The sequence below is a fragment of the Diceros bicornis genome, chromosome 17 (assembly GCF_020826845.1).
Source record: "Diceros bicornis minor isolate mBicDic1 chromosome 17, mDicBic1.mat.cur, whole genome shotgun sequence".
Taxonomy (NCBI): Eukaryota; Metazoa; Chordata; class Mammalia; order Perissodactyla; family Rhinocerotidae; genus Diceros; species Diceros bicornis.
In genome coordinates this window covers 17,952,030-18,082,683 of record NC_080756.1, presented here as the reverse complement: position 1 = coordinate 18,082,683, position 130,654 = coordinate 17,952,030, and the positions used below count along the sequence as shown (strand labels likewise).

The 130,654-nt window shown below is 53.0% G+C and overlaps 5 protein-coding genes across 17 annotated transcripts; all 5 read left to right on the top strand.

Moving 5' to 3' along the window:
- The first annotated feature begins 2,388 nt into the window (after positions 1 to 2,388).
- Positions 2,389 to 9,230, top strand: TAMALIN (trafficking regulator and scaffold protein tamalin). The gene is made up of 8 exons (XM_058558205.1): positions 2,389 to 2,672; positions 4,729 to 4,778; positions 6,374 to 6,428; positions 6,533 to 6,635; positions 7,811 to 7,904; positions 7,997 to 8,063; positions 8,274 to 8,340; positions 8,733 to 9,230. Exons 1-8 carry the CDS (start codon positions 2,421 to 2,423, stop codon positions 9,224 to 9,226), a joined length of 1,182 nt encoding a protein of 393 aa, XP_058414188.1. The 5' UTR covers positions 2,389 to 2,420; the 3' UTR covers positions 9,227 to 9,230.
- A 16,956-nt stretch (positions 9,231 to 26,186) lies between these two features.
- Positions 26,187 to 47,227, top strand: NR4A1 (nuclear receptor subfamily 4 group A member 1). Of its 6 annotated transcripts, XM_058558203.1 has the most exons (10): positions 26,197 to 26,264; positions 26,544 to 26,802; positions 30,722 to 30,844; positions 32,825 to 32,931; positions 42,332 to 43,194; positions 44,001 to 44,130; positions 44,402 to 44,553; positions 44,880 to 45,082; positions 45,168 to 45,346; positions 46,403 to 47,227. In XM_058558203.1, the coding sequence occupies exons 5-10, from the start codon at positions 42,334 to 42,336 to the stop codon at positions 46,657 to 46,659; spliced, it is 1,782 nt and encodes a 593-aa protein (XP_058414186.1). In that variant the 5' UTR covers positions 26,197 to 26,264; positions 26,544 to 26,802; positions 30,722 to 30,844; positions 32,825 to 32,931; positions 42,332 to 42,333; the 3' UTR covers positions 46,660 to 47,227. The 6 variants fall into 6 exon arrangements, with proteins under 6 accessions (XP_058414183.1, XP_058414185.1, XP_058414186.1 ...); XM_058558200.1 differs by lacking the exon at positions 26,544 to 26,802 and having other exon boundaries at positions 26,187 to 26,264; XM_058558201.1 differs by lacking the exon at positions 26,197 to 26,264 and having other exon boundaries at positions 26,495 to 26,802.
- Positions 47,228 to 55,086: 7,859 nt separating this feature from the next.
- ATG101 (autophagy related 101) lies at positions 55,087 to 61,613 on the top strand. Of its 6 annotated transcripts, none has more exons than XM_058558194.1 (4): positions 55,087 to 55,176; positions 55,697 to 55,824; positions 58,559 to 58,885; positions 60,906 to 61,613. In XM_058558194.1, exons 3-4 carry the CDS (start codon positions 58,634 to 58,636, stop codon positions 61,308 to 61,310), a joined length of 657 nt encoding a protein of 218 aa, XP_058414177.1. In that variant the 5' UTR covers positions 55,087 to 55,176; positions 55,697 to 55,824; positions 58,559 to 58,633; the 3' UTR covers positions 61,311 to 61,613. The 6 variants fall into 6 exon arrangements, with proteins under 6 accessions (XP_058414177.1, XP_058414176.1, XP_058414178.1 ...); XM_058558193.1 differs by lacking the exon at positions 55,087 to 55,176 and adding an exon at positions 55,345 to 55,430; XM_058558195.1 differs by lacking the exon at positions 55,087 to 55,176 and adding an exon at positions 55,437 to 55,582.
- A 1,482-nt stretch (positions 61,614 to 63,095) lies between these two features.
- On the top strand, positions 63,096 to 67,729 carry SMIM41 (small integral membrane protein 41). 3 transcript variants are annotated; one of them, XM_058557538.1, is made up of 4 exons: positions 63,096 to 63,980; positions 64,347 to 64,507; positions 64,735 to 64,863; positions 66,667 to 67,729. In XM_058557538.1, exon 1 carries the CDS (start codon positions 63,556 to 63,558, stop codon positions 63,832 to 63,834), a length of 279 nt encoding a protein of 92 aa, XP_058413521.1. In that variant the 5' UTR covers positions 63,096 to 63,555; the 3' UTR covers positions 63,835 to 63,980; positions 64,347 to 64,507; positions 64,735 to 64,863; positions 66,667 to 67,729. The 3 variants fall into 3 exon arrangements, with proteins under 3 accessions (XP_058413521.1, XP_058413522.1, XP_058413523.1); XM_058557539.1 differs by lacking the exon at positions 64,735 to 64,863; XM_058557540.1 differs by lacking the exons at positions 64,347 to 64,507; positions 64,735 to 64,863.
- Positions 67,730 to 74,106: 6,377 nt separating this feature from the next.
- Positions 74,107 to 117,150, top strand: LOC131416575 (protein FAM186A-like). Its single transcript, XM_058559243.1, is given in 11 exon segments — positions 74,107 to 74,122; positions 74,443 to 74,576; positions 77,209 to 77,385; positions 79,839 to 79,892; positions 81,798 to 81,912; positions 97,756 to 98,444; positions 98,446 to 98,950; positions 98,953 to 100,846; positions 100,848 to 101,846; positions 116,498 to 116,687; positions 117,049 to 117,150. Coding segments are annotated over 11 exon segments (4,875 nt in total).
- Positions 117,151 to 130,654: the final 13,504 nt, after the last annotated feature.

Genomic DNA, 130,654 nt, shown 5'->3' with positions numbered 1-130,654 from the left:
TGGTGGTGTTCTCCACTTGGAGGCAGGGAGGCAGACGCACCTGCACACGAGGGGAAGTCGCTGCCTCCATGTCAGCCTGAAGGAGGAATGTCCCCATAGGGCTGTCAGACACAGGTGCTGTGAAATCCGTGGCGTCCGCTTCTCCAGGTCTCAGACAAAGATGTCCATTAGGTAACCCTCTGGGATAGGTGGGGCGGTAGTCCTTCCCCAGAGAGGCTATACAAGATGCCCTTCTGCGGGTTCCTTCAGGGATAAGCACCAGAGTGAAGAGAATAGAAACCATTGCCTCTCCTGCCTCTGCTCGCCTCCCCACCCCCACCACAGATGCCGTCTGTCAGGAGCAGGCAGCAGACGGTCCAGGGGTCCATCTGTGCTAATGCTTCACAATAGAGTCCCATGTTTCCCCACCGACACCCCCTCGGCCCCTCAGCTGATGGCCACTTGGTGGTGCCAACGGGGGGGGGAGGTGGGAGGAGAGAGAGGAAGGCACTACAGGAGCTAGCTCTTGGCTCCCGCAGTCCCCAATCCACCTCCTGCCCCCCACCCAACAAGCATCCTGCCATCTGGACTTGTGCAATCACTGAAGAGTGGAGAAGCACCCCCTCCCAGCCACACCTCCTGTAGGGCTGGGGCCCTGGGGGCCTGGGGGTGGGGAAGAGACAGACAGAGGAGCCAAGGAAACTGAGACAGACAGGTGAACAGAGATGGACAGGAGACAGAAAGCCTTTTCTGGCTCCCCAGGCCCGTGCAGCCACTTGCCCCTCTGGACTCCTCACGCCATCTGTCTAACATAGCACATGTACATGTCCCACTCCCTACCAGACCAAGCGCCTCTGTCACCCCAGTGCCTAGCCAGGACCTAGCATGGTGCAGGGCTTAAACGCAGGGAGAAGGAAGAACTGAAGGAGACAGCATCACATGGTGTTTAGATCACAGGCTCTGGAACCAGGCTGCCTGGGTTTGAATCTCAGCTCTGCCACTGAGCGGCCTAGAGCAAGTTACCTAACCTCTCTGGGCCTCAGTTTCCTCATCTGTAAGGGATGATAATAGTCCATATGTCATAGGGTTATGAGGACCAAATGAGTTAATACATGTATGTAAAAGCACACGCAGAACGGTGTGCACGGCACATGGCAAATGCTCGATAAATGTCAGCTGTAAAGGCAGAACACAGGTTTGGGAAGACGAGGATGGGGGCGTGGGGGGGTAGATGGGACCGTGCCTCCCCAGCCTCTGTTTAGTCAGTGTGGGGGCATGGAGCCCCCAGCTAGCGGTGTTGACGTCCTGTGGTGGCTAGCCACTCTTTAGACGCCAGGCCTGGCCTTCCACTTCCTCCTCTCACTTCTTATTTGGGTACCACTGACGACAGAGACTTCAGCTGGGCCACCCCGCCTCTTCCATGGCCTGGCAGCCACCGTAACACAGCCCAGGGGATGGTCCCGAAAATAGGGTCAGAGAAAGACTGAGCACCACACCCCAACCCTGAGCACCCGCTCGACTCAGTGACATCCCCCTCCTGGTGAGTCACCCCCACAGTGAGGATCTGTTTGCTGGGAAAGGGGTATCTGAGCTCTGCCATCAGGAGCTGAGGAAAGTTTTATTCCAGGAGGGACCACTCCTGATCCTCTGAGGGTACAGGCCAGAATGAAGTCTACTGCTTTCACGGTTTCCACCTCTTCCCTTTCCCCTTGACACGGAAAGTGGGGGCAGCCTCTTTCAACTCTCCTAGGGCAGCTGTGTAAAGGGGAAATCCTGGCCCCTCTCACTCCCTGGGGGCTTCTGCACTGTCAGTTCAGGGGCATCTCTTCCCTCCTTCAGGGACCTCCCCCTGCCCCCTGTCTACGCCCCTTCCGCCCCTTCCCCCCTTCCCGTGTGCACAGCCCCGCTGCCTCTCTCCCCTTGCCTCAAGTCTCCTGCAGCCCCTGATCTCATAGAATCTTCCCCTGGGCCTCCAAATCTCCTCACCATGACCCCTCCCTTTCCCCTCACCACCAGATTCCATGAATGTCCAAAGCCATCCATCCTTAAATTTTCAAATCTCGCGCACACGCCCCTTCACAGACCCCCGCCGCCCAGGTATCACGAAGACCCCTGGCCCCGCCCCGGGATGCCCTGTCCCCGTCCCCTCCGCGGCTAGGTTCTTCCCCGGTCGAGCGCTCAGGTCCCCAAGAGTTTCCCCGTCTGGCCGGCGGCGGGCGCTGTGAGCGGGGCTCCAAGGAGCGGCCCCCCGGGGGGCGGGGCCTGCCGCGCTGGGGCGAGGCAACCGGGAGTTCCTCCCCCCCCGCACCCCCAGCCCGCCCTCCAATCCTATAAAGGGAGGCGACCCGCCGCTCGCCCGGCTGGCATCTCCGCGCCGCCGTTAGCGCCGCCGTTAGCCCCGCCGCGCGGAGCGAGCGCCGCCTCCGAGGGGCGCCGGAGCCATGACCCTCCGCCGACTCAGGAAGCTGCAGCAGAAGGAGGAGGCGGCGGCCGCCCCGGACCCCGCCGCCCGGGCTCCAGACTCGGAAGTCGCTCCCGCCGCTCCGGCCCGGACCCCGGCCTCGGGCTCCCCCGCCGCGGCCGCCAGCCCTGGGCCCCCTGGGGACGAGCTGTACGCGGCGCTGGAGGACTATCACCCTGCCGAGCTGTACCGCGCGCTCGCCGTGTCCGGGGGCACCCTGCCCCGCCGAAAGGTGCGTCCCCCACCCACCGCTTCCCGCGGCCCCCAGCTCTCGGTACCCTCGGGGTCCCTTCCTCCGGACCTGCTCAAGCCCGCAACCTCCCCTGTCTGTGCCTACTGACCCCCACAACATCCTCCTCTGGGTCCACCGAGTCCCCCACATTCTTCTCCACCCGCTGACCCCCGCGGATACGTTCAGAACCTGCTGAGTCCCCTGGGCCCCGTTCTCAGAAGGCGCAAACCCCGCCGCGGCCCGCACCTCCCCGCCGCCCCCGATCTCGGTTGCCCTCCACTCCGCGCCCCACGCGCCTCCGCCTCGTCTCGCTCCTCTCGTTCCCGACCCCCCCAGCACCCCCTCTCCTGCTCACTCCCTCTGGCCTTCAGCCCCCCGCGCCCCGCCCCCAGCGCCCAGGGGTCTCGAGGCCCCAAGACCCCTCGCCCAGCTTTCTCTAGTTGGGGCGGGGAGGCCTAGGGCGGGGGTCCCGCCGCTGGCCGGGACAAGTTGAGGGTCCGAGAGCCCGGGTGGAGAGGGCGCGCGGACACGCCGCGTGCCTTCCCTCGCCGAGGAAGTGCGTGCGGCGCCGCTGACTGCCAGAGCTCACCCTTCCGAGGGGACGCCCGGATGCCCGGGCTCGGGGCCCGCCGCCGTGCCGGAGTCTGAGGTGTGGGGTGCGAGGCCACCGCTCCCGGGCTTCAGCCGCGACCGGACGAGGTGGGAGGGGTCTCAGGGCGCCTGCGGGGCAGGAAGGATGCCGACCGCGCCCGCCCTCTTTCTCCCCCTCCTGCGGGCCAGAGAGGGACCCGAGCACTCAGAAGGGGGGCGCAGACCCAGGTTAAGGAGAGGGGGCTGGTGGCCTTTCCCCGCCCAGCCCCCCTTCTCCTCCCCTGGCCCCTAGCTCCCCCCCCACACAATGAACAGCTTGTTGAGAATTTGCATTTTATGAAAATCGGGTGGAAAACAAAGGGGTCTCTCTGTGCTGCCCAGTCCTTCCTCCGTGGCCCATTTGGGAACTGTCCCCACCCCTGAGGCCAATCTTTGGTTCTGGAGAAAGAGGGAGTCCTTCTCTTCCTAGCCTTGGGGCAGCCTTGGGGGGATGATTAACAAGGGCACTGACCAGAAAGGCCCTGGGCTGTTTGGGGCACAAAGGACAACGGCTGGTCTGGGGCAGGGCTTCTTCCAAGGATCAATAATTTAGGGAGGGAGAGAGACTGCTTCTCAAGGGCAGTAAAGAGGCAGGACCTGCAGCTCTGTCACCCCCTCAGCGCCCCCAAAAACAAGAACTCCCAGTCTTCTGCCCCCCAAAAAACAAGAACTCCCAGTCTCCTTGAGTATAGTGAGACTTAAAGACAAGTTTGAGATCTAAGATTTCGTCCCAGAAAGCAACAAAATATATGACAATGTCGAGAGCTCCAGGTGGAGCTGGGCACAGCTGGCCACCTGCAGCTGAGATCCACAGTTGGTCCCCAAAACAGCCTGTCCTGGGGGAGGAGGCTTGGATCCTGTGTTCCTTGCCTTTCCATGTTCAGGCTAGGACTGCCAGCCCTCCAGACCTGAAGGCTTGACCCCAGATCCCCCAAGCCACTGTCTGTGGCTGAGAAATTAGGAGGAGAGACTCAACTGGCTGAAGGACTCTGGAGTGCCTTGATAAGCAAGCCCAGGGGCCCCCTGCCCTTCTTTGCATAATATCTGACATGCATGTGACACCCTGCAGACATGTGCCCTGGGGTAGAGACTATTCTATCTAGAGTTCCCATCCCCTAGCCTGGGAACCAGCACAGGGCTTAGAGGTTCATGCATCTGGAACCCAGGAGGACTGTTGTGTCCCCACAGTCCCAGTCATGGGGGTAAAGCTTAGAGAGTGATGCTGATGGTGGCACTCAGCAAGCAGTTACAGCAGCACCAGAGCAGGTATGGAACTGGGACCAGACAGACATGCAACTGAAAGTGAGGTGCTGGGTCCAGGGCTGGAGTCCAGGTGAGGGACCCTCCAGAGGAGGGCTCTCAGCATCTGCTTAAGGACAGCCCACCTCTCACCTGCTCTTTCCTGACTCTCCGTCTTCCCACCCAGGGCTCAGGATTCTGCTGGAAGAATCTCAGCCAGAGTCCTGAACAGCAGCGGTGAGTCACCACCACCCAGCCCCTGCCCTGGTCCCAAAGGGTGAGGTGCTGGGGTGGGGTGGGGGCCAGCACGACACAGCATCTCAGCCCACCTAGGAGGAGTCATTCTCCCAAGGGAGCAAGGGCTCCCTTGCTAGGAGTGAGGGGCAGGTGGGGGTGTGGGCTGTGTGAAGGGGGTGGCAGAGAAAGGAGGTAGGAACTTTTGAGTCATCAGGTGCTCCTCAACCCACCCCCAGTGCCTGCCAGTTACCCATCCCTGGGGAGATCTCTATCTGGGAGGTGGAGGAGTAGGAGAAGTCTTTGGGGTCCCCTGAGCCCTCCCAGCCCCAGCAAACCCCCGAGGCCCCAGACCATAGCCAAGCTGTGTCCAGCTGCTTGAGTCTAGCTCCCCTGCCTCGAGAATCTCAGTCCTGTGCTGGTCCCTTCCTGTGGCGCCCCTCTTAGGAAGGACCTGAGATGAGGCAGAAGGAGGTGCTGACCTCAGGCCCCACTCTGCCCGTGTCCCGGCCTGATTTGGGCTTGGCTTCTAAAATGGATCAGCAGACTATGGCCTGCTGGCCTGATTGGCCTGTTCGGCCCTTGAGCTAAGAGTTGTTTTTATATTTCTCAAGGGTTGTAAAAATAAAAACAAAGAACAATGTATGACAGAGCCTGAATGGGTCCCGAAAAGAAAGCCTAAAATATTTACTCCCTGACCCTTTGCAGAAAAAGTTTGCCAACTCTTCTGGAAAACCAGAGAGCACTGGAGTAGACAGAATTTTCAGTCGCCCTGCTCCCTGCCCCAACACAGAGGGGGAAAGGCCTGCGCTCAAAGTGGGGAGGAGCTCGGCTTGGGGCCCGGAGTCGCTGCTCAGCATTTGGGGGGTTTCTGGGTCAGGCTGGGCGCTGGGGGCCTGGGTCTCCAGGGCCTGTCTGAGGCTGTGAGACTTGAAGGGGCCCTTGGAGGCTGCTGTAGCTCTGCCTCTGGCTGGGCGGGAAGGAAGGGGGTGGGAGGGGGCAGAGGAAACTCTGGGCTCCCCCAGCAGGCGAAGAACTGGAGCCGTTCCAGACCATTGTGTCCAGTGGGCAGGCCTTCAGTGCGGGAAGGGGCGGCCTCCAGGCCCCCCTCCCCCCAGCCCTCACATCTGGTGGGCTGGCCCCACTGCAGCTGGGAGGAGCAGCTGTGGTCTGTGCTGTGCCTCGTGACTGGCCTCTGGGGGTGGGGCCAGCCCTCTCCCCAAGGCTGCGAGCAGAGGAGGCTCCAGGCTGAGGCTGAGTGTGTGGCCTCAGCTAGTCAGTAAGTGGTACTCTGGGCCTCTCTAGAAAGCAGATGTATGGCTGAAAAACTCAGCTTGTCCGCCCCTTTGGGCGCCGGTCATTCCCACTGCCTCCCCCACTGGAGGCTGGATTGATTCATGTGGTTCGTTGAAGCTTTCAGTTGGGTATGAGGAAGGACTTTCCAAGAACCTGTGATGAGAGAGTTGTCACTGGAGACAGTGAGCCCTGCCTGGATGTTCTAGAGCCGACTCCCGCATCAGTGGAGGGCCTGCTCTGGGACCGCCAAGCTCCGTTTAATCCTGATGGTCTTGATGAGCTGGCCCCTGTGTCTCCTGCAGGAAAGTGCTGACTCTGGAGAAGGAGGAGAACCAGACCTTCGGCTTTGAGATCCAGGTAGGAAAGCTGAGGGCAGAGGGAATGAGGAACTGGGAGGCCAGTCTGAGGGACGGATGGACCCTACCCCATCCCTGGGCTAAGGGTCCCCTTGTCTGTTACAGACCTATGGCCTTCACCACCGGGAGGAGCAGCGCGTGGAGATGGTGACTTTTGTGTGCCGGGTTCATGAGTCCAGCCCCGCCCAGCTGGCTGGGCTGACACCAGGTGGGCCCGAGCCCAGGACACAGGGCTCTGGGAAGGGGGTGTGACCTTACTCCCAAGCAGAGGGGGCGAGAAACCTCTTCTGAAATCAGTTCCCCTTCCTCCTATTTTGAGAAGGCCAGAAAGAAGAATGAATAGAACCCAGGCTTTGGGTCCAGGCAGACTTGCCATTTACTGTGTGATCTTGAGCAGTCCCATCTGCAAAATGGGGGCAGTCACAGTGTGGTGAGGGGCTTCGCTGGGCCCAGAGCCAGGGCCTGGTAAATGCCAGATGTTGCTGCCACTGTTCTGCCTCCTCCTGGTCATCCAGTATGGGCAGAGTTGAGGAAGGAGCAACATTCCATTAGATCTGCTTGGGGATTCCCCAATTAGATATTGGGGATCAGGGCCTATCTTGCCCAACCTGGCCCAACTCTGGGGTACCTGTGTTATTTCCTCTAACAAGGAAATGATGGTTCCAGTAGGAGACCCTTGGGGTTGGCCAAATCTACAGTCCCCAGGTCCCAGGAAGGGGCAGCCTGTATGAATTGACCTCCCCAATTCTATCACCACTTCCTCCCCTAAGCCCTCACCATTCTGCCCACTTACCAGCGGCTCCTAGGAGCTAAGTGGTATATTACAACGTTGCAAAGTAGTTTCATATCCACTCTCCCTCCTGATCCCCAAGGTAGCCACAGCAGGGATCCACACCCCCTTTTTACAGACAGGAAATGAGCCCTCAGAGGTGGTGGCTTGCCCTGCGCAAAGTCAGGAGGCTCTGCAGTGGCACAGGGAATCAGAAGCTGAGGCCTCTCACACCTGGGACCAGGGCTGGTTCCCAGCTGGGGGCTGCTCACCCTGCCCCCTTCCTGTCTTGGCTGAGTCTCATGACAGCCTGTGGGCTGGACAGAAATAACCAACTCCGGGGGCAGCCCAGGGTTGCTGGGAGGGCTCAGCCTTTGAGGACAGAGCTTCCTGAGGGTGGGGTAAGGATGTGGGTGTATGAGGGCCCTGGCCCCTATGCTGGGGTGTGGGGTCTGAACAAGAACTCACGGTCTCCCCAGAACCATGAGGAGTGGGGAAAGGGAATTCAGAAGTTCTGTGGGGTGATTACCCCTCCCCTTTCTGGCTAGGGTAGGGGGCAGGAATTCTTCCGTCCTGCCCGGTGGAGCAGATGCTGACCCCTCTCTGCCTGGCAGGGGACACCATCGCCAGCGTCAACGGCCTGAACGTGGAAGGCATCCGGCATCGAGAGATCGTTGACATCATTAAGGCGTCCGGCAACGTTCTCAGGTACGTCCAGCGCCCTGCGGATTCCTAGCTCAGCCTCTCGCCATGTTTCCGCACCCCGCGGGCTCACTTAGCCTTTGATTCTCCGACCTCAGACTGGAAACTCTGTATGGGACATCGATTCGGAAGGCGGAGCTGGAGGCTCGTCTGCAGTACCTGAAGGTAAAGCGGAGGATCACGGGCCCACCTCCACCCTCCTCTTCCCAAGCCCTTGCCCCCGCAGGCCCCACTCTCTTTTAGGGGGCCATTTATCTGCCCGAAACCCCCTTTAACCTTAAGCTTTCTTCCGCGGACTCCCTGATCCCTCAGTCTGTGCCCCTCTCCTGCTGTTCCTTGCTAGCCCCTGACAGTGGGGCGGGGGGTCTCTTGCAGCAAACCCTGTATGAGAAGTGGGGCGAATACAGGTCCCTGATGGTGCAGGAGCAGCGGCTGGTACATGGTGAGTAGACTGGGAGTGCGAAGGGCCACCTGCACCCCTACCCATACCCCAACCGTGCTTCCCCCTCCAAAGCGAAGCAAGGTTGGTGAGTACAGTACTGCCCTGGGCTGGTGCACACCCATTTTTAGTTTATTCTCACAATAGCCCTCCGAAGGTGAGTAGTAGATGGTATCACCCCCATTTTACAGATGGCAACACCAAGGCTCGGAGAACTTGTTTCCAGTTCTTTCTGTGGTGGCTCTTGTGTCATAAATGGCCTCATAAGGACTTGAGTTTATAATGCCTGTTGTACAGATGAGGGAAGGGGGCTCAGCGTTGTGACCTGCCCAGGGCCACACGGGGGGTCAGCAGCTGAGGTCTCCTACCCACGCCCTCACTCTTCTGCCCCGCAGGCCTTGTGGTGAAGGACCCGAGCATCTACGACACGCTGGAGTCCGTGCGCTCCTGTCTCTACGGTGCGGGCCTGCTCTCCGGCTCGCTGCCCTTCGGGCCCCTGCTCGCCGCGCCCGGGGGTCCTCGCGGGGGCGCGCGGCGGGCAGGAGGCGACACCGACGACGCCGTCTACCACACGTGCTTCTTCCGGGGCGCCGAGCCGCCCGCGCTGCCGCCGCCGCCACCGCCGGCCCGCGCGCCCGGCCCGGCCGAGGCTCCGGTCCCCCCGGCCCCCGCGGCCCGGGCCGTGCTGAGCCGCAGCGCCAGCGTGCGGTGCGCGGGCCCCGGGGGCGGCGGCGGGGGCGCGCCGGGCGCGCTCTGGACTGAGGCCCGCGAGCAGGCCCTGTGCGCGCCCGGGCTGCGCAAAACCAAGTACCGCAGCTTCCGCCGGCGGCTGCTCAAGTTCATCCCCGGACTCAACCGCTCCCTGGAGGAGGAGGAGAGCCAGCTGTAGGGGCGGGCGGGCGGGGAAGGTATTTATTTATTTATTCGTTCCTGCCAGTGCAAAAAGGGGGCGGGGGCGGGCGCCGGCCGGAGGGGACCCCAGGAGCCCAGAGCAGCGGGAGAGGGTCCTCGCCAGCTCCTGCTGGTGTGCTGGGTACCTGGCTTGTCTCTGCCCAGCCAGCAGTGAACCCAGGCGCCAGACCCCTTTGCTTCTTCCCACACCACCGTGGGAGGGGGAGCAGAGGGGAACTGGGCCAGCTCGGGGTTGGGAGAGGTTCGGGGGCCAAAGATGGGGCGTGCCATCCTACATCTGGGTCAGTAGTGCCTTGTGGGGTGTCCAGGTAAACTCCTCCTCGAGGGGGGGGGATCCTGTCCCACGAAGCCCTCTCCTCAGCTTTATTTGCTCCCCACCCATGGCCTGGAGGAGAAATGGCCTATGGTCAGCGGTTCCCTCACCCTCGACAAACACACACAGTTCCAGTGAACCAGTGGGCCCCTGAGCCGGCCTACGGTGCTGGTCCCCTTCCCTCCCGGCCTTGACCCCTAAGGGCTTGGCCCCTCCCAGGGGCCTGTAACTAAGTCGGATCCTGCCGGGCAGGGGTCCTGGGTTCTCCGCCCCTTGGGGGACAGGAATGGACATGTCTAGGTGGGGTGGGGGCAGCATAGACTGTTCCACCATTTTGCATATTGTTGCTTCTGAACCACAAACTATAAAATTGACGGTTTTTTTGCATCTGTGTCAGCGTGGTGACTGCCTGAAGGGGAGGATTGGGCTCCAGCAAGCTCTGACTCGATCACACACTCTGTCTCCACACACACACACACACACACACACACACACACACACACACACACACACACACACACAGTATTTTACATCTTATTTGCTTGGAGCCTGCAGCCAGGGAAAAGAGTCTGAGGGATTTTAGCTTACATGTATGGGCCTGAACTAGAGGCCTCACACCGTCTTCAGAACTTGGGCCTCTTGTTTGAGTGTACTTTGAGCCTCCTTCCCAAAAACCCACAACAGGTGGCGGCCGAGGCTGGTCTAAAGTCCTTAACTACCCCTGTGTAAATAACTCGGCTTGGCACCCTCTCTTCCTGGGGTCTGGGGCCTCAGACCTTAGCCTTCATCCGCCCCATCACAGATCACTCCATTGCTCTAGAACCCCTCAGTGCTTTCCCAGAACTCCTGGAATAAGATTCTAACTCCTGTGCTGAGACATCTGACCTTCATCTGCCTCAGTTTCTTGTCTCCCTCTCGCTCCCTGCTCTGGCCGCCTTGCTGTGCCCGGTCCACCTCTGATCCCCGCCCCACCTCTGATCCCCGCCCCTCGGGGTCTCTGACTTGGTCTTCCCATAGCTGGCTCCTTCAGTCCTCCGCTCTGCCTCCCAGAGGCCCTCCCACCCAGTCTAGCACAGTCACCCCCTCCGCTGGGACAGAGGCCTGCTTTATTTCCATCACGCATCAGCACCACCTGAAGTTGACCCTTCTGCGCTTTGTCCTCCCCCCGGCCCCTGCCCATTAGGGTGCACACTCCTTGCAGCAGAGCTCAGGAGCCTCTTCTGTCTTACTTGCTGCTTCATTTCTTGCCCAATGTTAGCACACAGTAGAACCTCAATGAAGACTGTACAGGGTGTGCTCAGAGCATCGCCAGGAGGTGGTCACCACCTTCTTTGAGGTGACTCAGGGCAAGCGACCTATCTGGGGTCACACAACAAGGAAGTGGCAGAGCTGGGCCTGGGACTTGAGACTTCTGCGCCAGTGCTCCTCACTGGCAGTAACCGGCAGACAAGGGGCGGCTCTAAGAGGGGTGTAAGTGGCGCTCTCCTGCAGCCAGGCCACCCCCTCCTTCTCCCTCCCACACCCCTGCCCCTGCCCCCTGAGTGCGCTGCTGGCTTCCTCTCGCCCCTGGACCATCCCTTCTCCACACGGCAGTCAGGGCCGTTTTTTCCAAAAGGAAATCAGATCACAACCTTCCTCTGTTTAAAACCCATTACGGCTTCCCCTGGAATAAAAGAATAAAATCCAAACTCTTGACCATAGCCTATCCATAACATGTTGTCCCTCTGGGTAGACAAATTACAAAAAGGCATCTCTTCCTCTGGATTGACAGCAGCCACACAGGCCCAACAATTTGGCAACTGGGAGCCTTTGTGCAGTGCACAACCTCTGCAACTACGTCGGGATGCCCTGCCTGAGGCCCCCCAGGATCTTGTCCTGGCCTGTCTCTTCAAGCTTAAATTGTTTCTCCTTCCATGTCACTTACTAGTCATAGTTAAGCCACACTATTCTTTCTATCTATTCCGCAAATATGCCAAGCTCCTCCCGCCTCTGATCATTGCCTATGCTGTTCTTTCTGCCTGCAGCAGTCTTCTTTGCAAGACTGATTCCTCCAACCTCAGGTCTCAGCTTAAACATCACCTCTTCCGAAGAGGTTTCCTGGATCTGATTAGAAGTAGTTCCCTGTCCCTATTATTCTTTATCTTTGTTTGTTTGTTTGGTGAGGAAGATTAGCCCTGAGCTAACATCTGTTGCCAATCCTCCTCTTTTTGCTGAGGAAGATTGGCCCTATCTAACATCCGTGCCCATCTTCCTCTGTTTTGTATATGGAATGCTGCCACAGCATGGCTTGATGAGCGGTGAGCATGTCTGCACCCGGGATCTGAACCTGTGGACCCCAGGCTGCCGAAGCGGAGAGCCAAACTTAACCACTACACCACCGGGCCTGCCCCTTATTCTTTATCTTGAGCCTTCTATTTTTCTTTCTTTATAGCACTTACTCCCAATTGGTAATTATGCTGACTTCTTTTGAATCTCTTTGCCTTCCTAAGGCAGGAAACTCAGCCTTGTTACATTGTATCTCCAGGACCTAACACAGCCAGGCACACAGCAGGTGCTCAATAAACAGGAATGCCTGGGGGGGCAGGGGGAACCTGGACGGGATGGCTACCTCGGCACCTCTCAGCCCTGGGGCGGGGAGAGGAGGCCCCTCCCCTGCTCCATCTGTCCCTGGCATCTGTGGACCCCTCTCGTGAAATCCCTTTGGGGCTGGGTGTCGGCTCCAGCCAGGGCGCCTGCACCTGGCCACCCTGCCCTCCCTGGTCCTGGGGAAGGAGGACATTTGCTTAAGAAAATGGAGCTTCCCCAAGCTCCCTGTTTGAACAGCTGCTGTGCAGTGATGACAAAGAGCAGCTCCCAGGGGCTCAGGTCTAGGGGAGGAGCCCCCTCGAACCTTTATTCTCAGAGCCCAGGGCTCCCAGGAGACCCACTGCCTGGGCACAGCACCTTACGGGGGCAGGGGGGCTGCAAGGGCCTGCCTGGCTTTCTCCTCCCAGAATAGATTCCCAGCCCCTCTCCTCCAGCCTGTTCCTCCCCTCCCTCCATGCAGCTAATCTTGGGGTGATGTCAGTAGCCTTCACCCGAAGGGGGCTCCTGGCTGGCCGTGTGCACCCAGAGCAGGGTGAGGGGGTGCCCAGGGCGGGGCTGGGTCCCACCTCTCAGCTGGTGGGATGACGGCACCAGCACAGCAGCCTCCTGCCGTGTAGGTGGGTGACAGGGAGTGACTAATGTGCGAGCTGCGATGCTAAAAATTAACCCAGGGATCGTGTTTGGTGGAGGGGTGGGGGTGGATGGGAGAGGAGCAGGGACTCGGAATACTGTGTGGTCGGTATTCCCCTGCCCTGCCTCCCCTCCTTCACCTCCCACCAGCCTTCTGGTCCCCGCAAAGCTTCAGGGGACTCTGTGGGGGCCCTTTCCCCACTCAGGCCAGAAGGGGCCCCCAATAATTCCAGGGAGGAGGACAGTGGACTCCACTCCACTCATGCACAGTAGAGTGAGGACACAGCCCTGCAGTTCTGGTCTGAGGTCCCCACAGAGCTCACATCGGCCCGTCCCCCCACCCCGCCCCGTCTCCTCGGCACGGTGGCTGCACGCCCGAGTCCCTGGCTCTTCCCTCTCTGTCTGGGCCAGTGGTCTGCCCAGGGGCGGTGGGAGAAGAGGAAGCAGCCGGGGCACAGAGACAAGGGCAGGTTCCCGTCAGCAGGCCGGAGTTGGGGGACAGTGGAGGTGGCAGCTGCACTTGAAGGACAGGGGACTGTCCCCCAGGGCACCTCCCATGGGCTAGCACTGTGCTAAGCACTTCCACATCCATCACCTCACTCAGGCCTCCCAGCAAGTCTGAGAGCCACGGATCTCTGTCTCCATCTTACAGATGAAGGAACGGAGAATTAGAGAGGGGAAGGTGGCATGGCTGGTCCCTGGCAGAGCCAGCATTCAGTTTGTCTCTAGACCCTAGACTGGGGAGAGGGAAGGCTTCCTGGAGGAAGGAGTGTGAGGACAGGGTCCAGATGGTAAGGAACCATTTAACGGAGTTGAACCTCTCAAAGTTGTGCAATTCACTTGCGGGGAGGGAAGGTGGGAGCATGGAGGGGATATGAAAGGTGGGACCTGAGGCAACAGGATCTGAGATGCGCCAGATAGCAAAAGGATGAGGAGATCAGGTCCAGAGGGATCAAGGTTCCATGGATGTGGGTACTGTCCTGGAGTGAGGAGAGAACATTCCCATCAAAGTAAGGGGGGCACTCTTGGGACTGTGTTCTGGGGGCTAAAAAAGGGGCTTGGGCTTGGAGGAGAGCTTTGTTGACACATCATAAGAAAACCTGTTAGAAAGAGTGAACCCATAAACACTCCCGTTTTGCCTGGAGACAAAACCAGAGAACCTGAGCTGCATGACAGCAGAAGAGGTGAGACAATAGAAGGTACTTTCTGCTCATTAATCAGTCACTCATGAAGTTGGGGAAATGAGAGAGGCTCCAGGACTGTCCAAGAGTCAGGCGGTCGAGTTGGGAGGCTGCCTGGTCCTGCACTGATGGCTGGACGGGATGACCTAAAGGAGGAGTGATAGGCCGAGAGAAGCGAGGGAGAGAAAGGAACACCGGGGCTATGGAGAGGGCAGGGGACCAAGGAGGGCTCCTCAACAGAATAAAACAGCCGAGAGATGAGATAGACACTGGAGAGCAGAGCAGGCGCGCCTGTCCCCTGGTGGTGACCTCGGGACACTGCACCTCTCTCAGCCCTGACCTTACCGGCTGGAGACCGCGCAGAGGTAGGGTCCCGCCATCAGCCAAGGAGCAGTGAAGGCAGCTCTGCCTCTTCAGATCCCACCCCTCCAGCACCTCCTCAGCCCTGCCCCCCACTCTCACTCAGTGGATCCTCCTCTGAACCCCACAACCCATCCGGCGCTCTCTGACGCCCCTGCCGTGCCTGGCACTGAGTGGGCGGGCGTTCAAACAGCCTTGATTGAAGGTGGGTGTGTCTGAAGGAATGAACGAGTTCAGAACTTAGAAGTTATCAAACTTAACTGATTACTACCAACATTACCTTCTCTGCGTGGAACCCCACGTGGTCTGAAGTGGTCCTGGATGGGATGGAGGGGAGCCGGGAGGAAGCACACTTGCTAAACCGCAGGACACCAGAATTGCCCTAAGGGACACCTCTGGAACCTCAGGGAAGGTTCTGCGCCTGGAGTTTAGCCTTCCAGTAGAGACACACAAATCTACACAAAAAGTATGCAAATACGGCCCCTCTGGGACTCTTTCCCCACCGCTTCCCTACAGAATCACTCAACAGCCCCCCTCCCAGCTGGCTGGGTCCATTTAGCAACCCCTCTCCCCCCCACCAGAGTGACAGGCCACCCAGCTCCCACTTTCAGCTCTCTCCAAATCTCACTGATTGAAGGCTGGCTCAAACCCCACCCTGTCTGAAGAATGTGAATGCAAGACCAGTGGTTACCAACCACAGCAACAAATCACCTGGGGGGCATTTAACAGCAGACAGGACCCTACCCCTTCCCTTACAATTCTGATTCACGAGTTCTGAGGGGGCGCTGGGACATTGGTATTTTTAAAAACACCCCAGACGCTCAATAAAGATTTATTGATGGGTGTTGAATGAAGATGATTCTAGAGACCTCTGGGCTCCCTCCCAACTAAACCTTGGAGCTCCAAGTACTGACAGACCTCAGGCCCCCCTGAGGTCGCGTCCTCTGCATCTCCCCCACAGAGTGGGAGCTCTTGGAGGACAGGGAGATCACATCGGACACATCTGTGTCCCTACCGTGGTTGGTGTGCGGGGTTGGGAACACAACACAGGTATCCAGGACCTGCTGGCTGACCGGGCGTAACCAATGCCAAGGGGTGAGGGGAGGGGCGGGGAGGCTGGGGCCGAGCAGGGGTTCATGTCTAGACCAGTAGTTGGGAGTCAGCAGCGAGAGGTGAGACTGGTGGTGGTGCTGGGGGAGCAGCCTCACGAGCTGCCGAGGGGCTGCAAGATTGACCTTCAAGTTCTGGGCTTCGGTGAAGGGGGGTGAGGGTGGGAGTGCCAGTCCCGTGCACGAACTGGAGTCAGCCGGGCACCCTCCCTCCCCTCCCCGAGGCTGAGGGCTGAACTGCAGAGGCAGGTTCCAGTCTGGGGGTGCAGCCGCCATTAGCTGGAGTGGGGGTGGAGTTGGGACTCTGGGTTGTGTTTGGCTGGGAGCCGGGAGGGAAGCAGGTGGCAAAGCCTGAGTGAGTAACCGCCTTCCCGGCGCAGCACATCCCACCGCCTCAGGAAGGCCCACAGACGATCTGCGCCGCCTCCCCCGCCCCCGCCGGGCCCTCCTCCCCGCACACGCCCACCCCCGCCCCGCACCTCCAGCTCGCTCCGCCCCGCTCTCCCGGCTCTAGACCCGCCCTGGCACACTTGCCCCCATCACAGACACCCACACCTCCTCCGGGGCAACCTCTCCTGCGGGTCCTCCCTTCTTCCCTCGCCCCACTCCATCCGCCGCCCCTCCAGCCCCACGCTCTGCGGAGCCTGCAAAATCGGAGGAAGAGGGACCTCCCAGCATCCTGGTCCCGGGAGGGGCTGGTCCCGGCGGGGGGGCGTGGCCAGGGCAGGCTCGCGGGGCTTTAGGGCGGCGTCGCCCTCTGCTGGGCAGACTTGGGAACTGCCTGAAGTCCTCGTCGTCGCGTCCCTGCCCTGCCCCGTTGGCCGCCTGGTGTCAGACCTTCCTTGACCTCTCAGCCATCGCTCTTCTTTCCTTGACCTGATCCCTGAAGGGTCTCGGATAGGTAGACGTCGGTCCTGGTCCCAGCTATGGTAAAGGCTCTCAGTGGCAGACTCGCGGCCTCCCTGAGGCTCGGTTCCTTCCCTGTGAAACAGCAGTCGTGAAGACCAAACGCAGGACGTGAAAGACGACACTTTGTAATCCTGAAGGGAGCGTCTGGGCGTGAGATGTGGTTGTTAATGCTAAGGGCGTTTCTCTCTGCTTTCTGGGGGGTTGGGGGGGGTCGTCTTTTTCCCTGTCCTGGCCCACAGTGGAAGGAGAGGCATAATTCATCCCTAGAGAGCATCACATTTTCATGTATTGCCTTTCAGTCTTCTTTTCTACATATATAAACATATATATGTATTTTATTTTATTATTATTATTTTTTGCTTGAGGAAGAGTCGCCCTGAGCTAACATCTGTGCCAGTCTTCCTCTATTTTGTATGCAGGTCGATGCCATAGCATGGCTGACGAGTGGTGTAGGTCCGTGCCCAGAATCCGAACCCGAGAACCGGAGCCATGGAAGCAGAGTGCGCTGGACTTAACCAGCAGGCCACAGGGCCAGCCCCCATATATATGCATTTTAATACAAATGTCACCCATACTCTACATACTGTTTTATGTCCTGCCTTTTTTTTTTCCTCCAAATGCACAAGTCATGGTTAAAAGCCTGAATTCTGGAGTCAGACAAACCTGATTCAAGTCCTTGTTCTGTGACTTGATATTTCTGTCTTTGGGCAAACCACATAATCTCCGCCATTCTCAGCCTCAGTTTCCTTATCTGCAAGATGGTGATGATGCCAGGAATACCCACTTCCCAGGCTGTGGTAGAGCCCAGGGCACAGCCAGCTCCATGCAGGTTAGTGATGTTACTGTGCTTGTGTTTTGAGCAGGACTCTCCTCCAGCTTCGTGATTCTTGGCGCATGCAAGTCTCCCTTCTCCGCGTGTTCTCCCTTCTACATCTGCCATAATGGTGAGAAAGGGAGAGAGCTCCCTCTCTGAGCTTGCCCCTCCCCAGCACTGCTCTTAGCCATGTGGGTCTCATTATTCCTCCAGTGCACCCAGAATTTCCCCTTCTCAGCGCCCTTCAACTCATCCTCGGCGTCTCTGGCCTTTTCCCCAGATAAGGGCCCTTTCTCTCACTTCACTGGGGTGTCTGCTACCTTGTGGCCTCCTCAGAGAAGCCCCTGTGACTGCCCATTTGTAATTAGCAGCTTCAGTCATCCTCTAGCCGCTTACCTGCTCTATTTTTCTTCATAGCTCTTCTCAATACGTGACATTATGTTGCGTATGTTTTTCTCTGTGTGCCCACCACCCAGTGTATCTCCTTGGAAGTTAGGGACTTTCTGAGTTTTCTTCCCATCTCTGTGGTTCCTAGAAGACTGCCTGGTACATTGTAGGCCCAGGATAGATCTTGGTGTGAATATGAATAAATCCACAGCTCACCTTTCTCCCTTCAAAGAGGCAGCAGCCCAGTAGAGGCCACTTCTTTCCACTAGAGGGCACCACCACACAGCATTTTGGGGTCTCCTGGGGCTGGTGCTGGAACGGGAGATATTTATAAAGCCCACAGGCTCTCTCCTCCCCACTCTGTGGGCGCTCAGTCAGGCTGGGGCCGGAAGCAGGAGGGCCCCCCGTGCTAATCTGCCCTGGCAGCCCAGAGCTGGCACGCCCTGGCCGCATCCTCCGGCGTGCTCTGGTGCCCGAGGTCGGAATACCCTGCCTGCTGTCCTGGACACACCCCTTAGCAGCTGATGTTTTTGGAGAGATCACAGGGCTCTGCAAAATGAGGGCAGTGACATGGGCCGCGCTGCTCGCTCCCTGGTTTGCTGGGAGGCCCAGACAGGAGTGGGTGTGAAATGTTCCGAGAATGTAAATACCAGAGCAATATAATTTATACACGCCTTTAGTGGTTGTGGCAGTGGATTAGCCACGAAAGAGGAGAGCTTAGAGGGCACTTAAAGGGAATTGCAAGGCGGACTGAAGGTGGGTTTATGAAGGGGATTAAAATAGTGAAGGAGAAAGAAGTTAAAAATAACAACTACCTTTCACCAAGAGCTTATTAGGAGCCAAGGCTGGGGAAAATGATCTGCAAACTTTGTCTAATTATAGCTGACACTTAGATGGTGCTGCCTGTGCCAGGCACTGTTCAAGGGCTTTATGCAGAGAAAGTCATTAGATCCTCACAATTTAGGGAGCCGGGGAATATCACTGTCTCTGTTCTACACTTGAGGAAACTGAGGCACAGAGAGCTTGAATAACTTGCCTGAGGCCACAAAGATAGGGCTGCAGTTCCAGCCTGAGCAATCCCCCTCCCGGAATGTGCTCCTAAGTCCTCACAGTCACAACCACACTGAAAAGGAGATATTATGGTTCCATTTCTCAGATGGGAAACTGAGGCTCAGCAAGCTTACCAAGCCTGCCCAAAGCAAGGATGTTAATAAGTGTATTTGAACCCTGCTTAGCCACCACGTGATGCCTTCCAGTCCCCACCAGAGTCAGGAAAGGGGCTGCGAGATGGGTACAGGGTTTTGTCAGAGGGGCTGGCAGCCAACACACCTGCCTCTTTCTCTGAGGTCAGGGGAGGCTGTGCAGGGCTGAGCGGGTGAAAGAGAGGCTGCTTGGTGGCCTCAGTTAGGAGGGAGGAAGTGAAAAGGGTGCTGGTAGACACCAGGCTGTACTCAGGGATTGCACCCAGGCCTGTGAGCAACCCCACGCACACCTCTCCACAGGCAGAACAGGGGCTCTGAGGGGCTGGCCTGACAGTGGGAAGTGGGAGCAGCCCTATCCCTTGTCACAAGTGCCCCCAGCCCAGGCCCTGGCTTCCAGCCTGTTACATAAGCTGCCCCATACCTAGGGACTGGAAATAGCCATGGCTGTACCGGGCAGGGCTGGGGGCATGATGAATGGTCCCCAAGAGCATCAGCTGACTGCTCCTGAAGTGACCAGAGGACCCGCTGGCAGCTCAGGTTACCCAGCCCTCCCTGGGCGGAGGCCCTGCCTGGCCTGCAGAGGATAGTTCCAAAGTGACTCCGCGTCTGGACATTTATGGTGCGAGTGTCTGAGGGATCGACCCACTCACAAGCCTGGGTGGCTGGGGTGGCTCACAGCCTCACCACACCCACTGCAGCCTCCCTGGATGCTGGGAGCCAGAGCCTTGCCAGAGAAAGTGCTGTGGGATCTCTGCAGCCAGCAACAGGGAGCGCTGGGAGCTGGGCTCCAAGAGCAGCAGGAGAAATGAGGGCTGGGAGGTGCAGGGGGCGGGGTTGAGGCTGCAGGCTCCATTATTCCAGGGCTGCACTCCACTCCCATCCCCATGTCTCCCACGCCATAGCCCACTCTATCACTGCCCTCATGGGCCCTGGATCCAAGGAGGTGCCCGCACACTCCGATGCCCACTGGAGAGGGCAGAGCTGCTCTTCTTGGTGCTCAGGTGTGGGGGCAGGACTCCTCTCCAAACTCCTACAGCAGCCCTCCCTGGAAGGCCCCGCCCATGCCTCTGCCACCTTCTCTGTGTGCCTGTGGGCCCTGGACTTCTGAGCCCATAGAGCAGGCACAGGGGAGACAGGCCCCAAAGGTAGGCCAGAGAGCTAAGGGGTACCCACCCCACTGCCAGGTAAACCTGTATGGGGAGGGGCTTGGTCTCCTGTGCCCTCCTGCCGGCCTTCATGTCTCCCCCCCGCCCCCCGGGGAGTTGTCACCGGTAACCAGAGCTGGCTTTGCTGGTGAGAGGAGAGCTGGAGGAGCGGCATCGCTAGGCAACTGAGACGGCACACAAGATCCAGCTAATCCGGGCTGCCCCGGCAGGCCAGCTCCTCACAGCCTCCAGCTGTAGGCGGACCCCCAGAGACAGATGCTTACAACATCTACCTCGTTCCACTCCAGCAAACTCTAAGTTCTAGGCAAGTTCTAGCAAACCCAAAGGTCTGGGCAAAGAGGACCCTTTTTTTCCCCACCCTCCCTGTCCCTATATCCTTTCACAGCACAGGGAAAAATCTGCAGACCTCTCTGGGGGTCTCAGCTGTTGCAAGCCATGAAATTCAGAGCAAATCACTGCGTCTCTCTGAATCTCAGACTCCCATCTGGGAAGCAGTGATTATTGGTTCAACACAGAGACTCTGAGGCCACGCCAACCTGGATACAAATCCGCTCTGCTATTTCTCAGCTGTGTGACATCCGTTCCCTCAATACTAAATAGTACCCACCTTAGAGGGCTGTGGAAAGAAGGAAGGAGAGACAGAGTAAGGGATGTGCTTAGCCTAGAGCCTGGCACACCGCCTGCACAATTTGGCCCAGGACTCCTCTCTAGCCTTAGGTCCCCACACTCTCCCTTAGTCCCTGGGCTCTTGTCACTCGCCTTATTCTGCTGCTCGAAGGAACCAAGCTCTTTCCCACCTCTGGGCTTCCCCACATACTGTTTCCTCTCCCACACTCGGCCCTTCCCCTCACTGTCCACCTGACAAATACTCCTCAGTTTAAAAGCTACTTCCTTGGAGAAGCATTACCTTATCCACTCCCTTCTAATTTACAGCTCCCCATTGAATATCTCATTGGCATCCTGCATTTCGTTTTCTCTTTATGGCACTTATTTGCAAGATGCTTTAACATTAGTCTCCCCTACCAGCCTGTAAGGATGGGTGGGGACAAGGGCTGTATCTGTTTTGTTCTTTGCTGTGTCCCCAGCAAGAGGGTTGGCCTAGGTGTTTTCCAAAGTACATTCCAGTTTTCTGTGTCTCTTTATTTCCTATTTCTTCCTTCCCCTCGTTTCCAAGTTGACCTAAATTTTTGCACCATTTCTTAGGTTCACTCAATCTCCAAGAATTGAGATCTCACTGGAAAGACAGCTCAAGAATTAAGGGCGCTGACCCTTAATTACACTCCATCCCTCCTCAGGACGGGCTGGACCAGATTTGGCACGTCCCAAAACAGCCCCCTACGGACCAAGGGACCCCTCTTCTTCCTCATCCCGGGCGCCCGCATCCTCGCAAGGACGTCTATTTGCATCCACTAGACCCGAAGGAAGCCGACAAAAGCTCCAGGGCTGATTTGCATGCTCTCGTGCTATTGGCTGGAAGGGCGGCCCGGTAGCCAATGGTTTGCAGCGGTGTTTACCCCGCGGCGGCTCCGCGCCGCCGGGTGAGGTAATGGAATCCTGGCTGGACCCCCTGGACCCGGCGCGGGCTCCCTCCCGTCCGTCTCGTGACGTAGCGGCTTCCCCCGGCCCCACCCGGCCCAGCCCGGCCCGGCGCGGCCGCCCCCGGGAGCGCGGCGTGGGGCACGGCCGAGGCCCGGGCGCTGCCGCGGGGCCTGGCCCTGTTCTTTCCGGCCCGGCGTTCCGGTCCCGGCCCTTCGGGGAGGGCCCGCCGGGCCAGATCCCATCTCCGGCGACGTGGAGAGAAATCTGGAAGCAGACACCAGAGGATTACCAAACTCTGCTCCTCTGGGAGTGCATTACCGGCCTCTCACTTCGTAAATCACGCAGTTCTGCATTTGTTTACAACGAGCCTGTTTGATTTTGTAATTTAAAAAATAAGTTACAGAGGATTTCTGTTTGTTTTTAATACAGAGCCTGGTTTGGATTTAGGGGAAATCTTGGCGTTCACTCCAGCTCTGTCACTTCCAGCCTGGTGACCTGGCCACTTTTTCGTGCCGGCCCTGACGGCGTCCCGTGGCAACCGGGGAAGAGCAAATGTGGAGGCACTTCGAAAAAGCACCCAGCCGAGCACCCAGCCGGGCCTCCTCATCCTTGTGTAGTGCAGAGCATGCAACCCCATGCAGGCGGTGTCCCTAGGCCCTGTCTTTGTGCCCCCATTTTTTTTTTTTTTTTTACCCTTTGATTGCTCCTAAATCTGGGGAGCGGTGGGGGACCCCAGCCAGGTATTTCTCCATCCTCAAGATGAGGAAAGGAACCGTGAAGGGAATCCCCTCCACAGCCCCTCTTCTCACTGAGGGCCAGGCCTGGGCAAGGGAGCCCCTTTTGGGCCCAAATGGGCCGGGAAACGGCCTTGCCATTCTTTTAACCCTGGCCCCAGTGGGCCAGGGTGGAGGTAAGGGAAAGGTGTCTCCCTGACTGGGGGTAGTTGGATCAAGGGTTTCTGCTATTGTCAGATGGAGGGCCTTATGGGGAAGACCACTAGGGGTCTGGCTGATTGTCCTGGGTCCTGGGGCTTTCCACCCCCAGAATCTCAACCCTGCTCCCACCCCATACCTATGAGCTTTGGGGTCATTCTTTCTCCTCCATGCGAGGCCCTCCCTTCTCTCTGCCTGGCCTGGTCCTATCTCTCCCTTCACACTGTGCCCCATGTTCTCTTCTTCCAGAGAGGCCTCTCAGATTATCCCTCTAGATTCCACCCCAATACCAGCTCGAGGCCTCTTGGAGGCTGCCTCTTGGACCTCCTTCTGGCAATGTTTTCATAGCTATTCTTGTGTCCTGTCCCCCATCAGACTAGGAACCAGCTTTCTGTGGCAAGGTCTTGTTCTTCTACCTGAGGAATTTCCTAGGATGTGGGACAGCACTGGCCATACTGTCTGTTTCCTCCTCTAGTCCTAGCTCCTCAGCCATGCAAGCAGTTGACCTTCTACTTTTTTCTCCTCTGTTTTCCCATCTGCAATAGGGGCTGTGGCGTAGTTCCTGGAATTTGCGTAGAAAGAGGAGGGGCTAGGCGTGAGGGACAAGACGGTGGGTAGAAACGAGAGCCATGGTCTGGGAGTCAGAAGACCTGGGCTGTGGTCCTGGTTTGGCCACTGACTAGCTGAGTGGTCTGGGTCAAGGAGACAACAAGGGGGCTGAAATTTACTGCACATCCGTAATGACACTAAGAGGTGACATTGCCCTGTGCAGCTCCTCAAGCCCCCAAATAAACACCCTAGCCAGGCAAAGTTGGGTGAGTGCTGTGCATGTACAGCTTCAAGACAAGGTCCCCACCCCTCCTTCCCCCAAGTCCTCCTGCATGGAAATGGCAGGTCTGCTACTCCGTGCCAGACTCCTTGCTGCATTCTTTGTATCTGCTATCAAGATGCACTCTTCAAGATTGGATTGGTGGTTACCAGGGGAGGGAGGAGGGCGAAAGGGATAATTTGGCACATGTGTGTGGTGATGGGTTGTAATTAGTATTTGGGTGGTGAACATGATGTAATCTATGCAGAAATAGAAGTATAATGATGTACACCTGAAATTTATACAATGTTATAAACCAATGTTACTGCAATAAACAAATAAACAAAAAAACCCAAAAAAACAAAACAAAACAAAAAAAAGATGCACTCTTCAGGGCCGGCTTGGTGGTGCAGCGGTTAAGAGTGCGCGCTCCGCTTTGGCGGCCCAGGCGCTTCGGGGTTCAGATCCCGGGTGCTCACAGACACACCGCTTGTCAAGCCATGCTGTGGTGGCGTCCCATATAAAGTAGAGGAAGATGGCCAAGGATGTCAGCCCAGGGCCAGTCTTCCTCTGCAAAAAGAGGAGGATTGGCATTAGATGTTAGCTCAGGGCTGGTCTTCCTCACCAAAAAAAAAGATGCACTCTTCATGACGACTCTGTGAGATGGGTATGTTATCATCCTTGTGTTTCGAATGAAGAAACTGAAGCCCAGAGAAGGTAACTTCCCTGAAGTCACACAGTTGGTAATAGCTGGAACCAGTGTCAATCCAGACCTCTTGAGCCTATCTGTGCTCCTTCTGCCACCTCACACTGCTGTCACGAGCCACACAGGTGTATGTGGTTTAGCATTACATATTTTAATATAGGTTTTACTTGGTTATAAAACAGGAGAGTGTATAAGAAAGCAAGTTGTGCTTAAGTATTTATAGAAAGGAGAGACCTTTGCGGGCTGGAAGACTTCATGGAAAAACTGGTAACTGAGCCTTTTTTTTTATCCTTCCTGTCCAAATAAATGTATTTCTCCTACACAGGCAAATATTTTAAAAATGTATTTCAAAAGTTAGATTTCTGGAAAAAGAAAAAGAGGGGGTAGTGGCTTTTTTAAAGAGCCCATTTGGAAGGAACTCTTGGGGTAGGAAGGAGAAGGGGGTTGGGGGAGGAAGAAGCCAGTCTCATGGCTACCCTCCCTTGCCATTTTTGAAGCCTCAGTTTCTTGGTCTCTTTATTGGCCTAATACTGGAATCTGGGAGAGAAATGTCAAAGTTCTGAGAAGTTGATTTTGAGACAAACCAGAGATTCTTGGGATCATTATAAAGAAGGAGAGAAAGGGGCTTCTGAGTTGCACTAGAAGTTTAGGACAGGTCCAGAAAAGGATTTCTGGGGGCGGGCAGGGGGGTGGGGAGAGGAATGTGGCCCCTGGAATGAGGGCTGAGTAGGGGTGTGGGGCCTCTTTGGGAGAGCTTTGAATGCAGAAGAGATTCTTTGCTGCGTGGGGCCAGGGCCCGTGGGGCCTGGCCTGGGTGCGGGGGATCAGACAGCATGCTCGTCATTTAAGGCGGCTCCAGAAAGGAGCAGGGGCGGATGGCTGGTGCAGCAGAGCACAGGCCTGGGTCCTGCTTAATGGGTATTCCTCAATGGCCTGGCCCGGCACACAATACAGGAGCAGACACTGTCACCCCAGCCCCATTCAGCCAGATCCTGGATCCCAGCCCCACTGCTTCAGCCTTGGCCTGGCTTCCCTGAACTAGCCACTCCTAAGTAGGGCGGCTGTAGGGGGAAAGGACTTGCTCAGGACAAGATAGTGCTCCCTTTTCCAATGAGTGTTCCAGTCAGGTGGGAGACAGAAACCTTCCAAGCACTCCTACCCCGGGAAGGTTTTTCCTGGGGAGGCCTGTGCTTGGAGACTGTGATCAGAAGAGTGTGGGCCACTCATGGGTTCATGGCCACTGTGGTGAGCAGCTGTGGATGGGGAGGTCAGACTCCTAGAGGAGAGCAAGGAGGAGAAAGTAACTAGGAGTGCCTGCTGTGTACACGGCACCTCCACAGCTGTTCAGTCCTCTCGATAACCAGAAAAGGTGGATCAGATTATCATCCTCATTTTATAGGTAAGGACACTGAGCCTCAGAGAGGTGAAGTGACTTGCCCTAGGTCACACAGTAGTATGGGAGCAGCCAGATCAGTGAATCCACCACTGGGGCCTTGCCCCTGTCTGCACACCTGCCTCCAGGAGTGCTTCTCTGCAGGAGAAATTTCACCCTCCCAAGAAGTCCTCTTGTTCTGTCTGAGCTGCCTTCTTGTGTGGAAGCTGGGCACCCTGCTAGCTGGGTTCCTTGCCTTTGGGGTGGCATGCAGGCCAAGCGATGCTGGTGGGGGTGCCCAAGAGGGCCAGAGCCCTGTCCCTCAAGCCACCCTAATTGTTTTGTGACTTTGGGCCGCTGCCGCGCCTCTCTGGGCCTCATTTTTTCCATCTCTCCCTCTGGGGAAGCCCCGGGTAAATTTATTTATAACCCAGACCCAGGTTGGCCGCCTCGGAAGGTGTTAGCAAGGCCGCACAACCCTCACCTGAAAAACAGCTCCCCCGGCCCGGTCGCCGCGGGGCGGCTTATGTAACAGGGCGTGCGGCCCGCGTGTCGGGCTGGGGGGGCCGCGGGGCGGGGCGCTCGCGGCTATTCCGGGCGCTGCTATTTTTAGCCCCATTGATGAGGCTGCGTCGGCCGCCGCCGCCGGGATTCCGGAGACGTCAATGGGCGCGCGTCACGGTCCCCGCCCGCCCGCCCGCCGGGGGAGGCGCGCCCGGGGCTGGGCTGGCGGCGCGGGCGGCCGCGGGCTGCGGGGGCGGGGGGCGCGGCCGCGGCCGGAACTGCGGGGCGGGGGGCTGCCCGGGCGGGGGGCGCGGGCCGCAGCGGCGCGGCTGCAGGAGCCCGAGGCGGCTGCGGCGGCGGAACTGGGGGGCCTCGCGCGCGCCCAGACCCCCGGCCTCCCGGCATGGGCGCCCCCGCCGTGTGGAGCGGCTCCCCGCCGGCTGGCGCGCGACCCCGGAAGGCGGGGGCGGAGAGGCCAGCCGAGCTCGCCCGGCCAGGTGAGGGGGCCGTTTGGGGAGAGGGTGAGGTGGTCCCCGGGAGAGGCCCGGGGAGAGGGGGGCTTCGCGGATGCACTGGGGGGTGGGGGGAACTGGGGGTCCTGCTTGGAACCCGGGGAGCGGGGGCAGGGACTGGATTCCCAGCGGATCCTGCTAGCTCAGAGTCAGCCCCCGAGTGCGGCGGCCAAGCCTTTCTCTCCCCAGCCCGCCAAGGGTGGGGTTTGGCCCGCGAGGGGCGCTGGAGGTGGCTAGGCTAGAGAAATTCCTTCCATTTCCCAGCCAGCTGCGGGGAACGGGTTCCAGGAGTTGGGGAGCTCGGCTGCCAAGACGCCGAGCCCGGAGGGAGCAAAATTGCCCGGGGCAACCCCTTCGTGGGACTGAGAGGAGAAACCGAGCCTGGCGAGGGTCTCATGGAGTCGGGAGCAGACCTGGGCTTAGGAATTCTGCGGAGGCGGCATTTGCGGTGGTTTACAATGAACGTGAATTTGAGTTTGGGGCTGGTATTACCAGCATGCTGGGAAACGAAGGCTGGGCAGAGGTAGGTGGATTCACAACAGTTATGCCCAAAGGGTGCTGATGGATTGTGGGGCGGATAACAGCCTGGGTAGGAGCTCAGGGGTGGCTACAGGCTGGTCCTAGACCCACTCCAATGAATGTTTAGACCAGTGATTTGGATGAAGACTTAAAAGGGAAGCCAGCCGACTCCTTGTAGTGACCTAGAGCTGAGAGGTACGATAAAACCAGGATCCCAAATGATGGCAACTGGGCAGAAGGATGGACCAAGACTAACAAGATGAATGTGATGTCTTATAAATGTCGAAGTCTGTGCTGGAGTTAAAAAATCAGGTCAAGAGTCAGGCCCAGTGCCTGGCTCAAAGGCCCAGGGACCCTGGCCCTGGGGGCTGGGGGCTCCCACCTGCTCTTGGGTGTTGGCTGTCAAATTGCTCTGTGCAGGGGGCCGCCCCGTGGCGTAGCGGTTAAGTGCGTGCGCTCTGCTGCTGGCGGCCGGGGCTCGGATCCCGCGCGCGCAGCGATGCACCGCTTGTCAGGCCATGCTGTCTTGGTGTCCCATATAAAGTAGAGGAAGATGGGCACGGATGTTAGCCCAGGGCCTGTCTTCCTCAGCAAAAAAAAAAAAAAAGAAAAAAAAAAAGAAAAAAAGTTGCTCTGTGCAGTCGGAGGCCTCTACCCACTGAACAGGTCCAATCAGGGAAGAGGGATGCCTGGCCCTGGGCTCCCAGGTGGGGCTCTCTGGGTTCTAATCCCAGCTTTGCCACTTCTTAGCTCTGTGATCTTGGGTGAGTTGCTTAACATTTCTGTGCCTTAGTCTTCTCATTGGTAAAATGTTCATGATAATCTCTTCCTCATAGATCTCTTCCTCATAGTGTATAGATCTCTTCCTCATAGTGTTGTGAGGCAGAAATGAGAAAATGCATGTAAAGTGCTTAGTAATGTATCTAGCACAATGGTGTTGAACAAATATTAGCTGCTGTTGTTATTGTTAATAATAGTAATATGCCTGTTTCTGAGTGGGCACATTGGCCAATGCAGAGCTTATGCCCAGGAGGCCACCGGGGCTGCAGAGGGTCTATCAGCCATGTCCTGTTGCAAGGAGGAGTTTAGTTAAGAAAAGACTTGGGGGGCCGGTTGGTGGCGCAGCGGTTAAGTTCTCGAGCTCCGGTTCAGTGGCCTGGGGTTCGAAAGTTCGGATCTGCCCACACCGACGCACCGCTTGTCAAGCCATGCTGTGGCAGCGTCCCATATAAAGTAGAAGAAGATGGGCATGGATGTTAGCCCAGGGCCGATCTTCCTCAGCAAAAAGAGGAGGACTGGCATTGGATGTTAGCTCAGGGCTGGTCTTCCTCACAAAAGAAAAAGTGAAAAAAATGGATGAAAATAATTAAAAAAAAAAAAAAAAGAAAAGACTCAAATACTTGATAGGAAGAAGGAGAGGGAGTTTTCAGGTGGGCCCGGGCAGAGCTGGGTGCCAGGGCTGGGAGCTCCTGGCGGCAGGGTTGTGACAGAGCATAGGGAAGAACCCTCAGACTTTGGCTCGGCCCTGAAATGGAAGGGACAGCTTCTCAGCTGCAGGGTCCTCTCCACCTCCTGCCAAGTGACTGGCCGACCCTCCTCGAAGCTCTGTTCCCGTGCATGTGTGAGTCTTGCTTTCCTCCATCCCACAACCACCTGCTGAGCCCTACGAGTGCTGAGCTCTCTGTCAGAGACTGAAGACACTGCGGTGACTGAGACAGACAAGTGAGCACATGAACAGCTTTCATCCTGTGGAGATCATAAAAATAGGTTACTCTGCTGGGGTGGGGTGGAGGCTCTCGAAAGAGGTGGAATGGAATGGAAACCTGATTGATGAGGAGGAGCTAGCCATACAGACATCCCAGGCAATGACTTCCTGCAGAGGGAACAGCCAATGCAAAGGTCCTGAGTGGGGAAAGCTAGCCCATGGGGCTGGAGTACAGCGAGGAGGGGGAGCCGGAGCTGGGTGCTGAAGTCTGGCCGGATGCGCCCATCCCATTGGGGGGCCATCACTTTCTCCCCCTCCAGCCCACTCAGCCCTTGGTTTGCCTTCTGCTTTGCACAGTGCTGATTGTGATGGACCTTGATTCATTCCCCTGTCGTAACCTCTAGGGGCCAGGGATCTCGGTTTGCTCCTTCTTGGGTCTCCCACTGTTCGTTGCTCACTGCCTGCTTCCCAGTAGGCTCCCAGTAAATGCTGATGATGACCGTTGAGGAGGTGATTTTGATCTGGGACAGGAGATGGGATCAGATACCTGCTCTGAGATGTTAGGAATCACTTTCTGGGCACCCCCTGAGTCCCCGACTCTGGCCCCTCTTCTCAGACACAGGTGGGGAAGACCTGGGCACTCAGGTTGGGCCTGGCTGTGGTGGGAGGTGTTTGGCCCTCCCTGCCCGTCCTCCTTGGCTGTGGGCTGGTAGGAAGAAAAGGGAAGCTGGTTGGGGGGCCCTAGGGCCTAACAGCAGATCCATTTCTGGGGTATGGGAAGACAACAGTGTTATCCCAGGGAGCAGGTGTAGCCAGTGGCCTGGGCGGGTTTGGAGCCTGATTCTGCCTTCTGTTTGGGGTTGGAGGCCCTCCAGATGTTCCAGACCAGCTTCTCCTCTCCTGTGGCCTTCATTCCCTGCTCTCATCACACTCACAGGGACGTGGGGCCTGCTGATAGCTCTGTAAGAGGAGAGTCTGGGTACCGTGGGCCACAGGAGCCCCCCCTAGCCTGTGGACTCTGGGGCAGAGGTCAGGAGGGCGAGGAAGCCCATCACCCGCGCTCCAAGGCCCTCCTCCTTACTCCCTCTACCTCCCATCATGAAAACATCTACTTCTCTTTATCAGACCTCGTCTCGGCCTGAAGGGCAGCCCGATAACCAAAGAAGGCCAAGCCTGGCCTGGTCCTGCCCTCACTCTGGGGCCCAGTGGCGAGAGGAGAGGGCTGAATAAGGGTGGGAAAAGGGAAGGAGAGATGTGGGGGCCTAGGGTGCCCTGGCTGAAGGGGGCTTTGGCACCAGTGAGGTCAGGAGGAGAGCTTGAAGAGGCTGGAGAGGTGGTGCACACAGTTGGCTCAGGAAGGAGAGGCCAGGTACCCAGGAGTGGCTTGGGACAGGAACCAGGGTCTGGGGTTAGCTTTTGTGTGTCCTTATTTAATTTCTCCTAATAACGATATCACACATGTGTATCCAGCGCTCTTCTCAGTCCTTTACACATATTAACTCATTTTAAGCCTGGTGATAACCCTGTGGTTGTTAATTTTAGAGATGTCAGTTACAGATGGTCATCTTTATAGATGAGGAGCATGAGGCACAGAGAGGTTATGTAACTTGCTGAGGGTTATCAGTGATGGAGCCAGGATTTGAACCCAGGTGGTCTGGGACCCAGCATCCTGCTCCTAACCTCTCTCCTCCAAGCTGGGCCTTTTCGTTTTGGGACTGGAGTCCCTTCACAGATTTCCTGAGAGTCTCCATTGCTCTGGTGAGAAGACTAGGCTGCCTCTGAGGTTCGGAGGGTCACGTTGGAGCCCCTTAAGAAGAGAGGGGTATTTGGCTCTGTCCTCACAATAGCTCTCTTTTTCTCTGCCTACGAGATGCCCTTTTGTGCATGTTGAGGGGCTGAGAGCTGGACTGAGGCACCCTCACCTGAAGTGGGGCGTGAGGCCGAGGGGCTGGGCGCTGGCATGTGTCGCCATGGCCCTGAGACACCCCAGATGCTGTCGGCAGCTCCTGGCCACACCCCACATCCCCAAGAGCTATTTGCCTGGGGCGTGGGCCCCCAGGCTCTGAGGCCCAGCCCAGGGAGGTCCTTGGGCTGGCTTGTCCCCGCTCATGGCCTGGGTCCTGCCCTTGTTCCCGCTGCTGTTTCCTGGCTGTGCTGTCTCCAGGGAATGTCCCTGCTGGCTGCTTTCTCCTTGCTCACACTAACTCTCCCTCTGTAGGCCTCCAGCATGGACAGAGGCCAGCCCCGGCCCCTCCGTGGTGTCCCGGCTCCTTCTGCTGGTGCCTGAAGGCCCAGGGGATGGTTTGAGTGTTGTCCAAGGTCTGTGGGTCCATCCAGAGTGGTAAGTGCCCTGCCATTGTCCTTTGTGCACCCCTGGGGCCCCCGAGCAGGTGGAGTTGGGGGCAGAGGTGGGTGTGGAACTGCCCTAAGCGGATGTGGTTTGGGGGCTGGAGGGGGAAGCCCTGCAGAGGTGGCAGGCGAGGTACTGCTCAGCATAGGGAGATCTGATTTCTTCAGTGGTGGGGGTAATGCGGGGGTGGGGAAGGGGGAAGCCTGATTTTCTTAGCAAGATAGGCTGGGGGGCTCTGGGCCCGGGTGAGATGGGCTGGTGGCAGGGCATGGGAGTGGGGGATGGGGGATGACAGCATGCGTCTCATTCCAGGAAGCTGATGGGGTGGGGTTGGGTAGCTCAAGGCTGGGAGTAGAGTGGGGCAGACATGGGGGATGGGAAGCTGGCTTGTTTTTAGGGTGTAGACACTGCACCAGGGGAGTGTATGAAGGGAAGGCTGGGACCACCCCATCCCTCCCCAAAAGGGTGATGACCACCCCCTCCCCACTATAGCAGGCCTTTCAGTCCTGTGGGGTCTAGTATGGGGTGGGGAGTGCCTCTATGAATGGGGAGGCTCTTGCTGACAAAGGGCAGGGACAGACCCTCCACTATTCATCCCAACATCCCTGAGAGGGAAAATCTTGGACTCGTAGCCATGGCCAGAGGGATCCTTGGCCATCTAGCTCACTTCTCCTCTTACAAATGAAGAAACTGAGTTACCGGGAGAAGTGACTTTTCAAGGTGCTACAGGGAGGACGGGTAGAGCCAAGCTTAGAATCGAGGTCTCCTGATTCTGGGCAAGCCCAGAGGCCTGGCCTGCTGGTGGAGGACACACTTTACTTATCTGAGGATGCTTCCGGAGAAGGTACAAGCTGATCTGTGGGGGAGGAGTGGAGTGTGGGGATGGGATTTCCACCAGGCCTTTCTCTGGGGACCTCAGATACTGAGATGGGGCCAAGGGCACCACAGTCCTGGCTGCCATGTTTACCTGAAGGAGCTGGAGTTCAGCCTGGCACCCTGGACAGGGATCTTGTGATTTCCTCCTTCCCTCCCCAGAGCAGAGGGCCATCTCTGAGCAGCAACCCCTCTCAGGCCTTGAGAGATCCCTGTATGAAGCACGAGCTGGTTCAGTATCTCCCCCAGCCCCCCAAACACTGTTGCCGCATGTGGAGTTGATATTCAGGGTGCAGGGAGTCCCAGAGAGGTGGCTGGGATGGGGAGGGCGGGGTATCCAGTCCAAGCCTGGATGGAAGGAGGGGAAGCCCTGGGAAGTGGGGCCTCCTGTCCCAGGGACTGGGCTGGGTATGCACTGGCCTCCTGCTGGCAGCAGACTCTGTGCCACCAACCTCGGGCTGGGGACAGGGAGAGGAATTACTGTAAGTGGGAGCGGCAGGTGTCCCTGGTCAGCTGGAGAGCTGGACTTGGGAAGCACGTGAGTGATGATGACAGCAGTGGGCCAGGTGTCTTTCCCTCCACGTGGCCCCTACCTCTACCCTCAGCTCAGACCCGGCCTCCTAAGCACCCAGCCTCCCCTCTGGGTACACAGTGGTCCCCCGGGGCAGAATTCCTTGTGTTACCCTGTTGTCTGGGTGATGGTGGCGATTGGGTGGATCTCCCATGCCAGACACACTGCCAAGGCCACCCTAAGGGGCTGCCAACCAGGGCCCCATGAGTGCTAGAGCTGCTGGTCTTGTGACGTGGGCACCTGTCTGCCAGGCCTGGGCATGGGCCCAGGGTCACGCTCACGCCGGGGCTCCCGTCAGCTGACTATTTTGGGCTCTTGCTGACCTGGGCCAAAGTCAGGCCTCAGCCAAGAGGGCCCTGAAGCAGCTCCCCCTGTCCCCAGAGGCCGGCTCTGGTTTCGGCTATATAAACAGAGGAGGACACACTGGCTTGGAGATAGCTCCATGTCCTGAGCCCACTCAGCCAGTGCACAGCCTCAGCTGGGCAGGGCAGGACAGGCTGACTGGGCAGTCACATCTCATCCCGCAGGGCTCGCTGAGACCACCAAGAAGAGCCCCCAACCAACCCTGGGATTCTCCCTTGGTGCAGCTGTCTAGGATCCCTAAGAGTCAAAGCGGATTGTGAGGAGGGAGCTGGTGAGTCTTGGCAACCGGGAAACTGAGGCATGGGAGCTGGGCTGTTTGGATCTTTTTCCATTGTGACTGCCTATGTTGTGGTTTCTTTGGCCTTGGGCAGGGGTCAGGAAGGGGAAGTAAGGGTGGCCGACCATCCTGAGGGATGAGAGTAAAGGCTTGGCCACAGTTGGATGATGGGATTTGGGCTTGGGAACGCTGTGACTGAGAACCAGGAGACGTGGAAATAGACAGGCAATGCCATCTCTCTCCTTCTTCGTAGATTTCCAACAGGGTCTAGGTGCTCCTCTCTTGTTGACCTGGCCTGGACCGGGGTAGTGGTCTGCTCAGGCCGGGGAGGGATGCTGGAGTGAGCTGGGTGTCCATCAGGGAACCTCAGCATTGGTCCCCAAATAGGGTCCCTCAGTCCCCCAGCTGGTGGGGACCCAGGGCTTGGCTTCCCTGAGTCCTCAGCCTTGCCCTACTCTCCTTGCCCGGCTTCCCAGCTGGTTTTGGTGCCTGAGAAGCAGGGCTGGAGCAAAGTCTGGCGAGTCTGCCAACCAGCTTGCCACAAACACGCTCCCCGGGCCCCGGGCCAGGGGCTTCGGCCCGGCACGGAATAAGTGGCAGCTTCTTACGTGGGAGGCTCTCCTTCTGAGTTCTCGAAAAAAAATTTTTTCCCTTTCTGAACGTGAGTCTCTAAACGAATCCAGAGCCTGCGACTAAAAATACTTTAACAATAGGAAAATGCATCAGTCTTTCCGGCTGGGTCTCGTTATCAGAGGGTTTTTATTTTGGAATTTGAAATTTTGCCCAAGGAGGCTGGGTGGAGACCTTGGGCAGGGGAAGGGGAATCTGGTGGGTGTTGATGTTCTGCATGGTGGTGGGAGACCCTCCAAGGGTGGAGGAGAGAGGAGCTGGCTGGGAGCTGAGCAGACTGAGGGGCATGGAAGGAGATTTGAGGAGGGTGCAGATGAGGCGCGGGCCAGCCTTTCCCAAAGGAGCTTCGTGATCTTGTCTGCGTTTTCCAGCTCTTGTCTGGCTGTTCTTCCTGAAGTCTGATCTTATTCCATTATGCTGTGTGTTCATTCCTTCTGGCCTGAGAGGCGGAGGGGGTCGAGAAATCACTGGACTGAAGATAACTTCTGTGGAGAGAGGCCTGACCTTAATTAACCAGCTTTCTTCAGAGTATTAATTGAGCACTTGTTGCATACAGAGTCTAGAATTTTCCTGCTGCTGGGTGGAGCCACATCTCTGGGCACACTCTCATTTCCTTTCCCTCAACCCTGGAGGGGGATGGGGTTACTGTTTATCTCTAGTTCTTGAAGAAGGGGGGTGCTGGCTCCCCAGGATCCTGCTAGGGTCCCGGCCCCAGACAGTGCTCCGTTGCACTACTGAGCCTCCCCCTCTGTTAGCGGATTGAATTCTCAGGGCACGGCATAGGGACTTGTGATGTTGTCTGCCTCGGGCAGATGAGGAAACGGTCTTGGAGAGGACAAGGACTGGCCCCAGGTCACAGACCAGGCTCGCTGGCTCCTGGTCAAAGATGCCTCTGAGAGCTCCTCCATCTTGTGCCTCTGCTGGCGGCTGGGGTGAGGGGGCACTGGTTGACCTCCCCGTGTCCTTGGGAGCCTGTTTTCGGGGAGGTAACAACATGTGTGGTCATGGCAGGGCCTGGGCCTGACTTTACATCCCCAGTTTCCAGAGCGGTCTGTGGGAAGCCCCCTGGGGCCGTAGGCAGTGCTTCCCTGCCCACAGCACAAATCCCCCTGCCCGCTGCCAGGGCAGGAAGAGGAAGTGGCCGGGTCAGGGCTGGCGGTAGGTCCTGGGGCTGAGGAGGGGAAGCTCCCAGGGCTGGCTGCTCCTCGGGAGGGGACAGAGCTCGCTCCCTCTGCCCACCCTGTGGGAAGGGTGTGGAGGCTGTGGGTGGGGATGGTCTTGTTGAAAGTAGGGCAAGTTCCTGCCCTCTGCTCAGCAGCCGCGGGGGCCAGCCCAAGGGGGGGCAGCGTGGGAACGGCCTGTGCAGTTCCACTTCCTCCATCCCCTGTTTACCCGACTCCACACTCACTCTCTTGGCTGCAGAACGACGGTGGACGAAGGTGCCCTTTTGGGGCCTGCCCTGGGCTGCTTACTGTTGGGGATGCACGAAGGGTCCCCTGCCAGGGTGGGGGAGACAGGGACTTGCCCTGGCATTCACACATTGGTGGAGAGGGATGAATCTGAGCACAAGATAAGTCCTTGGGCCCTGTGAGATTTGACTATGGGGCAAGGGCTTAGTGGTTCAGAAAACCTACCGTGTAAGGACCCCGTTCTAATGTAAGATGTCACAGCCTCTCCTAACTGTAGATGTCCTGAGTATGTGTCGGTAGAACAAATACTTAATGAGAAACAGCCACTGTTTCTCTGTGATTTCAGGAACACACGCTTGAATGAATTCGTACTCAGTAAACGCCAGCGGCATCTGCATCCTTTTGAATAAATATCTCTCTCCCCTTTAGGTGTGACGGTTTTTTAAATAAACTTTTATTTTTGAAAATATAACATCCATAACAGAAAAGTGTACAGATTGTAGGCGTGAAATCTTAAGAGTATAGTTTGATGACTTTTCCAGAGTGACCATCGTCCAGACTGGGAACTGGAATATTTCCAGTCCCGCCAAAGACCCCCTCACAGGCGCCGCAGTTTTTAATTTACGGGTGGTATGTACGCACCTGGTTCTGTGCTGCACTTTCAGGGTACATGGGGCTGGAGTTCAGAGTCGAGGGCAGTGGGTCCAGCACAAAACTGGGGGTTAGGGGACCTGAGTCTGAGTCCTGCCCCCGAGCCTCCATCTCCTTGTTTATAAAATGCGGGTCATGATTGCAAACCTGGAAGGTTGGAGAGATGGTTAAGTGGAAGAATCCACATGAAGTGCCCTGGGCGGAGGTCTGACCCTTGATTGGTATTCCCCATCACTCACCCCAACCCCGGGGAGAAGGTGCTTATTGTTAAGAGTTAGGCTGGTCCAGAGGGGTGCCCTATGATCTGAAGTCTTCGAGGATCAGCAGGATTAGAGAAGAAGGGAGGAAGAGGAGCAGTGTGCCCAGTGGGTAGTGGGAACATTTAGCCCAAGGTCCTTATATGGGGGCAGCGAGGAGCCAGGGGGTGACGAGTGCAGATTGGTGCTGTGGGAGCCTTACATGGGCGGCTGTCTCGTCTCCAACATGACATCCTCTCCCTGCCCTTCCTGTGTTATCATGGCCCTGCCTTACCTTCTGGTCCTTGCCTCTAGTTTTGGACACCTCTCCCATCATTACCTGCTTCATCATTACCTGCCCCCTCCCCCGCTCCCTCCCAAGGAGCTGTTCACTCTGACCTTGCTGTTGAAGGCTGGGTGCATGTGTGGGGGGGGTCTCTTGGGAGTCTCTGTCCAGCTTATTCTTTAGGCCTCCCAAAATCTGCATCAAATATGCCGTTCTCCAGAGTTCCACCTTAGCCGAATTCCACCCCCTTCAGAGCCTCAGGCCACCTTCCCTGGAGGGCCAGCAGGGATGAGGCCCAGGGTCCCCATACCCTTCTCACCTCTCTCGCCTCTGTCTTAGGCTAGGTGCTCCACACGGGTGCCTGAATGGGTGGCCCTGGCTGTGTTCCCACAGAGGGACTCTGCCTTTTTCTCCTTATTTACTTATTTTCAGACTGTAGTGTGTTCAGATCCCCCAGCACCCCCCCCCACCTCCACAAGCATGGCCAGGTGGCAGCTGCCATCTCCTCACCCTCCAGCAAGACAGCAGCCTCCAACCTGGAACATCCTGGGGAGGCGGGGCCTGGGCTGCAGGCACAGATATGGAGGCTAAATGCTGAGATTTAGAGATTTAGGCCCGGGCCCTGGACAGCTTCTCACCACACTTGAATTCTCTGAGGCTCCTGGGTGGGCTGATCCCACGGGAGGGTAGGGATGTTCTGTGTTGCTTTTTACAAATGGAGAGTAGTGAGGAGGAAAGGGGGGTACTAGGGCTCAAGGACGGCTCAGCTCTTTAAAAACCGTTAAGGCGCTGGCTTGAGCACAGACTGGTCAAGCTACAGCTAATACACCTTTTTTGCTGGTGAGGGATGGAGGGAAGACTACTGATCTTCTGCTGACATATTAAAATTGTTTTTATTTTCTGAGGAAGGCCCTGCTGGGTTGGAGGGAGGCATCCCCGGGCCGGGGGCGGGGGGGTGGGGGCTAGGTGGGAAGCCAGCCCATGACCTGGCTGTGGCTGATTTCACCAGCCCAGACTTGCTGTGTGCTGCTGAGCACGGTGCAGCCCCTCTGGGAACCCTTGGGTCCTTATCTGCAAAATGGGAGGATGTGAATTATATTAGTGGTTTCAAGCCTTTTTTTTTTTTTGCTGTGGAATCCTTTTTTTCCAAGCAAAATCTTATGCAAAAGCCCAAGACAGAAAAAACTTAGGCTGAAGTGGGGTGGAGATCCTGCATGGTCCCATTCTCATTATCCTGCCCATCCTTCACCTTTACCCAGGTGACCTTGAAGGGTCTTTGGAAGATGGTTCAGGGGAAAGCCAGAGCTCTCTGGAGACTGGTCCACGCTGAGGTTGTATGCTGTGATGGGGGAGCAATGGCAGGTTCTAACCAGATCACTAAAGGAGATTGGTGTTACAGGAAGACTGCTCTATCCGCAGTGGACAGTGGGATTTGGAAAGAGAAGACAAGCTGGTTAAGGGGCAGTTTTCTTAATGGGTGTAGGCAAGGAGAGGTGGAGGTCAGTGGGCTCACTCAGCTGGTCTGTTCCTTCAGGCACCAGTGAGGCGTGGGCTGTGGCTGGCAGTAGGAACGGGGGTCCCAAGAGGCATTCCAAAACAGTTGCAGGACAAAATGAAAAGTCGAGTGGGGCATCAAAAGCAGAGATGGGATGGCGGGCAGGGAGGCAGAGATGACAAGCTCTGTCTGGGATGGGTGAAGTTGGAGATGCTGGTGGGACCTTTGAGTGTGCAGAAGTGGGGGCTGGAGACCAGGGTGTGGGAAACCTGAGATGAAGGGAGGGTGGGAGTGAGGGGCAGGAAGTGCCTCCAGGGTAGAGGGAAGAGCTGTAGGGCGACCAGATGAGCAGAGAGTGGGGTCGGGGGGTGCAGGCTCAGTGGAAGCAAAAATGCTTCATGTTGACCTATAGGGGAGAAGGGGGCTGGGTAGAGCCCCAGTGTGTGTGGGGTGCCCTTCTTCCTTCCTCTCCTACCTAGCAAGTGAGGGCTCCCAGGCTTGGGGCAGAATGGGGGTTGGAGGGGTGACAGCCAGACCAGGGGAGGCTCCAGGTGGCTGCAGCCTGGTCTGTGCCCTGATCCGGCTCTAGCAGGCCCTTCTTGCTCCACGGGGCAGGTCAGAGCTGCTCTCCCCACAGGTGCTGGCAGTGAGGTGGGAGTGTGGGTACTCCCTAATGTGGACAGGGAAGGAGCCCCTAGAGAGGCAGTCAGTGGCCCTGGGTTCCTCCTCAGTGTGCCACCACTTCGCTGTGTGACATTGAGCAAGTGCTATTATTTCTCTGAGCCTGTTTATTTATAAAATGGGGAAGAGTCGGCACAAATTCGAAAAGATTTCTCAGGCTCCACCCGGTTCTGAAATTCGGTAGTTTCCCAACTAGGTGCACTCACTCTGTGAGGGACTGGGGAGAAAAAGTTCAGCGAGTGGAGCAGAGCCCATTGGCCCATCTTGGGTCTGGCAAACCCCTGCCCTCCGGAAGGTACTTTGCAAGGGAAATTGGGGGGAGGGAATAAGCGGGGGCGGGGGGGGGTTCTGATTGACAGTGCCTGGGGCAACCTCTCAGAGCCAGACCGTGCTGGGGAAGACCGGTCAAGTGCACAGGCTGCTCCCTGGCCTGAGGTGGGGGCGCAGGAGTGTCCCTGACTTGCCAGCCCTAGTGCTGCCCTGGCCGCCCAGCAGCGGCAGAGGGCGACCCTCCAGGAAGGGCTTGGGGGGAGTGCAAGGGCGGGGCCCGGCGGGAGGGAGCCGAGGGACTGGGCCGCGGTCTTGGCTCCCGGGAGCAGCCGGAGGGCGAGATCTGCGTCGGGGGAAGCCCCGCGGCCACGGCTCTCGAGCGCCCTCTTCTCGGGCTCTGGCCCTCGGGGCCGGCTATTTCGGCCCTGGGGGCTCCGGGCCGGGTCCTAAGTCTGCTGGGGGGAGCCTCGCGAGTCCGCGAGCTGCTATTTTTAGCCGGCGCGGCGGGCGCGAGGGGACTATTTATAGATCAAACGCTCCGCGCTCCCTGCGTCAATGGAACCCCGCGTGCGTCACGCGCGCAGACATTCCAGGCCCCCCCTCTCGCCCCGCCCCCTCGGGCTCCCCGTCCCCGCGCCTCCCCCTGGCCGCCTCCCGCCGGAACCGCGCCGCCCCCCGCGCCCTTGTATGGCCAAAGCGCGCCGGGCCTCGTGCGTCAGAGGCGCCCCCGCCCCTCCCCGTGCGTCACGGAGCGCTTAAGAGAAGGGTCGGGCTCGGCCGGGGAGCCCCAGTGGCGGAGGCTGCGAAAGTTGGGGTAGTGAGCAGAACGGCGGAGCGCACGCGGGACAAGGCTGCGACTCTGGCCGCTGGTCCCGGGCAGGGGGAGCAGGAGCCTGCCGGGTAGGTGCCACCGCGGGGAGCGTGCGTCTCAGCAGGGCTGTCTGTTTTGGTTTTTAGGGGTCTTGCAGGAAGGAGATGGGTGTACGCGCGAGCAGAAAAGACGTTGTAGGGTCAGCATGCAGGAGGGCGCGTGGAGGGTGCAGCTCCTGTGTTGAGGGGGAGTGGTTGGAACGGGATGAGGACCCAGATCGGACTGGAGTCTGCTGGGCGCGGCGGGCAGTGGGAAAGTGTCTGTGCAAGGTGGAAGCCGCAGGGGGTTAGGGTTGGCGCCAGGAGTGGGGACTTGTCCAGGAGGAGGCTGGCGGGAGTTCAGTCTCCCAGGGTGCCCAAGTAGGCATATGGCGCCCTGCACTGAGGTGCTGATGGGGGCCTCAGTGCAGTGGGGGAAAAGGTACACAGGACTTCGGCTGCTGAGATCCATCCGACTTCTACAGGATTGGATTTCCGAAAGGGTCTCCTTCCTTCCAGCTTGTCAGCTCCCCTCCCCATACCCCTAGTTGTTTTCTTAACACTTTAGAGGCTGTGGCTTGGTTTTCAGGGGTCCCCAGGCTGAAGTTTCTGCCTGCACTATCTTAGGAGACCTCTGGATTGGTGAAGGAAATGGCTAGCATTAGGGGCTGAACCGTTAAGGGGATGCTGCTGTCTTGGAATAAACGAGTCGTCTTAGGGGCTGGAGCAGGGTCTCTGGAAGTACATGGAAAATTGCTTTGGCTGTAGCTTGGATCCTGTGTGTGTGTGTGTGTGTGTGTGTGTGTGTGTGGGTGGGTGGGTGGGTGGGTGTGTGATGTGGAAACTCTGGTCTTGGGGGGTTTGGATGGGAGTTGCTAATGTTGGCATCTCTGGTGTGGTACTTACTACCTGGAGGTGATACCCCCGGCTATCGTCCCTGTTGGGTCCCACAGGTGGGGTGCAGCCTGAGGCTTGCTCAGCATAACAGGTGCAAACCACATTGTTGCCAGGACCTGCCTGAAGCCGAATTCTCCCTGCTCCCTCCTTCAACCCCGCCTCTTCCTCCTCCCTGTGGAAGTGCTCCCCCTCCCCCCCAGGCTAGATGTAGGTCTATATCTTATGTTGTCCTGAAGTACCTGCACGAGGTGGGGGGGGATAGGTTGGTGGAGGTTGATCCGGATGTGGGACGTCCAAGTGGATAAACAGGATTTGAATAAGGCTGGAACGCCCAGCCCTGCCTGGCTGCCACCTCTCCTCCACCCCAGCCCCATCCCTGCCCATGCTGTCCTAGTGCAGGCACACGTGGCCACCCTTATCTCTCGAAGGGGCTGTATGCCTGTGGACGGGTGCCACTGGGCAGGTGGGGCTGGAGCTTTGAGGGGCTCTGTTGTCTGGGTTGGTAGTGGGAGTGTCAGGCCAAGGGGGGAGCTGCCCTGTGCAGGTCCCCTGGAGATGAGAGAAAGGCTAGGACCAGAGGACTCCCTGGGCTCTTGGACAGGAGGTGGTGCCAACCTTTGCCCCCTCCCACTGTCCCCTGTGATGATGGCACTCTCTGTTCCAGCTTGCTTTCTTACCCAGCCTCCCACCCTGACTGGTGAGGCCAGAATTGTGCAGACCCCAGGCATGGAGGTGCGGTGTAAAACTGTCCCAGAGCCTCCTCTGTGTTAGTGTTTGACCAATCTTGGAACTTAAGGATCCTCCCTGAATGATGCTACCTTTGCTCCTTCAGGCTCCTCAGGATTGGGAGGTGTAACCCCCTTGGCCTGAGCTCCTGAATTCTTCAGGGCACAGACACTTTTTAGTGGAGGGACCCAGGCAGGGGCAGGCTGTCCACCCTCCCGCCACCAGCAGGCTCCTTCTCCTCCCTGCATAGCCGCCTCAAGTCCTCTGCTGGACTCAGAGAGTTCTCTTATAAAAATAACAGGGAAAAATGCGTTGGGGGTAGCAGAGAAATTTCTCTGTCCATTCTCCGGAAGTCCAAGGGGCTGTTCTCTCCTCCCTCCTGCCCCCTCTCGGCCTCTCTCCAGCGTATGGCCTTTAAATCATCTGGAGCCAGGTTACCTGATCCCCTGGGGAGCTGGGGACTGGGTGCGGAGGCCTAAGCGCCTTTTCTCTTTGCTTCTGGGAGCATCCCAGGCAGCACAGAGTGGGCACCCATCTGCAGATGGCAGGACTGGGGTGCATGTGGGATCTGCAGCCTTTGCTCAGTAGGTAGGGAGGGGGCAGGGATGGGGGACAGACTCATTGCTGCTTAGGCCACTCTCTTAGGCAGCTGGGTCTTCACTGCCAGCTTCCCTTCCATTTTTGGGGTGTCCTTCTTCCCAGGCACTGGAGGGAGCAAGAGAGGGGGTTTTACAGAGGCCAGGCCGTGCCTGGGAATATTCCCAGAAGTGCCAGGTTGGAGAAACAACATATCTGCTCCCGGGGACTGGGCTGAGCTTTGCCTGGCTGCCTCTCCCACCCACCCTTCTCCCAGCCCCCACCCACGCCTTACCGGGTGAGGGAGGGCAGGGGGCTGGAGGAACACAGCTTCCCCCTGTTCCAGCAGAGAAATGCTGGCTGGATGCCTTCCCCAGGGTTCCCAGGCTGACTGGGTGTGGCTGGCCTTCCGACTGAGCCCACTCTCGCTGGGCCATTGCCCAAGGGCTTTGTGACATGGAGGTCTAGATGGTGCTTTGGCGGGGGGGGGGGGGGGGGGGGGGGGGCGGGGGGGGTGGCCAGGATTCCTAAGTTCTGTGGTGGGCTGTGGCCCTAACGCCTCAGTGTCCCATTCGCAGTCAGGCTGCGATTCCTGCCACCTGACTGCTCAGGGGCCTGTACTCAGAAGTCAGGCTTCAGGCTTCTCTCATTGACTCCTTCCCACCCCCTGGGTCTCCTCCCTCTCCAGAGATGCCGTGTATCCAAGCCCAGTATGGGACACCAGCACCAAGCCCAGGACCCCGTGACCACCTTGCAAGTGACCCCCTGACCCCCGAGTTCAGCAAGCCCGCCATGGACCTGGCCAGCCCCGAGGCGGCCCCCACCGCCCTGCCCAGCTTCAGCACTTTCATGGACGGCTACACGGGGGAGTTTGACACCTTCCTCTACCAGCTGCCAGGAACAGCCCAGCCGTGTTCCTCAGCCTCTTCCTCGGCATCCTCCACATCCTCGTCCTCGGCCACCTCCCCCGCCTCTGCTTCCTTCAAGTTCGAGGACTTCCAGGTGTACGGCTGCTACCCTGGCACCCTGAATGGCCCGCTAGATGAGACCCTGTCCTCCAGCGGCTCTGACTACTACGGCAGTCCCTGCTCAGCCCCGTCACCGTCCACGCCCAGCTTCCAGCCGCCCCAGCTCTCTCCCTGGGACGGCTCCTTCGGCCCCTTCTCACCCAGCCAGACTTATGAAGGCCTGCGGGCATGGACAGAGCAGCTGCCCAAGGCCTCTGGGCACCCCCAGCCGCCTGCCTTCTTTTCCTTCAGCCCTCCCGCCGGCCCCAGCCTGACCCAAAGCCCCCTGAAGCTGTTCCCGTCACAGGCCACCCACCAGCTGGGGGAGGGAGAGAGCTACTCCATGCCAGTGGCTTTCCCAGGCCTGGTGCCCACTTCTCCACACCTGGACACCTCGGGGATACTGGATGCGCCCGTGACCTCTGCCAAGGCTCGGAGTGGGGCTCCGGGTGGAAGCGAGGGCCGCTGTGCTGTGTGTGGGGACAATGCTTCATGCCAGCATTATGGTGTCCGCACCTGCGAGGGCTGCAAGGGCTTCTTCAAGGTAGTAGGCTGCCTGGGGGCGGCTTTTTATGAGGAGTGGGAGGGGTTGCTCTCATCCTGGCGGGGTCTGTGGGAGCCTCCCTTGGGTTCTTCTCCCAGCTGGTCCTGCCCTTCAGGAAGGGGGCAGGCCTGCCAGGGGGGGACCCTTAGGTGCCAGGGGGTTGGGACCTTTCCTGCAGCAGGGCACGCAGGGCTGATGGGATTGCAGTGAGATGGAGGGAGGGGTGAGATGTGGGCAGAGGGTGCGGGCCACAGGGGTGCCCAGGAGGGGAATGGCAGCTCTGGTTTTCCTCTGCCCATCCTCCCGCCACTCAAGGTCCTGGTGGGAAGGGCACTCGTGTCCCTGGCATGAGATGAAAAGAACTGGGAAGAGGCTTGGTGCTTGAGGGCTGGGGGTGGACCCAGGAACAGGCTGTGTGTTTGTCCCAGCGCTGGGTGCCTGCTTAGCTTCCGTCGCCAGCCCCGCCCCTCCTGAGTCCTCTTGTCTGCCCCAGGGGAAGGGCAGGCGGACACAGGCACATGAAGAAGTACAGGTGTCTGGGCTGCCGGGAGCCCCCAACCCCTCATCTTGTGTCCTCAGGGTCTTCCTCCTGAGGCAGAAACCTCCCCTAGTGTCCCCAAGACTTTCTTCTTCCTCCCCCTACCCCTCCATCTCTCCCTCCCCTGCCACCCAAATGTTAGAAAAATAGCTGTGAACAGAGAGAGCTTTTGTGTGCAATGGCAGCAGGATCTGGACGGTCCCCTCCCCTGGGCTCTCCCCCTCCCCACCCCACACTCTGACAGCCTGTTCCGTGTTCCCCCCCACAGCGCACAGTGCAGAAAAACGCCAAGTACATCTGCCTGGCTAACAAGGACTGCCCTGTGGACAAGAGGCGGCGAAACCGCTGCCAGTTCTGCCGCTTCCAGAAGTGCCTGGCTGTGGGCATGGTGAAGGAAGGTGGGTGGCTGGGACGGCCGGCGGGACAGAGGCGGGCATGAGAGGGGTGGGGCAGGCAGAGGCCCCCAGACCTCTGTCCTGGTGGGCTGCAGAGGAGGGCGTGCCTGGACCTCATTTCCACCCCATCTCCAGTCCACCTGTCTGGCTTGTTGTGGGGGAGGTCCTTGTAGGGTCCCCAGGCTCTCGGGGGCTCTAGATCCTTGGACTCCCAGCATCCACGTGCACAGCGTGGGCTGAGCATCCCTTCCTCCTCCTGCCCATTTCTCTGCAGTTGTCCGGACAGACAGTCTGAAGGGGCGGCGGGGGCGGCTCCCCTCGAAGCCCAAGCAGCCCCCCGATGCCTCCCCTGCCAATCTCCTCACCTCCCTGGTCCGGGCGCACCTGGATGCGGGGCCCAGCACAGCCAAACTGGACTACTCCAAGGTGAGGCCCCGCCTACCCACATTCAGTGCCTTCGTGCATGCTAGAAAAGGCCCCCCATCCAGTTCGACAAATTGTAAAAAGAGGAGACCCCTTTGGGCTGACCGGATGGAAATATGTGCTCCCTCAGGCAGGTGGCTAATTAGAAAAATGTGCTCCTTCCAGCTGCCCCAGCCTTGGGTTAATACGTGAGAACTGGCGAGCGCGAGCGGAATCTCGGTTCCACTCTCTCCCCTGGGATCTGGCACCTGAGCGCATGACATGGTGTGCACAGTGGCCCCGGTGTGGGCCCTCGCTGGGGTGCTGACCCTGCTGGACTGCCCTTGTAGTTCCAGGAGCTGGTGCTGCCGCACTTTGGGAAGGAAGAGGCCGGGGATGTGCAGCAGTTCTATGACCTGCTCTCGGGCTCCCTGGAGGTTATCCGCAAGTGGGCGGAGAAGATCCCCGGCTTTGCCGAGCTGTCCCCAGGCGACCAGGACCTGCTGCTGGAGTCAGCCTTCCTGGAGCTCTTCATCCTCCGCCTGGCCTACCGGTGAGCTGCCCACTGTTTGCTCGGCCCCTCCCTTGCCACCCTGTCCCCGAGTCCCCCTGACCTCTGTCTGTGTCCCGCCTGCCAGGTCTAAGCCAGCTGAGGGGAAGCTCATCTTCTGCTCAGGCCTTGTGCTGCACCGGCTGCAGTGTGCCCGTGGATTCGGTGACTGGATCGACAGCATCCTGGCCTTCTCCCGGTCCCTGCACAGCTTGGTTGTCGACGTCCCTGCCTTTGCCTGCCTCTCCGCGCTTGTCCTCATCACAGGTGAGTGGCCAGCACCAAGCTGGGCCCTCAGCAGGGCACTGTCCCAAGGTGTTGGGGAGGTCTTGAGGGCCTGGCCCTTGGTGGGCTGGCATCTGGGACTTCCTGGGCCCCTACGTTGTTTAAGTGAGAGCAACTAGACACAGAGAGGGGCATGCACTTGCTCAGCCACACAGCTGGTAGGCGGAAGAGCCGGGGGTTCAGGCCCAGCTACATCTGACTGCCAAGTCCATGCCAGCCTGTAAGTTATCCCAGACTGCCCAAGATCCGGACTGTATGGTGCCGTGTGTGGCCTGGGCTTTTGGTTTGTTTTTACAATCTTACTGAATTACGTTGCACTCAGAAAAGTGCATGGAGGATAAATTTTCACAAAGTAAGCACACTTGTGTAACCAGCACCAAGATCAAGACGTGACCAGTACCCCAGACTCCTCCTTGTGCGTCTTCCCTCATCGGCCCCCAGGGTAACTGCTGGCTGCACCTGTGGTGTCCTTTATGTAAATATAATTACACAGGATGACTCTTGGGTGTTAAACGTGGAGGTTTTCAGATCTCTCTTTTTATTTTTTAAAGCACCAGAATCTGCCCCCATCCCTTTTCTACTTAAATTTCTCAGGGGCCCAACTGTATAGGATAAAATCCAAGTCACTCTGGGCCGAAGAGGGAGTGGTGGGTTTGGGGGCCATCTTTTCCTGGAAGTGGCCTCGAAAACACTGCTGTTCAACTCCAGAGCTTCTCAGAAGAGTCTGGAGGAAAAAAAACACTGGCCTAGTCAGAAAGCCAGGGTTAGGGTTTTATTTCTTTTTTGTGACCTTGGGCAAGTCATTTAACCTCCCTGGGCCTCAGTTTCCTCACGTGGAAGATGAGGATAATGAGCATTACTGCCTTCCTAGACTTCTGATGGGGATCAGAAGTGGGCTCCTGTGTGTGAACATTGCTTTTGCAAAAGTGCCAGCAAAGTGTGAGGTCAGCGGCAGAGGTTTTAGAGACCCGTGGGAGGCCAGGTCTCTGGGGGAAGGTCTGGTCCTCAGAGGTGTGGCTAATCCTGCACCCTCCTCAGAGCGGCACGGGCTGCAGGAGCCGCGGCGGGTGGAGGAGCTGCAGAACCGCATCGCCAGCTGCCTGAAGGAGCATGTCTCGGCCGTGGCGGGCGAGCCCCAGCCGGCCAGCTGCCTGTCACGCCTGCTGGGCAAGCTGCCCGAGCTTCGGACCCTGTGCACCCAGGGCCTGCAGCGCATCTTCTACCTCAAGCTGGAGGACTTGGTGCCCCCTCCACCCATTGTCGACAAGATCTTCATGGACACGCTGCCCTTCTGACCCCAGCCTGGGAACACACGTGCACTGTGTATGCACGCTCAGACGCCACCCCACGTGCCTTTCGCCCATGGCCCAAGGAGCCCCAGAGCACCGCCCCCTGGCCTGGGCTTGAGCTGCAGACTGGCTGGCCTCCCGACTCACTCTGGGATCAGCAGAGAGCTCATGCCCTGGGGGAGGGGGTGCATTCACGGGGCGACCCCTACTATTTGTCTTACCCCCCAAGCCCGGCCCTGGCCTTCATGTTTTTGTAAGATAAACCGTTTTTAACACACACCGCCGTGCTGTAAATAAGCCGAATGCTGTTGTAAATACAGGAAGGAAGAGGTTGAGGTGGGAGTGGGGGTTGGGAGGGAGGGATGGGCCCCCAGCAGCCTGGGCAAGCCTTTCCCAGCCTCCTACTTGCTCTCTCTTCCCACCCTCCTTCCACGTGTACATAAACTTACTGTAGGAGGAAGACAAATGACAGATTCTGACATTTATATTTGTGTATTTTCCTGGATTTATAGTATGTGACTTTTCTGATTAATATATTTAATATATTGAATAAAAAATAGACATGTAACTGAAACTGTGATCCTGTCTATCTCTGCCACCCTCCCCCACAACACCCCCCACACCCCATTGTTACATAGGAGACAGAGGTGGCTCCCCATAAATCGTGGATGTTACCAACCTGAGCTAACAGGCCTCAGTTTCCTCAGTTGTGAAAGGCGGATCATAATGGCACCTGCTTTGTAGAAAGCCTCCGATGACAGGCCTGGCCTGTGGATGGGGCCTGTGGTGGAGGCCGATGCTAAGGGATGAGCATCGCTCCAGCTATCCCGGGTCCTAACCTGGGACGATGGTCTCTAATTCAGTTTCCACATCTGCAAAACAAGGAGGGGGCGTACCCACCTCACATGGCCCCTGGGATTACAGGACTGTGTGTGGTGCTTAGCACGGGGCTGGGGTCAGGGCGGCCCAGAATGGTGCTAGCAGCTGCTAGTACCCAGTGTGAACTTTTTTTCCATCCCCGTTTTCAACATTCCTCCCCACACGCTTAGATCCCCAGCCACGGGACCCAGGTTGCTGGTGGCCCCTGCCCTCTTGGCAAGAAGGTTGTTCTGAGTCCCCTACCCCCTCCGAAAGCAGTGTCCCTCTCACCCCTTGGCCCAGGACCCCTGAGTCTCCACCTCCACAGCCCTTGGGAACTGGCTGGATGAGGGCAGCCCCTGCTGGATGAAAGTTGATCAAAATAGGCAGGGCCTTCCCCAGGGCTCCAGCCACAGTCTGCAGGTTCCCCGAGGAGCCCCAACCACGTGCCCTCATAGTGTTCTGGGAAGACAGTCCAGCCCCAGGCCTTCTGAAGGGTCCCCACGTGGGTGAGCTGGGGAGCCCTGGGCCCTGTGGTGACCACCACCCCCAGGAGTGTGTGGACTTCCAAGTACATGTCCCTGGCACCCCCGCCAGAGCCCTTGAGCGAGCCTGTGTCGCAGCCCCAGTACCTGCCAAGGTGGGGCGTCGGGAGATCTGCTTCTTTTCTCAGCCCTGCCTCCAACTCCATGCTGCTCTCTGAGAAGCCCCTCCTCCTCCCTGAGCCTTGGTTTCTCTGTCTCTTCAGTGGGGAGGTGAGTCTGGTGGCAGCACTCTGGTCTGGAGCGGAGCTTGCTGGGAAATCTCCCACCAGCTGTGGCTGGACTGAGTCCCTCTTTCTTTGGGTCACTCTCTCCCATGTCCCTGCCTTTAGCACAGACAGATGTGAGCACAGGGCAGGCCCCTGGAGGGGTGGCAAAAGGACCATTTAGGTGTTTGAGGAGAGGCCGAGGGCCGGGAATGGGGTGGGGCAACAGAATCTCAGTCCCTCTAGGTCTCTACAACACATAGTGAGGAAAATAGCTACCGAGTATCATGTTCCACCACTCACTAGGCCCTTTTCACATGATATTTGTCATTTGGAGCCCTCGATCCCCCTCTGTGAGCAAAGCGTGGTTATCCCCACCTCACAGGCGGGCAGCACTGCAGACGGTGAGAGCGAGGACTCTGGAACCAGACTGCCTGGGTTTAAATCTCGGCTCTAGTTCTTTCAGGCTGTGGAATTTGAGGCAAGTTACTTAACACTTCTGTGCCTCAGCAGCTTCATCCACAAACGGGGAAAATAATTGTACTTATTTCATAACGTTGCTATGATGATTACATGAACGAATGCATAGAAGTGTTTCAAACAGTGCCTGGCGCATAGTGAACACTCAATAAATAACAGCTACTGTTTTTACTAAAGAGAGGAATTCATTTCAGAGAAAGGAAATGACTTTCCCAAGCTCACTTGGCTTCCCAGTGGCTGAGCTGGGTGTGTCTAACTACTTAACCACTCCGTCTCCCTCCCCAGGCATTGTAAATAAAAGAAGCTCCATGGATGGCGGCTCCTTTCCCGGGCTCTGGGGACTGGGGTACAGGGTAGGGGGCTGCCGTCTCCAGCCCCGCCCTGCCCCACCCAAGGGCTGGAGCCTGGAGGCAGGCCGTTTCTTTCCACTGAGCAACTGGAAGAACTGGCCTCTGAGTCTTGCTAGGGGCTGGGAGGGCAAACAAGGGGGCATTGAGCCTGGTGGGGCCTCACAATGGTCGCTCTGTCCCTGCCGGCCGGGGGCTGGGCCCGTTTCCGTCGGGGACAATAGTCAAAAGGCAGTGACGCCGGCAGAGCCTGGAATCCCAGGCGGGATTTTCCGAGGCCTCAAAGCCTGCTGTGTATCCTCACATGGAGACCCAGGAAGCCTGCCTCCCTGTCTCCCCCTACCCCACCCACGCTGGGCCCCGTGCCCAGAGGCCCTGGCCCCCTCCCCAGCCCTGAGGTGCCACGGTCACTGGGGGAGGGGGTGGCTCTGAGGTCCAGGGTCTGAGTGGGCACCCGACACCCCAGGGGTCTGTGCCTGATGGCCTTTCCCTGGAGCCTGGGAGGGAGGAAGCTGTTCTACAGCTGGGCCCTGGCCGCCAGAACTTGGTTATGAAGAGAGACGGCAAGGGTCGGCCTCAAGGAGGCAGAGAAGCTTCCGAAGGTCACAGGTAACCACTCTGTCTTTGAGCTGTACGGTGCCACATGGTCAGCTCTGTGTCCAGCGTCCTTGGCTGTGTGGTAGCCAGCTCTGCGGCTGCAGAGGGAAGCCTGTGAAAGAGCCCGGCAGAGGTGGGAGGCCGCTGCGTGGTGGCTGGACAGTCGGCAGATTGCTAGTGATGCCTTTCACAAGGCAGATGTGTGGGGCATGTCCTGGTTGAGGGCAGTGCTGGGTCCCCCTCACGTGAGATCTGGGCCTGGGGATTCCTAGGGAGTTTTAGCTTAAATCTGGAGGAGCTCCAGCCCCGCCAAGTCCCTGCCTGCAGCAGAGACCCTGGGTGGGCCACTGGGCCTCCTCAGAAGTTGAGGCTAAAGAAGTGAGCCTCTGTCCATCCATTTTCCAGCCCTGTCCAGGCCTGGCCTTGTAGCCCCACGGCTCTGCTGGCAGCTGCTCTGTCCTCCCTGGAGCAGCCTGAGCCCAGCCCCAAACCTCTGCCTCCACCCCCGCTCTAGGATCAGGCTTCTGCCAGGCCCTGCCTCGGCCCCAGGCCGGGGGCTATTTGGGTAAATCTCAGGCTGGGTAGTGGGGCTTGGAATCCTCCAGCCCCCTGCGGAGAGGACCTGAAGGAGTCAGTGCAAGGCCGAGGAAAACCCCTCTCCACTCCCCGATATCTCCTTCCCCACACGCCAGGGACATCTGAGGGCAGGAGGCACATTCCAGGGTCCCCAGCTGGACTCAGAGCTGGCCCAAGGGCTATGGGGCCCTGGAGGCCTGGCCTTGGCTTCTGTCTCCACCCCCCACCCCCAGGCTCATGCTCCAGTCATCCTCCTCACCACCCTGGCTCCCCTCGCCGCCTGCTGCGCCCTGACCCTGCCAGGTGGAGGGGTGGGGGGGGCGCCACTTGAGGTCTCCTCAAGGTCTGACCCAGGAGCTGGCACTGTCCAGCCCCTTCTCAGGACCATAAATCAAGCCTGGTGTGGCTGCGGGGGCTGGGGGTGGCAGCTGGGCCAGGAAGGGAGTGCGGGGAGGGGGGAGGGGGGCCCTGTCCTGGTACATGCTGCGTTAGCAGGGAGCAGTGCCCAGCTGCGAGCCAGGCGGGCGGCATGATGACTGTCGCTGCCCGAGTCTGGGCACATCAGAGAAAGGGGCCCCCACCCCGGGAGCCCAGCCTTGGCGGAGACCAAGCTAGAGACCTGAGCCCCCTCCCAGGTAACTGGAATACCGTATAGATAGAGATGCACTCAGCCTGACAAGAAACCAGGACAGAACAGCAGCCCCCCAGGGGTCGATGGAGAGACTCCCTCACCAGGGTGGGTTGTTAGCCCTCTCCTTTTGGAAGGACAGTCACAGAATCCTCTGCCCCAAAGAACAACAAATACACACATGTCTCCCAAAGGAGCAGATGTGCAGACCTTGCAGGAAGGAGAGACCCCTTACCCCTGCGGGACAGACAGACATAAAGCCCTACCCCCAACCCAACTTGGCCAGAGACACAAACACATGAACCTTCCTGGAGAAAGAGACACCACCCTCCCCACCATGCAGGGACAGATGCCCACATCCCCCAGGAGAGCAGGCACGGACGCGCCACCTCCCGCCCGGTCCAGGTCTAGAGGCTGCCTGATGAGGTTGGGGCTGGGAGGCGCCTCTTTCTCACGCTCTCTGCCACTCTCTTGTCCGCCCAGCCATTTCCTCTGCCTCGGAGGAGGGCGGGCTGGGAGTGACATCCCAGAAAGGGTGGGAGGTGGAGGAGCCCCTGCCCAGGATCTCAGGGGGCAGATGTCAGAAGGGGACAGCTGGTCCTTCTCAGCCCTGCAGCCTGGCCCAGGCTAGAGGGTCAGCAGGCAGGGTGCTGGCTCCCCAGCCAGTCTGGCCACCGTCAGGAGCCCCTAGCCTGACGTCAGTCCCACTCATTGTTGTTGCTGGGCCTTGAGTCACTCCCTGTGACGCCACTGGGGTCAGCTCTGGAGCGGCTGGAGGTGGCCTAGAGGGCCAGCTTCAGGGCTCAGCTCTCCCCTGGGCACACACTAGGAAGGGGTGGGGCCATCCGAGACCACACTCACCATGCAAAGCCAGCTGCCTACTCCCAAAGTCTTGCGTTGACCTTCCAGGTCCCTCCACGGGCCTATGCTGCAGGCATGGCTCAGAGGGCCTCAGCCAGTTGCCAGTCTGCCCGGCTGGCCTTGGCTCTGGACTCTGGCTGGGAAGTCTGCTCTCTCCGTCCCTGCCCCTCCTCCCTCAGAACCCTCTCTTTCCACCCTCAGCCCTCGGTGGGACCTCTCCCCCCAGCTCTTTTCCTTCCCCTTCTCCAGGAAGCCTCCCCAGAATAATTCACTTCAGTTCCACTTCTTCCTGGAATCACCAACCCCCTTGCTGCCCATCTCCTCAGGTTGCTCTGCTGTGCTCTCTGCAGCCGTCCCACTTTTCTTCTGGTGCCCAGTCACCTCCCAACCTGCTGAGAGCAGGGCTTGGGACTCCTCTTCACTCTGAATGTGTCACTTTCTATTCCAGGCCACAGGCACCTCTCTGGGACGACAGCAGTAGCCTCCATCCTGGCCCCCTCTGGCTCCTGCAAAACCTGCTGCCATTTTTCATAGCATTTGTTGCATTTTCTTGTCCAAGTGTATCTCCTGGGCCATGTCCTCCATGAGACTCTGAGATCCCAGAGGGCCAGGATTGTGACTTGTCCTCCTTGGTATGCCATGGGCCTGGCATGTGGACAGTTACATACGTGTGGCATGAATGAATGAACGAATGATTACATCTTGATCATCAGGGTTAGGGGCATAGGATGGGAGAATTCATTTCACACAGTCTCACTTTTTTGGCCAAGACCCTCCCTCCCTGACAGGACCACCCAGACCGGCGGAGGACTCAGGGTCTGAGGTGCAATGAGAACCACCCTGTAAGGATTCAGGGAGGTAAGAGGAGGCAAGGGTCGGCCAGCATCTGGGCCTGAGACAGGAGAGGTGAGGGGGCTCAGCCTCACTCTCAGGCAGGAAAGCCTCCATGGAGACGGCGAGTTTTGGAGTAGGGTCAAGAGTGGGCCAAAAGGCTGGTGGAATGAAGAGAGTAGCTGTGTGGCCTTGTATTCATCAGGTTCTCCGGAGAAATAGAACCAACAGGATGTGTATAAATCGAAGGAGATTTATTAGGAGGAATTGGCTCATGTGATTATGGAGCTGACAAGTCCCAAGATCTGCAGTCAGCGAGCTGGAGACCCAGGAGAGCTGATGGTCTACTTCTAGTCCTAATGGTTCCAAGTGCACCGGGCTTGAGACCCAGGAAGCGGAGATTCTTCAGTTTGAGTCTGAAGGCAGGAAAAAACCCATGTTCCAACCTGAAGGCAGTCAGGCAGGAGGAGTTCCTGTTACTTGAGGGAGGGTCAGCCCTTTTATTCTGTTCAGGCCTTCAACTGATTGGATGGGGCCCACCCTCATTAGGGAGGGCAATCTACTTTACTCACTGTGAGGATTCTTAATGTTAATCTCATCTGGAGACACCCTCACAGACATACCCAGGATAATGTTTGACCAAATGTCTGGGCACCCTGTGGCACAGTCAAGTTGACACATAAAATTAGCCATCACAGCAAGTCACTATATATCACTGGACCCCAGTTTCATTATCTGTAAATTGGGAGGAAATTCTATTTCCCTTCAAAGGTAGTTGGAGAAATCAGCACAATAGTGCGCGTGAGGTGCTGGCATGGTGCCCAGTAAGGCTGAATGGTTGGTGGTAGTGATGATGATGATGTCAGGAGAGTGGCAGGGAGGGGCACTGAGATGGAATGTGTCAGGGGTAGAGAGATCAGTGACCTCTCTCACTCACTGGAAGTCTCTGGGAGTGGGGTGCTGGTTCTAACCTCCCTGGGTCCCCCTCCTTCAGCTCCTCACAGACCCTCCCCTCTCCATATTTTCTCCTGAGATTCCATCCTGGTTAAGTCCAGGCTACAGAAGAGGTTGCTGGTCTGTAAGGCAGGCAGCTTTCTCCTTCCCCAAGCCTTGGGGGTACTCCGAGGTTGCCCGGGGAGAGGTACCCACAGCTGGGAAAGTGACAGACGAGAGACCAAGGCTGTGGAAGGGCAGAACTATGGGGAGGAAGGAGAAGAGATGGGGAACAGATGGGGAGAGGAGGCCAGTTGGAAGAGGGGGTTCAATAGGGGGGTTTGGAAGAGCTGGGTGGGAGAGGGGAAGCCTAAAGGGTGGGTAGGTGACAGTGGTGTGCTGGAGCCAGTTGGTACTCGAGAGCCCATTGTACGTCTGATGATCAAAATGTCACCCTTCATTCACTCCGGACTCTGCATTCACTGATGTCCTGTAGACTGAAATCAGCCAGAGCAGAAAGTTGGCAAACACCACTTATCCAGGCATGAGAGCAGGTGTCGGGTGGGGAGTATTGGATACGGTAGTGCCTGGGGGGTCAGGGTGGAGAATCCAGAAAGAGAACTTCCATAGTGGTAAGGAAGCCTGCACTTGAACCCCAGCCTCCGCCACTTACTGAGTGACCTTGGGCAAGTTACTTAACCTCTCCTAGTGTCAATTCCTTTATCTACCTTGTAGGAGTGATTGGTATCGGGATTAAATTAATTGATATATAAAGCAATTAGAATCATGCCCTTTCCTTTTCACTCAATAAATGTTAACTATTATTATTTTGGGAGAGAAAGTGTATGGAAGGAAAATGAGCATCTTAATCCCTAAGTACACAGCTCAGGAGTGCCTCCTGTTGGGGTTGGGGGCGTGCTAGGCTCCGTGGGCATTAACATAGCAACTGACGACCCTTTGTCAGCCCTGGGGTTACAATCTACACGGAGAACCAAACGTGCTCCCAGGAAGTTACACAGCACTAAAAATGCACTCAGATTCCTATAACACTTTATAGTCCACAAGGGTTTTTCATATGAATTCTCTCTTGTCCTCACAACAGCTCCCCGTTTATAGAGAAGGAAATCAGAAAGGATGAGTTACGTCAAGAGGAACACGTAGGCAATGGCAGAATTACAAATCGTACAAGAACTGTCACCAGATCGGTCATGGCGGAGCACCAAGTACTGCTCCTGTATGACGGTAACAGAGTAAGGTTAAGCCCCTTTCTCCATCATCTTTGCAGGGATCCTGTCTATTAGGCATACTGGACAACCTGAAGTTTTGCCATCCTTCAGCGTCACGCAGCACATGGCCTGGGCACCTCTCCAAATGGCATGCCCCTCGTCTTGGGGGATCGGTGCCCCTTTCCGGCCTCTGAGCCCAGAGCTCGGGTCCACGTCTCCGTCTCAGAGGCTGGCTCGCCGCCGATGACTCCTCTCCGCCTCGGGAGGCAGCACAGAGCCCATCAGGCCTCTCCTTCCCTCTCGTCTCTATGGCGGAAGTGAGTTGTTCCAGCCGAAATACAACAACATTCTCGGTGGTGGGAGGGAATGGACTCGTCCAAATGAGGGGGATCCTTCTCACCGTCAAATCTTAAAATCAGAGACGTGACCAAGGAAAAGGTAGCATACAAATTCTGGAGCAGCACATGACTCTGTCTTTCCGCTGGTGTGAAGGTGAAACGACCTAGGCAGGGGCCGCGGTGTCAGGGCCCGGCCGCGCGTGTCCGCGCTCCCGCCGGAGGCCGGCGAGCAGGTGGGACCCGCTGGCCCGCAGGGGCGGGGCGGAGCCTTCCGGTGCCGGCACCGCCTCCCGCCGTGGTGGTCTGTCGCCCGCGGGGAGGGCCGTGCGTGCCCCGTGGACGTGGGTTCGGGAGGTAGGGGACTGCTCTCACGTCTGCTCCCGGCTCCTGTGCAGGCGCGGGCGCTCCCCGGGCCGGCGGGAGGGAGGGAGGGCGCGCCTCGAACCCCGAGCCCGGGCTGGCTCCACGCGGGGCGCCGCCCCCGAGACCCTCCCTGGACAGTGGAGGTGCGCGGGTCGTGGCGGCGGGAGAAACCGGACCCGGGCGAGAAGTCCTTCCTGCTTCCCGCCGGAGTCTCTTGCTGCCGGGCCGAATAGCTAGCATTCTCTGTTTGCTTTTAGCCCATCTCTTGCGCTCAGTCGCCCGCGCGGAGGTTGGGGCATACCTGCGGAGGTCGTACCTGGGCGTGAGGAGGACGAAGGGCATGGTCCGACCTTGAGTCATCCGAGCTCCAACCTGTACGCGTAAGGTGGGGATGGGGGTGCCCTGGGTTCCGGCCTGGCTCTGAGAAGGCGTCGGTCAGCCTCTGCCCCTGTGCTCTGCAGACTGGGGCCTTGCGGGGACCAGAGGGCCGAGATTTCCCAGGGCGGGGGCGGAGGCGAGGGAGGGGGTGAGCGTGAGGGGACAGACAAGCTCATCACAGACCAAAGGTGGCTGCTGTGGGAAGGAGGCTGGGGTTGGGCGGTACTGGCTTCCTGGAGGAGTGGAGCCTAGAATACCACTGAGAATGAGGGAAGAGCCTGGGCTTGCGGCGAAAGTGAGGAGATGTATGGTCTGTTTGAAGGTTTGTGGGGGACGCAAGAGGGGGAAGTTGTGGAAAGAAAGGTGAGCTGGACCAGAGCTGGGAGTGTCTAGATGGGAAACTGCTGGATGGAGTTAAACTAGAGCACAGGAATGAGCAAGAGAGCCCTGTGCATCCTGGAACTACGTGTGGGAGAAACCAGGCCAGCAGCCCTTGGAAGGACCTGGAATTCCTGGGTCAGGATGAATTGAGCAGTTACTTTGTACTAGGTTCCAGGTACTGAGTTTCCAGTGATGAATAGGATACAGTCTGTGCCTTGAGAGAACTGTTTGCCTAGTGGGAAAGACAAGGCAACCCCTGTGGAAAGATGACTCTAGTACAGGTAGACCCGGCAGGTGAGGGGCTGGGCTGGCTGGATCTGTGTGCAGTCCACAGACGGCTGCCCTGAGTTCAGTGCTGAGCACCGCTGTTTCAGGGGGATGGAGACAAACTGGAATACACTTAGAGCTGTCATGACTCTGGGGAGAAAAGATGTGATGTCGAGCTGGCATGTTTATGGGGACTGGGGACTTTTAGTCTCTAGAAGGGGTATATCTGAAAGGCTCATTTGTAGAAAAGCAGTGAGACTTATTTGTTGTGGCTCCTGATATCAAAACGAAGACTAGTGGTTTGAAGAAAGAGACAGCTTTCTTCAATAGAAGGAGTAACTGGACAGAGCTGCCTGGAGATGGAATGGTCTGCTGTGGGAGGTAGTGAATTCCCCGTCAGGGAGGTTTGTGAGCTGAACACTCTCAGCTAAGAAACTTGACAGTTCCCTCTCCCTCTGGGCTTACATTCAGTTACTTCCTGGGTTCTGGATCTCAGGTCTGTTCCTTCCTTCCCACTCCCGCCACCAGGGCTCTCATGTGGCCTTGCATCATCTCGGCAATAACAATATGATGATGAATTACAGCAGCTAATGCTTACTGTTTACCACCTGCCAGGTGCGGCGTTAAGTGCTTTATAGATGCTAACTCCTCCAGTCCTCGAGACAACCCTTTCAAGGTAGCTGTTAATATTCCCTTTTTATAGATTGGGGAAACTGAGCACAAAGAAGTTAAGCAGCTTGCCCAAGCTCACCAGGGAGCAGGTGGCAGAGCTGGGGTTGCAACCCAGGCTGTGTGGCTTTATGGTCACCGTTCTTAACTGCTATTCTACTATGTTTTGCATGTGTTATTTTACTTAATCCTTAATCTCTTCCACAAACCTTCAAACAGACCATATATCTCCTCAGTTTCGCCCCAAGCCCAGGCTCTTCCCTCATTCTCAGTGCTATTCTAGGCTCCACTTCTCCAGGAAGCCAATCAAAATTTAGAGATAAGAAAACAGACTCAGAGAGGTTGAGTGATTTATTTAAGGTCACAGAGCAAGATATAGGAGAGCTGGGATTCACAGCCAAGACTGTTGGACATGGAAACCCCCATTCTGCACTTCACTCCCCCCATCCCATGTGCTGCCTTTGTAACTGCCACTACTGTCGTGGCCTCCATCTGGACTCCTTGCCCAGCCTTTCTGCCTTAAATCGGCAAGTTTTTACCCGGTCTCTGGATGGCCCTGGAAACATGGGAGGTTCATGTATATGTGCCTGTGTCGGTCAGGTTTTATTTTTGTATTTTTTTATTTTTTATAATTTTGTTTATTTTTTTCCCCCAAAGCCCCAGTAGATAGTTGTACGTCATAGTTGCACATCCTTCTAGTTGCTGTATGTGGGACGCGGCCTTAGCATGGCTGGAGAAGCGGTGCGTCGTTGCGTGCCCGGGATCGAACCCAGGCCGCCAGCAGCGGAGCGCGAGCACTTAACCGCTAAGCCATGGGGCCGGCCCTCGGTCAGGTTTTAAAGCCCGGTCTTAGCGTTCATTGGCTTCTCAGAGCAATTTGTGGCACCCAAATAGTGAAGGGCTATTCTTTGTTCCTCAGCCAGAGTTACCTTCCTGATGCACAGATTTGGTCTTGGCACAGTGGGGCGTTGACTCCTCACTGCTCTCAGGACAGAGGCCAAGTGCCTTAACTTGGTCATTCGAGGTCCCCGGAAGCCAGACTCCAGTCTTCCTCCTCTTCTCACTCCCACCTGTAGTCTTGTTTACCTGCCTGTCTCTCCTCCATCCCGGCAGCTTCTCCAGGGCAGGGGCTGGGCTTGCCTTTGAGCGGCCAGTGCCTGGCGGGGGTTGCACAGTGGGCCTTGGCCGTGAACTGCACTGAATACCATGATGAATTCAAGGCTTGGCCAGTGGATTGGGCTGGTGACTTTGAAGGTCTCCCTGTTCTGGTCCAGAGAGTCTAAGACTCTCTGATGGTCTGTGCTGCTGAAATGCAGAGAAGAGCCGTGGAGGCAGAGGCTGGGCTGGCCTGGAGGGAAGGCCTGCACCGGTAACGTGCAGACCACTCAGAAGCTGTCCGCATTCTGACCTGGCTTCTCTTGCAGGGTGGCCCCTGGGTGGGGTGAAGCTCCCCGTCTTTGCTCTTGTCTCCCAACTCGGGGTGGGCGGCTGGCTGCAGGATGAACTGTCGCTCGGAGGTGCTGGAGGTGTCGGTGGAGGGGCGGCAGGTGGAGGAGGCCATGCTGGCGGTGCTGCACACCGTGCTCCTGCACCGCAGCACAGGCAAGTTCCACTACAAGAAGGAGGGCACCTACTCCATCGGCACCGTGGGCACCCAGGACGTCGACTGTGACTTCATCGATTTTACCTACGTGCGCGTCTCCTCTGAGGAGCTGGACCGCGCCCTGCGCAAGGTTGTCGGGGAATTCAAGGTAGGGGTGTGGCTCCGTGGGCGGCAGGCGGGCCTCCAGTGCCCCTCCACCCGGGCTTGCTGTTGGACCAGCTTACCCTTCCTGGGTGTGTGTGTCAGGTTCTTTCAGGTTCTAAGGAACAGGCGTGTTCTGAGCTCCTCTGGGGAGCTTGTGTAGGGGAGGCAGGTGGGGGGCTCACAGAACTACCCAGGGAAGGAGAGCAGGAAGCCCTCGCAGCATTGGCGGTCAGGTCCCCAGGGTGATCATTGCCCCCGTGGTCCTGACCTTCTGTCTGACTCCACAGCTCTCTCTACTGGCACCTTCTCTCGGCCTCTGCTTCCACTTTGGCCTTCACCAGTCTGGACCCTTCCCATGTGGAACTCCCTGAGGGAGGATTGCTGGGCTCAGGCCATCACCATCCAAACACGCCAGCGTGGCCTGTGTTTGTGTGTGCCTGTGTGGGTATGGGAACAGGTGGAAGGGACACACCAGCCTGCTAATGTTGGTCACCTCAGAGGGTGGGAATGGCGGTGTGTGTTTTTTTTTTTTTTTTTTTTTTGTGAGGAAGATCAGCCCTGAGCTAACAGCCCTGAGACAACGTTGTTTGTCTGACTTCCATTCCACAAGTGGTTGGAGAGCCCCTGTGCTGTGCAGGGCCCTGTGTGCTTGTTGTAGGGCATGGACCCTCCGAGCCCAGAAATTCGTAAGAGTTTCCCAGTTCCCCTTCAAGGGAGGCAGCTGTAGGAGGTCCTCGGTCTTCCAGATGCCTGTGAGAGGCATGTAGAGCATAGTGGTTAAGAGCACGGACTCCGGAGCCAGGCTTTACCACCCGACTCGTGTGTGACCTTGGGCAAGTGACTCCACTCCTCTGGGCCTTGGTTTCCCTGTATGTAAAATTGGGAAGATAATTGTGCCCACCTCATAGAGTGTATGTACTATGAGGATTAAATGAATCGTTACAGAAGTTTCAGCCATTGTTACTGTCAGTCAAGGTCACGGGCCTTGGCTTGTCTGTGAAGGAGAGACTTATTCTCCTTCACAGGAGAATATTCTCCTTCACAGGAGAATAAGTCATGGGCAGTTCAGAACTTGAGGGAAGCGTCCTTACCCTCTGGGTTGGCCCTACCTCAGATGGAAAGGTGTTCAGAGTCCTGGCTGCCCTAGGAGGAGGAATGTGGGGCCACCTCCCAGGTGGGGGTTAGGCAGAATTATTGGACCTGATGGTCCCATTTGCTTCTCAGAGGAGGAGAGGAAGCAGCCAGGTCTGGTCTGTCCTTCCCTTCCCCCTTCTGTTCCTTGGCTTCCTTCTATCTAATCAAGGGTCATTGGGCTTTCTAGTCCCTTCTCCTGCTTTTCTTTAGAGACTGTGAGTTCAGGTTGTCGTCGAGTGTATGAAATAGGAGGATTGTGCTTCACTGGCAGTGGGGAAGGCAAATAGGGTTTCCTTCAGGAGGAGATGTTGGAGAGAAGGTGATTTTGGAGAACGTTTTGAAGGATGGGGGCTGAAGGGTGTGGGGTTGTGGAAGGAGAAGGGGGGCCCTTCATGTAAAGGTGAAAAATAGGGATTTTGAAACCAGGCGGTCTGATTTCAAACCCTAACACAGCCAGTCCCTGGCCTGTGACTTTTGGTGAGTTATTGTGCCAAACGTCATACATAGGGCAGTGACTCTGAGCCTCACTTCGCCTCAATAAAATGGAGGTAATATACCTGCCTAACAGAGTTGTTGAGACGAGGGGGTGACATTGTGTGTGTAAAGTGCCTGGCCCCGAATAAGTGCTTAAAAACACTAGTTCTGAACAAAGCTGGAGGCGTTGGGCAAGGAGACAGATTTTGCTGGTGTGCTGGAAGTACTCAATTTTAGGCTGGCAGTTTGCTGTGTGACTTCACACAAGTCCTTGATCCTCTCTGGGTCTCATTTCCTTCCCCTCCCTGAAGGGCTAGTAAAGCTCGGAGAGTGTGATTCACTGGGGCGTAGGAAGCAGGCCCTCACAGGGCGGAGCTCCTCAGAGGTCTGCTCACCTGTTACCCTTCCTTCCCCAGGATGCGCTGCGCAACTCCGGTGGCGACGGGCTGGGGCAGATGTCCTTGGAATTCTATCAGAAGAAGAAGTCTCGCTGGCCTTTTTCAGACGAGTGCATCCCCTGGGAAGTGTGGACGGTCAAGGTGCACGTGGTGGCCCTGGCCACAGAGCAGGAGCGGCAGATCTGCCGGGAGAAGGTGGGCGAGAAGCTCTGCGAGAAGATCATCAGCATCGTGGAGGTGATGAACCGGCATGAGTACCTGCCCAAGATGCCCACACAGTCCGAGGTGGACAACGTGTTTGACACCGGCTTGCGGGACGTGCAGCCCTACCTCTACAAGATCTCCTTCCAGATCACCGACGCCCTGGGCACCTCGGTCACCACCACCATGCGCAGGCTCATCAAAGACACCCTTGCCCTTTAGGCCTCTCGGGGGCCTTGGGTGCTCCTTGGTAGCTCTCAGACCTTGGCTTCTGGGATTGTCCCGTTAGGCCCCTGGGGCTCTGGAACCTGTGCCGGGTCCTTGATGAGACTTGGCAGGGCCCCCCCTGGCTTCCTTGTTTTGTGGTTGCCAGTATCTGGTCATTCTGTTAACCTTCACTGACGGTCAAGTCTGGCCTACACTGTCTCCCTGCACCCCTGGTGGGGGTGCTCCTTCCTTCTCCACTGTACAGAAGAGCCATCTGCTAGGATGGTAAATAAAGCTGAGAATGGGCGTTTGGGTTGAGCCATCTTGCCTTGGCTTGTGTTCTGCTCTGAAACGTTAACACTTTCTGGCAGACCTGTGAGGACACAGGTGTGTATTGAGGGCATTATTCCAAGATGAGGGGAGTGCATGGATGGGATTAAAGATAGATTAAAACTGACTGATGTTGTACTTTGTTGGACCTTCACATAAGCAAGTGTTACCCAGCCAGGTGTGACCGTGGTCAGTCGCAGGAATGAGGACACAGGTCAGGATCTGTTGCTTTTGGACATGACTGTGCTATTTCTCGTCCCTCCCTAAGGAAGCTATGACAGCCCTGGCCTTTATAGTTTTTGGTCTTGCTTCATGACAGCCCCAAAGAATATCTTCTCTGTCTTCATAGAGCACACAAAGGCCCCCACGTGCACCAGAAAGCTCATTTGATTTGGGGTTTCTCTCTCTGGAGATTGGCCAGTTTGAGACTGGTGTCTGGTGACACTTCTTCCAGGCTGGGCTGGCCCTCGCTGGTTGTTAGGACATTGCTTTAGTAACTCACACACATTTCTACACAACGATACTCAAAATCAGTGAACTCCATTGTGTGCTTTTCATTGATTTATTCCATATTTTACAGTGCTTTTTGGCTATATCTGGGCTAGTTCTAACCAGACTCAGTGGGCTGTGTAGGGAGAGGTGCTAAGGGAGAAATGGGGAGGGGGCAGGATCTTGCCCTTGGTCCTAGAGCAGATAGGTAGCCAGGATGGCCAGGAAGTGTTTGCACATTTTTCCCATTCCAAGCCGCCCTTGACCATGTGGTATTTCATGACAGGTTTTGTGATGTTCTACCCTTCGTCTCTGGGGCATCGGGGAATTGGAGAACTCAGGAGGTTCTCAGGGGTTTGGGGATGGGGAGGGCCCGCTCCCAGCAAGTCCTTGATGGTGCGTGATCCCCACCTGGCCTGCTGAGGACCTTCTTTTCCTCCTAACTGGCCATCAGCTGATCCCTTCTGAGGGGTTGGCTGATGCAGGTGTTTGCTGGCAGTGGCTTTGTTTTTCAAAAGAGAGCTCAAGGTTACTACAGGAGTTTTCAGGAGACCCGAGCAGGAGGGTCTTCCCTCCATCCCAGCTTCCCCAGACTTGCTGCTTTTCTGCAGCCAGACTCTGCTCCCCTCTCCCAGCCTGGCTTGGCTGTGGGACATCCAGCTGGTAGGGAGCTCCCCCTCCGTGGACAGTTCAGTAACATCTCCATCCCTCTTGGCATTGTGATTTCCCAGAGGTAGGGGAGTGATCTTGGGGTCAGGATAGGAGGCCTGGGGACTCAAATCGGTGCTTTCCCGCTGGTCTATAGCTCTCCTTGACCTCGGGCCTGAGCAAAGGAACGTGGTAGGCCTTGAAATCCCCCCCCCATCTCTCCCTGCTGTGCAGTCAAGGAGGCACTGGCCTGCTTGTCTAGCCCCAGGAGGCTTCCAAAGGGAATGACGGATGAGTAAGGGGAGGTGTCACTCACGTCCTGAGGCTGCCCATTTCCCTCCTGCTCCGGTGGCTGCCTGGGCCACCTAGCAGTACTGAGCTTTGGCCCAGGGACAGAAAGCCCAGGAATGGGGATGGCCCTTGCTTGTCCCGCGTCTTGCACCTGGGATGGGGTCTGGAGGATCTTCTCAGGGCTCTGAGGGAGGTGCTACCTTTAGTCGTCTTTTGCCAGGAAGGAAGGAGAGCTCTGGGTTTGGCTGGCTGGTGCACGGGCCGGATTTGCATGTGTGGGTGTGTGGGGCTCTGGGAGGGGAAGGAATACCCCGGACCCTAGTCCACGCTGGAAGAGCCCTTTGTCTAGGAAGGGCCTGAGCGCGCTGCGTGAGGGGTGGCGGCGCAGGGCGCCTGGGATCCGCCCCTCGGGTCCCTCCCCGAGCAGCCGCCCGCCCGCCGCCGGCCCGGGCTCCCGCACATCTGGCGGTCCCGCGCACATCTGGGCAGCCGGCGCCGGAGCATGAACGGCTCGCAGGCGGGCGCCGCGGCCCGAGCCGCCTGGCTGAGCTCCTGCTGCAACCAGTCGGGGGTGCCTCCGGAGCCCCCGGAGGGCCCGCGCGCCGTGCAGGCGGCGGTGCTGGGCGTGCTGTCGCTGCTCGTGCTCTGCGGGGTCCTGTTCCTGGGCGGCGGCCTCCTGCTCCGCGCCCAGGGCCTGGCCGCGCCGCCGGCCCGCGAGCGGCGCGCGTCCCGCGAGGCCGAGCCCGGCGGCACCGGCGGAGGCGACGACGACGACTCGTAGGCGCCCGGCTGCGCTCGAGGGTCGCGGCCCCCGGGGGGCCCTCGGTCTCGGCGCCCGACTGCAGGGAGCGGCCCGACGGCTGCTGCGGAGCGAGGCTCCCGGGCCCTTGCCCAGAGCGCTTCCCCGGGACCCGCGCGCCCGCGCAGGTGAGGGCCGGCCGCGCAGCGGGAGTGGGGCGGAGGAGGGCCGGATACCTCCCTGTCGAGGGGTCTCTCCGGGCGCAGCCGGAGAGCCAGCTCTCAGCGACTCTGGTCCCGGCCCTGGGAGTCCAGGGGTGGCGCCTGCCGCTCCGCCAGGTGTGCGGGATCTGCGGGCAGAGGCGGCCCCTCCCTCCTCTTCCCTCCCGCTCTCCTGCAGGGGCGCCCCCACCCACGTCCTTTTTCTGGAGCAGCCGGTCACTGTGTAACTGGGAGAGGGGGAGGCAGGGCGGATCAAAGAGGAGGGGTCTGGAGGAGCCGCAGAGTGCCTTGGAGCTCTTCCCTGTCCCCACGCCGCCCCTCGCTTTGTTCCAGCCCCACCTGGTACCAAGGCCCAACTCCGTAGCGCCCCAGCGCTGCCCGTTCCACTGGGAGGCTGAGGAGAGACATGGCCACAGAAACTCAGGCAACCCAGGCCTCCGGCTCCTGCTTCCTCCCCTCCTCTCCTTCATGAAACTTTGTCCCTGGAAGGAGGTGTAAGATTCCTCGTTGTGGCCCCCCTCTTGAGGCAGGGATGGGAGTGTGGGTCATGTTTTAGGGCAGAGCCAGGGGTGTGGATGACCCTGGGGGATGGGGAGGTGTGCCCGGGGCCCCCTCCTCTAGCCCCTGCTTAGGCTGTGAAGAGGGATGTGGCCCAGACCAAGGAGCTTTGTGGGTGTGTGTGGGGTGGATGGCAAGGTTCCTAACAGCTGGGGGCCCTCAGGAGCGCGTTGCTCCAGGAAGCTGCGGCTGAGGATTCCCAGCTGTGGGGGCTCCATCTGGCCCTCCTGCCTCTGCCTCTCCAAGGACAGGAACCATCTGGAGGAAGGGGCCTGGGTGGCCTAAAGACAAGGTAATTCCAGGCGAAGGCCACCTCCAGCAGAGCCACAGGGGTGGGGGGGGGACGTCTTCACTGTCCCTCTCGTCTGTTCAGCGTCATGCCTAGGGGCTCCTGGGAGGTTTCTGTGAGTGGGGCTGTTCACTGGAGGTGCCTCCCACCTCCCTTGTCCCTCCCACTCTCTAGCCCCTCCCCTGCTTGCCAAGGGCAGAGGCAGGGTCCTGGCTCCCCTCTGAGAAGGAAGCCAGTGCAGGTGAGGGGGGCTGGTGAGGGGCAGGGGGACGGTGGAGGGGTGCAGCGAAGCAGCTGTGAAGCTGAGGACTCGTGATCCCTGCACGGAGCAGCCTGGGATTTGGTGCTAATCCAGGCAGCCGTGCCGCCCTGGCTGCTGAGCCGTGCTCTTCTCACCTCTAGGACGCCGCACCCGCCCCTGGAGAGAGGGCTGTCCAGGGCAGCAAGGGCTGTGTGTGTGTGTGACTGCTCCTGGCACAAGGGCAGCGGCTGCCTGTGGACATTCCTCACATCCTTTGCCGTGTCCTGGGGGAGGGGTGGGCACTCCCTCTCTATATGGTGTCCGGGGTCATCCACCCTGTGGCCGGTACATTCTGCAGCTTTTCCACCCTCTCTCCCTGTGCTCTCCTCTCCTTCTCCAGCTGGGACCGAGGGGTTTCCATGTCCACCGGGAACCCTTCATTTTACAAATGGGGAAGCTCAGAGAGGAGGAAGTGACATGCTCAAGGGAATGACAGCTGGAACCCACCCTGGACCTCCTGATCCCAGCTCAGGGGGTGGGGGCGGCACCCCTGAGTGAGAAGGCCCCCTCAGGTTGCCCCTCTTGCTCTGCCTGGCTCCCTTCCCAGCTTTCCCACCACTCTGAGATGCTGATGCAAAATATGGCTGCTCTCTCCCCGAAAGAATGACCCTTCACACACACGTTTGGCATACGGTTTCTGAGACTGGAACCCAAACCCCCATCTTACTGCCTCCCTCCTATCCCTACTTCCCCAGTGGCCTTGCTAGATACCTTCTTGCTGCTGGCGACAGTCTTCCAGATGCTGGCAGCAGCTCCCCGGCCAGCTGGGCTCAGCTTTCCTGGCCTGAACCTGAGGGTGGGAGTGGGCTTAGAGGGTCAGCTGGAATGTACATCTATGGAAAAAAGTCCCAGTGGTCAGAGCTGAAGGATGGGAGGCAAGAGTGATGACTTTGGGTTTAAGTCCGGCTGGTGTTGGGGGCATAGAGAGGTTTGGCGGAGGGAAGGGCTGTGCCCCCACCATCGTGGTGTCTGCTCACACCCAGGGAGGGCTGGGGGTGGGGGAAGGGGGGAGGCAAAGGCTTTCTTCATCCAACTTCCTGCCTCTGCTGTCCCTTCAGCTCTGTGCTTGGAGAGCGGGGTGTGTGATGGGGACCTCGATGTTCCTGGGGGAAGATGCTCAGATGTTTGCTATGGAACTCTGAACCCTGGTCAAGGCTGTCAGACTGAGGGGGAAGGACAAGAATTTAGAAAATTGGGAAATAGGTGCTGCTGTCACCCCATCTCGCAGGCTTCAGCTGGAGTGAGAGGTGGGGGAATGGGTGCAGGTCTGAGCGCCAGGAGTGAGGCTGGGCATCTGGATCGCCAGCAGGCTCTGTCAGCCTGCACCGTCGTCCTTGGGGGAAAGGCTGGGGTGACAGTGGGTGGAGATCTTGCCTAACTCTTCTCCAGCCCCTGAGTTTCACTGTGAGCTGGAAAAGGCTGTCGGGGATTTATCCAGTTCATTCCTTGGCTTCCACATAGCATAGTTCCCTTTCCAGCAACGATGGGGTGGCTATCTCTTACAGATTCCTGAGCCTTGCTTGGTCTGTCCCCCAGAGGGCTCTCCCTCCAGCCTACTGCAACGGGAGCTCCTGCTGCTTTTGATCCATGCACGCTGCAGATGACAGCCTGGGAGAAACCTGGAGTGTGGCGAGACCTCCACCTGGGACCCTTGCACTCAGCTGCTGCCTCTGCTCTGCTCCTGAAGTACTTGGGCGTGGGTCTGGGAGGTCAGCACTGCGGGAAGGAAAGCCCCTGGGTGATTGCCGTGTGTCCTGGGCACTGAAGTGACCATGCGCCCTGGATGCTCGGCACAGTAGATGCTGGCTTTGCTCCCTGCCCGCCAGGCCTCCGGGGACATGAGCATGTCCTGTCTCCCGTGCAGGGTGGTCATGGTCTGACAGGCCAGCGACCTGTCCCTGCTGAGGGCTGTGGGTCAGTGTCACCCATTTGGAGGTCTTGGGTGCTCCAGCAATGCCCCATCACTTCTTGTGGCTGGTTATTAAATACGCCGGTAATGCAAACTTGGGTGGGTATCGCCAGCTCCTGACTCTTGGCATTAGTGACTGCCCGCTACCCCCACTCCCCTCCCCCTAGTTTGAACTATTTCTGGCAGATACTGAAATAGCAACCCAGCCATGCCCCTCTTCCCTGGTCTCTCCTCAGTGGTGGCTATTCCCCTCCACGCCCAGATCCAAACAGGAGGTGAGGCAGACAGTGACTCTCGTGCCAGCACTTGACTGCCCCCCTGTGGCCATTGTGAGCAACAGCACCGTTTCATTCAGGGGGTACATTGGGATGTGATCCGAGTCCAGCCTGAGCCCAGGGGGTTTGAAATGAGAGTGGATTTTGTCAGTGTGTGCACTGAATTCTAGAGTGTAAACCATCCTGACTTTCAGTCTCTTCATCCATAAAATGGAGGCAATAATGTCATTATGAGGATCAAATAGGTAATGTGCTTGACTGTGGATAAAAGGCTTTCTACACTGTAATTACCATGTGATGTATTATTTTCCCTGAACCTGACCATCCCCAGAGAAGAGGTGTAGACCCACCCACCCTGTTCCTAGTATTTACTGAGTGACTGCTCTGTGCCAGGCGTGCTGGGGGGGGGAGGGCTGGGGATGAGGAGGTAAATGAGACAGAGCCCCTGGCCCCCAGGGGCTCACAGTCTAGCAAAGAGCTGCTCACAACACTGAATTAAAATAGACAATCAGAGGGGCCCAGCGTCGACAGAGCCAAGGGCAGAGAGTGACCAGCTTGTATAGGAGGCTGCATACTAAATGGGCACTCACCGGTGGGAGGGAGAGGGGAGAGGGCAGAGGGGTGGGGCCAGGGTGCTCTAGAAGCAGAGGTGTGAAGGGAGATGAGACCAGAGCGGTGGCACCTGGAGAGGAGTAGAATTTACCCTGGGGTTTCAGTGACATGGTGAGATCCAGATCTCAGGAAACTGGGGGGTAAGTCTGGGGGCGGGAGCAGCCTGGAGAAAGAGAGACAGCAGGGAGGCTGTGGTCAAAAACCAGCAAAAATGCTTATGGCCTGGATGAGGGTAGAAAGGAAGGGGTCAGATCCGAGCGATATTTGGGATTCAGGATTTGATGACTGTTGGACGTGAGGGAGGGGGAGAAGGAGGAGGGGAGGACCGTGCCCTGGCTCCTGGCAGGCTGGGGTAACAGAGGGGATGTGATGCCTGCCACCCACCTGGGTGATGTATTACCAGTTAGGACTTTTTGGTCTAAATTTACAGGAAACCCAAACAATATTTGGTTTGAGCAGAAGGGAATTTCTTGGCCCATGTAAAGCCTAGGGGTAGCTCTGGCCTCAGTGACTCGGGTCTCAGACGATGAGAGCAGGCCTCTGCTTCCCTCCCTTCCATGGTGTGGCGTGCTCACCTGTGTCAGCCTCGGGCAGGGCAGCTTAGTGGTCGGGCAAGGACTGGGAATTGCACTGCTGGATTTGAATGCTGGCACCACATTCACTAGCTGTGTGACCTGCGCAAAGTGCTTAACCTCTCTGTGGCTCAATTCCCTTCTCTTTAAAGGGGAAAAACAGGACCCAGCTAGTGCATTTTTAGTTAGGATGACACGAGATTCACGTGTGTAGAGCACCTGGCACAGCGAGTGCGCGGTCAGTGTGCCTGTTTTCAGTCTCAGCCTCCGTGAGAGGCCAGATGTGGCTTTATGGCCTCTCAGGTTCAAACCTATCAGGAAAGAAGGGGGTCATCTCCCAGGTCGCTCAGGCCAAACCCTGGGAGCAGCTGTGACTGGGCCCGTTTGACTCTGTGCTAACCCTGAAGTACTCTGCTGCAGTATGGAATGTTCTAGGCCTCGGTCACATGCTCTACTCAGAGTGGGGGGGTGTCGAGACACCCTAAACCACAGGGCCAAAGGAGGGGGATGTCTCCTCACCAAATCTAGTCCTGTTTCGGTCCTGGGGTGGACAGACACCAAGGGGCCATAAACCAGCTCACGGCTGCTGCAGATGGGGGGCCACAGGCCGGGGGTGGGTGATGCGTCTGGTTCTGGTGTGTTGAGTTAGAAGCACATCAGGGACACCAACGGGAGCTGTCAGGTGGACAATTAGTGTACGGGGCTGGGGCTCAGCAGAGAGGGGCTGGGCCGTGATGTTGAGAGCTGTGGGAATGGGTCGGGTTGGTGTGAGGTCACTGTGGTGAGAAGGGAGGAGACCGAGCATGCAACCCTGGCAGGCAGGCCCCCACTTAAATGCAGGGCAGAGAGGAGCGCCCAGGGAGGTGGGAGGGAAGCCGGGGAGTGGGCTGTTTTGGGGGTCCGGGAAGATGATTTCGGAACTGAGGGGTGGCCCAGAGTGTCCGTGCTTCCCAGCAGTTCTGGGGTGCTGGGAAGGGGCCTGAAGCTTGAGGCCTTGGAGGGAGGAGTGGGGAAGGCTTCTACCTCTGCTGCTACCTCAGCCTCCGGGGGGAGAAAGGAGCCCGTATGGGGAAAGTGGGGAGATGGTTACCTCTGGGCCAGGAAACCCGTGTGGGGAGAGGGATAGGTTTATTTTTTGTCGTACGCTCCCTTGTACTGTGTGAGTGCTTTACCACACACGTCACACCTAGGCAAAATGAAACAATAAATAACAAAACCAACACACACAAAGGAACCTCGTCCTACTCCCTGGGTGCTGGGCTTCCCTTCCAAGCCGCAGCAGACTTCTGTGTGTCCTGCCTCCTGCCCGGAGGGCTGAGACTTCAGCCACACTCCACACCCCACCCCCGAGTCCTCTGTCTGTCTGTCTGTCTACCTTGACAGGGCTCGGAACTACTCTGTCTCTAAAACCCCTATTTCAGATGCTGCTGTGTGTTATGGTCACACCACTATTCTTTAACCTGTGCGTTCCAACCTTTCACAATGGTCCCTGGACGTCGTCGGCCTCTGCTTCCTCCCTATCCCTGAGCTCCTCCCCGCCCCCACTTCCTTCCCCGCGGTTAGATTCCAGGGTGTGGTAGTCCTGCTCCAGCCTGCTGCCTGCCTTCACTCCTTCCTGGAGCCCTCTCGGGAGGACCTCAGCCCTGGATGGCTGCGACTCTGTTCTTGAACTTGCACCTGGGCTGCTGAGCGCCCCCAAAGAACATCTCAACCCTGGGCAGACTGATGGCACCAAGAATGGCCACCAGCCCCACTGGACCCTCACCACGCCTGCCCTCACTCCAGCCAGCTCTCTCTCCCAATGCTGGATGACTGCAAACCGGCCCCATTCTCAAACCCTGCCCCGCAACCCCTACACTCTGCTGAGATGCCCTCGCCTCCTGCTTCTCACAGAAAAGAGGCGCCAGCAGACAAGACCCCTCCACTCCGTCCCCAGACCCACAAGCCCACCTCCCCTGGAGCCAGGGGCTTTCCACGTGTCCCTGGGAGAGGACCCTCTTCCCTGTGTGGAGGATGCGCTCTCCTCCTCTACCCCCTCCCACTCCTGGGGTGCTGACTGTCCCCCTTCACGCCTGTTTCTTAACGCCCCTTTAATCACTTCTCCGCTGGCTCCAACTTGGAAACACACTCAGGTTTCTTCCACCTTAAAATAGCCTTCCTCTGCCCGCAGGCTCCTCCAGTTACCACCCCCTGTCTCGCTTCGTCTTGCAGCCAAACTTCTCCAAAGAGCTACCCAGGCTCGCCGCCCTTGTCCTCAGCTCTGCTCACCCCTCGCTCCTCTCCAGCCTGGCTTCCCCCTAGGCTGGGGCTCAAGATCGCCAGCCTCTGGCTGGTTGTTCCTGCCTGCTTTTCAGTTTTTATCTCAGCTGCTCTCCTGGCCCCTCTCTCCTCCTCACAGCTCTCCCCTCCGCGACAGCTCCTCTTGAGGTGGAGAGGAGAGGCTGAGACTGTGGGCTCCAGAACAATGCTCAGTCCACACCGTGAGGCTGCCACTCACTGGGTGACGGAAATTCTCTCCCTCATTAGTAAAGTAGGATGAGGATAATACCCACTTGGGGACACTCCCCACACTCCGATGCTGACGTTGGAGCATGGGAGCCTGGGCTCTGGAGCGCCTGCCTGGCTGGATCCAGCTCCCAGCCCGTCCCTGTCTCACCTCTCTCTGAGGGTCTCTAGCCAGCGCCTCCTCTTTCCCCTCCTGGCGCTCACATGCCGAGTCCTCAGGACTCTGTCCTAAGTCCTCCTCCTACCCTGCCCTCTTGCTCTGGGTGCTCCCTGCCTTTCTGGAGCTTAAATGGCTGTCTCTATGCCACGGTTCTGGAATCTGCAGCCCCAGCCTAACCTGGGTCCTGGCCACAGTAATCCATGGGTCCGTTCTACACTGATTTACTGAGCAGCCCCTGCTATAGACACAGGAGCACACACGGAAACGAGGCAGAGGTCCCTTACCCCAGAGTCTCTGTTCTGGTGGGAAGGAGCATTTGATGGACCTGTGAACAAATACACAAGGGATTGTGCCATGAAGAAAATAAAACAGAGCAATGGGATGGGGACCTATGGGGTGACTTTAGGTGGAGGTGGTCAGGGAAAGCTTCTCGAGGGAGGTGGCATTCGAGTTGAGACTCCATCCTGGAGGAGGATACACCCAGGCCAAGAGCTGGGGCACAATGTTCCTGCCAGAGGGACAACAGGTCAAAGGTCCTGTCTTGGGAATGTGTTTGGCACGTCTGACAGACTGAAAGGAGGCTAGCGCTGCAGGAGCTTAGTGAGCGAGAGGGAGTGCATGTCGAGGAGGAGGGCCGGGCCAGAGCACGGAGGCTTTCAGCGAGGGCGGCCTTGTTCCAAGCGCATCATCTTCACTCCTGGCATGTTCTGGCTCGCAGTGCGTGGTACCACCTCCTCCCTAGCAGCTGTCCTCGATTCCTCTCTCTCCTTCCCCTCCACAGCCAGTCCAGCACCAAATATAGAAAGTTCTGCCCCATCTCCCTGGCCACCATCCTCACCTCTCACCTGGCCCCATCACCTCTCACCTGGCCCCATCACCTCTCACCTGGCCCCATCACCCTCACCTGGCTCCAACACATCTCACCTGGCTCCATCAACTCTCACCTGGCTCCAACACAGCTCACCTGGCTCCATCACCTCTCACCTGGCTCCATCACCTCTCACCAGTCCCTCATGTCCATCAGTGCTTCTCAGCCCACCCATTCTCCACAGTCACCAGAGTGGTCTTTAAAAAAATATATCCTGTCAAGCCACTTTCCCATTTAATTCCCCCCACCCCACCACATGGCTTCTCGTTGCTCAAAGGATAGAATCCAAAACGTGGTCCCCAAGCTGTTGCCCCCTTGGGTCTCTGCTCCCTCTCTGGCATGGTCTCTCACCACTCTCTGTCGTGTCCTCTAGGCCTTTGAAAAGCTGTTCTCGCCCCTCCTTCCCATGGCCTGGCTGGCCCCTTCTCCTTCAGGTCTGAGGGGTCCCTTCCTGGTGGAAGCCTTTCCTGACACCCCTCCAGACTAACCAGGGTCCCTGTCAGGCATTCCCGCAGCACCCTGGGATTGCTCGCGAGTCTCCCTCCATGTTTTAGTTACACGGCTAGTGCCTGTTCTCTGCCGTCCTGGGAACTCCGAGAGGGCAGGCCCCTGCTGTGTGTTCACGGTGCCTCCCCGGGGACCCGTCATATGCCCAGCACACAGTAGGTGCTCGGCAAATACGTGTTGAGCGAGTGGAGGTCGAGTTCTCCAGAGAGGCCCTGGGAGGGGAGGATGGAGAGGAGTCTGTCTGGCCTGCCCCTGCCCCTTGAAGCTGGCTGCCCTCCAGCCCCGCTCATCAGCCTCACCCAACGAGATGAGCCCCGGCGCCTGATGTGTCCACGGCCTCTATTCCATAACCCTGTGACCCTGGCTCCTTCTAGCTCTGCTTCCTATCCCACTCTTGTTCTCCTCCCCGCTGGCTCATCTTCCATCCCCAGCCCTGCGGGGCATGCTGCTTCTCGGCTACAGGCCTTGGGATCTTCTTGACTACCACTGTTCTCCCTTCTTGGATGACAACAGCTTCTCTGGGAGACATCTGCACCCAAAGTAGCTAGATCCTGGGTCCAGCCCCAATGCTGGCCCAGATGGGACAGTTCCAGGTGACGCCCAAGCTCAGGTAGGGTGGAGCGGCAGGGGACCGGAGCTGCATGAAGGTACAGGGTGCTGGCGGGGTTACCATCCTTCACCAAAGGTGCCCAGGATTGGGAAGGGAGAGGCAGACTGGCAGCTGGGCACAAGTCTTCAGTGGGCATGGAGGTGTGATGGGTTTCATTCATTCATTCATTCATTCATTCCACCAACATTATAAACACTCACCATGTGCCAGGCACTGCTCTAGGCACTGAGGACGCAGGTGTGAACAAAACAGACAGAAATCATTGCCCCTGTGCTGCTGGTGTTCTTGTGAGGTGAGACAGATGATAAACTATGTACATAATTTAAAAATACAGGATATCAGATGGTGGATTGGTTTCCCAGGGCTGCTATAACAAAGTCACACAAGCTGGGTGACTTAAACAACAGAAATGTATTGTCTCACAGTTCTGGAGGCCTGAAGTCCAAGATCAAGGTGTTGGCAGGGCCATGCTCCCTCTTCGATCTCTTGGGGAGCCCTTCCTCATCTCTTCCTGCTTCACGGGGTCAACTGGCCTCTGGGGTGTTCCTTGGCTTACACAACCCCAATCTCTGTCTTCGTCATCATGTGGTGTTTTCCTGTGTGTCTCTGTCTCCAAGTTTCCTTCTTATAAAGACGCCAGTCCTATTGAGTTAGGGGCCCACCCTATTCCAGTGTGACTGCATTCTAATCTAACAGGGAGGGTGTGCAGAGGGTATGGGGAAAGATTGAGATTTTAAGTGGGGTCATCAGGGAAGGTGTCACCGAGAAGGTGACATTTGAGCAGACACCCGAATGAGAAAGATCAATAGATATATGTGAGGGAAAAGTGCTCTGGACAGGGAATGGCAAGTGCTGAGACCCGGAGGAGGGAGCTCACCCATGTGGTTGAGGAAGAAACAGCATGGAGGCCCAGGGAGCCAGGGTGCCATGACGGAAGCTCAGAGTCAGGAAGCTCCGAGAACGTGGACACCCCCAGGCTCCTGGCTCACTCTTCCAGTGAGAATGAGTGAGAGGCTGCAGCCGAAGCAGGTCTTCCACGGACAGCCAGAACATGCACCTCTCTGGGGCGTTTTCTCAGGGAGCCACTGAAGGGTGTGCTCTACTCAAACCAGAGAGAGAGCCGGGGACAATGGCACCCGGGCCTGGGGCGTGGGAGAGCTGTCAGCAGTGCCGTCAGGCGTGGGAGGGAGGGAAGGAGGACTGACGGCTGTCCCACGAGCTCTCAGGCCCCAGTGTCTCTTGGCTGGTGCTCTTCTCATGCAGGAATCCACAGATGGCCGGGCAAGTGGGACAGCTTCTTCTTGAACACCGTCCCTATCCCTGGCTGCCACGCTGCCCTGGCCCAGAACACAGTGAACTTTGCTGGAGGCCCAAGAGGTATTTTGGTGAAGGATCGAGTTAGGGCTCCAAAGCTGTCGGGGCGACTTGACTTTACTAACACGCTCGCTTGTACCGCATGAGGGTCCCTAATGTTTTGGCTTCACTGTCCCATCTGTGTCCCTCTCACGGCCACCTTGCCTCTTGCAAATCTGCCACCCCAGGCTTCAGGTGGCTGTCATGGAGGCGTTGCAGCCTGGGCCTCCCGCTGTTTCCACAGGGGGAGGCCCAGGGGGGCTTCAACCCCAGCTCTGTTTCTCTGCCAGGGTCTTTCTCCTCCCGAGCAGCCTAGACTCCTTCCCCCTCATGAGCTGCTCTTCATTCGCAGCTGACGGTCTGTATAAACCCTCCTCTTCTCATGACTTTGGACCCCATCCTTGCACAACGACAACCCGGTTAAAGGTAGATTTGCCTCTTCTCGGACTGGTTTTCGTGATAAGATCCGCCACATTGGCTGGAAACTTCTGTGCCTGAGCCATCTGCTTGCGCGTTAGCTCCATTAGCATCGGGATTTTTGCTGTTTTGTTCTCTGCACATGGAGGGCCGTTAGGAAATGTATTTTTGAATGAATAGCATCGTCCTTTAAATTTCTTTTTGATCACAGGGTGGGAAGCAGGGAGAAACTATAAATGCATCATACCCCCTTAGTTCTCTCAAGCAAAAAGCATGTCAACTCCCAGAAATGTGCTAGAACCTAACTGAGGCACATTGGAGCTGATCAGATGATACGCTGCTGGCGTGAACGGAAGCTTGAGAGAAATGACAGCACAGTTTAAGGGGGACAGTCGGTAGACGTGCAGATATCATCATGCTCATCCTTGCATTTAGCGACAGTGAAGTTTTGTGAGGAAATCAAAGAACTCCAAAATGCTTTCAATACTGTCAGTTCTTTAGATACCAGTCTTCATGGGTTTGCAAAAAAGGATCAGCACATTTTTTTCCCAGCTGGGTGGAGAGGGGCCGAGCTGGGTGGCTGGGTGAAGATTGGAACAGCAGGCTCTGGTACCTGGGAGGGTGTTCCAGAGGTTACAGAAACTGAGAACAGAACCAGCCCCTTCAATCGCACAGGTGGCTGGTGAACGGAACAGTTTGCTGCCTGTCAGTTCCCAATTTTGAATGTATCTTTTTTGTTTAAAATGTTTCTATCAGACACCAAATGTTACAGGAATTGTAGGCGAAATGAATTAAAAGTAGAAACAATATTTTGTCCTTTGTTATTTGAGAGAAATGATGAATATTTCAAAGCCATTTGGAGGAAAGCAGGGAATGAGATCCCCTTCTCCCCTTCCCCAGGGGTGAAGGCAGTGTTCCTCAAAGTGGGTTCTGTGGTGTGCTCGCCTCAAGGGGCTTTACTGAGTGTTACTTGAAAAGGGTTCCGTGGTCTAATCAGTTTGGGGATTGTGTTAAGCAAAATTAAACAGGTTTTTTTTTTTTTTTTTTTTGTGAGGAAGATCAGCCCTGAGCTAACATCCATGCCAATCCTCCTCTTTTTGCTGAGGAAGACCAGCCCTGAGCTAACATCTATTGTAAACAGGCTTTTGTATTGCGGTTCTTTTAAGAGGCATTAATATGCCAATATTATAATGAATCTAAGAGAGGCATAGAGGATTTGCAAGTAGATTTGACCAAAGAATTCTTTTTTCCCTTCCCCCTCTTCTTTTTTTTTTTTTTTTAAAAAGGAGCATCACATGGGACCACCATTCCAACAAATATACTTTGGGAAGCTTTGCTTAAAATCTTCCCTTTGGAAGAGAAGAAAAGTTTTGGAAAAAATATGCCACTTCAGATAGTACATTTCCCTGACTTTGTCAGAACAACAGTATAAAATTAATTTTATTTCCAACGACTGTAATGCCACATTACTAAATTTAAATTCACTTTTTCCCCAAAAAGTGTTTTAAAGAACACATTTCGGAACGACTCCTTCTGTGAAACAAACCTTTACAGGGAGCAATGGCCAAATATGTTTAAGAATTTTATACAAGATGCAAATGTGATCCCAGAATTTCAATTCTGCCACTCTGTTTTACCCAGCGTTCACCGTGCTCTGTGGTTCCTGCCCCGTGACCAATGCTGGCTGGGTCTCTTTCAGCTTGGTTGTTACGAGGAGGAAAGCCCATTCCTCGAAGAGTTATTTTGTTTGTTTTGGTTTGACCAATCTCTACAGTAGGTCAGCAACCTTGTTGCCTAAAATGAACTGACCCAGAGACTGGGATCAGTGGCCTGGGCTGTTGGCTACAGAGCTGGGACCAGGGGCCAAGCCGAGGGAGCCTGAAGGCCTGACATGCCGGCGGCTCTGCGGGGAGGTTGGCTGCATTGACTGAGAGATTGATAATGTTTTACTAGTCTTATCTGAGCTTATCCTGGCATGTTTCATCATGCTGGACATTCTGGACTTTAATTTCTGAAGTCGTATCTCCGGCCGCTGTGGTTATGGCTGGAGGTTGTCCCGTGGGCTCTGTGGCTGGACCAAAATAATGGAAATGCACAGATTCTTTATGGAACTAGTTTATTATTAAAAAGTAAGTAACGCTTTTGGAAGAATTTAACTTGAAAACTTCTCACAAAACTTCTTGCCTGTTGAGTTAAGCTTCCCTCAGAGAGGGGCCGCTCACTCGCACATCCGGGTCACCTGTCCCCCGCCACCTCCAGGCGGCTGGTCATGGGGCGGCCTGGCCTCCAGAGGTGCTGGGCCCCGACCCTTTCTTCACGTGCTCCTCCGTGCTCCTCCCTCCCTGGGCCCGGGAGGCTGCCTCTCGCCTCCTGGCCTCTGCAGCACTCCTGACCTCACCTCCCTGGCTGTCCGTCATGCAGGGCTACACGGGGTTGGTGAGTGGTCCCTCTCCCAAGGCTGGGACTTGGGCGAGTCCAGTGAGATACTTGCCTTGAGCACAAAACACTCAGTAATCAAGATAAAGACTATTTTATATTTTAGCGCAATATTTAAAATCATCACAGTTAGTGCAGAAAATGCACAATGGACAGATCTCAAAATTGTAAAGAGAGAATCTGACCCGCCCTTGCAGCGGTCTCACCTACGCCCCGCCCTGCATTGTCCTCACTCTTTTCTCTGCGTAAACTTGTCCATCCCACGTTTTTAACCACTGTTTCGGTTTTCTATTGCTGCACGATAAACCACCCCAAAATGCAGTGTCTGGAAACAGCCACCACCGTTGGTTTGCTATTTGCTCCTGATTCTGCACTTTGGGCTCTGAGGGGGGCGCTGGGTGGTGCCACCGGGGCTGGAGGAGCCAAGACATCTTTGCTCCCATGATTGGTGCCTCAGATGGGGTGAGGGGACCAGAATGGCTGGGGTATCTTTCTCTCCTCTTGGTCTCTGATTCTGTAGTCTAGTTTGAGCTTCTTTTTTGGTGAGGAAGATTAGTCCTGAGCTAACATCTGTTACCCATGCTCCTCTTTTTGCTGAGGAAGATTGGCCCTGGGCTAACATCCATGCCCATCTTCCTCTACTTTATATGGGATGCTGCCACAGCATGGCTTGATAAGTGGTGTGTAAGTCCGCGCCTGGGCTCTGAACCTGGGAACCCTGGGCTGCTGAAGCAGAGCGCACGAACTTAACTGCTACACCACCAGGCTGGCCTCAGGCCTGAGCTTCTTAATGTGGTGCTGGGTCCTAAGAAGTTAACTCGGTGTCACCACTGCTGCTTTTGGTCAAAGCAAGTCACAAGGTCGGCCCAGATTCAAGGGGGACGGAGGGATGGGGGGTTGTGAGTCTCTTTTGAAACCAAGTATACTATCAGGGTGGTCAAATACAGTGCCCACAAGGGCTAGGTGTGAAAGGCAGCGGGCCCCTCTAAGGGAGGGGCCGCTAAGCAACTTGAGATAACTGTTGCATGAGGGAATTCGAGCCCAATGGTGTCAGATCTTCTGATTTTTCAAGAGGAGATGGAAATCTAGACTTTTATATAAATTCTACTGATTTTAAAATGTAGGCTCCATTGGAAAAAAATGAAGTGAGGCAATCCAAACAGCCTAAGCTGACCCATGGGCTGTCAGATGCCTCCATCTAGATGTCCCCAGCCATGTCAATTTCTGCACGTCCAAAATTGAACTTGTCATATCTTCCATGCCCGTTGTCCTGGGTTCCTGTTCTCAGTGATAACACAGCAAGCATCCAATCAGCCAGGTCACCGAGGGACTCCTCCGAGCACCCCCTTGCCTCAGTTCATCACCATGACTACTTCCCGGTTCTAGTTGTTAACAATCTCTAGCATCCATGCCGTCCTCTCTGTGTCTTTGCCACTGTCTTTGCCACTGTCTTCAGGCCCTCATTCTCTCTTACTTGGACCATTTCCACAGGTGTCCCTGCCTCCCAATCATCTCCGTTCCAGTCCTTTCTCTAGAGATGTGCTGTCCAATATTGTAGCCACTAGCCACCTGTGACTATTTAATTTTAAATTAATTAAAATTAAATAAAATTTAAAAATTCAATTCCTCAGTCTTAGTGGCCACATTTCAAGTACTCAATAGCCACATGTGGCTAGTGGCTTCCATTTTGGACAGCACAGACATAGAACATTTCCATCACTACAGAAAATTCTATGGGACAGTGTTGCTCTGTGATCACATTACTGCCTAAAACCTCCCTGGTTGTCCAGCTCCCTCTGGATAAAGTCCAGTCTCTTTAACCTAGTTTACACCTCCACCCTGTCTGGGTGCACCTGTCCAGCTGCCTCTCCCATCTTGTCATCACATGCCCCCTCCGCTCCAGCCACCCCGGCTCCCCGCATTTCCCTATCTGTGTCGACACTTCCTGCCTGCATGCCTGGGCACCCTTGGAGCCTGGAGCTTGCAGCCTGGAGCCCCTGCATAACCCAGGCTCAGTTCAAACACTGCTCCTCCTTGGGGTTTTGTAGCTCCCACCCCAGGGCCACACACCTGCCTGCATTGCACTCCCTTAATACCCTTGGCACAACTTGACTAGAGGACTTAGCACTCTGCCGATAATCTGTCTGCCTCTCTCTGTGAGGTCCAGCTGTGCTTCCTTCCTGTCTGCACTCCCCAGGCCTAGCCCAGTAGATTGCCCCGGGGTGGGGGGGTTGGGGGTGGGGTCAGGAGAGATTTGGAACACGATCCTGAGAAGCACCCTAGAATTAGCAGGAGGCTTTCATTTGCAAGGCCACACCTCGCTCACACTGGATTAAGCAGTAAAGGGGGCTGATGAGCTCAACCAACTGGCCAGTGCCGAGGAAGAATGGACCCTGGGGCTGGTTTGGCTGAGGCTCAGCCGGTCAAGGCCTGAGAGTCTGTGGTCTCTCCAGGCAGGCGCGGTGCAGTATCCGCCTGAGACTGGTGCCCCCGTGTGGCCCAACGGGGTACAGCAGCTCCCAGGGCTGTAGCTTCCCGGTCCAGTCCCCCGACTGGGGGAAGGAGGGAGGGCAACTTTGGGAGGCTCTCCTAGGAGAGGGAGGAACCCACAGCAAAATTCTCCTCGGCCCAGACGGATGGTATTCCTGTCCTGACTCGTAACTGGTGGGGGATGGGCATGGTCTTGTTTGCCCACCCTAGAACCATTGGAGGAGTCATTTCCCCACAAAGCACATGGGTTGCTTGGGGAGAGGAGTACAGCTGAAATTAGATTAGGGATGTTACCAAGAAAATGGGGAATGGTTGCTGGGGGGTGCATCTGAGGGCCACCGCAGCCCGCCAGGGAGTTAGCAGGAGTGGGTGAAAATCGGAGAGGCACCCCATTCTTCCCCTCCTCCAGCCTCAGTCAGGGAGGGGCAGCCTCTGTCCACAGCTGCTTAATGGAGAAGTCTGGGGAGGTTGTGCCTGCCGGGCCCATCAAAGAGCGTCCCCCGTCCCCTCCAGCTCCAGCCAGGCTGGCTCCTCTCTCTGGCTCTGATTCGCCAGCCCTTCCAGCCTCAGGGCCTTCTCAGAAGCTGCAGTATAGCCTGGAACACTTCCTCTTACACTGCTCCCCCACCCCTGCCTGCACCCCTAAACTTATGGAATGGGTGGGACTGAGGGAGGCCCCTCCGTTGCAGCTTCAACTCCCTCATATAAGCTCTCAAGGCACCCTGAAAGTGTGCTGGGGGAGGCGAAAGATCCCTCATTTCTCCATAGGCAAGCTCTGAATCAAGGAAGGTAATCCAGTCCACAGCCCTTCTCTCTTCTGATGCCAGTGGGCCCTGGGGGGCCAAGAAGAAATGAAGGATAATAGACAGAATAATGGGGACCTGATTAGCTCGGGAACAGGACAGGCGCCTTGCAAATGTGGAAACGCTCTTCCCACAATCTCATCTGTCTGAACTCCTTGTCCCAGGGGGATGCTCTGATGTTCATCTAGGCTGGAGCCACCTGAGAAGGAACTGGTGGATCTCTAGCTCCCTCTAGTGGGAATCCTGAAAAGGAAACTAATGGGAGGATTCCCGTCATCGTCTTGGTCAAGGGGCGGAGTGTAAGGGGTGGGGGGTTGGGACGAGACTGCACCCTATCTCCTCCAAGCCCCCCACCTCCAAAGGTACACAGCAAGGCATTGCCTCCTTCCCCCTCCACGCCAAAGCTTGGGATGCTATTTAGGGTTGCAGGACCCAGACCTGGGCTGTTATGAGGGAAGGTGAAGGAGGAATGCTCCTGAGGGAAGGAGCGGATGCCCGAGGGGGAGGGAAGGAGATGCTGGGTGTGTGGTGGGAGCCCGAAGGCAGGAGAGCAGCTGGGAGTGGGGGACCATGTGTGGGGAGTCCCTTCCTTGGAAAGGCCGCCGTCTTTAGGTACATTCCTTAGTGAATCAAGGGAAAGTCCAAGTCAGCTGAGGCTTTAGCCAGTTCCTCTCAGAAGAGGTAATTCCCTTTTATGTGGACATTTCAGTGAGGAAATTTGCATATGGAGTAAATGTGCTTTTGGGGGAGATTTAAGGGACACGGTGGCAAAGGTACCCGGTGTCACCCCAATTCCTTCCACTTTCCAGCAGAGACAATGTCAGCCTACTGAGGCCAAGAGGTCCACAGGGCGATCAATGGCTCTAGAGGTGGCAAAGCCATGGCAGGAAAATAAACCAGAGGATGTGCTGGGGAGACGATGCACCCTAACCTTCTGCCGGTGCCCAGAGAATAGAGAGCTCTGTCGCCCGCACCCTGAGAGAAGGTGATGGGGCCAGCAAACTCCCACCTTGTCGTCTGTGCTGGGTACCGTGCCCTGGATCGTAGCATCCATTCCCTCCTCCTTCGATGTGCCCTCTGTACTGCGGGGGCCAGAAAGCCGGACACCACACTTCTCAGGCTCCCGTGCAGCTGGAGCGCGTTAGATGCCCCAGAGAGATGCGCTCGTGCAGGATCTGGAAGATGGAGGTTTTGGTGGGGGCCGTCTTCCTGCTGAGCAGCAAGGCTGTGGAAGGTGGTGATGGTGTCTGGCCTTTGTGTCTCAGTGTCTGGTCATGGTTGTCTGGGACATCGGATGGTGGCTGTGGTGGCAGCAGTGTCAGCTGCAGTGACTCCTGATCTGTGGTGGCGGGCCTGGTGGTCTGGTGGGGTGTCCCTGAACGCAACAGTTCCATGGGCAGCCTCCTGACTCCCGCTGTCCCCTGCCACCTGCCGCCTCCAGCCATGATTTTATGAGCCCCTATTTCCTTGCGTTGAATCCCTTTTTAAACCTAAAATGGTTTGTTTTCCGCATTCCTGGTGCAGTAGACACACAGGGGAGGCTGGTTTGAATGGATAAAAACAGAATGTTGAATCTGCTCCTAAAAGAGATCTTTGGGGCTCTTGGCCCTAAAAGAGAGGGCCACCCCAGTTGGGGGGATAGGAGGTGGGGAGGAACCCTCGGAGGTGCAGGGCTGGATGGAAGTCCTGTTTACAGAAGCCGGCGGGATGAGGGGCAGGGAAAGTGTAGGAGGGGGTGAAGTGGAGGCTCTTGGGAGGACCAGCCTCTGGCTAAACAGCCACGCTGGCCAAGTTGACCTCAGGACCTTGGACTTTTGGTGAAACACCATGGCCCAGGGGCTCCCTTCTCTCTTAGCCGCAGCTGCTCTCTGGAAAGATCTGGGAGCCCACCTACCCTGAAGCACAACACGGCCAGGCCTGTACCTCAGTCCCCAGGGCGGCTGGGGTTGAAGGAGCTTATTTTAGAAGGAAAGTCCCTTCCAGGTCAAAGGCTAAAGCTCTCCCTGGGAATTTCAAGCATCAGCTGGGGGAAGGGGGTTCTGTTTTGATGTTAGAACATCTTGAAATCAGAGGTAACCCGACTGAGGGGGTGTCACGAATGGTGTTATGGGATGCGGCAGTCTAACACATGGCCCCCAACTCTCCAACACTCCTCCCATTGAAATGGGGTCTATGTCCCCTCCCTTAGAAACTGGCCGGGCTGTCACTGCTTCACCAGTAGAGGACAGGGGACGCAACGCCACGTGCCTTCTAAGGTAAGGTCACAACAAGCCAGGCAGCATTGGCCTGGGCCTCTGGGGATGCTGCTCTCCGTACACGCCCTCTTGGGACCCAGCTGTCAGGCTGTGAGAAGCCAGGGAAGAGGCCCCGTGTAGACCCTCCAGCTGACAGTCCTAGCAAGGCCAGCCTTTCAATCATCCGGTCCAGACATGTGAGTGAAGAACGGAGAGATGATTCCAGCCCCAGATGTCAGAGTTCCCCCACCCATTTGAGTCCTCCCAGCTGCAGGTCCAGGCTGCACCCCTGACCCACAGACCCTGTGAACACAAAATGGGTGCTGTTTATGCCAGGAAGTCAGAGGAGAGCTGAAACATTGCGGTAGCTGACCGCAACTTGGGCTCACTCCCCAGCAAGGGCCCTTCTGCGGGATCCCCGTCAAGCCCCACACTCAGCGGGCTGTCATGGGGACAAAGCCCAGGGGCACTTTGTGAGACCTGCCGACCGACAGGGACATGAGAAGGTCATGGCAACACAGCAGGACCCAGGCCTCCCCCCTCCACCTGTGAGCCGCCCTGGGATGGCAGCCGGGGCCTCCCTGCCCCACATGGACCCCGGCACATGGCTCAGGGTCTTCACGCGTTTCCACGGGAAATCCAGCTCCTGGCAGTGTTCTGTGATTTTTTGGAGCCGGGGGGGGGGGTGGGTGGGTGGGTCAGCATCCTGTCACTGTGCTCAGTGGTCTTCCCAATCTCCCCTCACCTCTCTTCCGCTCTCCCTCCACTCCCCATCCCAGTTTTCTCCCTTTATAAGGCAGAGAAGCTTCCCTCTGAAGTCTTGTCACAACTGTCACCCAGACCTTGGGGTCTGAGCTGCACCTCCGGACAGGCTCACCAGGCATGTCCGCACACTCGGGGCTCCCCCGGGGAGAACAGTCTGTGTCCGGTTGAGCGGGTGGACAACACGTCTCACTCCCGAGAGGGAGCCAAGACTCTGGGGCAGGCGGACCTCCAAGCCCTTGGGCAGGTTTGGTTATGTCTCTGAGCCTCGGTTTCCCCATCGGTAAAACAGGGGCAGTCAGTCCCTTGCAGGGGTGCTGTGGGGATGAGTGGGGGGCCCAGTGGGAACAGCGACCTTCCCCCAGAGCTGCTGACAGGGAACGGCCTCAGGGAGACCGTGATTGAACCCAGTGCCCAGGGGCGAAAGGCAGCGGCTTTTCCTCTCATTCCTGGTTCACTGGGATTATTAGGTAGGCTCTCGAGTCACTTACTGCACCAGAGACTCAGAATGACAGTGGCCTAAAGAAGATGGGACTGGGTTTCCTCCGACCCAGCGGTCCTGGCAGGAGCCTTCCTGGATGGGACCAGCAGCTGCACTGACTCGGGTCTCTGGCTCTTTCTGTCCTGTTGCCTCACAGGCTGACAGCACGTTTGATCTAAGCTGACTTGCCACCACCACCTCTGGGTTGCAGCCAGCGGGAGGGGACAAGGCGAGGGGGGCATGCTCCCCACGTGGAGGTTGAACTCCCAGCCTCCGCCTGCAACCTGTGGGCCATCCTCAGTCTTAGCCGCCTGGGTGCTGGGAAATACCTGTGCCCCTGTGCCCAGCAACAAATCAGGGCCCCACACCTTCCACAGCAGGGAGAGCACACATCAGGGGACAAAGGGAGTGCCTGCCATGCCAGGCACGGGCCTCAGGGGCCGGCCTCAACCATCCAGCTGCCCACCTTTCTACCAGCTCGGCTGCCAAGGCCACTGAGCCGGGAGCTGGGTTCTAGACGGGAAAGGACTCCATGCTGCCCTCAAGGAACAACCATTTCCTCGCAAACAAAGCGGGGGGAGGGTGTTTAGGGCCTGGTTTCAAAGGGCCAAGCTGTCCAGCTGGTCTGGGTCTCCCAGGTCTGGCCCTGGGACCAGCAAGACCATCCTGCCCTGGGAGACTGTGTCCCTGGACCATGTTGTCCTCTCTCCTGGAGGACTCTCCCTCCCCGAGTGTCACTTGGCACAGTGCCCTCGGTGTTGGTCAACAGTCGCATGAAATACCCTTTCCTTTTGCTGCAAAAATGCTTTATCAGGACACAGTCAGTCCCTGGCGTCACTCAGCCTTCCCCGTACCAAGACCCATGTGAGCAGTTTTCACTAGAATTTATTATAAGGGGAGAGCTTTGTCCCCACAGAGCAGAGAGTCTGCTTCCTGCAGAGAGTAACAGACCAGATTTTCTGTCCTCCCATTGTCTTGTGGCTGGTCACAGCACCACTGCCACTCCGGCCAGCCTGTTATATTCTCTGTTCCTGTGAGCCCAGCATCTCAGTTCTGTGTGGGTCTTACTCTTACGTCGTTGGCACTTGTCGCCTCCCACATTGTCTCTAGAGAGAAGCAGGCTATCATTAATGATGAAGTGGAGAACCAGGGCCCCTTAATTGGGAACAAAGCAAAACTGGTGGCCCCAAGGGGTGGTCCCATTGCTGCACTGGAGTGTCAGGGTTGACTCGGGCTTCCCGGCAGCTGGGCAGGAAGGGGTGGTTACCGGCTGTCCTCAGAGAGAAGGAAGCAGAGCAACGTTGTGAGGGAAGCAGAGCAGCAACCCTTAGTGGACGGCAGGGGCCCTGCAACGGTGCAGGGCGCGGGCGGGAACCTGGGCGCTGACCCCTGCTCCACCGCTCAGAAACTGTGTGACCCTGGGCGAGACACTTAACCTCTCTGTGCATAAGTATAGAAATGAAAGTATGTCCTCCATTAACATTTTCTAGGTGCTAAGTATTTTCATGCAATTCTCATTCAATACAGATGCTTGGTCTACGTCAGTCATACCTTCTCTTTTCCATAATTGATAGAGCTGAAAACTAAAACTCCAATAAATTTATGGATTCAGAAAAATTTGAGGAAGTTTAGAAAAAGATGATTACCAAAACTCTGAACTGTACAACACCTTGAAAGGAAACAACATCTTCCTTTACTTTATATGTGGTCACTGCCACAGCGTGGCTGACGAGTGGTGTAGGTCCCTCCGTGCCTGGGATCCGAACCTGCAAACCCAGGCCTCTGAAGTGTAACGTGCTGAACTTAACCACTATGCCAGGAGGCTGGCCCCAAGATACATTTTTAAAAAAGAAGATACAAACACTTCTACCTTATACATAAAATCTTGTTTAACAAACTTTAGTAAAATCAAATTCATGTCTTGTTATTCACATCAAATCTTTGAAGTGGTCTAGTTATAAACAGCTAGAAGTCTTTGCTTAAAAGCCACTTTTTCACTGACCATCCAAACACTCCTGATTCCCCGTCCCTTGATTACACTGCTCTATTTAATTTTTTGAAAAAATTTTTATCTCAAAAATTTTTAATTTTTTCCATAGCCCTTATCACCTAAGACACTTCTAAGTTGCTTATTTATTACGTTTATTTTCTTGTCTCCCTCCAGCCAGAATATAGGTTCCATGAAGGATCTTTGTTGTTCAAAAATGTGTTTCAAAGTCCTAGTGTCTGGCAAAGAGTAGGCTCTTACATTCAAATTATATTAAAATAGACTAGTAATTACCTTGTTAAGGTTACAATTGTCAATAGGTGGTGGTTATTTGTTTGGGGTGGGGGTGAGGAGAGAATAGAGAGGATACCAGTAAAGGTAAACTCACTTTAGCACAAAAGGAAAAACATACTAATATCACCCCTAATCAACAAGATATTCCTTAAGCTTAAGAACTTGCAAATAAGACAACTGTAAACATAATATTTGCACAACTAAAAAGTTGTAGCCTAAATCAACTCTGTATTTCAGCAGGTCGATTCTTATAAAACAGTGTGCCAAACTCTCAAAGAAACTGTACCTCGTCAGAAGAAGTCAAATTAATGCACATAACATCTAGGATTTGACTATTCGTGACTAACATCTGATATGTACTAATGGCAATTTTGCTGAGCTACAAATGTCAATTGCCAAGCTAGTTTGAACTGCATCACTTTTCTGAGTAGGATTTGGTAGATTATGACAAGCCAGGGCTCCCACTGCAACAACTAAAAAAGCTTGGATAAATCACGAAAATCATGTTTTTGGAGATAAAGGAGAGCTATGGAAGCTCCAAGGACAAAATGAAATTCCAGAACGATGACCTTCCCTTCCTGAAGGCATTGCAGATCCTGGACCAGAGGGAAATCAGTAGAGCTTTAAGGCAGCTGCAGAGGACTGGCATTATGAATTAGAAACTAAAGGAGCTCCCAACACAAAGCTGATTTTCCCCATTTGACGTTTACTGAGTTCTAAGGGGGAAGATGGGAGATTGGGAGCCAGGCTGAGAAGGCAGAGTAAAATCTCTGAGGTCTTGTGCAAGTCCCAGTGGAAGGAGGAACCTTGTATCAAACACAAGACATTTGCCAGATTTTGAAGCTGTATTGGGTAAGAGGCTAAATAGAGAGCTAATCTCAAACCTCTGAAGATCAGACTAAATCTTCCTTGGTGTTTCAGGGTTGAGGCAACAGAAAACTGCCAACTTATAAATCAAAAGCCTGAGAAGGTTATGCCCAAGGAACGGAGATAAATTAGAGGTGGATGGGGACTGACCTGTGGTGTAGTGGTTAAGTTCAGTGCAGTCCCCTTTGGTAGCCTGGGTTTGGTTCCCAGGTGTGGACCGACACCACTCGTTGGCGGCCATGCTGTGGCGGTGACCCACAAACAAAATAGAGGAAGATTGGCACAGATGTTAGCTCAGGGCTAATCTTCCTCAGCAAAAAAAAAAAAAAAAAAAAAAATAAAGAAAAGAAAAAGAAAAAAATATCAGAGGTGGACTAAGTCTAATTAAAATGGCTGCTTACCCCTGACCCGGCTCAATTCCTGACTGGACTGAAGCAATCAATCCGCTCCTGCCTACCAGAAGAAAGCACACATCTTGTCTAGTGGGAAAAATTATGTCATTTGCAGCTTCTAGCTTCTTTTACATGTAATGTCCAGCATATAGTCAAAATTTATAAGACATGCAAAAAGCCACAAAATAAACAGAGAATCAAGAGAAGAAAACTCAGAAATATAAGCAGACACACAAATGATCCAGTCAGTAAACAAAGATTTTAAAGTAACTATTACAAATATGTTGCAGAAGATGAATTGTATCATAGGTACAAATGACTAGAGAAAAGAAAGCTAGAAGGGTCTTGCTTTTAACCTAGGGCTGGTACTAGACTATAAAGGCAAAGAATAGGGGCCCGCCCCGTGGCTTAGTGGTTAAGTGCGTGCGCTCTGCTACTTGCAGCCCGGGTTCGGATCCCGGGCATGCACCGACGCACCGCTTGTCCGGTCAGGCTGAGGCGGCGTCCCTCATACAGCATCTAGAAGGATGTGCCACTATCTACTGGGGCTTTGGGGAGAAAAAGGGAAAAAAAGGAGGAGGATGGGCAATAGATGTTAGCTTAGGGCCGGTCTTCCTCAGCAAAAAGAGGAGAATGGCATGGATGTTAGCTCAGGGCTGACCTTCCTCACACACACACACACAAAAGGCAAAGAATAAAAAGGAGGGGGAAAAAAATGGAGATATTTAGAATGAAGAACCAATGAAACCTGAGTTGAGAGTGTATTATGTGTAAAAGAAACAAAGAAGTCTACAATAAAATCCAGGTTTCTAACTTGAAAAATTGATTCACTGATCCTGCCTCTCACCAGACATAGGAAAAAAAGATGGCATTACATTTGCATGCATATGCAAACTTCTGTTTATTTTAGAAGGGGCAGTTCAACATACTGACGTTTTATGATATCTAAGCTGTAAATATACCTACATAATTCTCATCTATAAATAAGCCATTTTGAACCATTTGCCTAAAAGAACTCCTTATTTAACAGAAGACACCAGTAATATAAATTCTGTGCCCATCCACCTAACTATTTTGCTAAAAATAACTCCATGATTAAAGGTTACAAGAGCCAACTACTAAAAATACAAATTAAGAGATAACCACTTTTTTGAGAACCCTAAACCTGAATATGTTCATTGGAAAAGTACCCAATAGAAATTTCATTATCTTTCTGCTGAGAATAGGTCTTTGAACATACAATTGGAGACTCTGTCTTTTTTTTTTTTTATAATTTTATTTATTTATTTATTTATTTATTTATTTATTTCCCCCAAAACCCCAGTAGATAGTTGTCTGTCATAGCTGCACATCCTTCTAGTTGCTGTATGTGGGACCTGGCCTCAGCATGGCCGGAGAAGTGGTGCGTTGGTGCGCGCCCGGGATCCGAACCCGGGCCGCCAGCAGCGGAGCGCGCACCCAACCGCTAAGCCACGAGGCTGGCCCTGGAGACTCTGTCTTTAAATCTAGTTAAGAAATATACCGAAGAATGATACCAAAATACATCACTGAAGGAAATTAAAACCACCATCCTTCCGCTCTATTTCACAGGTATTTTACATCTACTAATGAAACAATTAAAAAAACGAGAAATAGCAATAAAAAAATGATAGCGTACTGTGAGAAACAGAATTCTAATTGTTTCTTCAGACATTCTTTTAGGTCTTCTGTAGAAATTGCTGGATTGTTTTCTCTTGATGATAGAAAACAAGAGGGGAAAAAGTTAATACCAAATTACCCTAGGTGGTAAACTTCACATTTTGTTATACTCAGAATAAGTCACAAAGCATGCACAAATTAAAATTGACCACAAAACCTTATCTTTATTATTTTTAGAATTCAGACAGTACAAGGTCTGACTAATTTCTTTCAACCTATCTATTCTTTCTTTAGAGAGATTTCACATCAGTTTAAAAACTATTTTATCAAGTAATTAACAAAGCACCTTTAACATTAAAAGCACTTGGCTGCCATATTGTAAAACACTACCCTAAATACTTTAAAAATGTGATAACTGCCTATTCCTTTAATGAAAACAAAGAACAAAAGTAACAGTAATCTAAATTTGAAGAAAGGAACTAGCTAAACAAAGTGGGATACATATATATCTCCACATCTGTATTATTGGTAGTAAATCTGATGTTAGTCCCACTCCTCAAACTTCTCTCTTTTAATACTCTTTTCTTTCCATTCCTTGATTTTAAAGTACTATGTCTTCCTATGAACATTTAAAGCACTCAAATGTCCAAAGGATCAGACCAACTCTCTACAGCAAACTTATTAAATACCAACTGGTTGCTACATCACTTAAATCAACTCTATGTTCAAAGTAGCCAGTGGCTAGCTATATTATGGCCACAAGTAAGGAGCAGAACCCACCGTCTTAAATCACTATATGGAAATACCACCCCATTCCACTTCAGAAATCAAGTGCAAGCTGACAGACATCAGAAGTCTAGTCCAAATATTTATAATAAATAAGGAAATTGAGGATAAACCTTTATATACCTTGACTGAATTCACAAAACTAAGCAGAGATAGAAATGCCTACTCCCTATTACACTTATTTTCCAAAGAGATCCTTTAGAATTAGAAAAACAGGTAGTCAGAGTCCACGGTCCATTTTTAGTTTCTTTTAAATTTCATCCATATTAAATTCGAGCAACTACTAATCCACGCTAATTAAATGAATGTGAAAAAACATTTCACAAGTTGACTTGTAGTAGAACCATGTTTTTAATACAGCCTATTCCCCAAAATTAATTCCTGCAATTTCACGTTTATAAATGCATTTCACACTGACAAGAGTGATGGGAAAATTGATAGAATTTGCATTGATCCCAACTAATAGACCAAGAAAGTTGGACCCTCTGAAAGATTGTAATTTAGGTCTCTTTTAACTATTTTTTCCTTTTAATTTCACACTTTCCTTTAATAGGATCTTTAAGGTAAACATTCTTTTTCTTTTTTTTTTAAATTTTATTTATTTTTTTCCCGCAAAGCCCCAGTAGATAGTTGTACGTCATAGCTGCACATCCTTCTAGTTGCTGTATGTGGGACGCGGCCTCAGCATGGCCGGAGAAGCGGTGCGTCGGTGGGCGCCCGGGATCCGAACCCGGGCCGCCAGCAGCGGAGCACGTGCACTCAACCGCCAAGCCACGGGGCCGGCCCTAAACATTCTTTTTCAATTACAGTTTTCATGTTTGGTCATTTGAAAACAGTATTTATAACAACCATCTAACATTTCATTCACATAAACTTCTTTTCAAAAAAGAAAACAGACTGATCAATGCCTTCTGTTTATTAGAACAATGATAAAGACACTGTAGGGAGAAAAAGACTAGCAGATTGCATTTGCATTCTCATTTTACCAATAAAACCATAAAGTTTACCAGGAACGTCATATATTTGGTAACTCAGATCTTCTGGCCCTAAAATCATTAAGAATGATTCATGAAGAATCGGCTGATTCTTCAATGCCTGTAGTGTTTCTCGTGGTTTCACAAGATGGATACATTACTTCATACTCCTTACACATATCATCTGAAAGCTCTGTATTACCTGCATTAAAGAAAACATACTGACAGTAAATAGGAATTCTTTAAATCCTATCTTTAGGAACTCTGGGCACTATGTCTGTGATAAGATTTCAAGGAATTCTACGAGTTGAGAAAATGTCCTCACGGTTTTAAGCAGGAGTCCTCTTCCCAAAGGAGATAAGTTTTGACCATTATGGATAAGCTAAAATGACTAGCAATAGTTTAAACTTATATAGCACTATCTAGGTATCAGACAGCTTCATGCACTTTATCCACTTAATCCTCAGAAAATCCTACACCAAAAGCAATTAGTATTATTATTAATGTTTTACAGACAAAGGAAACAACAAGCATGGGGGAGTTAGGTCATTGGCCCAAGGTCAAACAGTGAGTAAACAGTATTGCCAATGATGAGAGCGCTCAAAGTTAACCACTACGACACTGGGCCAGGCTCCAAAACAAAGTTTTTAAAAATAGGAAAAAAACATTGAGAAGACATGGAAAATATTCACAGAAACTTGGGGAAAAAAACAAAGCAAGTTGATATCTTATTACAGAAATGATTCAATTTTGTGAAATAATGCAGAAGCATTAAACTAAATTGAACTAAAAATCACTGTTATCACTGGTTTCCTCTCAGTAGCAGCATTTCTCTTTTCATTTCTGTGCTTTTATGTATTTTCCTACAATTAACACCTATTACTTTTACAATCAGAAAATATAAAATGAAACATCTAAGATCCAAATTAAAAGACACATCCACTGGGAAAATCATTTTTGGCAAGCGACATAAAAGACTATTGTCTTCAAAGGAAGCTTATAGAGCCTACCAACTGATAAGAAAAGCAAAAACAAGCAAAAAAGACAACTCACAGCAAAGAGTACCCAAAAAGCAAATAAACATGGAAAAATGTTCAATCATACTTAATCATTGAATAAATGCAAAATAAATCAATTATTCCATTTTAACCTATATAGTGAATTTTTACAAATGAGAATGCCTGATGCTGACAAAGATGCAGTAAACTGGGCAATGGTAAAAACTGTCATAACACCTTTAGAAAGCAATTTTGTCAATAGTGATATGAAAAACTTTAAAAATGTTCACTCTTTGACCCACTGCAGTGAATTTTAGCCTAAGGGCTTTGTACACAAGAGTGTCCTTTATAGAATTACTCAACATAAAGAAAAACTGGAAACTGAAAATGTCCATCAAAAAAAGTTGATGTGTTTTTCTATAACAAATAGACATTAAAATGACACAATAATGAATCTCACAAGTCAGTTTAACTAGAACAAAGGCTTCTTTTTTCATTTAAATCCTAGATAACCATATTTGATTCATCTTTTGACTAAGGTTTAATAAAGAACTCCATCAAAATCCTTATCTCTTCCACAAAACTGCAAGTAAGCCCTTGAGACTACAGTTATATAAAACATCTATCAAATGATGTAAATTGTCCAAGTGCACGCTGAAACTACCTGCCAACAGACAGATAGTGTGTTAGCACACAGATACTCTCCAATCACCGCAAATATATTCAAATTGTCCATAAAACTGATAGATCAATCACCACCTCTATTTCTAAGCAATATGTGTCATCACCAAATAAGCCAAAAGCAGTCCTCATTATTGGGCCATTTTAAACCCATTCCTATCTGGGGAGAGAGAGAAATGAAAGGAAAAAAGGGAAACCAAATTCTTGGCAAAACAATCCTTTTGGTCATAAGAGACAGCAGTTTTAAGAGAACCAAGACTTAGGAAAAAGTCACCATAAATATTGTGACACCATCTCTTTGCTCATACATAACCATTTTACATGCCTATTTACTATCCGAAACAGAAATCCCATGCCACTTAACCCTACAAATGTTGAAAAACAGAAATAAAGTGTATACATTGATTAAACTTATTTGCCTCATAGCAGATTAATCATTCAGGTTTAATTTTTACATCTCCAATATTGAGAGGACCACTAAATTACAAGTACTTAAAAAAAAAAGACAAAACAAAACAGAACAAACTCCTATCATTTTATTCAGTATAAAACCTCAGGATCCTCCTACTAGAAGATGCTTAGGGGTATTTTATGGAAAGTAAAAAGGAAAATTAAACTGGGAATTTTTCACCCATTCTGACAGAAGAATAATAACTAACATTTATGGAACACTCAATTCATCTTTATAACAACTTCAGTTAAACACTATTATCATCCACATTTTGCAGATAAGGAAAAAAAGTTACTTTACTTACTGCATAGCTAATAAGACGGAGCCAGGATCTGAACCTAGGCAGTCTGGAGAGTCTGCCACTACACTACAGCTGCCTTAGAGAAAACTTGAAGACAACTAGTTACCTACTATTTAAGGAATATTATAAGTCTCCTCACCAAGTCAAATGGTCGCTGGCCCCTGTTCTGCCTAGAGTGGCTGATAATCCAGAAGAAATAGATACAAAAAATGTCTACCAGATAAGAACTAGGGTAATTCAGCTCTGCAATGATTTCTATCCTAGGGCCAAGGTACAGCTAACTTTCAAATGAATGAATAAATAAATAAAATTCACGGTAGTTTATGCAATAAAATTTACCCTCTATAACAAAGCACTTATCCTAATCTGAGTTACTTTGTCTTCAAGTTCCACAATGGCAGTGACCTTGCCTATGGCTTACTGCTCTCTAGCACCTTGAACAGTGACTAGTACACAGGAGGCTGACAATAAAATTTGTGAATAAATCAATGAATGAATATACACTATATGAGTGTTTCTCAAACTTTACTGTGCGTAAGTATCGTCTAGGGATCTGGATAAAATGCAGATTCTATTCAGCAGTTCAGGGCCAGAGCCAGAGAGTCTGTATTCCAACAAGCCCCCGAGTAAAGGAGTTTGCTGCTGGGCTGGGGTGCACACTGTGAACAGCAAGGTAACTGGACGACCCTAGATCATTTCCCCCAAGCTTTCAGCAGGAATCATTTACTTTCCACTGTGGAAGAAAACCTGAAGTTTATTCATCAATAAAGCTATCAGTAATAGCTGGTCCTCTAGTATCAGAGGCAAAAACAAGACTTACATACCCAAATTCCCACTACCTCTATCCGATGGCATCAAACGATTGTTTAAAAAAAAACATAAAAAACAAATTGAGGCCTCCATCGATCAGTGGCTTAACTTTTGGGGAGTCATGGATTGCTCTGAACATATAATTAAAATTACAGACTTCTCCCTAGAAACTTCTACATATAAGATTCATGAATCCCCTTATTAAAGAATAAGAATCCTATTATAGATATTTAGCATTTAAATAATTTAAACAGTCCTCAAAATACTGAGCCATTTTACTTGAGATTGGTCATGTGATAAAGCCAATGGCCCGCTATACAAACGAACTCAAAAACACTCACACCTCAAATATCAATACTAAATGTCAAAATAATCCTTTTCAGAAAAGGGTGCCTTTTAATTCCTAGTGTGTAGGAATTCAAGCCAGCAAACCATTTGTTCCTTTCAAATGAAAATGACCAGAAAACTGAGATGAGACTAATCTTTCCTAAGCATATATGAAAGCAGCTGCTCACATACACTGTTTCTATAAACCAGCTACCACCCTACCTGCTGTACATTAACTGTCAGTCCTCTTATCAATCCTGCGAGATAGATGTAAACATTATCCTCTTATGTTAGCATTAGCCTCAATTTACAGGTAAGGAAACTGAGAAGCAAGTTAAACAACTTGCCCAAGGTCATACAACTAGAAAGTGGCCCAGCCTGAGCAGGCAGCCTGGCCCCCCGAGTCCAGGGTCTTAACCACTTTTTTATGTAACCTTGTATATAAATGTATCTTATCATTATTACTCAATCACTACCCTCCTGTTTTTGCCCTTCCCCCAGCTCTTCTAGGTTTTAGTGATTAAGAATAAAGTGGCTATAAACATTCTTGAGCAATTTTTTTGTGTGGACATAAGTTTTCAAATCTATTGGGTGAATACCTAGGAGCATAAGACTACATTACTTTGTAGTTAACTTTGTAAGAAACTGCCCAATTGTCTTCTCAAGTAGCTATACCATTTTTCATTCCCACCAGCAATAAACAAGAGTTCCTTTCGCTCATATCCTTGCCAGCATTTGGTATTATCAGTTTTTTGGATTTCAGCTATTTTAATAGATGTGTAACAGTATCTCATAGTTGTAATTTGCAATTCTTTATGACAGAATGATATTGAGCATCTTTTCATATGCTTACTTACCATCTGTATATCTTATTTCTTACCTTTATTTTTTTTTATAAGTTGTACATGCATGCTACTTTGAGAAGAGTGTTATGGAAGAGTCACAGGGAACGGATGTGACAGACATTCTGTAATGCATTTAGAGAAGTGTTTAAAAATACATGCAATAAGGATGCTTATGAGAGTGGTACGTGCATACTACTTTGGGAAAAGTGTTATTTCAGGGAACGAATGTCTTATCTTTATTTAGAAGAATAGTTTTGCTGGGTATAGAATTCTTGGTTAGCAGTATTATTCTTTCAGTACTTTGAATATGTCATCCCACTGCCTTCTGGTCTCCATTGTTTCTGATAAGAAGTGAGCTGTTAAATTTACTGCGGTTCCCCTGTACCTGATGTGCCTCCTTTGATTGTGATGAGTCATTTTTCTTTTTGGTTTAAAGATTTTTTTTTCTGGCTTTCAACAGTTTGACTATGATGTGTCTAGGTATGGATTTTATTGTGTTTATCCTGCTTAGAGTTTGCTGAGCTTCTTGAATGTGTAGATTAATTATTTTCATCAAATTTGAGATGATTTGGCCATTATTTCTTCAAATATTTTTAATGTCCCTCTTTCTCTCCTCTTCTTCCAGGACTTCTGTTACTTGTACATTGGGATGTTGGATGGTGTCCCACAAGTCTCTGAGGTGTTGTTCATTTTTCTTTATTCTTTTTCCTCCCTGTTCTTCAGGTTCGCCAGTCTCTACTAATCTAGTGTCAAGTTTGCTAGTTATTTTCTTCTGTCAGTTCATCTGCTGTCGAGCCCTTTCAGTGAATTTTTCACTTCAGTTATTATACTTTTCAAGTCCAAATTTTCCACTTGGTTTTTCTAATTTCCATCTCTTTATTGATATGCTCTATTTGATGAGTAATTATCATCATACTTTCCTTTTATTTTAAAATATGGTTTCCTTTGGTTCTTTGAGTGTGTTTATAATTGTTTCTTTTGAGGTTTTTTTTCTGATAAGTTCAATATCTGGCCTCCCCCGACTCTGACCCCTGAGACAACTTCTACTGACTGCTTATTTCCCATGTGTGTGGGTCATGCTTTTCTGTTTCTTTGCATGCTTCTTCTATGTTTCTTTGCATGCTTCTTTTATGTTGAAAACTGGACATTTTATATAATATATTATAACAACTCTGGATTCTGATTCTCCCTACAACCTCTGGGGTTTGTTTTTGTTGCTTTTTTGGTTTGTTTTTCAGTGGCTTGCCTGTCCTCCCCACAGTGTGCAGCCACTGTTATCTCTGACCAGTTATTTTTTTCTTTTTTCATTTTTGTTTTTATTTTTAAGCCTGAATTCCTAGGGGTCCCCTTTGGGTCAACATAGCTTAATGGTCAGTCAATGATTGGCCAATCATTAATTGATGTAAATTGATGCGGTAAGGCTTTTACTCTTTGCTAATGGATCTGTGTATGGGTTAAGGAAGTATTGTTTTAGACAATGCTCTTAGGAATGGATTTTTCCATGCTTTGCTCCAGATCAAATCAGCCCCCTCAGGCAGTAGAGCTGTCAATCTTCACAGCCTACCTCACTCTGGTAGAACTACCAGGACATGGGGCTGGGGAGTGGGAGATGGAAGCAACTCCAGGCTAAAACGTCACACACTTCCACTGTTCTTACAGAAGTTCAGTAATTTTTCTTAAATAAATGCTTCTCAATTTGTTGTATGCCTTTGATCAATTTCCAAACTCCTAAAATGCATGTTTGTGGCAGTTTTGTCAAGTTTTATCATTGCTTTTTTGGGAAAAAAAATTGCTGAGTTTCTCATTCAGCCATTATGGAAGTTCCTTCCAGTATTTGACTTTTGTTTGTTCTTTTGTGACCCTTTTGAAAGAACCAAGGTTAGCTTTGATTCAGAAAAGGGAGAAGAGAAAGACAGGAACCCAAGAAAGGAAACAGAAAGCACCAAGCATAATCAAAGCCAAAGGAAAGTTTTGGCTTACATTATGTCTAATCCCAAACTGTAACTGAAGGTAAGTTGAGGTCACAGCTGAGTTCTCCTAAACTCTGGAAACAGAAGTTCTAGGTGATTGTGGGAAGAGTCATTCTTTTAAAAATAATACTATGTATTTTGGAGCCAAAGTTTTCTAATGAATCTTTGTTCTATAGCTATCTGTTAATTTAGGCTAAATTCCTTAGGCTTAAGCATAGACAGAGCACAACACAAAAGAAGAAATGCAATCTCATTATTATATGGGTTTTTTTCTTCTAGCATCTGGAAGTACTCTATGGAAATCTTGGAAAGAAAGAGTCATAAAGTGACCTACAACAGCCCATGCTTTAAGACCAGATCAGATGATTAGTGATGAATTTGCAACAAATACAAAAGTTTCAGAAATCCAAGACATGCTACAAGAACTTATAGGCACTGCAATGTTCAATAAGTTGGAAAACAACGCTATTAAATATATATCATCAACAATAGTAAACCTTTCTAAAGCTTTGCGAGCACTAAATGATGAAGTAAAAGTTTTTAACCTCCAAAGTGCAAATATGTATATAAATGAGACAAGTGAAAGAGAAAAAGAGCTCTCTCTGAAGATAATACAAGATCTCAGTGAAAAAAATGAAATGCTTCAGCAGAAACTTCAAGATGCAGAAGAAATATGTGAACAACTTATTCGATCCAAAGCTATAGTAGAACGCCAAGTACGTACAGCGTTGCCCACATCAACCTTGAAAGTGTTACCTAAGCTTTCTCCACAATCATCCACGGTCATTAGCAAAGCTGATGTAGAAGACAGTATGGACAGTGTTTGGGCTAAAGAATTGGAAAATATTGTAGATGAGGCCCAAAGAAAAGGGACCAAAGGCTCGGGGATCAAGTGGGACTCAACTGTTTCATACACAGCCCAAGTTGAGATGACTCCAGATTTAACTGAACAGCAATACCCTTTACCTGAAAAAAAAACAGAAGAAGTCTTCTAGAGAGATTACTGAAGATATCACTGAAGATAAGATATCACTGAAGGAAGGTGGTGTCTATCAGAAAGATGGGACTGACCCGTATCAATTACAGAAAACAAAGCACACAAAAGGCCCAGATGTGCATGAGACCTCTGGACCAAATCTGAGTGATGACAAAGGTGAACACAACGTCTCAGAAACCAAACTTGATCACCACTCTGAGCTACAAGCACTGGAAAAGAAGAACAATGAAAGAAAATCCTCTTCTGAAGCCAAATCAAAGTCATCCACGGAATCAAAAAGTCAACATGTCCCTGCTGATTTCCTTTCTACGAACATAAATAGCCAAAGTGGCAAAAGTGGAACCAGTAATGTGTGGGATCAATTCAGGAAGGTCAAACCTGAACATTCACTTGACAAAAGCCAGATTTCTTCAGAGAAGAAAGAGGAGCCCACCACTGAGTCAATGGCCAAAGAGAGCAAAAGTGAGATGAGTAGTCAAGAGAGCCATTCAGGTTGATCCAACTTGATTATTCCTCTGAGAAAGTGAAAACAACAGGAAAAAAACACTCTATTTCTCTAGGAACCACCACAAGCAAAGAAGGAAAAACTGAAGAGAAGGACGTGTTAGTCTTTGACAAGAAAATCAAATCGCATGAACTTGTTAAATCACAGTCTAGGATAACTAAAGAGACTTCAGAATCTACCAGAGCTCTAGGAAGTCTAGACGGCAAAAGTGAACAGAGTAACCTAGAAGAATTTCAGAAAGCCATAATGGCTTTCCTAAAAGAGAAAATTGATAACATAGGAAAGCCTCTGGATGAAAAGACTGTGCCAAGAGAGGAGTTATTATTAAAAACTGCGGAAGTTGAAAAATTAGGAATCATAAAGGCAAAAATAGAGGAATATTTCCAAAATGTGGCTGAAACTGTAACAAAAATCTTGAGAAAATACAAAGATATAAAACATGCAGGACAAGTTGCAGAGAAACCTCTGAAACGAGAAAAGGTAGCCTCATTTATGCCAGGATTGCACTTTCAGAAACCACTTAGCGCGAAGTCTGAAATTAGCCCCTTACTCTCACGTAAGAGCATGGACCCAGTAATTGACAATTTAATACAAATGATCTTAACTGAGATAGAAAGTGAAAGAGATGTTCCAGTAGACTCAACAGGAGGGAGAGATCACAAGGAGAAGGAAAAACAAAGGCAGGAGGAATACTTGCAAGAGGATCAAAAAAAAATGTTTGGTATGAGTCTCAAAACCCAGTTGGAAGAAGAAAGGAATCTCTGGAAGAAGAGCTATGAAATGATAAACAAGAATTTGGAGAAGGAAGAGGCACGGCTCCAGCGGAGGGAGGGAAAGCAAGGGCAACAGAGGCAGAAACAGCGGCAGGAAGAAGAGGGGTGGCAGGAACAGCAAAAACAAAGGAGGCAGAAGCGGATTGAGCGAGATGAGACCCGAAAGCAAAGGGGAGAGGAGGGAGAGGAGCAGCAGAAGCCGCAGCAGCAGCAGCTGGAAGCGCAGAAGCAAACAGTGCAAGAGCAAGGGGTGCCCTTGGGGAAGGAGAAGGGGCAGCAGACGAGGCAGGTTCCGAAGGAAGTGAGACACGGGGAGCTGGAAAGCAGCTGGGAGAAAGAGGAGGAGACGCAGAGGCCAAGGAGAAAGCCCGAGGCAGAGGCAGAAAGGCAGAGGCGGAGAGAAGCACAGGGTCAGATGAAGACTAAGCCGGAAAACTCCGAGGAGCTAGAAGAGATGTTCAGCCAAACTTCAGTGACATTGTCTCCCAGGTGGACGAGCATACCCAAAGACACCTCCCAGTCTCATCACAGAGAAGAGTTCCAGCGGAATCTTAAGACATTAGATGTTCTTGCTGACGGGAAGCACCCCGTACCAATCACTCCTCCCACCTCCACACAGTCTTCCTCACCAGGGGCCTTTCCTATCTCTGGACAGTCTCCCACAAAGTCCATGACTCTCACCCCTCAGCAGGCCCAGGCCCTGGGGGTCAGTCTCACCCCTCAGCAGGCCCAGGCACTGGGCATCACTCTCACCCCTCAGCAGGCCCAGGCCCTGGGGGTCAGTCTCACCCCTCAGCAGGCCCAGGCACGGGGGATCACTCTCACCCCTCAGCAGGCCCAGGCACGGGGGATCACTCTCACCCCTCAGCAGGCCCAGGCACGGGGGATCACTCTCACCCCTCAGCAGGCCCAGGCACGGGGGATCACTCTCACCCCTCAGCAGGCCCAGGCACGGGGGATCACTCTCACCACTCAGCAGGCCCAGGCACTGGGCATCACTCTCAACCCTCAGCAGGCCCAGGCCCTGGGGATCACTCTTGCCCCTGAGCAGGCCCAGGCCCTGGGGATCACTCTCACCCCTGAGCAGGCCCAGGCACAGGGGCATTCCTCTTACCTCTGAGCAGTTCAAGGCATTGGCGGGCACCCCCACCCCTGAGAAATCCCAGGGTTTGGGAGTTACCCTCATCCCCGAGCAAGTTTAGGCATTGGGACCTCCTCTCACATCTGAGCAGCCCTAGGCATTCCAGCCGCCGGCCGTCCATGAGCAATCTCCCTATCTACAAGCCCCTTCTACTCTTAGGCAGCATCTGGCACCATGGACTCTTCCTCGGCAAGCTTCCTCACTATGGATCCCTCCTACCCCTGGGTATCCCCCAACACTATGGATCCCCTCAACCCCTGGAAAGCCCCAGAAAGATCTGTCCTCTTCTGTTTCTAAGAAAAGTAAGGAAAGAATGGCAAGTATTTCTTCTCTGAAATCTGAATCAGCATTGGCCCATCCCAGGGCTCCAAATGTCAAGATAACTCAAGCTCCTTTCACCACTGAGAAGTTCCAAATATCAGAGGTCTCTGACACTTCTGAAGAAATCCAGATACTCCACGATCCTTTTTCCATGGAACAGTTTAGAACATTTCAGTCCTATGTCATCAATTATAGGACATCAGTATCACAAACCCCTGACATTGATGAGGGGGCCCTTCCCACCTTCATGAAGCCTGTAACATCACTACCTTCTCTTACTACTCAGCTACCCAAAACACCACAGATCTCACCTTCTGAATGGGACCAGAAATCCCGATTTCCTCCTACAGACAAGCCCTGGATGCTGACTTCAGCTTCAGTTACCAAGAAACCCAAGATGAGGGTGCCCCCTTCCTCTCCACAAGAGCTCAAACAGCAGAGGTATTTTGTTGACATGGAGGCTCAGAGGAAGAACTTGATACTCTTAAGTCAGGCCACAAAAGCTTCTGGACTCCGTTCAGAGCTACACACAACAGCCAGGAATCTCATGATTGAAACACTTCATACGGACACAGTTCGGCTGGGATAGCTGTTTCGCAAGTACATCGCCTATAGGCTCATCCAGCTTGCAAGGTAGATGTAACTATTGTATGTCCAGTTTTCTGGTTTAGTCCTGATTTCAAATATCCTCCTCATTGCCCTATAAGTATATACGTATTTGTCAGATCAGACGTTCTAAAACATTGTCTTATAGAAGGTCTATGACATAGAAACCTATTTAAGATAGCAAAGGAGCTACATTTTTTAGGAAATAAGAAATGTCATATAACATGATCCATTTCATCCATTTATCTTTCTAGCAGAGACGCTGAGATGTATTTTGTGGATCATGGTTGATCTCCAAAACATTAACTTCAAAAGTTTAGAGATGCTTCCAGTTATTCTGAATTTCTTTCATCTTTTTGGGTTCATCAGAAGATGAATGCACTTAAAATGGGAGATGGCAGGTTATGTACAAGGTGTTACCATGGCAACTTTGCTGCTGGAGGGATCTGGAGGAAACAGGTCCTGGTCCTGATTTTTAAAAATTGCAAACATCAGAAACAGGTCGGGGAAAGTGACAATTGGCCTGCCATCCTTAGCATTTGTGTTTGAGGCTACCAACCTATTATTTTGGGGGAAGTTTTCTAGCCTAAAATTACAAGATGCCAAAATAAAACCTATAATAGAAAAGGTCATTATTAATTATAGGAACAACTTATGTCATTTATTCAACAAATATTTAGTGGACGCCTACTATGTGCCAAGCATTGTTCTAGGTGCTAGGCATACAGCAGTGAAGAAAACAAAGTACCCTGTTCTCATGAAATTTACATTTTTGAGGACTGAATTCCTTTGGGAACTAAGGATTGGAACAACAAGGTGTAGCAGAAGAAAGGCTTATCTGAGATACAATCGGAACTTGTAATTTCAAAGCTTAGGTAATCTGAAATTTATTAAAAACTGTTTTACCTGATACTTGTCTTTATTTTCTCTTTCCAGACTGAATAGTCCTAGTCTTCTGAATCTGTTTTTACATATAAACACTTTCATCTACTTGAGAATTTTAAATAACGTGTTTCTGGTCATTCTCTAGTTCCCTTATGTCTTTTTCCCTCTGTTATATTTAAATTTAAAAAGAATAAGTAGTACATTCACCAGGTATAATATTTTAAAAATACAAATGGTGGAGTGAAAAGCCTCCCTAATAGTCCTATCCCCGGCCATTAGGCCCCTCCCCCAGGGCTACTAATGTATGTCCATCCAGAAATACTTTCTGCATAGGTAGAAAAGTACATATGCTCTTTTATCCTCCTTTTTACATACTTTAAAGTTATGATGTTTGATTTTTTTTATAACTTAACTTAGATATTAGCAATTAGATAACTTAGGTATTAATATATAAAGAGCCTACTCACTCATTTAAAGCTTCATAGTATTACAAAGTCTGGACTTATCAGAATTTACTTAACCTTTAATGGACATTTATGATATTTTCAAGATTTTGCATTATAAATATATACTTCAATGAACAATCTTGTATATACCTATGTATATATACGTATATGTTCCTAGAAGTAGAATTTCTGGATCAAAGGATAAGTGTTTTGTAATTGTGATGGATTTTTGTCAAATTGTTGTCCAAAGAGGTTGTAACAATTTACATATTGGTCAGCATTATGAAAGAGTATTTCCCTACATCAAGACTAACATGAAGTATTACTAAATTTTTTGTTTATTTCCAATATAATAGATGAAATATGGCATTTCACGGCTTTAATTTGCATTACTTTTATTACGGGTGAGGTTGAGCATCTTTTCATAGACAGGAGCCATCTGTATTTCATTTGCTGTGAAGATTCTATTCAAATACTTTGCCCATTTTTCAATGGGTTGTCAAATTGCTTTTTTAAATTGATTTGTGGGACCTGTTCAAATATTTGGAAAATTAGCCCCTTGTTTGTGATATAAATTGCCAAATTTCCCCCATTTGTTTGTGTTTTGACTCTGTAGAAAATTTTTATTTTTATGTGTTTATCAATATTTTTAATAATGCTTTGTACCTTATTTAGAAGGGTCCTCTCCACTCTGAGAAATATAAAAAAATTCTTTCTAAGTTTCTTTTAGTACTTTTATGGTTCGTTATTAGTTTTTTTGTTTGTTTTACATTTAAGTCTTTGATTCACAACTTTTTGTTGTGAGATATAGATATGACTTTTTTTTCCATGCGGCTACCCCGTTGCCCCGTTACCACTTAGAAAATAATCTACCTTTTCCCTTACTGATTTGAATGTACCTTCATCATAAATTCTTGTATCATTCAGGTCCATATCTGGACTCTACTATTGTTTATTGATTACATAATGATGAGTCACTTCTCTTCTGTGTTATTTATTGCAGTTTTCTTTTTCTGATGCTGAGTCTGTGTGATAGTCATTAGTGCTGTTTGCTAGTACTTGTCGATGAGATGTGAGCAGAACCGACGTGTGTCATTTCTGTGATGAGCTTGTCATTGTTGGTTTGAGACCCTCCAGAGTCTCCTTTTTCCTTTGGCATGGTAACCTACGATGTTCAAGATGACGGCTGCTCTGTTAGCCTCTGTCCCTGAGAATATACAATGAAGCTCACTTCCTGCCAAGCCATGATGGATTTGCAATATGAGCCACAAGTAAAATCTGTTGTTTTTAGCCACTGAGACTTGGGGATTATTTGTTAAAAAAGCAAAACCCTAGCTTATCTTCACTAATACAGTTTCCTATCCCAGAATATGATATACCCTTCTGTTTGTTCAGGTTGTGTGTGTGTGTGTGTGTGTGTGTGTGTGTGTGTGTATCCTCCAGGAACATTAAAAAGTTTTCATCTAGCTCTTACATATTCTTCCATCAGTGTATATCTTGGTAGTTTTTATTTTTGTTGTTGTTGGAACTATTGTAAATGGACTCTTCTTCTATGAGATCTTCTAACTGGTTGTTATTTGTATAAATGAAGGTTAGATTTCTCTATATCACTTTTGTATGCAGCTGTCTTACTGTATTCAAGCATGTGCAAGTTTTTCAGTTGATATTCTTGAGTTTTCCAGGTACATAATCATTATTACTTACAACTAACAATTTTTTACATCTAGATTTTCCGATTTTTAAACATCTCATTTCCGATTTTTAAACATCTCATTTCTGTCTCTTGACCAGCTGAATTGGTAGTACTTCCAGAACTAAGTTAAAAAAATAGCAGTGATATGGCTACAAGGCCATATTTGTTCATTGGACTCGCCTTGAGTGACAGCTAGGAGTGTCTTTCCATGGCCCCATGTTGTTTTTTTCAAAGAAAAGCTAATCTTCAAGAGTGTTTAGGGCCGGCCCGTGGCTTAGCGGTTAAGTGTGCGCGCTCCGCTACTGGCCGCCTGGGTTCGGATCCCGGGCGCGCTCCGATGCACTGCTTCTCTGGCCGTGCTGAGGCCGCGTCCCACATACAGCAACTAGAAGGATGTGCAGCTATGACATACAACTACCTACTGGGGCTTTGGGGAGGAAAAAAAAAAAAGAGGAGGCTTGGCAATAGATGTTAGCTCAGAGCCCGTCTCCCTCAGTAAAAAGAGGAGGATTAGCATGGATGTTAGCTCAGGGCTGATCTTCTTCACAAAAAAAAAAAAAAAAGAGTGTTTAAAAGAGTCGTTTACATTTATATTCTCCTTTCTGAAAAAGTTGCAAAACATCCTTAACCTTAGTCAATTTCATTTTTTTTTGTTACTTCTCCATTCCTGTGTAACTTAGATTGACAAAATGTAAGTCCTTTCATTGCTAGTTATTAAAATATAAATAGGGGCCAGCCTGGTGCCATAGTAGTTAAGTTCATGCACTCCACTTCGGTGGCCCAGGGGTCACAGGTTCGGATACTGGGCGCAGACCTATACACTACTCATCAAGCCATGCTGTGGCAGAGTACCATATACAAAATAGAAGAAATTGGCACAGACGTTAACTCAGGGACAATCTTCCTCACCAAAAAAAAAAAAAAAAAATTGGTTAAAAATATAGTGGTGATAGTAGACATCTTTCTAGTATTTGCCATTAAGAAAAATGCTGACTTTTGGGTTGAAATACATTTTATCATACTAAAGAAGTACATCTGCTCATTTCATTATGTATTTTAAAATCAAGAATGGATGCTGAATTTTGTTAAATTTGTTAAATCACGTTTTGTTAAATGTAATTTAAGCATTTAATTTTCATGTAGTAAAGAAAATGTGACTTCCTCCTCAGATCTATTAATATGTTTAATTATATTAAACCATCAGTGCATTCCGGGAATAAATGGTATTTGTCTTTGGTGTATCCTTCTTTGTGTTATGGAATTTGTTTGCTAATATTTTATTTGGGATTTTTTTTTGCATTGATATTCATTAGTAAGTTTGGCCGGTGGTTTACTTCTTTTGGTGCTATCTTTGTCAAATTTGGGTGTAATTTAAAGCTTGTATCATTAAAAAAATGTGGAAGATTACCTTTTTCTATGCCCTGTAACAGTTTAATAGCAAAATTAGCTGTTCTTTTAAGGTTTGACATATTTCGCCTATGATATTATATGGGCTTGGTACTTTTGGGGAGAAGTTGTTTGATACTTTCTCAATTTTTATATGGCAATTAGATTTATTAGAGATTTTGAAGATCTAAGTGACACGATCTCACCTGTTTCAGTAAAATCATTTAAAAATTGAACAAAGATTGTTAAGGATGCTCACTGATCTGGGGAGAAGAATAGATGAACTCAGTGAGAATGTCAACAAAGAAATGGAAGATATAAAAAAGAACCAATCAGAAATGAAGAATACAATACTGGAAATGAAAAGTTCACTAGAGGGACTCAAAAGCAGAGCAGAGGATACAGAAGAACGGATCTGCGTGCTGGACGAAAGACTAGAAGAAATTACCCAAGCTGAACAGGTAAAAGAGAAAAGAATTAAAAAGAGTGAGGACAGTCTAAGGGACCTCTGGGACAACATCAAGCACACTAACATCCATGTTGTAGGTGTCCCAGAAGGAGAAGAGCGAGACAAAGGGGCAGAGAATCTATTTCAAGAAATAATAGATGAAAACTTCCCTAACCTAAGGAAGGAAACAGACATCCACGTACAGGAAGCACACAGAGCACCAAACAAGATAAACCCAAAGAGGCCCACACCAAGACACATCATAATCAAAATGTCCAGAATTAAAGATAAAGAGAGAATCCTAAAAGCTGCAAGAGAAAGACAAGTTACATACAAAGGAAACCCCATAAGGCTATCAGCTGACTTCTCAGCAGAAACCTTACAGGCTAGAAGAGAGTGGCACGATATATTTACAGTGCTAAAAGGAAAAAACTTACAGCCAAGAATACTCTACTCAGCAAGGTTATCATTCAAAATGGAAGGAGAGATCAAACATTTCCCAGACAAGCAAAAATTAAAGGAGTTTGTCACCAAGAAACCAGTGCTACAAGAAATGTTAAAGGGATTGATTTAAGGGGAAAAGAGAAGACCACAAATAGGAAAAATTATCTATTTCCATGATAAGAGGGTAATGGATACAAATGCACAAAAAAGAGGTTAGATATGATATCAAAAACATAAAATGAGGGAGGATGGGAGTTAAAGAGTAGAGCTTTCAGACAGAGGTCAAACTCAAGAGACCATCAATTCTGTATAGAAGGAGAAAGGAACAGAGAAGGACTACTAAAACACTGAGCAAAAAAAAAGTTAAAAAATGGCAGTAAGTACATACTTATCAATAGCTACTTTAAACGTCAATGGACTAAATGCTCCAATTAAAAGGCATAGAGTGGCTGATTGGATAAAACACCAAGACCCATATATATGCTGTATACAAGAGACACACTTCAGACCTAAAGACACTCACAAACTGAAAGTGAAGGGATGGAAAAAGATACTCCATGCAAATGGCAATGAAAAGAAAGCTGGGGTAGCAGTACTCATATCAGACAAAATAGACTTTAAAACAAAAACTGTAAAAAGAGACAAAGAAGGGCATTACATAATGATCAAGGGAGTAATCCAACAAGAGGATATAACACTTGTAAATATCTACGCACCCAATGTAGGTGCACCTAAATATATAAAGCAATTATTAACAGACATAAAAAGAGAAATAGACAGTAACACAATAATAGTAGGGGACTTTAACACTCCACTTACACCAATGGATAGATCATCCAAACAGAAGATCAATAAGGAAACATTGGCCTTAAATGACACACTAGAACAGATGGACCTAGTAGATATATACAGAGCATTCCATCCAAAAACCGAAGAATACACTTTCTTTTCAAATGCACATGGAACATTCTCCAGGATTGATTACATGTTAGGTCACAAAACAAGTCTCCATAAATTTAAGAAGATTGAAATAATACCAAGCATCTTTTCTGACCACCACAGTATGAAACTAGAAATCAACTACAGGAAGAAAATCAGAAAAGCCATAAATACGTGGAGATTAAACAAAATGCTACTGAACAACGAGTGGATCAATGAAGAAATCAAAGAAGAAATAAAAAAATACCTGGAGACAAATGAAAATGAAAATACAACACGCCAGAATTTATGGGATACAGCAAAAGAGGTTCTAAGAGGGAAGTTTGTAGCAATACAGGCCTATCTCAACAAACAAGAAAAATCTCAAATAAACAATCTAACAATACTCCTAAAGGAACTGGAAAAAGAAGAACAAACAAAGCCCAAAATCAGTAGAAGAAGGGAAATAATAAAAATCAGAGCAGAAATAAATGAAATAGAGATTAAAAAAACAACAGAATAAATTAATAAAACCATGAGCTGGTTCCTTGAAAAGATAAACAAAATTGACAAACCTTTAGCTAGACTCACCAAGAAAAAAAGAGAGAAGGCACAAATAAGTAAAATCAGAAATGAAAGAGGAGAAATTACAACAGACACCTCAGAAATACAAAAGATTATAAGAGAATACTATGAAAAGCTATATGCCAACCAATTCGACATTCTGGAAGAAATGGATAAATTCTTAGAATCATACAACCTTCCAAAACTGGATCAAGAAGAAGTAGAGAATTTGAATAGACCAATCACCAGTAAAGAGATCAAAACAGTAATCAAAAACCTCCCCAAAAATAAAAGTCCAGGACCAGACGGCTTCCCTGGTGAATTCTACACGAAGAAATCAAAGAAGAAATTGTAATTTCTCCTCTTTCATTTCTGATTTTACTTATTTGTGCCTTCTCTCTTTTTTTCTTGGTGAGTCTAGCTAAAGGTTTGTCAATTTTGTTTATCTTTTCAAAGAACCAGCTCTTGGTTCTATTAATTTTTTCTGTTGTTTTTTAATCTCTATTTCATTTATTTCTGCTCTGATTTTTATTATTTCCCTTCTTCTACAAAACATTCAAAGAAGACTTAATACCTATCCTTCTCAAACTCTTCCAAAAAATTGAGGAGTGGGGAAAGCTCCCTAACTCATTCTACGAAGCCGACATTACCCTGATACCAAAACCAGACAAGGACAACATAAAAAAAGAAAATTACAGGCCAATATCACTGATGAACATCGATGCAAAAATCCTCAACAAAATACTAGCAAATCGCATACAACAATACATTAAAAAGATTATACACCATGATCAAGTGGGATTTATTCCAGGTATGCAGGAATGGTTCAACATTCACAAATCAATCACTGTAATACACCACATTAATAAAATGAAGAATAAAAATCACATGATATCTCAATAGATGCAGAGAAAGCATTTGACAAGATACAGCATCCATTCATGATAAAAACCCTGAATAAGATGGGTATAGAAGGAAAGTACCTCAACATAATAAAGGCCATATATGACAAACTCACAGCTAATATCATCCTCAATGGTAAAAAACTGAAACCTATCCCTCTAAGAACAGGAACCAGACAAGGATGCCCACTGTCACCACTCCTATTTAACATAGTACTGGAAGTCCTAGCCAGAGCAATCAGGCAAGAGAAAGAAATAAAAGGGATCCAAATAGGAAAGGAAGAAGTGAAAATGTCACTATTTGCAGATGACATGATTTTATATATAGAAAACCCTAAAGAATCTACCAGAAAACTTTTAGAAGTAATAAACGAATACGGTAAAGTTGCAGGACACAAAATCAACATACAAAAATCAGTTGCATTTCTATACACTAACAACGAAGTAGCAGAAAGAGAAATTAAGAATACAATCCCATTTACAACTGCAACAAAAAGAATAAAATACCTAGGAATAAACTTAACCCACGAGGTGAAAGATCTGTACACTGAAAACTATAAAACATTGCTGAAAGAAATTGAAGAAGACACAAAGAAATGGAAAGATATTCCGTGCTCTTGGATTGGAAGAATTAACATAGTTAAGATGCCCATACTTCCTAAAGCAATCTATAGATTCAATGCAATCCCTATCAAAGTTCCAACAACACTTTTCACAGAAATAGAACAAAGAATCCTAAAATTTATATGGAACAACAAAAGACCTTGAATAGCTAAAGGAATCCTGAGAAAAAAGAACAAAGCTGGAGGTATCACACTCCCTGATTTCAAAATATACTACAAAGCTATAGTAACCAAACAGCATGGTACCAGCACAAAAACAGACACATAGATCAATGGAATAGAATCGCAAGACCAGAAATAAACCCACACATCTACGGACAGCTAATCTTTGACAAAGGAGCCAAGAACATACAATGCAGAAAAGAAAGTCTCTTCAACAAATGGTGTTGGGAAAACTGGACAGCCACATGCAAAACAATGAAAGTAGACCCTTACCTTAACCATACACAAAAATTAACTCCAAATGGATTAAAGACTTGAATGTAAGACCTGAAACTATGAAACTTCTAGAAGAAAACATAGGCAGCACGCTCTTCGACATCGGTCTTAGCAACATATTTTCAAGCACCATGTCTGACCGGGCAAGAGAAACAATAGAAAAAATAAACAAATGGGACTACATCAAACTAAAAAGCTTCTGCACAGCAAAGGAAACCATCAACAAAACGAAAAGACAACCTAACAATTGGGAGAAGATATTTGCAAACCATACATCTGATAAGGGCTGAATCTCCAAAATATATAAAGAACTCATGCATCTCAACAACAAAAAAACTAACAACCCAATTAAAAAATGGGCAAAAGACCTGAACAGACATTTCTCCAAAGAAGATATACAGATGGCCAACAGACACATGAAAAGATGTTCGAAATCATTAACTATCAGGGAAATGCAAATCAAAACTACAATGAGATATCACCTCACGCCCATCAGAATGGCTATAATTAACAAGACAGGAAACAACAAGTGTTGGAGAGGATGTGGAGAGAAGGCAACTCTCATACACTGCTGGTGGGAGTGCAAACTGGTGCAGCCACTATGGAAAACAGTATGGAGATTCCTCAAAAAATCAAGGATAGAACTACCATATGATCCAGCTATTCCACTGCTGGGTATTTATCCAAAGAACTTGAAAACACCAATGCGTAAAGATACATGCACGCCTGTGTTCATTGCAGCGTTATTCACAATAGCCAAGACTTGGAAGCAACCTAAATGCCCATCAAGGGACGAATGGATAAAGAAGATGTGGTGTATATACACAATGCAATACTACTCAGCCATAAGAAACAATGAAATCCAGCCATTTGTGACAACATGGATGGACATTGAGGGTATTATGCAAAGTGAAATAAGTCAGAGGGAGAAGGTCAAATACCGTATGATTTCCTTCATTAAGTAGTAGATAATAACAACAATAAACAAACACATAGAGACAGAGATTGGATTGGTGGTTACCAGAGGGGAAGGGGGGAGGGAGGAGGGCGAAAGGGATAATTCAGCACATGTGTGTGGTGATGGGTTGTAATTAGTATTTGGGTGGTGAACATGATGTAATCTACGCAGAAATAGAAGTATAATGATGTACACCTGAAATTTATACAATGTTATAAACCAATGTTACTGCAATAAATGAAAAATTAAAAATAAATAAATAAATAAATAAAAATTAAAAAAAAAGAGAAATATATAGATCAACTTTTCCTAAGAATATTTAACTTATACAATTATAACTATAATTCCATCAAGGATCAATTCATTTTTTCAGAAAATTCTTCTTTAATATTTAATATTATAATAATCAAATCACCAACAGGTATAACAAGGAATAAAATACTGACAGATTAAAGATTCCATAATAAGGATGGCTGGGTCAAGAAGATTCTAACATTATATGAGAGAGAAAACATAAAGTATAATAAAATATTTTTGAATAAAGAAATTTTGTAGAATCTCTGTAAGTGAAGATTCCATTATTTAAATGTTAAAACATAGTTTTAGAGTTGTATTACCACGTGATCAGTATAATATACCTGAGAAGCCATGAGGGAGAGGATGTAAAATTAGCCCAGATGATGACAATGAAACATTTCATTTTCATACATAGTGAAGAAAGTCCTCAAAGGCACTAAATATTGCAGTGACTAGATAGGATTTAATTGATCATTTAATTCATCAACATTTTTTGAATACCCACTATTTGCCAGGGGGTGGAAGGTGGAAGGATACAAAGATGGATACGCCATATATCTGCCCTGAGGGCACTCAAAGTCCACTCAGAGAGACAGTCACACAAACAGATGATAATATAGTGTGATGTGGAAAGAACAATGATGGTGTGTGTACAAAGTGTACAGAAGAGGACTGAGGAGAGGGGAGAATTAGGTAAAGCTTCTAGGAGTCCGGACCTTTGAACTATGTCTTAAAGAACTATTAAAAGTCAGTAAGACAGAGAAGGCGGAGAGTCTAGCAGAGCAAAAAAAAAAAAAAGGAGCAAGAAGCAGCAGTGTGTGTGTGTGTGTGTGTGTGTCTGGGGAAACTGCTTTGTTGCTGGTAGAACACAGAGAATAAGCAAGACGTGGCAACAGATGAAACTGGAAAGATAGGCGAGATGAAAGAGAATCCTAAATGGCACGTTAAGGAATTTGTATTTTATTTTGTACGTGATAGAGGATAACTGAAGAATTCTTAACAAGGGAAGTCAAATGCCAACAATGTGGAAGGCGGATTTAAGGAGAGTAAAGCTGCACGCAGAGGCCTAAGTTAGGACCAGATGGCATCCGCCCGAAAGTCTTGAAGGAATATAAGGGTGAGAGTGGAATTGCTAGTCAAATATTTCCTGTTTTCTGGAAGGGATTCTATGCTAGGGTGATATTTTAACAGCATAACTACTATTAACGAGGGGCATCCATGTCGGGCAATCTGGTGGAGTCTGGATAACAAGTAGAATCACTGCACTCTTGAAACAGTGAAAACTGATAGACTAACGGAAATATGTTTCACAGGAGAAGCAAACATTTAATCTAGAATTTTTTGAGGAAACGTTGCATGAACAATGAAAAATTAAATGAAAATAAATGATTTAAAGCTGGCTCTGTACATTTAGGGGGTTATAAAGCATCTACAAGGGACAGGAATTTTAGATATATTATTGCATTTAACTTGCAGATGGGGAATCAGGTTCAGAAAGTTCATCCTATGTGCCCAAGTTACAGAGCTAGTAAATGGGAGAGCTGAATTCAAAAAGCCCATTTCCAAAGTCCATACTATACTGTACTACATATTACAGTACATTACCTCGAAGTAGGGGCCTGTAATAGTTTTCTATGCAAATCCTAATCATGCTTTCTCTTAAATATGGACTTTGAAGTCAGGAAGACCTTGGCTCCAACGTCCAGTTCTGAATCTTTCTGAGACTCAAATGTGCCATTTGTAAAATGGATGTAATATTTACTTCAAAGAATGGTTGTGAGGATTAAATGAAATAATATATTTTAAAATATTGAAAATATTTTTATTTAATATAAATTTAAAAATAGAAATAAAATTTCTAGCACAACGATTGACCCAACGTAGATGTTCAGTAAAGGTAAGGCACCATCCTTTGGATTGTGATTCTATATTAAATACTATAAAAAATATTCCTTAGGATGGGGGCAATGCTTTATCAATGTAAGTGGAATTTGCTAAGAGAGTGGGAACAAAAGGCAGGAAGGGATGAATGGCCGTGTTTCTAGATGGGGAATTTTCAATAGATACCTCAGTGGTTACTACTGGAATGAGTGTTTAGATTATTAAAATGAATTATCTTTAAAAATCCATGAAAAATAAAATCCCTAAGTTTGAAATGAAACTATAAACTTTTCCAAGTAGCGAAATATGATTTCAATAAGGAAAAATTATGGGGAAAATCTAAAACTATGTGAATACACAGAAAAACAGGAGAAAAGATTTAGCATGAAAAACAACTTATTAGGAAGATTTAATGCACAGCATAGTGATTATAGTCAACAATACTGTATTACAAACTTCAAAGTTTCTAAAAGACTAGATGTTAATTGTTCTTACCACAAAAAAAGAAATGCTAATTAGGTAATAATTATTATGTGATAGAGGTGTTAGCTAGCACTACAATGGTACTCATATTGCAAAATATCAACGTATCAAATCAACACATTGTACACCTTAACCTTACACAATGTTGTAATTGATGTCTCACTAAAAAATATATATATATATATATATATTTATTTATTTATTTTTTTTGTGAGGAAGATCAGCCCTGAGCCAACATCTGTGCTAATCCTCCTCTTTTTGCTGAGGAAGACCGGCTCTGAGCCAACATCTATTGCCAATCCTCCTCCCTTTTTGTCCCCACAGCCCCAGTAGATAGTTGTATGTCATAGTTGCACATCCCTCCAGCTGCCGTATGTGGGACACGGCCTCAGCATGGCCAGAGAAGCAGTGCACCGGTGCACGCCCGGGATCTGAACCCGGGCTGCCGGCAGCGGAGCGCTCACACTTAACCACTAAGCCATGGGGCTGGCCCTATGGTTATAAGAATGCTATCTGCTTGCTTCATTGAGAACTGTTATTTATGGGAATGGATGTGATAGGCATTCTGTAATGCATGCAGAGAAGTGATTAAAAACACATGTTATAAAGAGGAGGCCGGTGCAGTGGCGTAGTGGTCAAGCTTGTACTCTCTGCTTCAGTGGCCCGGTGTTCGCAAGTTCAAATCCCGGGTGCGGATTGACACACTGCTCATTAAGCCATGCTGTGGCAAGGCCCCACAGGGAAAATAGAGGAAGATGGGCATAGATGTTAGCTCAGAGCCAATGTTCCTCAGCAAAAAGAGGAAGATTGGCAACAGATGTTAGCTCAGGGCTGATCTTCCTTACCAAAAACAAAACAAAAACCAAAAAACCCACATGTAATAAAGATAGTTATAAGAGTGAAAAAATAAAAATAAAAGTCACCTACAGGATATTAAAAAAACCCAAGGCTATTGGAAAATTAATTTAATTAAAATCAACTAATTATGTTAATTCAGAAAGTTGATACACTTAAGTATTAAATGATTCATATATACAGTAGGTCTAAGCTATTAATTATAACCCACAAAAGAGAGTAGTCCCTCTCCCTCTCTTTATTTATTTATTTATATATATATATATATATGTAAAATACGTATATTCAGAAAAATATCTTCTATGGGTTCCCATTGCCTAGCCCCCCAAAAACATCCAAACTCCTTAACATGCCTTTTAAGGCTTTTCATAATCCAGTCACTCCAGTCTCATCCCCACATCCTTTCACATATCCCTGGTCTAAAAGTCCCAGACTACTCACCACTCTCAAAATATAACTTTCATTTTCTGGCCTTTGTTTATAGTATTCCCTCAACCTGGAATTCCTCACGTCTTTGTTCCCAAACTTTAGTGACAGTAAGATTTACCTGAGATTTTGTTTAAAATACAGATCCTGAAGCCTACCACCAAGATTTTGATGCAAAAGCTCTGGGAAGCACCCTAGAATCTGCATTTTCAACAAGCACTCCCCCCATCCTCCACCCCCTGCCAAATGATTCAGTGCCGGGGGTCAGGGTCCACGTTTTGAGAAGTATTCATATTGTGGAAAGAGAGAAGAGCTGGGTTTGCTTCCCAAATCTGCTATTTATTAATTATGCGACTTTGGAAAATTGCTTAACTTTGCTCAGATTCCTTTTCCTCTCCTGTAGAATGGCAACACACTACCTGTTTAGAAGGCCCAGACATGGTGGTGGTATACATTACAGTAAAGAGGGAGCGTACATTGTTATGACTGTTCCTCAAGATCCTATTCCACATCTTATTATGAAGCCTTCTTTATCCCTCTTGTTAGAATTAATTATGCTTTCCTTTTTGCTTAAACAGCCTGTTTATATCTCTATTTAGCATCTATTTCACTCTCTCTTTGACACTGTTAATTTATTAGTCTCCTCCTATTCTAGTCTCCTCCTATTCTGGATTGTAAGTGCTTTGAAGGCAACGAAATTGTCTTTTTCATAATTGTATTAAGTACCTTCTATATGTCTTGTATATATCAATATTAAAATTTTAATATATTAAGATAATAATAAGCAACATTATTATAACACTAAAAAACTCTGTGAAGAGTTAATGAAAATTTGACAGCCATATAGATTTTTTAAAGTTTAGTCGTATAGGGAACTATGTAGATTAAGATCTCATTAAGCACACCTTGCACCCCTATCCCATCCCTCTCTACTTACTAAGGATAAGATGAGAATTGAAAGAAAATGAAGCCAGGTTTGCTGAGTTAGGGTCAGTAATTATATCAATCCAATTCTTGTTAATTTTTTCGAGAAACATCATCAAACGATTACAAGCCATCCAAAACACTGGGAAAGGCTATGAGAGCCAGAACCTCTACATAATGCTGAGCAGAACTGATGACTACCAGACAAAGGCGATGTGGCTCTGGACCAAGAAGCAGAAGTCTCTAGACCAGAAACGGAATCAGTGCCTGAGGAACATGATATTCTTATTTAGCCAGGTAACCTGTCTCCTACCCTCTCCTCAGAGTGTTGTAAGAAAAACGAAAGTGTTAAGTTTTGAAAATAACATTCACCTGGAGATACCGTGTATATCAGTTTCCTAGAGCTGCTGTAACAAATCAGCAAACTAATGAGTGTGAAGTGGTATCTCCTTGTGGTTTTGATGTGCGTTTCCCTAATGATTAGCAGATCGGGTGTGCAGTAGTCTTTCCAGTCCTGCACGGCACACGCGCGGTGGGGGAGGCGGCTGGTGCTTGACATTCTAACAGGATCTTTTTCTGCACTTAGTCCCTTTAGGCCCCTGCAAGATGCGCCCATCCACTGCACTTAAACCGCTGCAATGCTCGTGTCTGCCCCTAGATGGCACCACCGGACCGTGCCCCTTCCCAGCTGCTGAGAGCGTTCCCAGAAGAGGCGTTTTGTATTTCGGAGATAATGGAAGAGAGAAACGCTTTAAATTGAGGAATGAAACTCCGGCCAACACTCAAAACAGGCAGAATTCCAGCTGCCTGCTCCTCCGAGCACAGGCTCCGGAGGTCGAATTCTGGTCCACCAGAGCATCTGCAGGACTTGGGGCTGATAGCGCAGGTGAAGACAGTAACAGAGCCCAACTTGGAGGGCTTTGGGGATAATTAAATGATTTATTTCACATAAAGTGCTTGGAACAGTGTCTGGCACAGAGTGAGTGTCAATGATATTTGCTATTCTTTTCCTTTTCAACTGGTATTGCAGGGACCTGTCACGTCCCCTGAGGGCAGGGACCACAGCTTGCCGCTCACCTCTGCATCCCCAGTGCCTGGCACAGAACAGGTGCTTAGGAAGCTATTTCTCCCTCTGCCTGCCCCCATCACACAGAGGAGGGAGCCACCATGCTCTATGTGGCTTCAGAGAAGACCAGGTGAGGACTTACAGGGAGGTGGATGTGGCTGATTGACAGTCTGAGCTATGCAAGCAGGGAATGGGCTTCCTGGCAAGGGAGTGAGCTCCTGGGCACTGGAGGCGTGCAAGCAGAGCGCATCTGCTCCCCAGGATGCTGCAGAGGGGACCTGGTCCAAGGCTGGACTGGGCGGCCCTGTCTGGTGGTTGTATTTCTAAGTGAAGTTGCTGGAGCCATCATCTTCCTGAGGTTGCGAGTGACAGGGAGGGAGGGGAAGAACTGAGGGAAGAGGAGGAGGAGGTTCCCTCTTCAAGGGCAGGAGGGGCCTGGGAGGAGAGGGGGAGAAGGTGAGGCGGTTCTCAGCCTCCATCTCCCCGTCAACATCTAGGAACGGACGCGCTTGAGTGTGGGGCAGGGGGTGGATGTCGGGGGGTGGACCCTTGACCCTGGCCAGGCCTGCGGTCAGCTTCTGAGGTGAAGGCTGCAGCCTGTGGACCCCCCATCTCCCCATCTACCCTGTCCACACTGCCCTCTTCTGATGGTCCCTGCCCTGGCTTGTGGAATGGCTCCTTCACCCACCTGGGTGCCCAAACCAGACGCCCTGATGCCTCCACTCCCCTCCCACCCCCAGTCCACCCTGTCTACTGGGGAGACAGAAGAATAACGGGGATTCCAGTGAAGTGTCAGAGCTGGTCTCCCTGTTCGGCCCTCGTCCCCGCAGGACGGTCCTGGTAAATACTCGAGTCAGATCACAGCAGCTAGAGGTCATGCGCCTCTAGCATCTTCCTGTCTCTTTCACAGTAAAGCCAAGTCCTGACCAGGCCTAGGGCCACACGTGACTTGGCCATGGGGCCTCTGGGGCCTCACTCCTGCCCGTGCTCTCTCCATCACTCCCCTCTGGCCACGCTGGCCCCCTGCTTTCCTGGCACACACCAGCCACGCTCCCACCCCAGGGCCTCTGTCCTCGCCCTTTCCTCAGCCAGACAGTGCCGCTGGCTCCCTGCCCTCTTTCACGTCTTCACGAAACGTCTGACGAAGCTTCCCCGACCTCTCCGTTTAAATTTATAATCCCTCCTCCTTGTCACTCCCATCCCCTTTCCTGTTATTTTTCTCTACAGCAACTACCGTCTACCACACTACATTAGGGACTGGCTACATCATCTGCGGGCACGATGCAAAACGAACACGTGGGCCCCTTGTTCAGAAATTATCGAGAATTCCCAGACAGGGCCAGCAGAGCACTAACCCAAGTGGGGGGCCCTTCTGAGGGCGGGGCCCCGGGCAGTGGCATGGGTTTCACGCCGTGAAGAGGCCCCAATGCCACATGTATTTGTTTACCGTCCTTCTGCCCCACCAGAGTGTTAGCCCCTGTGGTATCGCAGCATCTAGAATGTAGCAGGTGCTCAGTGCTGATGAGATGAAGGAAAGATGAGAAGTGTCAGCTAGGGGTCAGCACAAAGAAGGAGCACGGCCCCTCGCCAGAGCGGGGAGGGGCAGGCTTCACCTAGGAGGCACCTGGGAGCTGGCTCTGCAAAGGAAGGTGGGAGAAAGCTGGGGGGGGGCACCAGCAGCCCATGGGAACAACAAGCCCAAGCGCAGGGGTGAGAGAGTGTGGCCACCCCCAGGCCTTGCTGCTGCTTGGTAGGACACCAGGCAGGAGCCAGCTCACAGAGGGCCTTGTACTGAGTACATTACCCTGAGTCCTGGGGGTTGGACGTGCCCCTGTTCCCACCTATCTGTGTGACCCTGGGCAGGTTACTTAACCTCCCTGACCCTCTGTCTCCTCCTCAGTCTCCCTTATTATAGGAATAATATAAGGTATAGTATATAGCATAGAGTATATGGTAAAGTATAAGGTACAGTAACAATATAGGCTGTATTTGGTGCTGGGGGAAGAGGATGGAGGTCTGTGCATGATATGTCCGGGGAGAGATGAGGGAGGGAGACAGTGGGGGAAGCAGACTTAGTGTCGGTCCCAGCAGCCTGGAGGACTGCCGTGGAGCCCCTTTAGAGAGAGAGGCACAGGGATTGGCCCCAGAGGATGAAGCAGCCTCGGTTTTGAAGGCATCTGAGATTCTGGGCCTGAACAGTGGGGCCTCAGGGCCTGGGGAGCTTGGTGCTCAGAGGGGGAAGCCTGTCCTCCTTTCCTCCTCCTCCTCAGCCCCCTGCCACAGCCCTTGTAGGGCTGTGAGGTCTGAGGACCCGGCTGGCCACGGGCGGAGGACCGGGTGCTTTCCAGAGCAGAGTTCTCAAGGAGGACACTGGCGGCCGGGGAGGGGGAGGGGCCCTCCCACGCTCCTTCCCACGTGCAAGACAGCCTCCCTGGGTCCCCTGGAAGTAACTGGGGGCACTCTCGGGACAGCATGAGGCCCCGTCTCAGAGGTGGGGCCCTGGAGCCCCTCTGATTTGGGCACTGATGGGATATTTCCCCCACAGCCTGGTGAGGCCACCGGAGCACAGTGCCTACCGCTTAGTACGCGCTGGATAAACGGGAGTTCACATGACCTGTGTGTTCTCAGGAGGGCGCTGAGGGACTGAGGACCACGCGGAGAGGGGCTGGGCGGGAACGACAAGTGCAAGGGCAGGAAGGGACCTCAGGAGCAGCTTGTCCACACCAAGCCCATTCTGAGATGAGACTTGCCCCGGGTCGGGGTCTGAAGCCAGAGAGGGCAACAGGCTGTAAGGGATGTCCTTGCTTCCCTGCTACGGCCACGGACTCTCCAGAGCTTCAGACGCGAGCGTCCACCTCCTGCTGGTCTCCACCGATGTCCCTTAGGTCCCTCAAGGCCAACACGTCCCAGACGAGTCCTTCAGGCACCTTCCCAGACCTGTCCTCACCGGTGGCGCCAGTCTTGGTTTCACCACGCGCCGGTGCAGGAAATCCGGGAGATGCATTTGATTCTTTTCCGCCCCCACCGAATCTATCACCAAGCCGGAGGCGGAAACCCACGCTCCAGCCACCGCATCTGCCTCTGCTCTGCTCTCCCCCTGCATGCTTGTGCTCATGCGGTCCCAGGCCTGCCCTTTCCTCTCTGCCCCTGGCTCACCCCCTCCGACTCGGCCCTGGGGCTCAAGAAGGTCAACAAACGGAGGGTGGGCAGGGGTCCTGGGGCCTGGATTGGGTGCCCGAGCCCTGCCTGTCCCACACTGGTCAGCTGGGGGCGCTCCCGCCCCACGGAATCCCTGCCCCGGCTCCACGTTGGGGGCGGGGAGCCTCTGGCGTCTCTCCCGGCCCAGGCCGGCCCAGCCTGTCGGGCTGGTCTGGGTGTGGGTGGAGGAGGCCAGGAGTCCGGACGGGAGGAGGGTGCGTGGGTGCGGGCGGCGGGGTGTGGCGGCCGCTGGGTTTGCGCATGCGCGGCTTGGAGTGTTTGCTGGGGGCCCGCGCGGCGGGGCATTGCTCGCCTTCTGGGTTGTGTTGGAGGTGCTCTGGGGTCCTAGCTGCCCCGCCAGGCCTGAGGACCCCACGGTAGAGTTACAAGGACTAAGTTGAAAGTGTCCTTGGCGCTGCCCACCCATCCTGGCTCATGCCCAGGGGACCCCACCTCCACACCCGCCTAGGCCCCGTCTTCAGTTCTTTGGAGGGTGGGCTTCGTTGAGGTCTAATTCCCATTCTGCCACTTGGGCATTCAGTTAGCGTGTTGTAGCCTCAGTGTCTTTTTTAAGTAAAATAGGGACAGTAACACCAGTGTCCCAAGAGTCATGAAGCGGTTGGAGAGGGCTGGAGTGTCAGACCAGATCGGGTGAAATCACCGCCCCATCTTCTGCGAGCAGTGCGGGGGGCGAGAGTGGTGCCCGGAGAGTCAGGAAGCTGGAGGTGGGGGGTGGCAGAGACCCGCTCCACAAAAGCTGCAGGACAGGGGAGATGGACAGGCTTCAGAGAGAGCACAGTGGTCTGGGCTCCAGAGAAGGAGACTCCCCACCCCCGACGGAGGAAGGAACCAGTGAAGACCTCTTGAGGGGGCCACAGTGGAGCTGGTGCTTGAAGGACAGACAGGGGAGTGGAGGGGAGGGTGCTCCAGGCTGTGGACAGCCCCAAAAAGCCAGGAGGCAGAAACTGCAGGGCCTCTCTGGAGAACATCAGGGGTCCGGTGTGGCCGGGACCTCGGGTGGGTGGACAGCAGTGGGGGTCAGGTTGCTGGGGTGGGTTGGCATGTTGCCGGGGTCCCTGACTGCTAGTGACGAGTCCTATAGTGAATTCCTTGGGCAGCAGGCAGCCATGAGAAGTGATGGAGAGGCAGTGGTGCCGTGACAGAGCTGAGCCTCGGGAGGACTCTGCGCAGCCTGGACCTCTGGAGCAGGGAGTCCCTCTGCTCAGCATGGGGGCTGGAGAGGAGGAGGGGCAGGGCTAGGCCAGGGAGTCAGCTGGGGTGGGTGAGGCAGAGTGGTCGCCAGGCCAGAGGGCCCTAGGCCTGGACCTGGCTGGCTCCAGGAGGGATGGAGAGGAGAGAAACCTTCTCTTCTTGGACTGCATTGTAAGGAATCAAGTTAGATGACTGGAGGAACTTCCTGGGCCCAGTGGCCTGGCTGTGCCTTACCCGTCCCTGGCCCCTGAGTCCCCTGCCTCTCCCCAGCTCCCACTGCCTCTGGATACCCCATACACCTACCCAGGCTTCTGGGGTAAGGCCTGGACTGCCCGAGGCCTGAGATGGGACAAGGGAGTCTACACCCCAACCCTCCTGGTTGATATGTGATGGGTTGGGACCTCTCTGGGTCTCCTGTGCCCACTGTGGTGGGAGACATGGGGCCACAGCTCCTGACTGTCCCACTCAGTGGGCCAGGCCTTCTGTCAGGAAAAGGGCCGGTAAGAAAAAGATGCACTCAGGATCGTCCTGCTGCCGTGGGCACAGGGCCTCTGGGATGGAAAGGCCGAGGGGTTCAGAGAACGCTGTGCAGGCCTGAGGAGTTTGGGTGCTTGGGCCTGCCTGAGAGGGGTCCTGGGGAGTCTTGTGACAGAAGCTGCAGCAGGAAGGCCTCAGGCCAGAGCTGAGGGAGCACTAGCAGCCTTGGCCCGTTGCAGGCGGGAGGCTGGGCGGAGGAGGAGCTGAGCTCGCCTGTTTATCCCAAGCTGCACGTCCTGGCTTGCTGGGGATGTGGCCTGGGCCAGGGGAGAGGGGAGGGGAGGCCGAAACCAGGCAGCCACCCAGACCGCAGAGGGAGGGCCTCGCCTTGAACTTTAGACCAGGGGCAGGGGCTGGGGTGCTGGGGCCCCTGGGGATGTTGGCACAAGTTCTGAGGGCCTAGGCTTGACTCCCTGCCCCAAAGTGTGGGCACCCCAGGCTCCAGGGTAGAGGGGTGGGCTGGGGCTGTACTGCAGTGGTTTCTTGAGCTGGGTGGGTGCAGTGGTCACCTGGGCTGCTCTGAGCTGCCCCCACTGCTGCTGGGAGGACATGCGAGTGCTGCCCAGAGTCTGAGTGACCCCCTACGAGTGCTCGCACGGGGCCGCTGGAGCCCCAAGTGCAGGGGCTGTGCCTGCTGTTCTTACGGGGGGGGGGTAATGTCCTGACCCCAGCCCCTGCCCTTCTACCTCGACTCCCAGCCTGGCCAGGTGGGATCTGACCCACTGCTGCGGGCCCATGCCTGGCCTGAGGCTCCCAGCCCGACCCAGCAGAGGTCCCTGACTGTCAGACAGTGGACACGGGCAGTTTGGGTTGAAGTGGGTTTGTGGGGAGCTTAGGGTAGGGTTGGCGGTGAGGGTAGAGGCAGGGTGTGGGGTGCTCCAGGGATGTGGAAGAGGGATTAGGGTTAGGGTAGGGCCTGGGAAGGCAGGGTTTGGAGGACTGTTGTGGGTTTGGTGCAGGAGCAGGGCTGACATTGGAATTTGGGGCATAAGTCTGAGCGTGGGTGTGGGTCAGAGCTGGGGTTTGGGATGGTGTGGTTCAGGGCTGGGTTGGAGGGTGGGATAGGCTTGGGCATAGGGGAACACCCAGCTTTGGAGTGAAGTTGGTTGAGGGTAGAGTTGGGGTATGTTCAGATTTGGGGTTAGGGTTGGGGTTAGTGCGGTGTCAGATCCGGAGGTGGGTCCAGGGGCTGGGGGGCAGGCACAGGTCAGCAGTCAGCACGGTTTGGGGGTCAAGTCGGGTCACGTCGGGCCAGGGTTTCCGTGTTAGGGTTAGGTGTGGTCTCTTGAGGGTTTTGGGGATCTGGTTGTTACGCCTGTGGTGTCCCTGCTGGGTCTGTCTCCTCCCTTCTTGGTGGGCTGCTCTCAGCTATGGCCTTGGTTGGAGACCGGGTCCTCTGGCCCCAGGTGGTGGCAGGACCCCCTCCACCTTCTGAGCCCAGGCGGGGGCCCCAGGAGGTAGCATTCTGCACCTGAGCCCCAGACTCTCCAGGGCCTTGGAGCAGCTGAAGCAGGGGCCCCATCACACTGGACTGGGCCTGGGGGTTGGGGCTCCTCCCTGCCAGTGAATGCAGTGCCCCTGCCCTCCACTGCCCCCTGCCCTCCTGTCTCGGTCTCCTCTCTCACTCTGGACACTCGTCTGGGAACGTTGGCTCCTTCTTTGAGCTGCCACTGCTTGGGGTGGGGGGTGCTTAACAGAGTGAGCCCCAGCCCCTCTCCTGACAAACCCCACTCCCAGTTCCTGGGGAGAGCTGGGCCTGCTCTTAACTTGGGCTTAACCAGAGTGGAAACCAGTTGGCCTGGCCCTCTCACCTTGTCACAATTCACATACATTTCAGAGCCACACTTGGGGGCCCAAGGTCAGGGCTGTGTCCACAGAATGACCCAGACTGACCAGGGCCCCTGGCCCTCATGGAGGGCCCTCCCCTGTCCTCCATTACCCTCCCTCTGAGTCTAGCCACCCCAGGAAGCTCCTGGGCCCCAGCCTGTGGCTCCGAGGGGCTGGTACCCTGCTGCCTGGGCTGAGTTGGAGTCTGGGAGCCCAGCAATGGGCTGGTGGCCCTGGTCTGGGCCTGAGACCTCCAGGCTTCCCTGGGCCCAGCTCCTGTCTGTCAGCCAGCTGCACCGGGGCATGCCGCTGTCGTGGGTGAGAGGGGCTGCCTCCGTTCCACCACCGCAGTAGGGGTCGGGGGTGCCTTCATGATCCCTTGGGGTGGGAGCAGGCCAGGATGCATGGGGGCACCTGGCTGGGCGTGTCTGCATGTGACTCAGGCTGGATGCTGAGGCCCTGAGCTGGCGGCTTTGTTCTCCCCACTGGCCGGGGAGGATGTGTGCCGCAGCCCTGAGTCAGCAGGGTGTGGCCCAGCCGGCCTGGCAGCACTGTAGACACACACACAGCCACATGCACAGACGGCCACACACTGGGGCCTGGACACGGCCACCTGGGGCAGAGGGGCCTGCCTGGCGTGGGCACCGTCCTCATGCCTTTTCCTTGGTGTGCTGTTTGCCCTTCCCAGATGTTCCTTGGTGACAAGGGCCCTGTGCCCTGGAGCTCCCTCCAGTTAGGGCCTAGAGGGGCTGGAAGGGGGTTTGGCACCCACAGTCACAGCCAGAGACGCTGGGGGGCACAATGACACTTCCCCAGCTGTCCAGTCAGGGAATTTGCAGGTCACTATGTGCCACCATCCAAACCGGCAGCCCAGTGCACCCTTACAACAACACGGAGCAGAGGAAACTATCACTTCCACTTGACAGATGAGGAAACCAGGGCTTCGGGAGGTAAATAGTCACCCACCGTCACCCAGCTCATGAGTGGCCAGCCAGCCTTAAACCTCCTCATTGGGCATTTGCTGTGTCCTGTCCTGTGCCAGGTGTTGGAGCATCATTGATGGTGGCCTGGACCCGGCCCTCCCCTCAGTCCAGCCCATCACTGGAGCCCTCGACACCACCGGACCCAGGGTCAGGCAGGGCCCCCACAGGGTCAGGCGAATGAGCAGCCCATTGCCCTGCCCAGCCCCTGGGCCTGGATCCTAGGCCCCTCCATGCCTCTGAGGATGGAGACACACCTGGCCCTGCTGGACCCTCTGGGCAGTGCCAACTTGCTTTCTCTGGACAAGGGGCAGGAGGCCGGGGTCCCTGAGGGGCAGCCCCCTCCTTGGGAAGCCAGGCCTCACTGGCCTCAGGGAAGAACAGGAAGTTTAGTTTCCACACAACACCGGCCCTTCCCCACAGGTGGCTGTGTGTATGTCCGTGTGAGTGTGTCTGTATGTGTGTGAGTGTGAGGGGGCAGGAGAGCAGGATTGGCTGTAAACTGGACGTGAAGGGGCAGCAGTGCAGGTTAAGGGCATGTGGACCCTGCACCGCCCATGGACAGCCCTCTCCCACGGGGGCAAGGATGGGACCCCAGGGGTCCTGGTTCCCAGGCCAGGCTCGGGTCCTCAGGCACCGGTAGGTTGGTTGATTTTCTCCGACAGACCAGGGGGCGGCTTCTGACCCTGCGGCCCTCAGAGAGGGCTCCTCTGGTGCATTGGGTGGGTGAGTAGGGTGCAGCTCCAAGAGCTGGCCTCACCCCCTCCACCCACAGCCCCACCGGTTCTTTGCCAGACACTATTTGAGGGAGAAGAGAAAGCACCTTATAAGGTAACAAATGCCTCTGCCAGGTGGAGAGGCGGGCTGCCTCCCTGCCTCCAGGCTCCCCGCCCCACCCAGGCAGAACAGCGCTTCGCTTTGTGGTGTCCCAGTCCTGGGCTGGAGCCCGACCAGGCCACCCACCCCCTGCCCCCTCACCTCATGGAGCTTCTGCTGCTCCATCCCAGGTCGGGGGCACCTGGCATGGGGGCGGCCTGGCCCCCCCCACCTGGGAGGCAGAGGAGGCAGCGGGGGTTCAGAGAGGCAGCTCGGTGGCTGTGAGACCTTGGCTAAGTGACTGCTCCTTTCCAAGCCTCAGTTTCCTCTTTTGTATAGTGAGGGAGATGGGCTAGGGGCCGTGAATTCACCTGAGGATCCTAAGCCCTATGGAGTGTGCCTTCACTTACAGACACCTAACAGGCCCAGGCCACACCAGCCACACCTGGTCACAGCCCTGGTCCCTTCCCCAAGTCCAAGAGCTTTTGTCCCTGCCCTGCTGGGCTCCCGAGGCAAGGGCCCACCCTCTCTGTTCCAAGGGAGCTGGGGTTCCAGGGCAGTTCTCCTGATCAGGTGGGGCCTGGTCGGAGCTTGCCTGCTTGCCAGCACCGGGGCCTGGTGGAGAGGGCCGAGGAAGCTGGTGCGCCCTCCTTAGGCCTGTCTCCCTGCTTGGAATGCCTTGTCTCCAGCTGTCAACTAGTGCCCCCCTTGAGAAGCTGATCTTCCCGGGAAGCCCCCAGCCCACCCCTGGCCATGCTCTCCCCAGCCCTGGGGTGCCAAGTCTTCTCTATCGTCCATGCCGGTCATCCTGTGTGCTAGATTCACCATCTTGGAATTTCCCCTGGAGATAAACGCACCCACTCCCCATCTCCAGAGCGTTTCTCAAGTGTTGTTTGTTTAACCCCTGCAGCAGCCTCTCCCCCAGAACACTCTGGCAAGTGAGTTTAACAGGGAAGTTTAACGTTTAACAGCATGGTAGGGGCGGCCCGGCCTGGGGCAGCCATGCTCTGCCCTGGACCCCTGTGGGCACAGCGAAGGAAGGGAGCGTGTCTCCCTGTTGGTCCTAGAGGCAGTGGAGCTGGCAGTATCCCTGGATGCTGTCTGGTCCAGCCCTCACTGCGGAGCTGGGTAACCAAGGCTCAGAGCTGGGACCAGAGCCCAGGACTCCTGGCTCCCAGTCCTGCCCTGTTTCCTGGGGGCAGGCTGTGTGCTCTCCTCCTCCCTCCCTCCCACCTGGCTGGGCCTGGGCCTGAGTGGTGCTCGGTTCTGCTAGGTGAGTGCACCTAGAAGGCCCAGCTGGGAGAGGACAGGGTAGGGACCAGGTACCAAGCCTGGCCTGATGGAGGAGCCCTGCGGGGGGCCTCCCTCCCTCCCGCCTCAGTTCTGATGCAGGAGCCTCCTGACCTGCCCCCTCCCAGCACAGCGATTGCACAGAGGTTTTCCAGGGAGCTGACGAAGCAGCTTCTACCGTGTGAAGAAAACAAGACGAACACGTGAGAGTGGCTATCTGTCCTCTCCCATTCCCAGCCTCCTCTGCATGGAGTGGCCCTCAGAGGCCTGCCTCCAGCCCCCTGCCTCAGTGCAGAAAGGACCCCTCCTGAAGCCCCTGTGGTGGTACCCCTTCTTGAAAGCCCTGAGGGTCAGGGAACCCCTCAGTCTCTTGCCAGTTGGGAATTCAGACAGTTCTAGTAGGAAGTGCTGCCTTTTGTCTGGCTCTAGTCTCTTCTGCTAGGTGTTGGACCCCTCTCTTCTTGCCCTGTTTACTGGAGGATGCAGACTGCCCAGTGCTCAGGCCACAGCAGGTTAAAAGTCAGGTACAAGTGCCCTCATCCTCTCCCCCACTGTGGGGTTTGGGGAAACCTGAGGCTCTGTTCTGATTCCCACTGGGGAGGCCCATCTCCACGCCCCTTCCCCAGCCTGCCGGCACGTCCTGCCTTCCACACCTTGCGTACACTCCCCTCTCCAGGAAGTGGGGCTGCTGCCCCAGGTTCTCTCCTTGACACTGAAACTCTAAGGTTCAAACCTTGCCGTGCGGGGTTTGCATCCAAGCCGGTTTCCAGCATCTTCTCTGTGTCCCGCACCAGCCTGTGTTCCCAGTGCCTTGGGCAGTGCTTGACACTAGTTGGTGCCCAATAAGTGTTTGTCATGGGCTTGTTAAGGGCAGCTCTTCAACTCCATGCTGAAAACCACGGTCAGCTGACTCCTCCTGACTTTCCAAGTGGAAACTTCAGGGGGCACCCTGTGGTCCACCCCACAGGGACCTTTGGGTCCTAAGGCTCTGATGGGGGCATCTGAACACATGTGACCTTGGACCATCTCCCTTTCCTGGCCTCTAGGCTGCTGCCAGGCCCTGGGGAGGGTTTGAGGGAGGAGGAGGCTGCCAGGCCTGTTCACAGATCATCACCCCCTCCTGGTCACTGACTTCTTTGAGGCTGGACCAGGATCCATCAGGAGGTTCTAGCAGCCAGGAGGGCTAGGGCATGGGAGGCAGAGGGTGTGGTTCCTCTCGGGTCCCGGGCTCCGACAGGGGCTGAGAGCAGGGTCACAGTCTGTGAACAACTGTTAGTTCATGCATTTAGTGAGCACTTACTGTATACTACATAAAGCACCATGACTCTGGGAGAGGAGAGCACACTGTGAAGTGGACAAGCCCAGGCCCATCCTGATCCCAAACGGGCAGGTCTGACATGGCCTTAGAAACGGCCTCTTCTGGACAGCTCAGAAACCTGGGGCTTCGAGAGGGACGCATGCTGCCCTGGGCCACAGCGGTGCATGGTGGCCAGGACTAGAGTCCGTGTTCCTTCCCCAGCACTTGCTGCCTGCAGAGCTGCCTGAGTACTGGGGCTCCGGCCGAAGGAAGGACAGGCGGTGTCCAGTGTTCTGAAGCACAGCTGCCAGCGGTGGGGGCCCAGACCCGGAACATGGAGTTATGGACAGGCACAGGGTGTGTGTGTGTGAGAGCGTGAGGCGGGGCTGTGCAGGGCTTGTTCTGGGCAGGCTTGTTAAACATTTGAATGTTTATAGAGCAGGAAGAACACTGTTTGCCCGTCACAAGTGCTACATAAGCATTTTGCTGTTGACACTTTGAAGGGTCTTCGAGTAGGCAGGCAAGGACTGGGTGGACACGCCCGGTGGGGAGGCTGGCTGGTTTGTGGGCAGGAGGAGGTGGCATGACGGTGGGCTTGCAGGTGTGTGAGCAGCTCAGAGGCAGGGAGAGGAGGCTCCAGCTCTGCCCACTTCCTGGGCAGGGGAGTCCAGAAACCGGCGACCACTTCTGTAGCCTGGCTGTGGGGTGTGCAGAGGGTGTGGAGCATTGGGGGGGTGACTCAAAGACTTGGCAGGTCACAGAGGGTAGGGGGCAAGGTCTCTACAAGCCTCTGGCTTTGTCCTTGGGCAGTACCCTCTGCCCCTGGCACAGGCAGAAAGAGTTTGATGAGTGACTGATGGGGGTGGGGTACCGTGGGAGGCACCCCAGGCCTGGACCCGGTGGCTGCCTCCTCGGGGACCTGCAGGGGTCTGTGGTGGCCGGCAGGGGGCGGTGCCCAGCTGGCTCTGGGAGGCTCCCCGTCCCCCGCCCCAGGCGGGGCGCCCCGGAATGCGGCGGGGCTCAGATGTGGCGGCACCGCCCGCGTCTCGTCCCGTCCGGTCCGGGCGGCCCCAAGCGGCCTCCCTGCCCGGGCACGCCGGCCCGCGGGCGGGCGGACACCAGGTGTCGGCGCTGCGGGAACAGAGGCTTCCAAGCCCCGCCCCGGCCTGGCGCCTCCCAGGGACACAGGCCTGCCAGGGTCACAGGCCCCGAGGTTCCCAGTTTCGGGATCCAGGGGACCCTCGCATGACATACCCCTGCCCTGTTGGTGGGTGGCTCCGGGCCAGGGCCCCAGCCCCTGCTTCAGTGGCCTCCCACCTCTCCTGCAGCCAGAGGCAGCCAGAGCTGTGCTGGGCCTCAGTGTCCTCCTCTGTTAAGAGAGGGCATGACCTTACCTTGCAGTATTGTTGTGAGCATTGACCCATAGGAGAGGCTCAGGGACAGTGGCCCAGGACAGCGTCAAAGGGCGTCCCCGCCCTCCTCCCCCCTCCCGCTGGCAGCTCCCTCAGGGCAAGGCTCCTCAGGAAGGGGCCTCATGGTCCCCCCACGCCATCCCATAGCTGGCTGTGGCCCCAGGTTGGGAGTGGGTGTCAGGGGACCTGCAGAGTGGCTGAGAAGTGGAACGCAGGCTTTGGCCTGACTGGTACCAGGCCGGCCTGGCCTCTCCTGTGTGGTGTCTCTGGGTGGAAGCCAGGGCACACGGAACCGGGAGGGTCTGGATTGTGGTTCAGCCCCCCAGCTCCTGCTGACCCTGCCCTTGGCCTGCAGGGCCGAGACGGGAGTGGGAGGCACTTTCCTGGCTTGGAGGGAGAGACTCTGACCATGAGGGGCAGGCCCTGGCAGCAGGGGGTTGTGGGGGGCACGGAGAGTACAAACCCCATTTCCACTTGACAGACGGGTAAACTGAGGCTCAATTCCCCCCATGAGTTAGTGGCAGAAGCAAGACCAGACCCACAGCCCTCGACTTCCAGGCCAGGCTCTTTTCCCATTTCCTTATCTCCACAGTTTGGCATTAGTTTAAAACTGCAAAGGCATGGTGGTG

Excerpts from the sequence above, each read along its gene's own strand:
- SMIM41 (XM_058557540.1), top strand. The coding sequence starts at position 63,556 with ATGAACGGCTCGCAGGCGGGCGCCGCGGCCCGAGCCGCCTGGCTGAGC.
- TAMALIN (XM_058558205.1), top strand. The coding sequence starts at position 2,421 with ATGACCCTCCGCCGACTCAGGAAGCTGCAGCAGAAGGAGGAGGCGGCG. Across the intron at positions 4,779-6,373 it reads CAGAGTCCTGAACAGCAGCG|GAAAGTGCTGACTCTGGAGA; the intron begins GTGAGTCACCAC and ends TGTCTCCTGCAG. Across the intron at positions 8,341-8,732 it reads GGAGCAGCGGCTGGTACATG|GCCTTGTGGTGAAGGACCCG; the intron begins GTGAGTAGACTG and ends TCTGCCCCGCAG.
- ATG101 (XM_058558194.1), top strand. The coding sequence starts at position 58,634 with ATGAACTGTCGCTCGGAGGTGCTGGAGGTGTCGGTGGAGGGGCGGCAG. Across the intron at positions 58,886-60,905 it reads AGGTTGTCGGGGAATTCAAG|GATGCGCTGCGCAACTCCGG; the intron begins GTAGGGGTGTGG and ends TTCCTTCCCCAG.
- NR4A1 (XM_058558202.1), top strand. The coding sequence starts at position 42,334 with ATGCCGTGTATCCAAGCCCAGTATGGGACACCAGCACCAAGCCCAGGA. Across the intron at positions 44,131-44,401 it reads TGTGGGCATGGTGAAGGAAG|TTGTCCGGACAGACAGTCTG; the intron begins GTGGGTGGCTGG and ends ATTTCTCTGCAG. Across the intron at positions 44,554-44,879 it reads CCAAACTGGACTACTCCAAG|TTCCAGGAGCTGGTGCTGCC; the intron begins GTGAGGCCCCGC and ends CTGCCCTTGTAG.